Source organism: Equus asinus, unplaced genomic scaffold, assembly GCF_041296235.1.
Source record: "Equus asinus isolate D_3611 breed Donkey unplaced genomic scaffold, EquAss-T2T_v2 contig_193, whole genome shotgun sequence".
Taxonomy (NCBI): Eukaryota; Metazoa; Chordata; class Mammalia; order Perissodactyla; family Equidae; genus Equus; species Equus asinus.
Genome location: NW_027224842.1, coordinates 1,112,557 through 1,256,735, shown reverse-complemented (window position 1 = coordinate 1,256,735; position 144,179 = coordinate 1,112,557). Strand labels below are relative to the sequence as shown.

Genomic DNA, 144,179 nt, shown 5'->3' with positions numbered 1-144,179 from the left:
AGAGGCTGAGAAAACATACTGAAGCTGCAGAGGACACCGGAAAGTTTTCTCTTCAAAAATCGGGTGAGGGGGTGAGTATTCTGGCTTCTGTAGTCTTGGTGCCGGTTCCACACGACAAAACGTAGAATGTCAGGACAGGGCAGAAAGTACCACAACATACAAGGTAACAATATGGAACGACAGTGTGGAACGTCACGACAAAGTACCAAGTAACCAGAACGTCCAAAATAACGACAGTGCACAAAGTACCAACAGGGCAGAACGTAACCACAACGCAGGATGTAGCGCTAACGCACACCATAAGGTAGGAGCCAGTCACATAAACGTCAACAGGGCAGCAGACAGCAGGTGCACTGAGGATGCGGCCAGCGGACACACGGACACCCGGCACCTCCGCCCGCTCCCGCAGGAAGGACCAAGGCTGCAGTGGGGGCCGAGTCGCCTGGGCCCACGCAACTCAACAACAAAACATCAAACAACCCAATCAAAAAATGGGCTGGAGACATGAACAGACATTTCTCCAAAGAAGATATACTGATGGCCAATAGGCACAGGAACAGATGCTTATCATCGCTGATCATCAGGGAAATGCAAATCAAAACTACACTAACATATCACCTTACACCCGTTAGAATGACAAAAATATCTAAAACTAATACTAACAAATGTTGGAGAGGTTGTGGAGAAAAAGGAACCCTCATACACTGCTGGTGGGAAGGCAAACTGGTGCAGCCACTATGGAAAACAGTATGGAGATTCCTCAAAAAATTAAAAATAGAACTACCATACAATCCAGCCATCCCACTACTGGGTATTTATCCAAAGAGCTTGAAGTCAGCAATCCCAAAAGTCCTATGCACCCCAATGTTTATTGCAGCACTATTTACAATAGCCAAGATGTGGAAGCAACCTAAGTGCCCAGCAACAGATGAATGGATAAAGAAGATGTGGTACATATATACAATGGAATACTACTCAGCTGTAAAACAGAACAAAATCATTCCATTTGCAATAACATGGATGGACCTTGAGGGAATTATGTTAAGTGAAATAAGCCAGCAAGAGAAGGATAATCTGTGTATGACCCCACTCATATGAGGAATTTAAAATTATGGACTAAGAACAGTTTAGCGGATACCAGGGGAAAGGTGGGGTGGGGGGTGGGCACAAAGGGTGAAGTGGTGCACCTACAACACGACTGACAAACATTAATGTACAACTGAAATTTCACAAGATTGTAACCTATCATTAACTCCATAAAAAAGTGTTAAATGTATATCTTTTTTTACTTATCAAATACTTAAGGGAAAAAAAGACTACCCATTGTAGGACAACTTACTCTGAAGTAGACACTCTCACATATGGACAGTGGTAATAAAAGGATTTAGAAAACAACTTGGCAATAAGCCTTTGATCTCTTGAGTAATTCTGCTTCTTTTTATCTATACAAAGAAAATAATTCTTAATAAATAACTTTACTCACAAAAGATACTGATCTATGAGTTATTTACAACAGCGAAAACACTGTAAATAATTAAAATGTATAATAATGGCTAAATAAACAGGTATGCATAAAAGTCATACAATATCATACCATCCATTAAAAATAATTCAAAAAAGTTCAATTATAATATGGAAAATAGTTCACACTACAATGCTAACCAAAAATAGCAGGCTATAAGTTGTAGACAAAATATGATCACAACTATGTTTAAAAGCACATGAGGTAAGCCCTGTGGGATAGTGGTTAAGTTCACGTGCTCCACTTTAGCGGCCCGGGGTTCATGGGTTCAGATCCCAGTCTCAGACCTACACACCACTTATCAAGCCATGCTGTGGCAGTGTTCCACATACAAAATAGAGGAAGACTGGCACAGACGTTAGCTCAGCAACAATCTTCCTCAAGCAAAAAGAAGAAGATAAGCAACAGATGTTAACTCAGGGCCAATCTTCCTCAACAAAAAAAAATACAATAGGGGGCCAGCCTGGTGGCATAGTGTCGTTAAGTTGGCAGCAGCCTGGGGTTCACAGGTTCAGATCCTGAGCACAGACCTAGCACCACTGTCAAACCACGCTGTGGCGGCATCTCACATAAAATAGATGAAGATTGACACAGATGTTAGCTCAGCAACAATCTTCCTCAAGCAAAAAGAGGAAGATTGGCAACAGATGTTAGCTAGGGCCAATCTTGCTCACACACACCAAAAAAAAAAGGAAATAAAATAAAATAAAATAAAACTATTACAGTAAAATACTGTCAGAAATATTAATAGTAGGTGTTATCTAGATGATAATATTATAGGTGATCTTTTTCTACCTTTTCATATTATAAATTTATCGCTTTTATGCTGTAAAAGTTCTGTTTTCTTTTTTAATTCATGTAATTTTCTTTTATAGTTCATAAATGAAGATTGGAGATGTATGAGGTAAACTAAACTTAAAAGTTGAAAAATTAATTTTCCTAAGATTTTGCAAGGTAATCCACTCCCATTCAAGAAATTACTCATATGTGCATGTGTTTTTAGTTTTAAAATTATAGTATCTATTTACAATGCATTATAAAATATACAGCTCATTTATTTGTTAGTATCCATAATAACTTCAGTTATAAATCAAACAGTATTTGATAGTTAGCTTTTCACACCTCCTTTATTTACAAGTTTACTCCTTGCTTTAGTGTTAGAAATCTTATGTCCTTATTCAAGTAAAATTATAAGAAATTCTATCAAAATCTTCCAAGTATTAATTACATAAGCATATAAAATAAAGTCTAATTGTCTATAAACTTTTTATGCCTTGATTTTAGTCGCAAATGTGATACAGGCCCATACAGGTTTCCACTACGCTGCTGAATACTTAACCACTGCTTCCGGTTGTTAGGGTAAATGGTGGAATTTTTCTCAGTGGGTCCACGTGTCTTGGGTTTCCTTACAAAAACTTACCAAATTTTAACATGTGCATTTTATGCACACTGACCTGATTTAAACCGCATGAGAACTTTATTACAGGAACCTGAGGCTCAGAAAGGCACTTATTTGCTGAATGCAATAAGGGAGTTAAATAATTTGCACTTACAGCTACTAAGTGGAAAATTAGGAATTCTATCTCCAACCAAAGCCTACGCTATACTGCACCCCTTAGGGGAACTCCAGGCACAGTGACAAATATAATTTAATGAATAGAAAAAGTAGTTACCCTAAAAGATAATCCTCAAAAAACTCAAAATCTGAAGTACAGTTTCTACTGAATGTGTATCGCTTTTGCACCATTGTAAAGTCAAAAAATCGTTAAGTTGAACCACCATTAAGTTGGGAACCGTCTGTACTTAAAAGGACTATGGACAAACTAAGACGTCCATGAAAGTGCTTTCAGTTACTAGAGCATACTTTTCCAAAGTTTTTCATCTTTGTTCATTGCTATCTTTATTGTTTTATATACGCTCATTGATTTAATTTACTTTTTTAATAAGACACTTTATGGACACATGAAATTACCCGAGTTCTCTGGCTTTACTGCTCATGCTTAAGCCACTGTGCTTACCACACTATTTTCACTTGGACATAGCAGCAACTAAAGATAAATCACTAACAATAAGAAAAGTAAATCATTTTAAAATCAATTCCTAAAACTTCCAACTAAAACTGGAACCGATCCTCACAAAGACCAAGACTTGACAGGCGTTACAAAAGTATTTCAAGCAAAGGACAGTACGAAAACTAAAGCCACAGACAGCTATGGCATTTCACATAGGACCATTTAAAAAAAAAACAAAAAACACTAACCAGTCAGCTACAGCCCATAAGGAGCTTATAAGTCCTCACTCCTATGCTCACAACAAGAAAAAAGATAAAGGAAACTGTAAATCAATAACATCTTAGAAAACTGAGGTCACAGGGCAAATCACCACTGAAAACACTGGAGACAGGCAGATACAGAGAATCACAGCTTATCTGGAGTGGGAACACTTCAACAGTAACTGACAAACTGTAGGAGACCAATTATGGATCAGCCTGAGAGTTAAAATATCTTGGGGTCCCAGTTTTGGGGGGGGCCCCACACTTTCCTGGGTTTTACGTCCAGGAACCCTAGGAGGTTTTCAGGTTTTCACAATGAAGATCTGAGGAAAATCCTCTTCTGCTTTGAGCAGGAGAAGGGGAAAGTAACCATACTGAAATATGCCCAGAACATTCTCTTCTTAACAAAGTCACACCCTGAAGATAAAGTACTTTAGCAGAGCATCATCTACCTGGAGGAAGAGCAATTAGGCAACCTCAGCCTCCACCAGCCTTCTTGTCTCACCGAAGCTGGGGGAGGGAGGGAGGGCTAAAAGACACTTTTGAAGGTCACAGTCCAGGGACTCAGGACCACTAGAAAAAAATGAGATTTAATCGTAAGATTACAGAACACTTTCCCTCCCCAACTGCTTATCACCCCATCAACAGGGATCCACCATAACAACAGTGAATTACAAGTGAGAATACAGCAAGATAACAGACTCTGTTTAAGAAGGAGTTTTTACTTAGGGAAATCCAAAGAAAACAGGAAGAAAAAAATTAAAACAAGGAAACTAGAAGAAAATGAAGCCTCTGTCACCTACGGGTACAGCAAATATTAAACACAACCCAGTTCCTAGTGAGATTAACATAAAAGCTCACACTAAAAGCCTGATTACCTCAGTTCCTATCACCAGAAATATCATATTTGGCTTTCAAAAAAAATTGCAAGTCATGCTAAAAGGCAAGAAAAAACACAATCTTAAGAGACAAAGACTGCATTAGAACCAGACTCAGATAAGACACAGGTTTTTGGAATTATAAGACAGGGGAATTAAAAATAACTGTGACTAGTATGATAAGGTCTCCAATAAAAAAAAGCAGGTAACGTGCAAGAATAGATGGGTAATATAAGCAGAGAGATGGAAACTCTATTAAATAAAACAAAAGGAAATGCTATAAATCTAAAACACTGTAAAAGAAATAAAGATGCTTTTGATGGGCTCATCAATAGACTGGACACAGGCAAGGAAAGAATCAATGAGCTCGAAGAGGAAAGAACCAGTCAGGTTGATGATACGTCAACAGAAATTTTCCAAACTGAAATGTAAAAGAGAAAAGAGAGAAAAAAAAGAAAACAGAAAAACTAGTAACTATAGGACAATTACAAAAGTTGTAACATACACATAATGGAATAAGAAAGAGAGAGAAAAGAGCAGAAGAAATGTTTGAAATAATGGTGGGTGGAAAATCTTCCAGAATTAATGATAGATACCACAGACGCAGGAAGCACAGAGAATATCAAGCAAGATAAATACCAAATATCTACACCGAGCTATATCATATGCAAACAGGAAAAAAAACAAAGACAGAGAAGAATTTTAAGAAGGCAGAAGAAAGACACCTTATCTAAAGAGAAACAAGGATAAGCATTCCATCTGACATGTGGTCAGAAACCATGCAAGCAGGAGGAGCACGGAATAAAATATTTAAAGTGTTTAAAGGAAATAAAAAAACCACCAAGCAAGAACAATGTATCCAGCAAAATGATCCTTTGAAAGCGAAAGAAAAATAAAGGCTTTCTCAAACAAATGAAAACTTAAAGAATCTGTTGCCAGGAGACTTGCCTTGCAAGAAATGTTAAAAGAAGTTTTTCAAAGAGAAAGAAAATTATATAGGTCAGAAACACACATCTGATAAAGAAAGGAAGAGCATTAGAGAAGGAATAAATGAAGGGAAAATAACATCTTTTATGTTTCTTATTCTTAACTTACCTAATAGCAAAAATGTATCGGGTGAGTGTGATCCCCTTACAGATAAGAGGAAGAATTGGGAACGCTCTATTATCAGGTACCTACACTATTTGTGAATGGTATGGTTTTATTTGAAAGTAGACTCAGACTAGTTATAAATGTATATTGCAAACTGTAAGACAACCAATAAAAATTGTTTTAAAGAAGTATAATTTATAAGTTAAAAGAGGAAAGAAAATGAAATCATATAAAATGTTTAAAACCAAAGGCAAAATGGGGAAGATAAAAAGAAAAAAGAAAACAAAGAACAAGTGCAATGAATAAACAACAGCTACAAACATGGCAGATATTAATCCAAATATATAAAAATTAACTTTAAATGTAAATGATCTAAATACATCAACTAAGAGTCAGAGTGTGTCAGAGTGTCAGTGTGGATACAATCAGGTGTCAGAATGAATTAAAAAACAAGACTCAATTATATGTTCTCTACAAGAAACCCACTTGAAACATAACAATATTGGGGCTGGCCAGCAGTTAAGTTCGCATGTTCCGTTTTGGTGGCCCAGGGTTCGCCAGTTTGGATCCCAGGTGCAGACACGGCACCGCTTGGCAAGCCATGCTGTGGTAGGCGTCCCACATATAAAGTAGAGGAAGATGGGCATGGATGTTAGCTCAGGGCCAGTCTTCCTCAGCAAAAAGAGGAGGATTGGCAGCAGTTACCTCAGAGCTAATCTTCCTCAATAAATAAATAAATGAATAAATAAGTAAATAAAAATAAACATAACCATAGTGATTTTAAGTAAAGGGATGATGGGGGAAATGGGGACTTGTTGTTTAATGGGTATAAAGTTTCAGTTTTGCAAGAAGAGAAAGTCCTGAAGATTGGTTGCACAACAATGTAAATGTACTTAACACTATTGAAATGTACATTTAAAGGTTAAAATGGGGGCCAGCCCAGGTGGCCCAGTGGTTAAGTTTGGCACGCTCCACTTCGGCAGCCCGGGTTCAGTTACCAGGCACAGACCTCTGTGGTCACGCTGTGGTGGTGGCGCACATACAAAAAGAGGAAGATTGGCAACAGATGTTGCCAGGGTGAATCTACTTCAACAACAACAACAACAACAACAAAAGGTTAAAATGGTAAATATTATGTTATGTATGGGTAGTTCACCACAATATTTTTTTAAAAAGTAAAGGGATGTATATTCAAGTCCTTTGCCATTTTTTAATTGAGTTGTTTGTCTTTTTGTCACTGAGTTGTAAGAGTTTTTTATATATTCTAGATAGTAAACCCTTATCAGATATATGATTTGCAAATATTTTTTCCCATTCTGTAGATTATCTTTACACTCTCTTAACAGTGCCCTTTGATGTGAAAAAAGGTTTTAATTTTAAGGAAATCCAAACTATTTTTTCTTTTGTTGTTTGTGTTTTGTGCATCTTATTTAAGACACCACTGGCAAATCCAAGGTCATGAAGATTAGCCCCTATGATTTCTCCTGAGAGTTTTATAGTTTTAGGTCTTTAATTTAGGTATTTGATCCATTGTGAGTTGTGGTATAAAGTATAAGGTAAGGATCCAATCTTCATTCTTTTGCATGTGGATATCCAGTTGACCCAGCACCATTCACTGAAGAGACTATCAAGAAAGGTATACAGTTTTTGTCAGGGATGATAAAAGAGCTCTGAGTATAGATGGTGGTGATTGTTACATACTGTGAATGCATTTAATGTCACTGAATTGCACATTTACAAATGGCTAAAATTATAAATATTGTGTTAGATATATTTTACCACAATAAAAATAAATGTGAGATACTACTTCACATCCACTAGAATGGGTATAATAAAAAAAGATGGACAATAGGATGTGTTGGTAAGGATGTGGAAAAATTGGAACCATGATACAATGCTGATATGAATGTCAAATAGTATCGTCACTTTGAAAAACAGTTCTGAAAGTTCCTCAAAAAGATAAACAGAGTTACCACATGACCCAGCAATTCCACTCCTAAGTATATACCAAAGAGAAGAGAAAATATATGCCCAGACAAAAATTTATACACACTCATAATTCGATTCATAATAACCAAAAAGTAGAAACAAACCAAATATCTGTCAAATGATGAATGGGATATTATTCAACAATAAAAAGAAATGAAGTTTTAAGTCATGCTACAACGTGGATGTACCTTGAAAACATTATGTTAAAATGAATGTAGCTGGTCACAAAAGAACACATGTTGTATGATTCCTTTTATATAAAATATTCAGAATACACAAATACATAGAGATAGAAAGTAAAAGAGTGGTTGTTAGGATCCAGGGTAGAAGTTGTGAGGGGCAATGAGGCATGCCCACTAATTGGTATGGGGATTCTTGTTGGAGTGATAAATATTGTGGTGACTATACTAAAACCACTGAAATGTACTCTTTAAATGGGTAAACTGTGTGGAATGTGATTTATTTTAATAAAGCTGTTATTTTAAAAAAATGACGCACATTAACTGAATTGCTGATAGATCTTTTGACAGTAATTGCACTGGAATTTTGTCCTTTAATACAATTTCTAGCCCAAAGAAGAACGAGGGAGGAAAAACCTAACTCAAACTAAAAGATTTAACATGATCTGAAAATATTATTTGAATCCTGAGCTTTAAAAGGAATAAATAGGAAGTAATCAATCTGTAATTGCTTGAATTTTTTGCTTCAGCAGAGATTATAAAATTATGGAATGGAAATAGAAATTAAAATAATCTGTTATAAATATACATATTTTTTAACTTATCTGTCAAGACAATTATTTTGTTGCCTTTTGAGGCCAAGCAGTAGTGAACATTGATTGACTATATTAAAAATGAGCAGAAGCAGCACAAGTTCCTTCCACCAAGGATCTCACCCTAGGATATCAACTCTTTAATGAAGCTCTGCTTTCTGAAAAATTCCACATTCAGTATTAAGAAAAAAACCAAGTGTCCACACTTTATGTTCATCAAGGGCACAAGGTTTTTACAATGTGATTTTACAATTTCTGTTCTCTATAATAAGATTTTTTGGCCTTCAACTCTACTTGAATCTTATTATTGTATTACTTTCTATTTAACATTAATTGCTTAATATTAATTTTGTACTGGGACACAGAAAGGACCAAAGTACCAGACAGTCTGGCAGGAAGCTTGTGCCACAAATAAGGGAAGTCAAATGGTATCTTCCCTTTTTAATTCTTCAGAGATCTCTCTAGAGATCCTCTAAAAGGCCTAGACTTTTTAAACCCACGTGCTTCTCTTGACCCTTGAGAAATATTAACATCTTAAACTTCAAAAATTTCTGGGCATATAACAAACTTTTGTTCCTTTTCAAAAAGAAAAAAAAGGAGGGGAAGAGAAAATACTGAAACAAGAAATAAACAAGACTGGTGTCTATTCTACATCATCTCAAAAAATCATTCAGGCCTCCCAGCCATCTAAGGATATAAAAATTAAGTATATGAGACAACAGGTCACACCAGCATGGGTAACACAGAATAGTCATCTTAGAAGATTAATTTTATTTTTCTAAAGACAGCGTCCAAAGTTTACCACAACCAACATGGCATTACTGAAACGTAAGACCTTCTCTTTGAGTCCTCACACAAGATACATTAAAAGGTAGTCCTTCATAAATAAGTATCCTGCATACAAAGAGCCACGGAAAAATCTCTTGAATACCACTGAAGATTTCTCTAAAAACAAAAAGGAGGCGATCCTTTTTTTCACAAAACCTTGGATCTAACTCATTTGAGTAAAAACTCAGAATAGCGGTTCTACATTTTGTAGAAGCCATCTTAAGACTGTGCAGAAGTAAACGGAAGAATTCATAAGGAGTTGATCAGAAGCAAACTAATTCTGTACGCCGTGCCTAACCATTAAAGTTACATGAAGATTAGCATAAAGAGAGGACTCAACTAAGAAGAAACAAGAGAAAATCAGTAAGTTCTGCAATTCTGATAGATGAGGAGTAGAATACAACCCAACAAACCTGTCCAACATCAGCTCTAATCCTCCTACCTCAAGACAACTAGAGTTCCTAGTCTGTGTGTACTCATTCTGATAGTTGAGCATCTTGCCCTGTACGTAAAACCTAATTCTCGTCTTACCACCCAAAACTACAACTCATTCCTTGTCACTCTGGTTAAACTTCCTCATTCATTTCTTTTCAGCTGATGGCACCGATCTCAGAAAACTAAAATTAATACCACTCCCAGAATGCAAATAGCCTATCTTCTTTAACTATTAAATGGTTTTCTTATAATTCCATTATGATTAATAAAAGAGATTCAGAAATGGCCAAAGATCCTGAGTTTCGAATTTTCCAGTCTGGTTTAACACATGAAAAAGTCATATGGGTCTGTTTTAGCAGGCTGATGCCTCAGGGGAAAGATGAGTCATAATCTAGGAGTAACAATATAATAAGGAAACAAGACTAATAGATATAACTTTCTAATGGTTGATGCTTTTTTGAAAATCCTTTAAAGTAACCGTGTAGCATTAAAATTACAAAGCAAAGGCAATTCAGGTCACCTTCACAAATATCTGTTGCCTGGAAAACTTCCATTTAAACTCTTCCCGAATTGATAAGGGTTTTAAACCCAGTTAACCAGTCAGATTTCACGTCTTATTCATGAGGAGTTAGATTCACTTAGTCATTTTACAATATTTACCAAATGCTGAATCTATTCTGGACACTTGGTATTGGAATAAAAAATATATTAAGACCTCACCTCAAGGAACTCACAATCTAATAGTGAAAAAAGGCTGTTAAGTAGCCCAGGAGTAATCTAGGGAAGAAAGGGGGGTCCGTCCCTATAACTATGAATTACCTAATGCTTTTTAAATCTTTGACTACACCTAATTTTTATACAGCTTCCTTTAGGGTTAAAACTCTTTACCTTATTTCCAACAACTGCTAACCTCCATTTTAAGAACCAAAATTTGCTAGAGGGTCAGGAATTTCCTGAAAGAATACCTTGGAAAAGCAAACACTGAACCACAAATGTTTCCTGTATTAAAAGAGAAAGGTGTAATGGTTTAACATAAAGTCAAGGGAAAACGTAGATCACTTGAAGGTGGTAAATATTTGCAAAGCTTAGATTTACCATTCCATTCAAGGCAAATCTACCCAAATTCAATACATTCTATTCACTTTAACACAAAAAGTAAACAAGTATTACTGCCTTTATTTTCTACAAAAGCATGCTAAATTCTTTCAAAAAAGGAAACCTTTAGGAGGTTTTTAACAGGATGAAGTTTATTTTAGCTCAAAGGGAATGAATTTAGATTTAAGTAAGTTAAAAGACAAACTACCCTCAAATGAAGCAGAAATACAATTTTACTTCTACTCATTGTAACAAAATCTATTTTCCTCTAGAACTTGATTCAGAGTGAATTTATATCCCTATATATTGTCATACAAAGAGTACTTAAACCCAGTTTAAATAAAAGCCTTATTTCTCTTTTGGTAAAGAAGAAAGTGGAGAAAACCAAAATCTAGATTTCCTGAGAGAAAACAAAAGTCACGTTCCTATTCTATAGCTAAATATTTAGTGTCATAACTAAGCCCATCCACAAGCTACTATGGTAACCATTTAATTTGTGGACTACTACTCAATTTTGAGAGAGTGCTAAAAAGCAAATCTCTCCAGATAAAAACAAAGCTTATTTCCCTAATCAATAAACACTGAATCAGATAAAATCTGCAACACAAGTGGCTAACTAAACAGAGTTTTGAAAAATATTAATTAAGCTCTGAAATAATATTAAGTTTTTTACACAAGCAATAAAACCATCATGCCAGAGGCAAAAGATATATAAACACATTAGATCATCTTCGAAAAAACAGTGTTTAGCTCATCTTTAGAATGTAGTGAACTCGATACTCCAGGTGATAGACACCTGAGAAGGAAGGTATGAAAAATCAGAATCAACTTATATGGTAACTTCCATACTTTGGGATATGTACATCACAGCTATTCATAGCTCTTTTCATAGAATTCATACCTAATCAATTCTCTCTCCAACTATTAAGTAAATCCACTCCAAAAAATAGAAAAGGAGCAAAAAAGGAAAGTCAAGGGGCTGGCCCCGTGGCCTAATGGTTAAGTTCACGGGCTCTGCTTTGGTGGCCCAGGGTTTTACTGGTTCGAATCTTGGGCACAGACATGGCACACTGCTCATCAAGCCATGCTGAGGCGGCATCCCACATGCCACGACTAGAAGGACCCACGAGTAAAAATACACAACTATGTACCAGGGAGCTTTGGGGAGAAAAAGGAAAAATAAAATCTTAAGAAAAAGAAAAGGGGGGGTGGCCCATTGGCACAGCAGTTGAGTGTGCACATTCTGCTTCAGAGGCCTGGGGTTCACCGATTCGGATCCCAGGTGTAGACATGGCACTGTTTGGCAAGACATGCTGTGGTAGACGTCCCACATACAAAGTAGAGGAAGATGGGCACGGATGTTAGCTCAGGGCTAATCTTCCTCAAAAAAAAGAAAAGAAAGCTAGTCAATTTTGTTAAGAGCTTACACTATGCTAAACATCTTATAAAGATTTTCATTTAGGTGTTATTGTTTCCATTGCACAGATGAAAAACCAACTTTCCAAAGTCACCCAAAGTTACAAAGCAAGAGAATTGGATTTGAACCCAAATCTATCGCTATATCATGTAATTCCAAATGAAAGCAAGTTGAGAGTAGAGCTCAAACTATTTGAATTGTATTCCAAAGGATTGGAGATTAATCGATTTTCCTCTACTTCCTTTCCCCGAGAAGAGAAAATACCAAATGCAAATAGACCTCTTACTTAAGTTAAATGACAATCCCTCAATAATTTATGAGATATTCTTTGAAATATTCCTCTAATAATGGAAAAACAACCGGTAAACAATAATATAGCTTGGTTCCATTTGCATCTTAAGGAAAGCCTGATATTTAATAAAAGAAAAGCACTAATTCGTCTTTGAAAATGAAAACAATTACAGCTCATTTACTCACTTATCTTTTCTATAACAATAGTCCAGGTGTGGAAGTTTTAGCATATGGTTACTAAGGACTCTCCTCCACATCCTTCTTCCCTGATGATAAATCCACTACTGAAAGTAAAATATAAAGAAAAGTGTGAAGTACAAAATAGAATGTCATCTAAAATCCCACCATCCAGAGATAATCGTAGGGGAAAATGTTAACACACATTTGGTTTTAACAAAACTGAATGGTTACTCTACTGGTTTGTAACCTTTCCTGTCCATTAATATACTGTAAATATTTTCCTGCATCATTAAATATTCTTCTAAAACATAATTTTTAGTGGCAGCATAGTATTCCATCATGTAAAGATGCCATAAGATTTTTTTCCAGCTAACAGCACTTAAAGAGGGATATGCTTTCATTGTAAGAATTGCAGCTGCATACTAATAGGATATATAGCACAGCTGGTAAATTTTAAAATCAATTTTTATTTATTCAGATCATAAGTACCACAAAAAAAAGGGCTACGTGTATTAACTATTACAAAAGATTCGCTGAGAAAAATATGGTGACACTTATTTTATCTTCACTTAAAGAATTACCAATGCTTGTCTGCGCTGTTAAAAACTTCAGTGTTAAGTTATAGGTGTCTACAAAAACACACTGGCCACAATAAAGAACTGCAGAACAAGAAAATTCTCAAACTGCCAGTGGAAGTGTAAATTAATAAAGTCATTATGGAGAGCAATTTGGCAATTCTAATAAGAAACAAAGGAGTGACATCAGCATCATGGCAGAGTGAGGTCTTGCCTTACACTCTCCCCCCCTAAGATACAATGAAAAGGACACTCATAAACCAACAGAGGAAACTGACACAATACAAGAGATGTCTGAGAGATCCACACAGCCATATGTCTGAAGATGAAGGTGCTGGACCACACAGGAGGCAGCGGAAGGAGGTAAGGGGATCTCCTGTCCCCCCTCGAACGGCAGCAATCTAGAGCATAACACCATGCATGGCTCTGAGAGAAGAGAGGGGGAAAGGGCAGCCCTCCAGGGGAACGCATTCAATCTCAGAGTTGTCTCCCAGCCTGTGGCAACACTCCACACAGAGGAGGCTTAGCAATCACGGGGGCGTCTTCCCCAAGCTGAGCAGCCCAGAAGGGCAGAGAGTGAGTACAGAGCAGGAGCACCCCCAGGATCACGCAGCAAAAGAAAGCAGCCTTCCCCTGCCTGGCACATCAGCTCATCCAGAGCAAGGGACTCTCACCAGAGCGCCTGCACACCTATGTGTGTAAAGCAGCGGTGGCCAGTGGGCAAATGCAGATGGGCCCTGTCAGCACAACTTCCAAAGGACAAGCACACCTGCCAGGGATTGCAGTGGGCTCAGAATACACAGGTTCTGCCCGGCCCTCCCGTGGTGGGAAGAGGCAGCTGTGACTAGATACTACCACTATGCAACAGCACAAATCCACCCCATCAAATAGTATGAAGAGATATATTAACACTACAGACCAGAAAGTAAATGACCCAGAAATGAATCCTGAAGCCACAGAAAATTACAATCTAACTGACGGACAATTCAAAATAACTATCACAAAAAAACTCAATGAGATATAGAAAAAAAAAATCAGAAATGCTGGCAATGAAAAACACAATGAATAAGATAAAGAAAAATTTGGAGTCTTTAAACAGAGGTGATATTATGGAGGACAAAATTAGCAATTTAGAAGAAAGAAATATGCAAATGCTTCAGAAGGATGAGGAGATAGAAGTAAGACTACAAACAAATGAAAAAATATCCAACTCAATTACAAAATGTAACATAAGGATAATCGGTATTCCAGAGGGAGAAAGGAGCAGAGAGCTTGTTCAAAGAAATAATAGCTGAGAACTTCCCAAAGCCAGGGAAGGAGCTGGAATTACAAGTAAATGAAGTCAATAGAACTCTTAATTACATCAACATAAAAAGACCTTCTCCAAGGCATGTATTAGTAAAACTGGCAAAAATCAAAGACCAAAAGTATTAAGGGCAGCAAGGCAGAAGAAAATAACCTACAACAGAACCCCTATCAGGCTTTCAGATTTCTCAGCAGAAACCTTAGAGGCTAGGAGAGAGCAGAATGATATATTCAAAATTCTGAAAGACAAAAACTTTCAGCCGAGAATACTCTACCCAGCAAAAATATCCTTCAGATATGCTGGAGAAATAAAAACTTTTCCAGATGAATAAAAGCTAAAGGAGTTCACTGCCACAAAACCTCCCATAAAAGAAATGATCACGAAGGCCCTCATACCTCAAAAAAAAAGGGTTAACCAAGCCTTGAGCGAGGAGATAGACAAAAACAGAATATTACAACTCTCTATCACAACAGGTTAGCAAACAATTATAACGTTAAAGAAAAAGGGAAGGAAAACATCAAAAATAACTATAATCACTTCATTTTAACCAAAACTCACAAAACGGATTAAGTTGTGACAACAATAACTCAGGGAAGAAGGAAGAGATGGAACCTGCTCAGACTAAGAAAATAAGAGGCTATCAGAAAATGGACTATTTCATCTACAAGATCTTTTATACAAACCTCACGATAACTACTGAACAAAAACTCAGAACAGAGACACAAATGATAAATAAAGACAAAACTGAGAAAACCCTCATAGAGAGTCGCCAAACTTAATTCACAGTCAGAAATACACCAGATTGAGAAACAAGGGAAATACAGAACAACCAGAAAACAAGTGATAAAATGGCAGCATTAAGCCCTCATATGTCAATAATCATTATAAATGCAAGTGGAGTGAATTCTCCAATCAAAAAACACAGAGTGGCTGGATGGATTAAAAAAACAAGACCCAACAATATGCTGCCTCCAGGAAACATCTCAGCTCTAAACACAAATACGGGCTTAGAAGGGATGGAAGACAATGCTCCAAGTTAAGGGAAAACAAAAGAAAGCAGGTCTTGCCATACCTGTATCAGACAAAGTAGACTTCAAGATAAAAAAGGCAATGAGAGACAACACAGGCAGTATATAATAATAAAAGGGACACTACACCAAGAGGATATAACACTTTTAAGTATATGCACCTAACACAGGAGCACCAAAGTACACAAAGTAACTACTGACTGACCTAAACAGAGATATTAACAGCAAAACAATAATAGTAGGGGCCCTTAACACCCCACTTACATCAATGGATAGATCATACAGAAAGTCACCAAGGAAACATGGGATATAAATGAAAAACTAGAGCAGAGGGACTTAACAGATATGTATAGAACATTCCATCCAAAAACTGCAGAATACACATTGTTCCCAAGTACACGTGGAACATTCTCAAAGACGGACCATATGTTGGGAAACAAGGCAAGCCTCAAGAACTTAAGACTGAAATCATATCAAGCATCTTTTTCAACTGTATTCTATGAAACTAGAAGTCAACTACAAGAAAAAAGCTGGGCAAGTCATGAATATGTGGACACTAAACAACATGCTACTGAACAACCAATGGATCACTGAAGAAATCAAAGGAAAAATCAAAAAATATCTGGAGACAAATGAAAATGAAAACACATCATACAAAGTCATATGGGATGCAGCAAAAGAGGTCCTGAGAGGGAAATTCACAGCAATCCAGGTCCACCATGGAAACAAGAAAAATCTCCAATAAGCAATCTTAAACTATGCCTAACAGAGAAAATGAAGAACAAAATCCAAAGTCAGCAGAAAGAAGAAAATAATAAAAACTAAGTTCAGAAAAAAATGAAACAAATCAAATAAACAGTAGAAAAGATCAATGAAACTAACAGCTGGTTCTTTGAGAAGATAAGCAAAATTCACAAACCCTTAGCCAGACTCACTAAGGAAAAAAGGAAAAAGGCTCAAGTAAATATAATTAGAAATGAAAGAAGAGAAATTACAACGAATACCACAGAAATGCAAAGGATTATAAGAGAAGACTGTGAAAAACAGTATGTCAACAAATGGGACAATCTAGAAGAAATGGATAAATTCTTAGACTCATACAACCTCCCAAAACTAAGTCAAGAAGAAACAGAGGATCTGAATAGACCAATCACAAGCAAAGAGACTAAAACAGTAATCAAAAGCCTCCCAGAAAACAAAAGTCCAGGACCAAATGGCTGCTCTGGAGAATTCTAGGAAACATTCAAAGAAGAGTCAGTGCCTATCCTTCTCAAACTTTTCCAAAAAATTCAAGAAGATGGAACACTTCCTAACACGTTCTACAAGGCCACTGTCACCCTGATCCCAAAGCCAGATGAGGAAAACACAAAGAAGGAAAATTAGAGGCCAGTATCACTGATGAACATACATGCAAAAGTCCTCGACAAAACAGTGGCAACCTGAATGCAGCAATACATTAAAAGCATCATACACCATGATCAAATGGGATTTATACAGGGATGCACGGATGCTTCAGCATCTGCGAATCAATCAATGTGATAAACCACATTAACAACATGAGGAATAAAAACTATATGATCATCTCAACAGACACAGAGAAAGCATTTGACAAGATCCAACAGCCATTTATGATAAAAACTCTCAACAAAATGGGTACAGAAGTAAAGTGCCTCAACATAATAAAGGCCATATATGACAAACTGACAGCCAACATCATACTCAACAAGGAAAAACTGAAAACCATCCCTCTAAGACAAACAGGAAGAAGACAATCTCCACTAATATTCAATGCAGTAGTGGATATTTTGGCAAGAGCAATTAAGCAAGAAAAAGAAATAAAAGCAATCCAAGCTGGCAATGAAGAAGTGAAACTCTCAGTGTTTACAGATGACATGATTTTATATATAGAAAATCCTAAAGAATCCACTGGAAAACTACTAGAAATAATGAAGAACTACAGCAAAGCTGCAGGGTACAAAATCAACTTATAAAAATCAGTTGCATTTCTATACTCTAATAATGAACTAACAGAAAGAGAACTCAAGAATACAATCCCATTTACAAGTGCAACAAAAAGAATAAAATATCTAGGAATAAATTTGACCAAGGAGGTAAGACCTATACAATGAAAATTATAAGACATTATTGAAAGAAATCAATAATGACATTATAAAACGGAAAAATATTCCAGGCATATGGATTGGGAAGATAAACATAGTTAAAATGTCCATACTACCTAAAGAAATCTACAGATCCAATGTAATCCCAATCAGAATCCCAATGATATTCTTCAGGGAAAGAGAACTAAGAAGGCTAAAATTCATATGGGGCAACCAAAGACCCCAAACAGTGAAACCAATCCTGAGAAAAAAGAATGAAGCTGGAGGCATCACAATCCCTGACTTCAAAATATACTACAAAGCTATGGTAATCAAAACAGCATGGTACTGGTACACAAACAGACACATAGATCAATGGAACAGAACTGAAAGCCAGAAAGAAAACCACACATCTATGGACAGCTAATCCTCGACAAAGGAGCTAAGAACATACGATGGAGAAAGCAAAGTCTCTTCAATAAATGGTGCTGGGGAAACTGGGCAGCTACATGCACAAGAATGAAAGTAGACCATTATCTTTCTCGCCATACACAAAAATCAACTCAAAAGAGATTAAAGACCTGCAGATAAGACGTGAAACTATAAAACTCCTAGATGAAAATATAGGCAGTATACTCTTTGACATCGGTCTTAGCAGTACCTTTTCAAATACCATGTCTACTCTTGCAAGGGAAACAACAGAAAAAATAAGCAAATGGGACTTCATCAGATTAAGGAGCTTCTGCAAGGCCAAGGAAACCAAGAACATAACAAAAAGACAACCCACCCACCAACTGGGAGAAAATATTTGCAAGTCATATATCCAACAAGGGGTTAATCTCCATACTATATAAAGAACTCATACAATTCAACAACAAAAAAACAAACAACCCAATCAAAAAATGGGCAGAGGAATGTGAGGACACAGGGAAAGGTGGCTGTCCACAAGGTAAGAAGAGAGGTCTCACCAGAAACCAATTCTGGTGGCACCTTCATCTCTGACTTACAGCCTCCTTATGAGAAAATAAACTTCTGCTGTTTGAGCCACCCAAAAAAAAAAAAAAGGGCAGAGGATATGAACAGACATTTCTCCAAAGCAGATGGCCAACAGGCACACGAAAAGATGTTCAACATCACTAATCATCAGGAGAATGCAAATCAAAACTACACTAAGTATCACCTTACACCTGTCAGAATGGCTATAATCACCAAGACAAAAAAGAACAAATGTTGGAGAGGGTGTGGAGAAAAGGGAACCCTCATACACTGCTGGTGGGAATGCAAATTGGTGCAGTCACTATGGAAAACAGCATGGAGATTTCTCAAGAAATTAAAAATAAAACTACCATATGATCCAGCTATGCCACTGCTGGGTATTTATCCAAAGAACTTGAAATCAACAATTTAAATAGACCCATGAACCCCTATGTTCTTTGCAGCATTATTCACAATAGTCAAGATGTGGAAGCAACTCAAGTGCCCATCGACTGATGATTGAATAAAGATGATGTGGTAGTTATATACAATGAAATACTACTCAGCCATAACAAAAGACAAAACCTTCCCATTTGCAACAACATGGATGGAACTTGAGGATATTATGTTAAGATAAATAAGCCAGACAGAAAAAGATGAACACCGTATGATTTCACTCATGTGGAAGATAAATACATGGACAGAGAACAGATTAGTGGTTACCTAAGGGTAGGAGGTTCGGGGGTGGGGATAAGGGCTAAAGGGGCACATATATATGGTGAGTGACAAATAATAATGTACAACTGGAATTTCACAATGTTATAAACTATTATGACCTAAGTAAAATTGATCTCCTGAAGAAACGCTAGCATATGTTCAAAGGAGACATGATGAAGAGTGTTTATGGAACCACATTTAATAGCACCAAATTAGAAAAAGATTCAAAAATCCACCAAGGGTAGATAAATTACAGTTTACTCATACAACTTAATACTAAACAGGAATGAAAAGTGAGCAATCTAGATTAGTGTTGTCCAAAAGAAATGTAATGTAAGCCACAAACATGAGCCACAAATATAATGTAAAATTTTCTAGAAGCCAAGTTAAGGAAATTGAAAAGGCAGGTGAAATTAATTTTAATATCTTATTTAACCCAATATATCCAAATTATCACTTCAATATACAATATAAAGGAATTCGTAATGAGATTTTACATAATTTTTTCATTTTGTCTTAACCCATTGTGCAAATACATTTCCAGCACATCTCAATTCACACTAGCTACATTTCAAATACTCAATAGCCAGAGATAGTGGCTATTGTTTTGGATAGTGCTGATCTGAGGCTACTTCATACTCCCCAAAACAACACTAAACAAAAAAGCAAGCTGTAAAATAATATGTACTGTAGGGTGCAACTTAAACTTAGGAAACCAAAAGAATTCTAAATAATGTTTATGACTACGTAAAAACGTGTCCATTATATGTTCATATATGTAGACAATATTTTAAAATCCATGAGACCTCATGTCTACCTGTAATGTTTTACTTCTCTAAAAGAAATCTGAAGCAAATGTGACATAAGATTTCATAAGGCTGGGTAGTAGGTGGAAAGGTATTTATATTGTGTTCTTGTCTGGAATATTTCACAATTAAATAAATTCAGAGTGTGCATGTTCTAGAACTCTCATTACCTCTACCTTACAATAACTTAAGTCTGAAAATATGCTAACGAAGTATTTAGAATATAAACAACTTACTTCACTTTGTTCTACAGAGAATAAAAGTAGCCTTCTTTCCTTCATGTAAGTTTTAAGGGAAACGAAAACTTCAAAAAACAAAATAAAGATAAGAATTGATACATTTGCCTTACTTATTTACTCAATAAGCATTTACTACATGGCTATCATTAGCATTCAAGAAGCTCATGGTGTGGAGAACAGCTTTTTCTGTCACAAGTTACACAGTCATGTGGAGATCAAAGTATATTTAGGCACTTTACAGAATACCAAGATCCAAGAAAAAGAGCTACACACCAAAACAGCGACTTTTGGCCCTCAAAATAATCGTTAAATGGAAAAATTTAAAGGAGATTCCTAAAATAGCATATTAGTTTGCTGTATCACCCTGGGACACACAAGGACTTCCTAGAATAGTGTTTTTTAAAAGACCAGTGAAAACACACATGCAAAACCCTCATTATTCATTCTATTTAGTGTTGGCTAAATATGAATTACTGGGACATAAGCTAAATACTCTAAGAAAGGTTCCCAGTGTATGAAAGCAAAGTTCAAAATGAGAAGCACTGAAACCACAGAGAATGAGTTGTCACAACTCAGAACTTCAGATATAAACCATCATTCACAACAACAAATTTTATGCAGAACAAGAAATCTGATAAAATCTAGTTGAAAAGGCAACTTTAAAAATTGAACTTCAATTATCCTGATCTCTTCAATTTACTTTGAAATGAATAAGAAAACAAGATGGATTGTTACATCAATGGAGAGTTGGATAGATAGATAAATATGTGATGAAATAAGTACAGTAAAATACTAAAGGTAGACTCCAGTAAGTATATGTAAAATTTTTTCAATCTAGCTGTAAGTTTGAAAATTTTTCATAATAAAATGTTGAAATATTTATACTTCAATAATATGAGAGTAGGGGCTGGCCCCATGGCCGAGTGGTTAAGTTTGCGCGCTCCACTGCAGGCAGCCCAGTGTTTCGTTGGTTCGAATCCTGGGCACAGACATGGCACTGCTCATCAGACCACGCTGAGGCAGCATCCCACATGCCACAACTAGAAGGACTCACAACGAAGAACGTACAACTCTGTACTGGGGGGCTTTGGGAAGAAAAAGGAAAAAAATAAAAAATCTTTAAAAAAATAACATGAAGAGTATAATAAACTCTAAACTACAATTATGATGGACGCCAAACACCAAAGATACTACCACTTAAAGGAAATCAAGAATGCTACCTGTTTCTTGTATTGGCACCAAAAGAAAATAAAAAAAAATCAACTTGTCTTTTTGCAAATAGTTCATTTTAGGCAAACCCTCTACAGCACAGTTTTTTTAAAAAACAAAAAAATTCAATATAATAATATGATGTCTGGAATTTGTTTCAAAATAATCCAGTGAGGGGGGACCTGGGTGGGTATATATGAAATTCAACTAACCATGAGATGGTAATTGTTGAAGCTTGGTGACAGGTACTTGGCAGGGTTCTATTTTCTTCTTTTTGAATACACTTGTGATTTTCCAGAATAAGAAAGTTAAATATATAAAGAATATTATTTTAACACCTAGCTCAGTGTTCTATACCCTAGAATAAGTGGCCTATAAACAGTAGGTACTCAAATTTGTATAGATAAGCATTTATATAAGTAAGGAAATCTAGAATTTAAACTCACACACTTCTGATTATATTCAGTTAAACATGGATTAATGCTTATTTGTGAATTCATGACATAAAAACATACAAGTCATTCATTTCAAGCGTCCCCTGCCCTTACACCTCACTGGGTGTTCCTAGAGAAGATTCAACCGCCATAGGTAACATTTACTGGGTTAAGCACTGTTCTAAGTGCTTAACACGCATTATCTCAGGTAATCCTCAGAACTACCCTATAAGATAGGTACTATTATTATCTCCATTGTACGGATGAGAAAACTGAGGCACAGGGAGGTTAGGTAACTTGCCCGAAGTCACAATGTAAATAAATTGTGGAGCCAGAATCTAAATGTAGTTGATAACTCCCAAATCATACCTTAGCCAGATCTGAATTACAAAGTACTTAAGAAGTAGAGGTTTGCTTTCATTTAATATAGCAAGTAAAAAATGGGGAGAGATTTTTAAAGTACTCAGGAAAAAAAGAAAAAAAAGAAAGTACTCAGGAAAAACAATTCTTAGCAATGTTTTAATTAGATGGGGGCTTTAAACAAGTGAGTCCAATGTCCTGAATTTACAGCAAATCAAACACAGCTATAATTAAACATATTCTACTTGATTACATAAAAATTCCACAAATACATATGACACTAGAAAGAAACAGCTCTCTAGAGCCACAGGATAGTATGGACGTCACGACTGTATCCCCTAGTAAATAAACAGCCATTTAATAAGTATTTGCTGAATAAGCTGAATGGTTAAAACAATCCTTATCTTATTTGTATGGTTGGATGTTTTTTACTTTGCAGATAAAATAAGCTGTTTCAACTATTTATAGTATTAAAGGTGTAACTAATCCTGGCTCCCCATTAAACGATAATCTTGTAGAAAGATACTGATCCTTGTTTTTATGGACAATTAAGTTCTAAATCTTCTGGGTACCTCCATATTTCTTGATCTATTATTATAGTGTGCATTTAGGAAAGTAGTAAGAGAGTTACCAGGACTTGACATGAGTTCCATAAATCTGATCCAAGCTTCTGGACTTTCCCCACTCTGATCAAAGAATGTAAGGGAAGGGTAACTGTTCTTTGGCCAACTTCTAACTTATTCCACATTTTTCACCATAATAAAATCACATAGGTAATAAAGAAATGGAATTCCAAGTTCTAATATAAGACATACGATGGAAAGGTCAAATAAGGAATATTTTTTCACAGCAGAAAGATTAGTTTAAATTACTCAAATTTTATAGAAGACTAGAATTGGTTTACTCTCACTTTTTTTCTCCTATTCCAGACTTCCTCCTGCTATAGGTAGGCATCAAGACCTTTCTACCTAGCAAATGGAATTTATTCTGACCTCTAAAGGTCATACTGTTAAACTGGTTGTGGAACTTAAAACAGAGTCAAAACTATGGAGCATGCAAATCCAAAGTAGAAACTGTACATCAGAACAAAGAACACATACAAACTACTTTGAGATTAGAAAAGGAAACTTTTCTGATCGAAAACAACTATGTCACTAATTGCACACTCCTAGAAAGTTCCCTTAGCTTCTGAGTTATGTTGTAGTGATTTCAGTAAATAATCACCTTATCTTAATTTAAATAGTAAGGAAACAACTCTGAAGCATATGAACAAAAACACAAGGAATCAAGAAGATTCTAAATAATCCACTGCCACAACAATAGAATTGTAGCTAATTTACTTCCTTGAGACTGTAGCAATGACACAAAACTGTAAAAATTACTTTAAGACATAACAAGTGTCCTTTGGTTTCTTGAACAAGAGTTCTGACATGACTTACAGAAAAATATTCTACATTCTTCATTGTTATAAAATACATACAAAAAATCCTAATGGGCTATTAAAAGCATAGTACTGCACCAAGAACCCTGATCTGGGAGTCAAATAATCTTGGTTCTAGTCCTAATTACTACTTAGAGTTATGACCTTAAGCAAACTGCAACCTCAGTAGAGCTCAATTTCCTCACTTGTAAAATGAGAGAACTTTACTAGATGACTGTTAAGATAACGTCCCAGCTATTAAATTTGCTTCTGAAAGGGATCATCAATCCAACTTTATATTTGACTTTCCAAGTGGTTAAGTTCACACACTCGCTTTGGCAGCATGGGTTTCCCCAGTTTGGATCCTGGGTGTAGACCTACACACTGCTCATCAAGCCACATTGTGGCAGCATCCCACATAACATAGAGGAAGGTTGGAACAGATGTTAGCTCAGCAACAATCTTCCTCAAGCAAAAGGAGGAAGATTGGCAACAGATGTCAGCTCAGGGCCAATCTTCCTCACACAAATAAAAAAGAAAGAAAGAAAGAATTGAGACCTAGGGACACACAAGTAATAGAAGACCCAGAACTAAGTTACAGAAAGCATGGTATTACTCCAGTGCTTTTTCAATATTTCATTCTATTAAAAACACTACCCATAACCTGATAATACCTTGACTTACTTTATATCACCCAAAGTTTCAAAGTTATTTCATTCCTTCACCAACTATTTAAGTCTAAGTGTAAATCAAGCTAGCTATCATCGCTGAACGGGAGCTGTGTCATATAATAAATCTACTTTGCCCATCATTCCACTGTTTATCATTGTTAACTAATTATCTTTTCAAAAGCAAGAGACTCAATAATCCTCACAGAGATCTGGCCCAAGAGTAAAGACAGACTTCCTCCCCCTACCATGTTTCCTAATTTTTAGAAAAGCACATGCAACAAATAACAAAGATTTATTATCTATCGTTACACAAATAAATGTTGGCTTTAACAATAACTTTGATGAAACAAATTTATGAATAAAAGGAAATGTTTTGAACTCCTCACTCTTTTATAACTGGATCACAACTAGGCCACACTACTCAAAACTAAGGAAATATGAACAATACCCTTGCTTCCTTAGAAGGATATCATTAAATATGTCTAGCGTCCACATGGAGGAAAAATCCTGTCCTCAGGTACTTTTCTTGAAAAACAGAAATACAGTAAATAAGAGGAAATAAATGTATCTACGCATATGGTCTTAGCCAGTTCTTAGAAAGCAAAAGACTAGCCATACCATTACAAGATTCAAAACCATGAAAATTTCACTTCTAAAATCGTTATTACATAAAAACTTGCAGAGCTCTCTTTTAGAGAAAGGAATAGCAAATTCAAATACAACACTAGAAATAAAACAAAAGTTAGAAAAATCCACTTAAATTATTAAAGATAAAGCAAACAGGAGCCAGACCGGTGGTGCAGCAGTTACGTTTGCACGTTCCTCTTTGGGGGCCCGGGGTTCACGGGCTCAGATCCTGGCTGCAGACATGGCACCGCTTGTCAAGCCATGCTGTGGCAGGCGTCCCACATATAAAGTAGAGGAAGAAGGGCACGGATGTGAGCTCAGGGCCAGTCTTCCTCAGCAAAAAGAGGACGACTGGCAGCAGATGTTAGCTCAGGGCTAATCTTCCTCAAAAAAAAAAAGGTAAAACAGTATAAACAGTATATTCTTAGACATGACTATGAACATGTTAAAAGAACATTTCCAGTCACATAAAAATTATTTCTGATTTTCACAGAATGCTATTCCCCATCCCTGCCAACTATAATCTGTTATGGTGAAAGACCTAAGCCAAGCCAAGTTATATTTGTAAGTTTCAAGACCGTAACAATTTAAATAAAAAGGAAAACAAGCCAAGAAAAATACCCCCAGAAATATGATGAAAAACTAACATCTATATTCTATTAAGATATCAAATACATTTTAAAAAATTTTGTCATCAAAGGAATAGACAAGGACATCAAGGACAAAGAATAGAACAATTCTCACAAAAGATGCAATTAGTAAAATGTGTTGAACTACCTTTAACCTCTTTATAGCAAGGTACCATTTTACACCCAACAACTGAAAATATAATGCCCAATGAAGGTACAGTGAAATGGGTACTCTCACACATTATGCTAACAGTGTAAATAAGTATAAACCCTTTAGAAAGCAATTGGTAAATTACAGAAGAATCATAAACGTCAGAACCTTTGATTCACTAATCCCTCTCTTAGGAATATAAACTAAAGAAATAACCTTTTAAAACGCCTTATAAGAATGAATGAAGCCATTGTCACAGAGAATAATAGAGTAAATTACGCTATAGCTAAATGGATTAAAAACAACTGAAAGAAACAGAAATCAGAACAGAAATTAACAGAGGATAGAGAGAGCAGGAACGGGGAATTACTGTTTAATGGATACACAGGTTCTCTTTGGGATGATGAAAAAGTTCTGCAAATAGACTGTGGCGATGGTTACACAATACTATGAATTTACTTAAAGACACTGAACTGTACACTTAAAAATGGTTAAAATGGTAAATTTTATGCTACGTATATTTTTACCACAATAAAAAAGATGGAAAAAATAACTACGTAAACTACATTTTTAAGTGAAAATACTGATTCTCAAATTTAATCAAAACTATTTCTAACTATGTGAACATTATACACGCACATGTCCAAGGAATTTTAAAGCACCACGGGAGCTGGAGCAAAACACCGCTGGAGGACAGCAGCTCTCTCCGGGGGCAATTTTGCCCCCAGGGTACATGTGACAATGTCTGGAGACTATTTTGGAGATCACAACAGCGGATGGGGTCATCACTGGCATATAGTGGGGAAGGGGCGAAGGATACTGCTAAACATCTTACGACGCACCCAAGAGTGCCCCCACGACAAACAATCATCTGGCCCAATACATCAACAGTGATCCTGCTGAGAAATCCTGCTTTAACAAGATTTTTGGAGAGTTCTCTTTTATTTAATGTGTCTATATTGTTTTTAACGACTGCAGGGTAAATAAAAATTCATTAAAGGCTCAGCAGTTGGGTCTCTTTTTCTTTCCCCTACAAATCTCCCCCACAATCCGTATTTTTTATTCTAGAGAAAGGTCGGGAACCAAAGGTCAAAAATGGGAAAAGCAGCAAATTGTTACACATGGGTTATTTTTCTGCAAACTGTTCTTAAACAAATTACAAGAAATAGAACAAATCTGGAATTGGCAGGCTTTTAACACAATTTCCATAGACCTATCCATATGTTGGCTTTGTATTATTTTCTATTATATTTTTTCTATGATTTTTCTTATTAAGATTATGATAGATTACAACCTTGTGAGATTTCAGTTGTACATTATCGTTAGTAATGATGTGAGTACACCACTTCACCCTGTGTGCCCTCCCCCCACCCCCCCTTTTCCCTGGTAACCACCGATCAGTTTTCCTTGTCTATATGTTAACTTCCACCTATAAGTGGGGTCATATAGAGTTCGTCTTTCTCTGTCTGGCTTATTTTGCTTACCATAATACCCTCAAGGTCCATCCATGTTGATGCGAATGGAACAATTTGGTCCTTTTTTATGGCTGAGTAGTATTCCATTGTGTATATATACCATATCTTCTTTATCCAGTCGTCAGTTTCTGGGCATTTAGGTTGGTTCCATGTCTTGGCTATTGTAAATAATGCTGCGATGAACATAGGGGTGCATGGGATTCTTAGGATTGCTGATCCAAAACCACAAAAAGTGACAAATGTTGGAGAGGTTGTGGAGAAAAGGGAACCCTCATACACTGTTGGTGAGAATGCAAACTAGTGCAGCCACTATGGAAAACAGTATGGAGATTTCTCAAAAAGTTAAAAATAGAAATACCCTATGACCCAGCTATGCCACTACTGGGTATCTATCCTAAGAACCTGAAATCAGCAATCCCAAGAATCCCATGCACCCCTATTTTCTATTATATTTTATGACTCCACATTCTCATTTGTTTCATCATAGCAATTTATTTTCAAATTTGAGACCTATTACTGTTTTACACCATCGTTTCTCCACGATAAAATAACTTTTAAAAATGTTGTTCTTCAAATGCATCTTTGTAAATGCCAGTAAGCGTAAAATAAATGAAATCAATCACCACATTTTTTAAAAGTCATAGTAATAAATTAATGCTAAAACTAGTAAGTGAAAGTTTATTAAGGAATAAGATATTTACACAGTCTCAGTATCTCCCCACAAATTATTTAGTGGTTAAAAATGGGGAATAATTAACTTTACATAGAAAAATCTGGTGGATACCACTTTAACCAAGCGATCGAAATTATCATCACTAGTCTTGGGATCAATTGACATCATGTGTCTCCTATCAAGATGCACTAAAAAGAACACAGTATCACTTCTGTTGTATTTCTACCAAAAATGCATAACCTTAATCTAATCATAAGGAGGTATCACACAGACCCAAACTGAGGGACCTTATAAAAACATAACTGGCCTGTGCTCCTCAAAAATATCAAAGTTAAGAAAGACAATGAGAGGCAGAAGAACTGTTCCAAATTAAAAGACATCAGGGCAAGTGGAAACTCTGAATATGGATTTTGCATTAGATAAGAGTATTATACATATTTAAAGTTTCTGATTTGTTATTTGCATAAAAGAATATTCTTGTCCTTCCAAAATACTGAAGAATTCAGGGGAAAGGGAGCATGATGTCTGCAACTCACTCTCAAATGGTTCAGAAAAAAAATGAATATAAGAAGAGAAAATGCAACTAATTAAGTAGTTGGGACAAAATGTTAACAATGGAACTCTAGATAAAGGGTAAACAGGAGTTCTTTGTACTAGTCTTGTAATGCTTACGTAAGTGTGAAATAATATCACAATAAAAGTCACCAGGTTCCATGATGAACAAAACTGGAAGAGTAATTAAACAATGGGGAAAAATTATCATTAAAAACGATTTCTATTCCACTTCCTTTTCATTTTTATTTTCATTTATTGACTTAGACCATTGTCCCTTCCCTAACCAAGACTTTTAACAATTCAAACATAGTATCACTTGGTACATTAGGTAAGTAAGTGTCTCAACAACTTAAGGTAAAAAATTCGTTATTTGAAAACAAGATCCTTCTTTTAAAAGAAGGCGGCAAGTGTCTGGAGCCCCCAAACATAAGAAGCTCTATACCAAATGCACAGGAAATATCAACGCCATTATAAACAACTGAGGACACTTGCCCCAGTGGACTCTGATTTCAAGAGCAGCAGTGCCCTCAGGTGGCAAGAACTTATCATTCTCAAGGGAAATCAAAGTTGCAGGGAAAACAAGTATCTCACCATCTCAGGGCAGCAAAGTAATATCGCTACTGTACAGTTCTGACATACTGAGTAAACAAAGCAGAACAAAATAAAACCCTCAAAATAGCCTTTGCTATTTTCCAAGTCACATTTCCTCAAGGAAGCTTTATAACAATGGGGTCCTAATTGATTTCACTGTCCCCTGGACCAAAATTATGTAATTACTTATAAAATATTGTCAGTTGTGATTCCCATGTACCACTGTACTTCCAGTTCAATCAAATGACAGCAAGAACCACATGCTATATTTCTATATCCCTTACTTTGCTGAAAATTTAATAGATGCTCAAAAAATAATTTTGCTAGTTGATTTTTTCATGGTTCTGAATATATTCTTCTATGAAAGATGAGCAGATTATTTATAAAATAGATAATCATAAATTGTTGCTTTAATTTCCATACATTGTAACACATGATAAACTATGAATAGACAGACTTTTTTCATACTGAAACATGATTAGGAAGAATCATAAAAATACATAAGAAGGCTCTAGGATTTTTCTATCAATGCCACAGTATAAACGTTAACACCACACAAGAAAAGTGGAACATCAGACTCTATCTACTTAGTCCTGCGTAAGCCTCAACTGTCCTCATCTCTACTGTCATGCCTGAAAAGGGAGAGTGAGCACAAGCACTAGCTGCTCCACATGGGGCTGCTCCAGCTCCAGTCTCTCATCCTTCAAGCATGGTTCAGCAAGTTTGGTACTACTCTATCAAGTTCAATTAAGCCATTCTCTTTGTGCTGTATATAAAGCAACAGAGTGAAACTTCTTTTGCTGGGATTAATTGTCCTAATAAGAAATGCTGCGCTTGGGAGGTAGAAAGAACTTGCCAGAATGTTGTGCCAACAAATGGGGAACATTCGCATTTCAATAAACTGAGTACTCAGTTTTTGGCAGATATACTTTGCCTTAAAGACACTCCTGGAAAACAGTTTTTAATTTTATTTTATAAGTCTTAGTGGAACATCAGTGACAAGTCCACTGGTGTGAGCCTGTCCCCAGCCTTAGGTAGATCAACAGCGTTGGATTGGTAGCAGTTGTCTTGAGTATCCTTAAGTGCCTTTAGGCCCCAAGCACATGTCAACTTCTATGGCTGTTTTACTTGCTGAATCTTACTTGTAACAAAAATTCTGTCCAAAATCCAGCTTTATTTCCTAAGGAATATATTAGGGTTCACAAAGAATAATTTGGCCATATTATCAAATTTCTTTTAATAAAAGACATAGAAAACTTTCTGTGAGGAGAATGAAATTAAAAAGTTATGAATTACCCAGCAACATTAAAGAGAATGTCAACTCTCTCAATTTCATTGGCAAACTCATCAATTTGTTTTTTTTTTTTGTGACATCCAGGACTCGAGTCTGAATACCTGAAACATAAAACAAGGGAAACTATTTACTTATACCCATAAAAAATGTTTAGTCTTGTAGATGTAGCTGCTTTGAAGTACAAAGATTACAGTATCTGTCCATTTTGCCTTCATAGGATTGTTGACCATTGGTAGGGTCTTAAGAATCTTAAGAATCTCATTAATAAAAATCTTAAAATCCTCCCCATCCTGAACTCCCAATAACACACCTCTCTTTCCCTCCCTTTCTCTTCACTCTCTAAATTGAATACTAAAGGCCTTTTCTGAGAAAAGACTTTACAGTGAAGTATGAATGATCTATATTAGATGCTTCTCAGTGAGCCAGCAGTAATAACAGAGCGCAGGCTTGCTCTTTCCCCAGAGGTGAGTCACTGCCCCAGGAACACTGAATCCTATCTGAGTGAGGGGTAGGGAAGGGCAGGGCAGTGAGACAGGAGACTGTTTCCATTTGTGCACTTTACCTTCATGTCAATTCCATTATTTATTGGAAACAACTTTGTCAGTCAAGGGTATAATCACTTATTTCTGCACTAAATTGCAAGGAGAAGAAATGAGGGGCCAGGAGAAGGGATGAAACACTTGAAAGCTAGACATGAGAGATCCAGCATTGGATCTCAGAGACACACTGTAATAGTTACTAAAAAACCCCAAACATTCTCTAATAAAAGAAAGTCACTATTTTAATGTTTTTAAAAAAAATATGGTTTATTATTCTTTTATAGATATAGAAAGAAAAGATTATAAACATAGAAAAGGAGAGAAAGGGGAGAAAGTTTTGGGAGGACTTTCTTCCCTTAGTACTTTTTCAATACTTTTTCAGTACAACAGCGTTTTTCTGACTTGGAGTTAAAATTCCCTATTATTAAAATTAAATAATTTTCCAATAATAAATAAACAATCCAATAATTAAAATAGCATAGTCTAATTCCGTTCATGAATTCAATGTGCTAATTTGCATTTGATTATATAACCTGTTCTATTTTGCTGGAAGAATTAACTTTCAAATGAGCTGTCTGTTCTGATTTCTTTCAGAGGAACTCTAGTTGAAGTCCTTTGATGCTGGAGTTGAGTTCAGTGTGGTGCAGTAAGGGGTGATACACAGCGAAATAATTTGCATAATCTCTTAGGGTTTCTGATCATATGTGACTTTAGGGCTGAGCTGTCTCCAATATGGTAGCCACCAGGCACATGTGGCTACTAAGCACTTGAAATGCAGCTAGTCAGAACTGAAATGCGCTGTAAGTGTACAACACACGTGAATTTAAAAGATTTAGTATGAAAAAAGAATGTAAAATATTCCATAAATTTTTTTTATATTGAGTATGTTAAAATGGTATTTTAGATATATTTAGTTAAATAAAATACATTACTAAAATTAATTTTCATCTGTTTCTTTTTACTTTTTAAATGTAGCCACAGGAAATTTAAATCACACACGTGGTTCACATCATTTTCCTACTGGACAGCACTGTGCTGAGTAGGGCACAGAAGTGAAAGTTGTCATTAAAAGTTAACGCAACAACTGTTAAATTTCACATACAACTTTGTAATTAGGTACTGAATCCTTCAACATGCTGGATAAAAAAAATTTTAAGTATACAACTTTTATATATTTAAGTATACAGATTTTTGTCTGTAGGTTCACAGAATATAGATTTGATATCAAAGAATCAGGCTCTAAGAAGAAGGCCGGTGGAGCTGACCAGCCAAGTAATTTTCTTTCAGCAGACGAGTACTGTTTTTTATAATACCTTATGGACTCTGAATCCCAAGTTCAAGCTGCTGAGTTGCTTACCCGGGTACTTTTCCAGTTCTTGAAGTTTGGACTCATTGATATCTGTGGCTATGACTTGGGCACCTTCTCTTGCAAAAGCCTGGAAGACAACACACAAATGAATCCTTTGTTTACTTGGTTAAGCTGCTCTCATGAATAGAAAATCCTTTAGCCTTTTCTCCCTTTATCTTATTTTCATTGTTTTCCTTATACATGGGTGGAATTTCAAACTATCTAGTCTCACTTAGCACTTCCCATTGTTATTTTTATCATTAATTAGTACAACATGACATACATTGTGCTTGTCATCTGACTTTGTCCCTTTTAGTAACATCAAATACAATCGTGTTTTTAAAAAACTAGGATTCTGTTATTAACACCTCTCAAAATACTACTATTCTGTGATTTGACAGCCTTTATTCCATTTCTGAGCAGGTGACTAAACCCCAAATAATGAGAAAAATGGGTTATTTCAACACTTTTCCTCCTAAGAGTATACTAGTGTTTTCACAAATATCAAACTAATCCTACCGTTACAGTTAAGCTGCATTATTAGCTCAAGTGAGGACTATAATGTGCAAGAAGCTGCTATAAATTACAAGGTAAAGGTAACCTGATAGTCTTAGAACTCTGGAGTCCTATGTCTGAACTGAGGTGATTTCAGAGGGCTATGTACTCCTTTAGGCCCGCTGTAACAAATTTATTACAGTGCAGAGAAACTGAGGCAAAGAAATAAGTTCTCAGCGTCAAAAGTTATGAGACATCACATAATAAATATGTGAGGTAAGCCTTGCTTCATCTGCCTGGGATCAAGAGTAGCAACTTTTATTTTTGTAACTTAAGACAACAGAAGCACAAAAGCCAATAAAAAAAAGAAGTAGAGCAGAATTAAACAGCCATGGGATCTGTCCACGTGATTCAACACCTCCAAAGGCAGGAAGCAAACAGAGATAGTAACTTACTATGGCAGTGGCCCGGCCGATCCCCTGAGCAGCAGCTGTCAGGACGATGACCTTCCCATCAAGTCGACCCATAACGGAACCTGCGGTTTAATCTACAGACACGTGTATTTAATGGCATGCACTGTAGACATGGTCCTATGCAGTAACATCTAGAATGAATGGTTCAATGTACTCCTTTAAGAACCTGAAGATGGCACCTCAGCACAAATATTCCCACCATGAGAATTCTCCAAGAGCGCCCACTCTAGATACCTAGCTTTGTACATCAAAACCATTTGGCACAGCCCACTCAACTGATACTCAGTAAGAGACAGACATTGGACTTGACCCACCTTTCGGTTTTTTGAGAACCCAATGCTGATCCAGAAGGGGTGGAGTCCTCCCCTCCCCATCCTCCCCGCTGTGCCCGCACGCACTTCTATGCCACTGGGCATGTCCTTCCTGCTTTCTGTCCTGTAAACTTCCGTTGGGTTTGCACCATCAATCATTTCTAGTTTGTTTATTTATATTCTTATTTTTGCAGGGGAAGATTCGCCCTAAGCTAACATTGAACCAGGAGGCTGAAGTGGAGTGCACCAAACTTTAACCACTAAGCCATCAGGGCTGGCTCTCATCTGTGGTTTTTCCTTGTCCCTTGGAAAGATTTCACCATCGGCCTCAGAAAGTCACTGAACAAAAGAACCGGAAAATCAAATCATGTCCAATACCCCCATTTTACAGATGAGGAAACTGATGTGGCCTGGTCCAGGTGAGAGAGACAGACGAAACGCAGGCCTCCCCATAACGCTGCCGATCCTCTTCTCAAGCTTAAGCCGGCGGGAGTTAACGCTTTAACAGCCACAGTCAGTCACTTCTGACAGGCAGGACTGAGACACAGTGACCGGGGGAAAGGTGGCGTGCATCAGGTCTGATCAGTGCCGACTGCAGGGCGCGCGGAACGGCTAGTGCTGAGGTCGGGGTGGCGAGGAGTCAAACGATGATCAAATGAGGTGGTCTTCAAGGAGCCAGGCTCTCTCCCCCATCCTGCTGTTCTCAACGTGTGCCTCTGACCTCGCGCCAAGTCACAACATGGCTGCTATGTCCCAAGGCACCATATCCGCATCCGCGTCAAAAAACACCAAGGGAAGGAGCAAAAGCCAAAGGTCTTTCTACCCAAGAAGGAAGGCCTGCTCAGAACCCCGGCCCACGTTTCACCCGCCAGCCCTAGCAGCCGCGGGGGCCGGCGTGTGGGGGCGCCGTCTTCCCCCCTCAGGATGGGAAAGGCAGGGAAGCGAGCTGGGAGGGCGTTGAGCGAACGCACTCAAGCAGCACGCGCGCACACACACCGCGCCCGAGAAGGCGCAGGCGGCTTCTCCAGCCTGGGCCCCGAAGCCCTTTCCTCCCGAGCCCCACTCCGTCCTCCTCAGCCACGCGCGGCTCCGCCCGCCGGGGGCGCTCACGCGGGCAGGCATCAGGCAAGCGGGGGCGGGAGGGCCGGGGGCGGGGGGGGGCGTCAGGAAGGCGTCGGCGGACGCGCCGGGGGGGGGTGTCAGGCAGGCGGGGGCGGGCGCGCCAGGGGGGCGGGGCGGGGGGCGTCAGGCAGGCGGGGGCGGGCGCGCCGGGGGAGGCGGGGCGCGGGGCGAAGGCCCGAGGTGCAGCTGGGTCCCGCGCGCTCCTTCCCGCGTCCCAGCCGGCGTCGCACCCGGGCCTCCCACCAGCCGGCCCAGCGGGCCTCGTGTCGCCCGGACGCCTGCCGTCCAGCCCTCGGCCGCCCGGGGCCCGCGGCGTCCACGCGCGGACAGGCGGCGGGCGTTCCAGGGGGTGCCCCGCCGTCCCCGCCCCTGCCCGGGCGCTCGCTCCCTCTGCTCCCAGCGCTGCCCCGAGCTGCCGGCGCCCGACTCCGGGACCAGCTCGCCGCTGCCAGAGGCGCTCCGACCGCGGCCGCCCTCGCCAGCCACCAAGAAGCCCAGCCACTCTGAGGCAACGAAATTTTCACTGGTTTTCCCCCTTCTTACACGAGAGGTTCATACTCACTTTAAACTTGGGGAGAGTTGAGATATTTTCAGTATGTACTTTAGGAATGAGAGACTCCAGGAACCTTTACCCACCCCCAGTCCTGAGCGTGCGGATCAAACGCTGTGACTTGAGACCGTGCGCCCCGCGGCTCTGGGCGCCGGGCTCCGGGCGGCCTCCCCGCCTTTCTGGGCCCGGAGTTTGGAGCCGAAGGTTTACTGTTAGGTCAACTGCACTGCCACGCTAAAACAGAGTTTTTGGGAAAATGAGTTGCAAACATAGACTGAAATGGTAAAATCCAATATGAAAAGCAAACTTGATGGCTTTCTTACTGTAAACACTGGAATCAAAGTGTTAATTTTTCATTATCAGAGACAGAGCATTTTCAGGAATTCTGTCTTCGTGAGCCCGGAAGAAAAATGTTCACTTAAAACACTGAAAAATCCTCTCTTCTTTGGTTATTTTGAAAAACTTAAGATACCAGACTTCCAAATGCATCCTTATCCTGATCTAACTGCTAAGATTTCCTGAAATAAGTAACGTGCAGAGCAAAGCAACATCTAAAAATTAAACATCTCCTTTTCCCAGTCCATTTAAAGTTTCATTGAAAAAATACCAGGAAATCTTACTTTAGAGTAGCAGCAGGTGGATGGCGTCCTCCAGGTCACTGCGCGAGCGGCAAACGGAGACCGACCTTCGTGCAGACAAGTCAGGCGCTTAATGATGAATGCTGGGATGTGTAGTTCAGGTTTCTTCCGAGTTTGCTGGTTCTGTTTCCTTGAGTTTTTAAGGATTCGCACATTGGTATACTCAATGTGTGTACGTGCTGCCGTCTAGTGGAGCTCAGGTCGAACTGCTAACTCCGAGTAAACGGTGAAAAGCGGAAAAAGCCCCCGCAGCATGCTCAGGACTGGAAACCACTCCCTTGGCTTTGACCCCTCTCAGTCCCTGTCGTTTGTGTCTACTACGTGCCGTTCTGCGGTGTTCAAGATGGAATGAGGCAGAAGTCGCACGTGGAAGACGGCAGAGCCGCGAAACAGAAGGAGCCCAGGTCACTGAAGATACTAGAGCCTTCTCTCCTGGCCCTTGACATGATTGCTGAGAGGGCAGCACACGTTCTCTCGCGTTGAAGGTATGGTTGTGGTTCTCTTGTGACGTCTCTTCTAACACTAATACACGCTTAGTGGCGGAATGCAGGCGTCCTGACTGCACTGGCGGTGGCGTCAGGGAGCAGGTTGAGCCTCAGTGGGAGTGTGGAGGCTTCAAGGAAAGAACATGCTGGGTAAGAGCAAAAAGCCAAGTCTGGCTGAAGAGAACAGATACACAAGAAGGAAAAGAAAGGACTGGGTCACGTGAGCCCTCTACACTAGGCTTCGTAACTCCAACTTTCTCAGGCAGGTAACTGAGCAGAGTGAGTGTGTAGGTTGTTTGTGCACGTGCTGTTTAAGTGGCTTCACTCAGCACCCACCCAACTCACTTTCACCTGCCTCCTACACTGTAAGGGTGATAAATAAATGACAAGCAGTAGGCTATATTGGAGGATATGAGGAAGCCATTTGGTTTGAAACTAATTTGACCTGACCTTGTTTTTCCAGAAAGGTCTGTTGAGCATGCATTGTACATCTGCTTTAAACGCTTACAATGTACCAAAGATAAGAACAATGCCCTTAAAGATAAGGAGGTAGCTTCCTCCCACATCGGCATCTCCTTTAATATGCATCTCTCCCTAAACTAAGGATTAATTATGGACCTGCTGTGCTCACCGTGTGACCACCCACCTTGTGACCACTGACCTCTGACCTGCTGGGCCAGCAAAGCATCTTGCGATAATTGTAAAAGGGATATTCCTGCCATATATGATGGATGCTCTTTGTTCCAAGACTGTGTATAACCACTCGGTACACCCCACTTCTTTGGTGCCCTTCCTTCCTTGGGGGAGGAAGGCCCCAGGCTAGTCCTCAGACCTGACTCATAATAAATTCACCCCAATTTTGATTTATAGATTGATGTGGATTATTTGTGTCAAGGGGCTGAAAACAAAACTCTCAAATTGCCAGCTTCCTTTGCTGCTAGGGTTGGCCAATGAAATGTGGGCTGGAGTTTCTGAGGAGGCCTTTCTTCTTGGATAGAAAGGCCTTTGGCTTTTGCTCCTTCCTTTTTTGGGGGGGGCGGTCCTGGAACGTGGATATGATGCCTTGGGACCTAGCAGCCATTTTGTGACTTGGTCTGAGGTCAGAGGCACACACTAAGGACAATAGGGAAGAAAAGGAACCTAGTTCCTTGAAGACAGGCTTAAGACAAAATCCCTAAACTAACTCCTCTGGACTTCTTATGTGAGAAAAATAAACTTTAGTCACTTTTCAGGTTTTTCGTTCTTGGAGCTAAGTGTATCCGTAACAGTCACAGTGGTTAAGAACAGACTGTGGAGTCAGAAAGATGCAGGTAAGTCCCACATCTTTCCCTCACCAGCTAAGTGAGTAAGTTACACAGCTGACCAAACCTGTTTCACGTCTGTAAAATGAAGGTAGGCATAGCACCTACCTCAGGGATGTTGTGAGGAGGAAGGACTTGGCATGTACAATATTTGTTACATTTGTACTTAAAAATGTGAATGATTATTAGAAATTCAATTATAATGGATGGTAAAAATTACCCTTAAAGATTTTTTAAAACCCTGCCCTAGTTTCTGCTTGTGTTCACATAAGGTCTTTGGTAAAACTGTCTCTCATTGCCCCACTGTAGCTTCTAACACTGGGTCTAATGACTGTAATCACACGCAGCTGTGCTCCTTGTGTTCCTAACAACATCTTTCCTTTCTTTTTTTTATGCTTTTTTTTTGGTGAGGAAGACTGGCCCTGAGTTAACATGTTACCAATCTTCCTCTTTTTTTTTTTTCTCCCCAAAGCTCCAGTACATAGGTGTATATCTTAGTTGTAGGTCATTCTAGCTCTTCTATGTGAGACACTGCTACAGCATGGCTTGATGAGCGGTGGTAGGTCCACGCTCAGGATCTGAACCAGTGAACCCCACGCCACCAAAGCAGAACATGCGAACTTAACCACTTGGCCATGGGGCCAGCGCCAATACCTTTCCTTTGACTTTTGAGGATTTTGGAATAGACTTTTTATGAATATGAGAGTTCCCTAATCAAGGCCAACTCAGGTACCTCTTTCTCGATGCAGCTGTCTTCAGCCTCCCTTTATTCACAGATCTTCAACAATTATGCTTACTCTACGACCGCCTAAGTCACATGGTATTGCAGATATTTGCTTACCCCTCTGTATAGTCAGTGGACTAAATTTGTTTAAGGTTAGGGACCATATCTTTTTCACCCTTACATTGTGATCAGCTCATATTAAAAGTATGAGTTATTTGTTTTCCAGCTACAACATGAGTCCCACAAAGGCAGTGCCTTTCGGTGCCTAGACCAGTGATCAGCACACAGTAGAAGGTAGTTAAATATTTGAGTATGAATGGCAGGCTCTCAATAAGTTTCCTGAACATGATTCTGCTAGGCTCTCAAGAAAATGTTTCCTATGAACAATACTGTATTTTGTCTTCTCTGGTCCTGACTTGACTTTTCAGATTTTAGTGTTGTCTGACCATCTTATTGCTTTTTAACATTCTCGCAAGTTTCCATTGCTAACTTTCATCATTGTTCCTTCACAATCTTTCATCATGACACTGAAACTCAGGTCATAAGAGTTAAGCAACATTCTGAGGGAGACATCAGCAAGACGGAGGAATACAAAGTCCCGGCTCTTTTTCCCTGACAGAGACACTGTCGTAACAGCAATACATGGACCAAAGTATCTTTGTGAGAACTTCAGAAGCCAGGTAAGAAGTTGCAGTCCCCTGGGTAAGGGCAAAGCTAACAACTTCCACCCTGAAACTAGGCAGAAGAGCCCTTTCATTTTCCCTGCGACCACCTCTCCCCCAAGCCAGCACAGCTCACCCCTGCTTACAGCTCCTCCATCGTGAGGAGCAGGGGAAAGAAAAGAGAGGAAAATTCAGTCACAGTTCCGTCTTTTTGGAGAGCTGCCTGAAGGACTGGTTTCTGTCTCACTTGACCCGAACTGCTGATGGAACTGGCATGGTCTGGCACCAGACAGAGCCTAGCGTGGCTCAGCACCATCAGGAGTAGGTGCCCAACTCGAAGCTTCATCCTCGGGAGGGAGGGAGGGAGGAGAGCAGAGCGTGTGTCTTATGTGCCAGCGTTTTGGAGGGCTGCCATTGGGACTGGTTTCTATCTCACCTGATTTGGGGTGCTGATGGGAGCTGACGTAATTTGGATGCCTGGGGGCCAATGAGAACAAAGGAGAGTGGGGTGGCTTCCTGCTGCAGCACCAAAGAAGCTGCAGTACTACAGACAGATATTAGAGGGAGCAAGAGATTATGAGCTCCTGAAAAAGAAACTGGCAAACCTCTCTAATTGGCAAATCACATACACAAGCCTAGAGAGTCACATCTGCCCAAAAGCTTTCAGAGGGCCCACAGTCTATAACTGGGCTGACTGATGAAGGTCTTCCCCTGTATGAAGCAGCCCACAAAGACTGGAAGAGGTGGCTATTTTTCAAATGCATAAAAGTCAGCAAAAAAATCAAAAGGCACACAAAGAAACAGAGAAACACGATGCAATCAAAGAAACAAACTAAATCTCCAGAAACCCACTCCAAAGAAATGGTGACCTATGAACAAATACCTGACAAACACTTGAAAATAATAGTTTTAAGGAAGCTCAATGATCTACAAGAGAACACCAATAGACAGCTAAATGAAATCAGGAAAATGATGCACAAACAAAATGAGAATATTAAAGAGATGGAAACTATAAAAAAGGACCAAACAGAAATTCTGGAGCTGAAGAATACAAATAACTAAAATGAAAAATTCACAGAGGGGTTCAATAGCAGACTTGATCAAGCAGAAGAATCAATAAGTTGAAACCAGGTCATATGAAATTACTCAGTTAGAGAAGAAAAAAGAAAAAAGAATAAAGAAAAGTGAAGAGAGCCTAAGGTACTTATGGGACATCAGCAAGTGGACCAATATATGCATCATGGAACTTCCAGAAGGAAAGAGAAAGGGACAAAAGATTTATTTGAGGAAATAATGGCCAAAAACTTCCCAAATCTGAGGAATGAAAGATATCCAAATTCAAGAGTTAAGCAACATTCTACTAGACTAGATATCTGAAGACTGATCTTATATATATATATAATTTCTATTGAGTTCATAAGAGTTGACATCATTGTGAAATTTCAGTTGTACATTGTTTCTTGTCTGTCACCACGTAAGTGTTCTCCTTCACCCCCTATGCCCACCCCTCACCCCCCTTCCCCTGGTAACCACTGAACTGTTTTCTTTGTCCATGTGTTTGTTTATATTCCACATGTGAGTGAAATCATCTGGTGTTTGTCTTTTTCAGTCTTACTTCCCTTAGCATAATTCCCTCCAGGTCCTTCCATGTTGTTGCAAATGGGATGGATCCGTCTTCTTTTAATGGCTGAGTAGTATTCCATTGTATATATACCGCATCATCTTTATCCAATCATTGGTCAATGGGCACTTGGGTTGCTTCCAGGTCTTGGCTATTGTGGATAGTGCTGCTATCAACACAGGGGTGCATATGTTCTTTGGATTATTGATTGCAAGTTGTTTAGGTAGATACCCAGTAATGGAATAACTGGATATGGTATTTCTATTTTTAGTTTTCTGAGGAACCTCCATCTTGTTTTCCATAGTGGCTATACCAGTTTGCAGTCCCACCAGCAGTGTATGAGGGTTCCCTTTTCTCCACACCCTCTCCAACTTTTGTTATTTTTAGTCTTAGTGATTATAGCCATTTAAACAGGTGTAAGGTGGTATCTTAGTGTAGTTTTGATTTGCATTTCCCTGATGATTAGTGATGTTGAACATCTTTTCATGTGTTTCTTGGCCATCTGTATATCTTCTTTGGAAAAATGTTCATATCCCCTGCTCATTTTTTGATTGTGCTGTCTTTTTGTTGTTCAGTTGTGTGAATTCCTTATATATTATGGAGATTAACTCCTTGTCAGATATATGATTTGCAAATATTTTCTCCCACTTGGTGGGCTGTCTTTTTGTTTTGATCCTAGTTTCTTTTGCCTTGCAGAAGCTCTTTAGTCTGATGAAGTCCCACTTATTTTTTTCTTCTGTTTCCCTTGTCTGAGAAGACCTGGTATTCAAAAAGATCCTTTTAAGTTTGATGTCAGTGAGTCTACTACCTATATTTTCTTCTAGGAGTTTTATGGTTTCAGGACTTATCTTCAAGTCTTTGATCCATTTTATTTTTGTGTATGGCATGAGATAATGGTGTACTTTCATTCTTTTGCATCTGGCTGTCCAGTTTTCCCAACACCATTTGTTGAAAATACTTTCCTTTCTCCATTGTATGTTCCCAGCTCCTTTGTCAAAGATTAGCTGTCCATAGATGTGTGGTTTTCCTTCTGGGCTTTCAGTTCTGTTCCACTGATCTGTGTGTCTGTTTTTGTACCAGTACCATGTCATTTTGATCACTATGGCTTTGTAGTACACTTTGAAGTCAGGGATGGTGGTACCTCCAGCTTTGTTCTTTTTTCTCAGGATTGCTTTAGCAATTTGGCGTCTTTGGTTGCCCCATACGAATTTTAGGATTCTCTGTTCTGTTTCCATGAAGAATGTCATTGGGATTCTGATTGGGATTGCATTACATCTGTAGATTGCTTTGGGTAGTATGGACATTTTAACCGTGTTTATTCTTCCAATCCATGTGCGTGGAATCTCTTTCCATCTCTTTATGTCATCATCTATTTTTAAGACTGATTATATTTTTAATGGCCTTAAAGTCGTTTTATTACCCAGGTGAACATACCTACTACTTTGCAATACTCTTATTCAGTGGAGGAGTGAACATCGTAGAGAATCAACCTGCAGCTCTGTAATCATGTCTGGTTTGGGTGCAGAGGAGAAACCAAACTCCCAAGGGACAGGCCTGAGGGACAGCGTTATAGGAAGGCACAGTTTCACTTCACCCTAGTGAACCTGTGACAGTGTGTTAAGGTAAGGGAAATAACCAATTCATAGACTTTAACAGTGATGGCTATGATACAATTAATAATCTCTCCCTTTGAATAAGTCTTCTTACCAAAGAGCCAAGAATGCCTTGAAATCACTAACTCTGTTCTAAACCTTATGCAACTTGCTGTTTTATATGGTTTTTCAAAGTCATATGATATAAAAGTACTATCAGATACTCTCTAAAACCACAGTTCTTAACCTCTTATAGAGTAACAGACCTCTCAGAGAGTATGTTATAAGAAAGTAGGGACCCTAGTATCCTAGAAAACTGAATCCACACACAAAAGATAAAATTTCAGAGGTTTTACAGATTGTGTGAAGCCCATCCATAGATGCTTTATGTGTTGCGGGGAGCCCAGGTTTAGGAATTTTGTTAATTAAATGATGCTTTAATTTATGTATTATCTAAGTCACATGTGGATTACGAGATTAATGAAAATGTATACATTTTATGTATACACGGAAAGACTGGAAATTTCCTTCAATAACTTTATTCTTCACAAAATATATAAATAAATAAAACAATTCAACTTCTAAAGTATTACCACATTCAGGAAGAAGGCAGTCTATCACCATTCTAAATGACTGGAATGCCTCAATTTCTAATGGCAAAGTGCAAACTGAATTGAAATTAAGTTGGACTGTGACATCATTGCCAGGGATAGAAAAATAAAGTAACAAATACAGTCATTTCTAAATAAGGAACACTAGGCCCCTAGAAAAGTGACAGCAGAGTTTACTGAGTCTTGCACTCGGGCACAGCTTGTCCTGAGGAGGCGTGCCAAGGGCCTGGCTGAGGATCCACACTCTCTGCTCCAGCAGTTTGTTCTTCTGAGAAAAAAATGGAAAGCAAAAGTCATCTTATTAAAAAACACGTTTGGTTGCAACACAACATACAGCTTATATACAGTTTACCTTACAGCTGAGGTAATGTTTTCAAATTGATAACCCATTATGTTCTCCTGCTGTTCTTTAACATCTTTCAACGGCTTCCTCTAGCATGCTCCCAGGATGAAGTAAAAATTCCTCTCCACAACCCACAAAGTCCTGCGCATCTGGCTCTTCTCTCTCTGGCTTCACCAACTTCACCCAGAGGAACCTGTGTGCACTGCGCTCTGGCCACACGTGGTTTTCCAACCCTTCCCCTGGTTACGGTCTCTCCCAGCTGGGCCGACCCTGTTCCCTCTGCCTGAATCGCCTTCCCCTCCCCTCTTTGTTAAGCTAACTCACCTTAACCTGTTAGATCTCAGTCCCCTTCTTCAAAGAAGACTTCCTTATGTTCCTAAAACAACCTATTAAAAACTCATAGGCTTTTGAACTCTAGAACTGTACCTCCTTTTTTGACTACTTGATCACCGTCTATACCCACTAGACTGTGAACTCCAGGAAGGCAGGGGCCATATCTGGTTTGGTTATCAATGTACCATCCGGGTGCAATATGTGACACATAGGTGGAGACCAAAAATTTCTGTTCATTGAATGAATAAGTAAATGATATAAGTCTATGATCTGGCTTGTGTAAAATGAATATAATGCTACTGGAAATACTGGCCCATTGAATTGATAAGAAGGTCTTTTGCAGTAAAAGTAGTTATGTTTGTAGGATGGTGTCTCTCTGTGTCCTCGAGAGCTGCTTGTCTATCTGAGGGAAAAGTTGAAGGTTCAGGAGGCAGAATAAGACTTCCCTCGGGGTAAAAAGTGATTTCACTTCAGTGCTGTGCTTTGGAGAAACTTCTCACAGAGACAGCAAATGACATCTCTGCAGTGCAGCTTCTCCATGACATCTTCTCTTGTCTAAACTTGCCCTTTGGGGCCACAGGTGACAAATGAGTTCCAACCGTTATCCCCGATCCCCAAGTAACCAGTATATTTACCCACCTGGGCGGAGGCCTAGACTTGAGTTATCAAAATAGCGAACTGGGTGAGGTGCTGGGAAAGACTTTGATCGGCCATCAAAAAACCAAGATTTTGGTGAGTCCTTTGGCACAGGATCTTGTAAATTCTGTTCCTTGCATTGAGAAGGCGTATGCTGTCTCTCTTGAGAAGCTGGTCCGGTCACTTTAGGAGACTTTGGAGAATTCTCACAAGTCACTTCTTTGTGAGCTTCTCTTTTAAGAGTTCTCTCCTTCCACATTTTGACCTCATTGGAAAGATGATGATTATTGCTTAAATGTGGGGAAAAATAAAAGAGACTGTAAGACTGCTCAATTCCAGAAATATATTCATATTTACATAAAATTTTTTTTCTTAATTGTGGTAAAATATATGTGACATATAATTTACCATTTTATCATATTTACATTTTAATTTCAAGCTAATGCTTCCTAGGTTTGGATTATTTCCACAGTTCAGAAAATGAAATCAGGTCAATATAAATTGAAAAATTGTACTAAATCTCCGTGATCACAGAATCTTGAAAAGTATGATATTAGGTTTCAAATGAATCAGTGATGTCGTCCAGCATGGTTTATCTACTGATACTCTGTGGCAATAATTTGATAAGTTAGTCTTCTGGATGGATGAATCTTTAATGTACCTTTGTTATTTTAAAAGATATATTACACTGTGCTTTTCTGGATTACTTATAGTGTTGCTTCCCACAGGAAATGCTGCCTGCATTTATTCACTCCTTCAGAGAAGCCTGGGAAGCAATCCTAGGCCCTGCTCTCCTTTCTTTGATCAGTCAGCCAAGTGTGTTGATACAACCTCACACTTTTGGGTTCCCCCCCATTCTGCTCTAGCAGCTAGAGACGCCGTATGAGCTCATTAGGCCCCAGCTTAAAATCCTCCAGTGGTGGTAATCCTCCCGTTACATTTAGGAGACCACCCCAGCTGCCTCAGAATGACCTGCAATGTGTAATCTGGACCAGTGGCCTCTGGCATCGCATCTTGCACTTACTCTGCCTCATTCTGTATGCTCTGGCCACACTGCATGTCTTTCTGTTCCACTTTCCTCTTTGACTCAAAGCCTGTGCACATGCTGTTCCCTCAGCCTAGAAGGCTTAGCCATCTCTCCTGTCATCAAGCCTAACTGCTACTCATTTTCAGATCTACTCTTACATATTAGTTTCTTGATCACCGCCCCTCCCCACATCTAGATAAGGTCTGATCCCTCTGTTGGACCCTTTCATAATGTCCTGTTTGCTTTTTTTGTTGTTTAATAGCCTCACACAGAACAGTAGCTATTTGCATATTTATTTAATGCCTATTTTTCTTCTATTGCATCATTAGTAAAGATTAGCACAAGATTCTAATCTTTGGTAGAAGCCAATTAATCAAATTTTTTACAACTGTTTATAAAGGTTAATGGGCTACAATAATGGACCTCAGGGATTCTCCTTTGAGTAAAGCCTCACTGACTTGGGCATATTTGTGGCATATTTAAGCTCCCCTCAAAGATCTTGGTTTACTTTTTGGTTCTTGGCTTAGTTAAAAACAGGCTTAGCTAAAATCAGTTGATGGGCCAGCCCTGTGGCCTAGTGGTTAAGTTCCGGGCACTCCACTTTGGCAGCCTGGGTTTGGTTCTCGAGTGTGGACCCACATCACTCTGTTAGTGGCCATGCTGTGCTGGCAGCCCACATACTAAAAATAGAGGAAGATTGGCATGTTAGCTCAGGGCGAATCTTCCTCAGGAAAAAAAAAAGGTCAGTTGATGGATAGCAAACCTCTGGAATGGTGCTACCATATTCTCATTCCTTTTAAAAAAGACACATTACATGAGCTCTAAAAATTACTTCCCCTATATGTGTGAGGGGTTGCCCACTGCAAAAAATATATATGCATGTGTAGGCATCATCCTCTCCCACACGTACCACCATAAGCATAATTCCTGTATCAGGTAAGCAGATCTTACCTTAACATTTCATTCCTTTGCTTTGTTAACTGTTCATTTTGCTGCTTTAACTTAGAAATTTCCTTTTCTAGCCGTATATATTCACTTTTCAAAATAAGAGCTCTTGTGCTTTGTACAATGCCGCTGCCACCCCCACAGGTTAAGGGTTTCCTTGAAGGCTGAGAATCAGTATGTTCTGATATCACTGTGGGAGGCAAACACACAGACAGGTGATAATTTTAATTATCTCCAAAGTTCACAATAAAGGAAACATTAGTAAGTTCAATAAATCACTATAAAAAACAAAACATCTCAGCACCATCTCCCTGAACGTCACCCTTGACTTCCTCCTCTTCCCTCACCTCCTATGCCAATTCCATCATGGATTCTAAGTATCTGTGGAACCCCTGCTTCTCTCCACCCACTACCTCCACCACCACCACCTGCTAGGATCACTCACGGTGACGGCAGCAGTCGGAGCTGCCCTTCACTGTCTACTCTCGACGCCAGTGGGGTCCCCTGGAGGGCTGCTTCCACCACACAGCGTGTGTGGGGTCCACCCCAAGGCAGTCAATGTGCTCCCAATACTCAACACGTATTTGTTAACTAAATAAACCTTAGACTGCTATTAAAGAATATACTATTCAGTATTTTACACCATATGTGTACAAGTAATGTAAAGAACTGTTTTGTAAATTTTAGGTAAAATTGCATAAAAGTGTGAGGTGCTTAGAAAGTGGAATGATCCACTGGGTCACTGACTGTTTACAAGGGAGGGGCAAGATGAGTGTGGGGAAGACACTCAATGTCCATTTCCTTTTGAATTATTCTGAATTCAGGTATAACACGTACCTGAAAGTCACAAATTAGAAGGAATCATCCTGACCCTTCTCTAACAACAAAAGTTCTATTTTTACCCCTTGAAGTTTTCCAGGTAGGAGCTGCAATTATCCTGCAATGGACACTAGGGCAGTTCAAACTAAACAAGCACCAGACAATGCGTGGACAATAATACACACAAACATCATCTTGCATTTGCCTGACATTTAGAATTTTCAGTGTGCTTTCACACACAACTTTTAGCCTGATCCTTACAAGTCTATATCCAATCTAGAAGGTCAGGCGTTCTCCTCATGATTTCACAGGCTGTTAAGTGAGGGCAGTCAGCTTAGAGAACTGTTCGTGACGTTATTTCGATGCTGGACCCACTACACAAAGCTGCCCCAAGTACTGTTCAGCATTCTCTCTTTTCAAATGAAACATAAGAGACAGAAATATGGGAAAAGATACAGTTTGAGGAATGTATATGCAGAAATTTGATGATTAGATTTGAAAACTGTATCTAAGATAAGTTTCAAAGAGTTTGCCAGTAAGCATCAAGTCTGTATTTTCAGTACCAACAACAAGTAGGATAATATTTACTGTATACTGACTATGTTTTTACAGTGCACATGGTTAAAATCTATTAAGATATGCTTGTGTTTTATTGGGAAGGGTACGTCTACCTTGACAGGTAAGTCATTCTTGTATACTACTGAAGGTATCTTCACTGATATGTAAAGATCTGATAGCGCACAGGTTACATTCATAGTTTTTAAGAATCTATAATGGATAAATAGTTGAGATTACAGGAAACTTAAGGAGGTATCACAGGATAAATATGATCTCAATGAATTCATTTTAAAAATAGTTCTTTATAAATTAGTGATTAACAGGTTTATTCTTGACTGTCATATATATAGTAGCAGTCTTCAAAATGTGTAAGTATACTGAGAAGTAAGATGGAAAAAGATCTGGAAATATCAGCATTTTCTACTTACTTGAAGTATCTTGGGCCTGCTGATTTCGTCTAAGATTTTCTCTCAATAGCCTTATAACTTCTTTTTGATGTTCTACAGTGGCTTTTGTACAAGTAATTCTATTAAGAATAACAACAGAAATATGTAAAAGGCCAGCAACTAATTTTTAATGGAAGAATAAACAGAACTGCTGTCAAGAATTTTCTGATAAGATACATCACATTGATATGATATGCATAAGCAGCAGTAGGTAAGCCCTCACGATACCCCCTGGTATCATGCACTTTATAGCCATAAATAACACCATCAAATTGGAAGTGTTCTGTTTGGCTGCAGGGGCAATTTTTTTTTAACATTGAGAAACCAATTCTTTTAAAATTTCTGAAAGCCCAATAGGTATCATTAACTGGATATTGAGCAAAATTACATTCAGGGGCACCATAAAACAAATAATTGGGTTGTTATCATGAGGTCCTAGAAACCTCTTGAAGGTACAACAATTACCAAAGCGTAAAACCAAAAGCACCTTCTGTATACACTGTAAGGAAAGCACACTCGACTGCAGCTCTGATCTGAGGTGACACAGTCAGAGGTCACAGTCTGCTCATTGCACCCAGGAGAAAAAGACATTCTGTTAATTATTTGCTTGAGTGTTAATTGGCAATGCTAAATTATGAGACTTTCTGCCTTTCTTAGAGACTGAAAGTATCTGCTGATTCTATTCTATATAAAATTGCTTTGCATTTATTTAAAAAAATTTTTTTCTTTTGAGGAAGATTAGCTAGCCCTGAGCTAACATCTGCCACCAATCCTCTTTTTGCTGAGGAGGACTGGCCCTGAGCTAACATCGGTGCCCATCTTCCTCTACTTTATATGTGGGATGCCTACCACAGCATGGCTTGACAGGTGATGTGTAGGTCCACACCTAGGATGGTGAACCCTGGGCCACCGAAGCGGAATGTGCAAACTTAACCACCGTGCCACTGGGCTGGCCACTAAAATTGCCTTTTTAATGATGCTCCACTAAAACCAACAGTCCTATCAATAGAAGGCTGGTTAGAATGCATGAAGATTCAGAGTGCGACTTTTTGGGCAAAATTAGATATCATCATTAAACATTTATTAAACATTTACAGGAAGAATAAAAAGTGTGAGGAGTCAGAGGTGACATATTAATAAGTGGCAACATTATATTTCTAATTCAGTTTCCTTGACTCTCTGTTTAATGTTCTTTTCATTATGCTATACCACAAAGAACTTTAGGCATGCTATTGTATATGGTACTATACATAAATAAATCAATAAAAAGGGAATATGCTCTTGGGCACTAAGTACTACAATTTAAAAGGAAATAAAACCTTACACAAAAATACAATAGGAAGAACAAATGAAATTAAGAGAACCAACAGAAACCTTAGACAAACTGCTAAAAACACACACACGTTCTTAATATTCACTTTCAAACAAAAAAGGCCATTTTTAAGCTGTTCCTATATGATTGAACAAGAAGTATCCAAAGACATAGTATGTCAGTAATTGATCAGAATTGTGCTTGTTTTCAAAACCTTTGCATACATAATGAGAATTTAATAACTTTAAAATCTGTAGATGTTTGTATTTATTTTATAAAAAGCAATAACAATATCTTAATATATTTTAAATTTATACAGTTTAGAAAGGAAGTTTAAGCTACTAAAGTCATATTCAATTAAGACAAAGACATACTCCTTTTCAAACTCCTTGGCATTTCTCATCTTCTCTAGGTCTATTTTCACCAGCTTTGTTTTGAGCTCTTCAATTTCTTCTTTATAGGGCTTAGCTCCTAAAGCAACTTTGTCCTAAAGGTTTTAGAGAAAAGAGAAATAAAGTAATTTTAGAGCAGTTTCAAAGACTTGTTAACTACCTAATATAGTAGGAACATTTTAAAACAGCAAACTCCAAACATATGAAAAGGAGGAAAGGCACAAATTTTAACCCTAAAATGAGTAACAAATAGATATTTGATGTGAAGTACATGTGAAGCTATTGGAAGCTAATGTGTAATTAGAAAACCTATGACTTCTATTTCTTAAAACAAATATTTTTCCCAATTAAAAAACAATATACTTAAACAAAATGAAACAGAAAGGTTGAAACGAATGAAATGGGTAGATAAAGGTAAATCAGGAAAATAAGACAAGAGATGAACAGTAATATAAATATCAAAGTAGAACTGAATTCAAGGCACAAAATATTATATAACATTATTGGGGATATTCTGTACTCAAGGTTGGTTCAATCTAGCCATACATCTACTTCGACTCAGAAAAAAAATCAGTCATATATACATACAAACATATACAAAAATCTTTTTTAATAAATAGGTTTAACTTTTTAGAGCAATTTTAGGTTTATAGACAAATTGAGCAGAGTACATAGAGTCCCGGTAATACCCGTGTCCTCCCCTAGTTTCTCCTATTATTAACATCTTAGTGTGGTATGATTGTTACAAATGATGAGCCAATATCGATACATTATTAACTGACGTTCACAGTTTACATTAGAGTCTATTGTTTGCATTGTATAGTCCATGGGTTTTGACAAATGTATGACACGTGTTCATCATCACTGTATCATGCAGAATAGTTTCACTGCCCTAAAAATCTCCTGTGCTCCACTTATCCATCCCTCCACCCTCCCCCAGAACCCTTAGTAATCATTGATCTTTTCCTGTTCGCCTAGTTTTGCCTCTTCCAGAATGTCATACAGTATGCAGTGTTTTTAGATGGGCTTTTTAAAATTAGCAATGTGCATTTAAGGTTCCTCCATGTCTTTTGTGGCTTGATGGCTCATTTCTTATTATTGCTGAATAAATCATTCATTTCTTTTATTGCTGTTACCACAGCCATACTATGGATTACTATTATATATTGAATACAAAAATAAACCCATCTAAATAGGGACCCAGAGAGCTCTTCATTCCTCTAGGCGTTACCCCCAGTGCCTATAAAAACATTTGCACACACACGTAGTTAGCAAAGACTAAAAAGATGCAAGCTTCCAAAGCTGAGATGCTCAGCTTAAGGAGGTTGCTGACTAGGTCAGATAAGCCCATTCTGGGAGGAGCCCAGTATTTGCTCAGTCATGGCACCAGTAAAATACCCTGGCTTTCTGGACCAGATGCTGATATCAGGGACTCCTTGAGCATATGACTGGCTGGAGTGGTGTCAGTTTTGTAAGAAACTGCCAAACTCTCTTCTAAAGTGGCTACTGTACCACTTGCATTCCCACCAGCAGTGAGCAAGAGCTCCTGGCCCCACTCCTTGCCAGCATTTAGTGTAGTCAGTGTTCCGGATTTTGGCCATTATATTTTGAGATACAGTGGATGTACAGTGGTATCTCATTGTTTTTTAATTTGCAATTTTCTAATGACATATGATGTGGAGCATCTTTTCATATGCTTATTTGCCATGTGTGTATCTTCTCTGGTGAAGTGTCTGTTCAGATCCATTGCCTATTTTTAAATCAGGCTGTTTGCTTTCTAATTATTGAGTTTTAAGAGTTCTTTGTATATTTTGGATAACAGTTCTTGAAAGATATGTGTTTTGCAAAGATTTTCTTCCAGTCTGTGGCTTGTCTTTCATAGGGCAAACATTTTTAATTTAAATGAAGTCCAGTTTATCAATTTTTTTCCTTCATAGATTATGCTTTTGGTGTTGTATGTAAAAAAAGTCAACGCCAAACCCAAGGTCACCTCGATTTTCTCCTACGTTATCTTCTAGGCATTTTCTAGTTTTGTGTTTTAGATTTAGGTTACAATCAATTGAGTTAATTTTTGTGAAAGGTGTCCAGTTGTTCAGCACCGCTAGTTGATAAGACTATCCTTTTCCATTGAATTGCCTTTGCTCTTTTGTCAAAGATGACCTGACTATATTTGTGTGTATATATTTCTGGGCTCTCTATTTTGTTCCATTGATCTACTTGTATACATTTTGATTTAAAAGTTCAAAGAACTCTAAAAATATTTATTCATTTATGACACCTAAAAGAAAATTTCAATATATTCTAAAAATGGAGAAATTGCAGTAATTTTTTTGCCACAATATAATGAAATAAATTAGTCATATATAACAGTTTTAAAACAATTCTTGAGTAAAAGAAATTGAAATTGGAAATACTCTCTTAGAAATGAAAGACAGTGAGAATTCCTTATTTCAAACACATGACGTGTGCCCAAGCTGCACTCAGAAGCGCTGACAGCCTTAAACATCCTCTAGCCGCCTGAGGAGTCTGAGCGCCTGTGTTCTCAGTGAACAGCACCTGCTCATCCTATTTTAGATGGAGTCTGCTGAGAAACTTTCTTTGCTCTACCAGAAAAAGAATTCCTTTGAGATTCTGATTTGAATTACATTAACTTTAGAAATTAATTTGGGAAAAACTGATGGTTGTACAGTATTTAGGTTACAACCTAGGAAATGGCATATTTCTTATTTTAAACCACATGCTCTCCTATATTTCCTTTTAGAGTTTTGTTGTTCTTTTCATATATGTTGTCTCATTTTTTGTTAAGGTTAGTCACTTGAGCATTTTATATTTTGTGCCAGTTATAAATAAGATCTTTTTTTCCCACTGTGCAGGATGTCCCTAAAGTACTAGCACAGTTTGAATTTTTAACAAATTTACTGCTACTTGATATAAATAATTTGTAAAGATACAACAGAGGAAATGTATCAAGATTTAAACAAAACTGTTAATGAGTCATTTGTTCAAATTACTTTCTTCTATATTCACTTAATAAACCCTACATTATATTGGACAGCTATATCCAGGTGAATTAAAATAGTGGTGAATAGGTTAAAAGTTAATATCTTTGCATTTTACTATGCCAAATCTCGAGTTAAATATACTGTTGCATTTTATAGAATATTTATATAAAATACAGAAACAGATTCTTAAAAATTCAAACTGTATAAAGATTTTATGGATACCCTATACTTTGTTTTCTTTCCTCATGGATGCTGTACAATGGCATACTCTATTATATTATCTAAATGGTTACTTTTAGTATGCAGGAAAGATATTCCTCTCTCCATAGACACCTGTACCAATCTATACTGAGTGTGGAGAAATTTGTCGCTTACTCCCTTTTTCTTGAAACACTAGCTTCACTTATATGAAGAAACTGGAACCACTCTGTTGCCCAGACCCCCTTTTCTTTTTCACTCACTGGCTGCTCCATCTCAGTATCATTTGGTTACTCCACATCTCCTCTCCATTATGCTTATGCCCTCGTCCAGTCTCATGATTTTTATACGCTGATGATTCCCCAAACTTAAACCTCTCGCCTATATCTTGCTCAGACTCAGATATTCAATTGCCTAAGTCATATCTCAACTTGGGTGTCCCCAGTGGGCATTTCCAATTCAGCATGTCCAAAACTGAACTTTCCTGGTTTCAAACTTCCTCTTCTGGCAGTCTTTCCCATTTCCGTATGTAGCAACTCTATCTTCTTGGCTGCTCAGGCCAAAAACTTTGGAATCATCTCTGACTCCAAGAAATACGAGAGGTACGTGTTTGGCTTTCTCTTTGATAAATTGAATCTAAATATTTTGCAAAAAAAAAGAAATATGAGAGGAAGAGACATGTGCCACTTCTGGGCCAGAGCCTTTATGAGTACAGATTTTAAGACAATTTTTAGCTTCTCCATCTTGTCCCTTTTCTGTGAGCCTGAGCACGGACAGCTTACAACTGGGCTTTAACCATGCAGATGAAAACAGCACCAAGGAAGTGCTGGAGAAACAAGATGGGAGAAACGGGGGCCTCTGAATGACCATGTGGAAAGGAGCCACTTGCCAAGCTGGAACCCACACTTTTACGTGTGAAATAAGCTTCTGTTTTGTTTGAGCCATTGCATTTTGTGGTTCCCTTTGTTGTAGGAGCTGGCACGTCACTAACAAACACGCCTTCCTGGATTCTATTTTCAAAGGGCAGCCTTTAAAAATTTAAGTCAGACTATATCATTTTGCCAAAATCCTCTGATGACTTCCCATCTCATCCAGAATAAAACCCAAAGTGCTTACAAATAGCTTTCAAGATGCTTTATGATTTGGCTCTCTGCTACTTCTCACCTATTTCCCCTTCTATCCTTGCCCACGCTGCTCAGGAGACGCTGGCTTTCTTGCTGTTTCCTTGAATACATCTCAACTACTTCTGTGTTGCGGCCTTCGCATTTGCTACTTCTTTTGCCTAGAAGGCCCTTCCCTACCAGACAGCTCACACCATCACTTCGTCATCTTAATTGTGCGGCTCTCCTCAACTCCCCTTACAAAATCACACTCCTACTCACACCCACTCTCACCCTGCACCTATATACCTCTGTCTGGCTTAATATTTTTCCATTGCACTTCTCACCGTTTAACAAACATATATACTTGTTTATTTTCTGACTTCATGAAGCAGAATGTAAGCCTCTTCAAGGAGGCTTTATTTTTTTTCCATTGCAGTACACATGGCATCTAGAACAATGACCAACACATAGTAGGTATTCAACAAATACTTGTTGAATGAATAAAAATGTGATCATTTAGTTATTTGAAGTATTAAAAAATTACTCTCAAAGATTTTAAAGCTTTACAGTTGATTTTCTTGGTTTTTAGCTATACTAACAATTTCTAAAAACAAAATTAAGATTATTTTCTCTTGCCTCTCTGTTTCATGTCTCATTGAAAGAACCAGAATTTTTAGAACAATGTTAAATAATGAAAAGAGTAGGCATTCTTGGCTTGTTTCTAATTTTGGAATGAAGAGAAGAGACACTGGAGCAGGAACAGTGAACAAAATGCCTATTAGGATCCGACCCAAGTAGCAGAAGAGTGAGAAGTAGCTGTGGCTCAGACGAGGAAGGAAGGCTGTGATGAAGGAGGGTGCGACTTGTGTAACGGCATTCAAGCTCAAAAACATTTCAACTCTGCTCTTTCTAGAGAAAACAGGTTAGATTAAGCCCATAGGCTACCAGGTGGGACTCAATAACAGGGGATTAAGTAGAAAAAAATATAATTTTAAAATGTACTTATCTAACAGAGTATTAAATATTTAGATAAGAAGCATATTTTTTTGAAAAATAAAAAGAAAGTCTCAACAAGAAAAAAACCAACAACTCAATTAAAAAGTGGGCAAAAGATCTGAACAGAGATTTCTGCAAAGAAGATATATGGGTGGCCAACAGGCTCATGAAAAGATGTTCAACATCATTAGCTATCAGGGAAATGCAAATCAAAACTACAAGGAGATATCACCTCACTCTGGTCAGAATGGCTATAATTAACAAGACAGGAAACAACAAGTGTTGGAGAGGATGTGGAGAGAAAGGAACCCTCAAACATTGCTGGTGGGAGTGCAAAGTGGTGAAGCCACTATGGAAAACAGTATGGAGACGCCTCAGAAAATTAAGAATAGATCTACCATATGATCCAGCTATCCCACTGCTGGGTATTTATCCAAAGAACTTGAAAACACAAAGGCATAAAAGATATATGCACCCCTATGTTCATCACATCATTATTCACAATAGCCAAGGCTTGTAAACAACCTAGGTGCCCATCAAGGGACGAATGGAAGATGTGGTATATATACACAATGGAATACTACTCAGCCATAAGCAATGATGAAATCTGGCCATTTGTGACAACATAGATGGACCTTGAAGGTATTATGCTAAGTGAAATAAGTCAGAGGGAGAAAGTCAAATACCATATGATCTCACTCATAAGTAGAAGATAAAAATGACAAACAAACACAGAGCAAGAGAGACTGGATTGGTGGTTACCAGAAGGGAAGGGAGGAGGGGGAAGGGCAAAAGGGGTGATTAGACACACGTGTGGTGATGGATAATTGGTCTTTGTGGGGTGAACATGATGTAATCTACACAGAATTCGAAATATATTATGATGTACACCTGAAAGTTATATAATGTTATAATCCAATGTTACTGCAATAATAAAAAATTAAAAAAAAACATATTTATGAAAAAATGTTTCAATATACTACTAGAGATATACAAACATACATCCTCTACATTTTTGGCATTCAGAAATTAAAGTGAAAATAAAAAATTTCCTTACTTTGAACAGTAAAAAAATTAAAAAAAATTAAAAAAATAAGATATATTTTAAACTGTCAAGAATATTTATGTTTTTTAAAAATAATTTTTACAGGAAGATGAAAACAATCATTATTTGGCATGAAAATAAATGTATGCATTTATTTATATTTATTATGCATAATTTATAAAATTATGCCTTTATTTATAAAATGAGTTTTAAGTTACCTGAAGTACTTGGATCATTTCTTTTGTTTTTTCAAGGCATTTATTTGATTCATTAACTTGTGATTGAAGTTTTGCTATTATATCATTAGTCATCTCAAGCTCTTTCTGCATCTTTATAATCTTGTCTTCCTTTTGCATGGCAGTTTCTTTAGCTTCACGTAGTGAAGTTTCCAGCTCTTGAATCTTCTATTAAAAAAAACACACATATATAAGGTGTGCCTTGAAGACAGAATCACAGTTTATATGAAACAAAGATCATATATAGGTATTAATCTTTCAGATTGCATCAACATAGGATAGATGGAGACTCCAAATGTCACTCAATTTATACATGTATTATTTTTTTCATTTAGAAGCTGATCATTTAGGACTAAAAGAGGCCCAGATTTTATATAAGGTTAGTACTTATTTTATTTACTAGTTAGCATGGTGCTAAGCATATTAAATAGGCACTTACATTTTAAATTAACACTACTTACAGAAAGTATATTTGTTAATTGACACTTTAGAGGAATACATGTAACATATCTTTCCCTTTATTTTTATTACCTAGTTTTTATGCTGAAAAATACAAGTATGTGGAAAAATCCAAAGGCATATAATTAAGATTAAGTTCCCCCATCTCAGAACCCCCACTGACTCTAAAGCGATGACTACTAAACTCTTTCAAGTGTATCCTTCTAGAAATTTTCTATATGTATCTACGCATGTGAATATACAGTTTACAAAAACAGTAAGTCACACACACAATAGTGTGTAAGAAGAAAGTTCACACAGAATAGCGTGAAAGAAGAAAGAGCCAAAGCAGGACTGCATTCGAACATGAAGAAGACAGATATGACTACAGAAGAACTATACAACTTTAATGTAGACCATGAAGACACTGAAATTGTTAAAGGTTTTGTTTCCCTTGGTTCAGTCATCAGTTTAAATGGAGACCGCAGCCAAGAAATCAAGAGAAGACTGTGACTCAGAAGGGCAGCGATGGAAGAATCAGGAAAGATCATCAACAGTAAGGGAGTATCATTAGAGACCAAGGCCAAGATTATCGACACCCTCGCATTCCCAATTACTATGTGTGGGTGCGAAAGCTGGACAGTGAAGAAGGCTGACAGGAAAAAATGGACTCATTTGAGATATGGTGTTGGAGGAGAGCTCTACAGATACCCTGGACTGCCAGAAAAATGAACAAGTGGGTCCAAGAGCAAATTAAGCCTGACCTATCTCTGGAGGCAAAAATTGTAAAACTGAGACTATCCTACCTTGGGGACATGATGAAAAGTAAAAGGCAGCAGGAAAAGAGGAAGACGAAATACGAGATGGCGTAATTCCAGAAAGGAAGCCATAGGCGTGAGTCTACAGGAGCTGAGTAGGGCTCTTGAGGACAGGATATTGGACATCACTCATTCATAGAGTTGCCAGGAATCAGAGCTGACTCTACAGCACATAACAACAATAAATATATACTTCTGGTTTTTTGTGGGTTTTTATTGCTGAGGAAGATGAGCCCTGAGCTAACTTCCTCTTTTTTTGCTTGAGGAAGATTAGCCCTGAGCTAATATCTATGTCAATCTTCCTCCATTTTATATGTGGATTGCTGCCACATCATGGCTGCCAATGAGTGGTGTAGGTCCGTGCCTGGGATCTGAACCATGAACTGGGCCGCCGAAGTAGAGCATGCAAACTTAACCACTATGCCATGGGGCTGGCCTCCTGCTTTTTAAAAAATTAAAAATTTTATTTTCACTTGATAATATATTTTCCAGATCTTTTCATTATCAACACATAGATCTCTCGCATTTTTGTTTTCATGGGTAAATATATCCTATTTCATGGAGGTACTATAAACTAGTTAACCTGTCACCTACTAATGAACATTTAGGTTATTTCCAGTTTTTTATAAGTACAAAAATATCTTAATTTGTTCATAATATAAGACTGTTCACATATACACACATGCAGGTTTTCCTGGAAAACGTTTCTTTTTGGTCCACCTGGAATTTACTTTTGTTTAATGAATGAGGTAGGAGTCCAGACTTATTCTTCTAAGATGGCTAGTTGGTTGTTCTGATTCAAACATTAAGCAGACTATCTTTCCCCCCTGAGTTGACTGCTCCTACTGTCATGCACTGAATTCTCCTACTTGTTTGGGTGGACTGCCCAACTCTCTGCCTGCCCCACTGCTCTACCTCCACATCACTGACCTGCTCTGTGCTACTCTGATTTGGCCTAATTATCAAACTAATAACATACGATTTATTATCTGATGGGGTATTTCCTGGGGTCATTGAAAATGGGATTTCCTTGTGCTTGTTTATCTTATTGCTTTGGAAGATGGGTTTCATATTTCCACTATTTTTACCTCTACAGCTGACTGAGGTCTGTAGTGATCAGCAAATCAATAAACTCTATATTAGTGATCTTCTAGTTTCCACTAGTAATAATTATTAAACTGGCAGTTGATGTTTTATTATAAATATTTATTTTGGTAAAAATGCTAAGTTGTAATTCACTCGGGTTCCCCACTAAGACGTGTGTGCTAACAAAATAAAACAGCGTGTTTGCTGTACAGATTCCCAAGTAAGGGCAGTTAATACAGTTATTGGATTATTCAAATAATGTACTGATTCTTGGGCACAGGTTAATCTGTATAAGAAATTTATTATACTTTTAGCCTCTTCCATTTTTGTTTTGATCACATTAACCAATATTAAAGACACTGATGATAATTAGAGAAAAGCTAAATTGCTCTTTCTCTCTAAACTAGTTTGGTACTATAGACATAGATTATAATTTAATAGAAAGTCACATGATTTAGAAAACTTATAATGTATGGTAATAACACCTTAAGTGGTATACATACCTATTAATCAAATTAAGGCATGAGTTACTTCTATTTTATAATTCAAAGGTAAGATCTTATGTAACATGTAGCTTTATAATTAGTTGAGTGAGCGCCCCAATAGAACTATATTTAAAAAACAAGTCCATCATGCATGTTCCCTAATACCTTCAATACTGTGATTTTGCTCTGAAATGTTACATATGATACATCTTTAACTCTACAATGAAGCTGCAAATTGAAAAACATCTTATAAGAAATCTCATACCTCTGTGGTTAGTTGTGTAGCTCTTGATGTGACATGAAGATTCTTATCGCCTTGTGTAGTAGGATTAACAAGGGCACCAGATGTTCGAGAGATCTTCAAAGTTTGATAGTTTTTCAACAGTTTTTCATTTTTCTCTTTCACTGATTTCAGGTCATGTTCCCATTCTTTGGTGATGGTCACATTTCTTTCCTCAAACTCTGTTGATTCATTTATTATAGCCTATTGAGTAGTAAAGACAACACTATAGCTTCTAAAATGAATTACGTATTAAAAAAACCACTATGGAAAATACTAGAGTTCTAGGACAAGGCATATGTTGAAATTCATTATTCAGAACATTCTAGAATAGTACTTTAAAAGAATGTGAACATTCTTTGTGGCTTGCACCAGTTCCTGACATTTCAGAAGACGCTGGATATTGATTATGAGAATAAAAGAAGAATAAGGACTAGAGAGGATTCATATTGATTTGCAAGATGATAATCTCATTCTATTAGATCAGCACTGACATATGAAGAGGAATCTGAAGAACTGGTCAGGTTAAAATCATTATGTATGTTATGACATATATAATGTCATATATAAACATTAACTGACATCTAATAGCAGAGCATACCCAGTAAACTTAATAACAATCTATTTTCCTCTTTCATTTCAAACCTCAGTGTTTATAAGGAAAAAAATTTACTGACTTTTCGTAATCTGAAAATCTTCTATTTCCGTGCAGGGAGTAACAGCCAATCCATACCCTCGTTACATCAAAGGCTGACTCACTCTGAAATTGCTTCTATCATCTTTTTACTTCCTATTCTTATGGGATGTACTTTTTGCTCTCATCATGAATGCCTTCTTGGCCTTACCTGTATCTTTCTTTGTGGCTTTATGGTAGTTCTGTGAGATGCGGATCCTAAATTAGTTGTGTTCTTGCTGGCACCCTGGACTCTCCTTGGTTCTGGACTACTGACCCCACACCACACCAAGTTATCAATTGCTATGCTCAGATGGTGGAAGAAGCCACATATCCATGCTGATCCACAGAGCAGAAATCTCTACTTTCTAACCACAAGTGAGCCCTCAATATTATGAGAAAAACACTGAATTATATGGAAATTATCTTATCCCAAACACTGGTTTTATGCTTTTCTTCATTGATTGTGGACCATTTTTTTTTATTTTAAAAGCTCATTTACTGTTTTGCTAGCTTGGGGTATTCGACAAATGGGATTCACTATCCACAGGAAAACCTTTTTTAAAAATGTTATCTACATTTCAATGTGATTTAAGTATAGTTTCCAGATGAAATTAAAGTGTCAGGAAAGAACTACCCAAACAAATGAAATATAAAACCAATCTTAGGAGCTATAATATTAATCTAGCTCCCTTTGCTCCAACTGCCTATATAACAAGCAACTTTCTGATTAATGACAATTTTACCAGGTGTATGAGGTAGAGATTACTTCAGAAAGCCGAATGAATCTTCTCATCAGTGGAAAGTAAAACAAATTAATAAAACTGATCTCAAGCAATCTTGGTTCATATGAATCTGTCCACAAGGGCTGGTCACCTTGGGAACAATGATACAAACCACATGTTTGAACCTCACAGTTGAAGGATCAGCACGTATGATAGCAACAGCACCGAGGTGAGAAGCACAAGGCCTCACTAATTAGTGGACTAGAGCTGTCTTTGGCTTGACCACAGGTGCTGCCCACAGCCCTGAAACAGGCTAGCATCTCACCTTGTTTGAGGATACTTGGGGGAAAAAGCTCAGGTCCTACGGAAGCGAGAAAGGACAGAGGAAAATGGCAAGATTTGAGGTTTCACCAGTGGAAATGGATTGTTATACTGCAACATTTTATTATCTTCTTTACAAGTTGATATATTTAATTACCTTAAGGAAGCAAAATGTGTTAGAGGAAGAACACATTTACAGTCACTCTTTTTCAAATAAAAAAATAAAGAAGCATATACAAATAAATGAAAGAAAATATACTTAAAATTAAGTTGCTCTAAGTCTTTTTAAGAATGAGGCAGAAAAATTAAAGCAAACAAAAAAAAAGAATGAGCACAAAAAAAGTACTACTTACAATTATCTTTTTATTATAAAAGATATTGACTTCACAAATCCTATCATTTTCTTTCTGGATGCCATTTTTAAGCTTTTCTATATCAAAATGAGTATTCAACCACTCTTCCAAAAACTGGGTCATTTCTTTCCTATTACTCAGTACTTGTTGAAATTCCATCTTTACGCTGTGGAAGTCACATTCCGAAAAATCTTTGAGAATTTCCTGTGTGAAAAATAAGCATTGAATCTCCTGAATCTTAGGAAAGTTTTTATCTAAATATCAGACAAATATCATAAAAAGGGGAAAATAACCTTACTGAACTTTCACTTCTAATATTTTGAAGTAAACATAATTCTAATTTATCCTCATTATATTAGAAATATAATTCTAATTTAAATAATAAAATTTTGGCAGTATAGGCTATGTAACAGAGGCACATCTACAAATTCTGCCTTTTGGCATTTTTAAAACCTGTTCGAAACTATGAATCTGTGACAGTGTCTGAAGTGCTTCTGGATGCAGCTTTTCTGTGCATACAGCAGGCCTTGCATGCATACTGGGAACTGCAGGGGCCTCACACTGCTGGGTGAGAGCAGGACACTCCATGTGGGGTTGCTACAATACAAATGTCTGTGACTCCCAGTCACAGATCTAGGAAGTTTTAGAAGGCATTTGGAAACTTATTCTGGCCTTCCAAGAAATCCTACTTGCTGATATTAAGTCTACTTTTCTATATCTGTGTAGTTCTGAAAGGAGGCTAGTCTATGACTTGGCACTCTTTACATCTGGCCAGCTGTCATCCTGCAACCTATTTTTTTTCTCCCCAAAGCCCCAGTAGTACATAGTTGTATATCCTAGTTCTAGGTCCTTCTGGTTCTTCTCTGTGGGACACTGCCACAGCATGGCCTGACGAGCAGTGCCAGGTCCACGCCTAGGATCTGAATCAGCGAACCCCAGGCTGCCAAAGCAGAGCACAGGAACCCACTTGCTACGCCACCAGGCTGGCCCCTCTGCAAGCTGTTTTTAATTTCATAAATGAAAATGACTCTAAGCACATGAAGAGGTACCTTTCTATTTGATAAAAAGACTTAAAATCTAATTAAATCCATTTTAAATAAATCATACCTCAATATGTAGATCCATTTTCTGGCTCAACTGGAGGTCCCCTAATTCTCTGGATGGTACATCATCATCTTGTTGAAGATGCTGCATTTTACTTAGCAGTTCATTTTGCTTTTCCACTTCATCAATAAAAACCATTTCAAGTTTACTGATGGATTCATGTTGTTCTTCCTTTATCTTTGTAACATGGCTTAACACATACTTGCAGGAAAACATGAAACAAATTGGGAAATGAAACTTTTATCACGTTTAGAGGAAGTTCTAAACTCTCAAGACTAAGAGGTGGGGCGGCTTGTCTTGTTTGTCTCTATCCTCTGAGGAGTGAGGAAGAAGGGAAGAACCTCTCTCTATTCCCAAGTTTCTACTCTCAGCGTCTTCGGAGAGTGACTTCCAGACCTCTAGTTTCTTATTTCTGACTTCCTTCTGGAGCTACCTCAGGGATGTCCTACAGTTACCTCAGATTCAATATGTTTATAATGTAACATGATGCCTTTCCCTATAAACCCACCTTTTTCTATTGCCTCCTTTTGGTTAATTATATCACGCAGTTTTCCCAGTGAGATTCATTTCAACATCCTCTCCTGCCTATGTCAGCTGGGTGGCCAACGTGAGTGTGCCCTGCCTCAGGACTTACCTGTCAAGTGTGGCTTAAAGGGGACAAGAATTTGAATGCCCTGGTTCTATGGACCTCATGAATAAGTTCTGGATATCTGATTGTTAGGCTTTTGAAGACTATTAGAGCCTGAGGGGCAATCTACCTAGGTAGGGAAGATACCGCTTCCTACTTCCTCAACTTCCACCATTCCTTAACAATTTACAATCTGGCCTCTTTCCTAACCACTCAACTAAAACTGCTCTGACAAAGGTCACCAGTAAGCTCTATTGTCAACAATTGAGGGGATCTCTTCATTCATGTTCTGGCTGTCTGAAGCATCTGACACTCTTGACCACTTCATCTTTGACACACTCTCCACCACTGACTTGACCAATGGCACTTTTGCTCAGTTCTCTCTTATCTCTCTGACTTTTCCAACCTCAAACTCATGTGTTGCTCTCTTTTCTGCTACTGCCTCTTGAGAACTGATCTTTTCCAGAGTTCTCTTTTATCTTCACTCTATTATGCTTCTGGGTGGCCTCATTCACACCTGTTGTACTATCTATCACCAAATGCTGATGGATCCCACATCTTTATCTGTGGTCCTGATTTTTCTCCTGACAAACCTCAGATTCACAACTAAAAGCCTACTTGGTTTCTCTTCCTGGATGTTCCATTATAGGTATTTCTATCTCAAAACATCTCAAATTAAACACCAGATCTCTCCTCCTGCCTCACCTGCCTTCTCCCTTTCGTTTTTTCTTTCTATCAGTTAATGGCACCACTATCCACAAACCCGGCTAAGCCCAAATCCTGGGGCTCAGTCTGAACTTCCCTCCCCTCCCTCCACTGTCAAGCACATGGACCTACTATTGTAAACTGCCAAATATTTCTTTAACTTCTTTCATCCTTTCCATCCCTATGAATCCTTCCCCCATAGTACTGTCACCCATCACATCTCATCAGGACAATTGTAACTGCCTCTTGTCTCTTCTTTCTGCCACCAGGCTTATCATCCCCTGCAGACTCATTTCTTCTTTGTCTGTAGTGAAGTCTCTACAATGGCAACCTGATCACATTACTGCCACCACTTAAAATAACTGTCCAGTGACCCCTCCTCATCTCTAAAATGAACTCTAAGCTTTACTGCTTGAGCCCAGCTTCCAGTCCAGTCTTGTCTTCAACTTGTTCTCCAGGACATTGTCCACTACTGCACTTCTCACCTGTTCAAATGTCTGCCTCACCCACTGGACTAGGAGAGATTTAGCGGTTGCTCATCTCTGTCTCCCCAGCACCCTGACACATTGTTAAGGCCAAAGGCAGAGCTCAGGTTTTGTTGAATGAGCAGGTCCTAGATGCACTGAGGATCCTGCACATGCTATTCTCAGACCCATGCCATCTTTAATTCAGTAGCAAATGTACTAATTAGCAAATACACCAACTCCCAAAGCAGGACTTAAATATACTGGTTTGTAACTGAAATTAATGGCAATATTTACAAAGATATTACTAAAACAGGTGGTACCTTGAGTTTCTTCATGACTCTGTGGAACTCCATGGAACATCTCTGGTTGACAGTGAGAAGTTTCTGAATCTGTCTGGTTTGTGGATGTGGAAGTGAGAGGTTTGCTTTTACTCTAATTGAAAGCTCTCTTTGGGTTTCAATTTCCCTCTCCAAGTCAAGACAGAGTCCATTTAAGCACTCATAATGACTATCCATCTCTGTGTATCTCTTCAGAAGCTCCTAAAGGCAGTGAGAATTCATTCAATTTAATAATTCATTCTACTTTAACAATAAGTAGTCCTAGCTCTGGAATTGTAACAAAATTTATGCTTTAACACTTTCTATAGGGCAGAAATAAATTGAGACTTTTGTGTATAAAAAACAAAGAGAAAATGTTATTGTCGATTTTGGATTATAGAAATAATTATAATCATTGTGGAAATTTAAGAAGTTTAAACTGTAGGGGAGGAAGATATTTCCTCTACACGCTCTAGGTCCTTCTGGCTGGACAGCGAATTAAATTCACATGAGACAGAATAACAGGAGAAAATTAAACAAAGCTTTATAACATGTATACATGGGAGAGACCCAGGAAAACTGAGCAACTCACCAAAATGGTGGAAGCTCTCACCTTAAATATCATCTTCAGCTAAAGACAAAGGAGGATGTTGTGGGTAGGGGGAGTCAGTATGGGAGGTTACCAGACAAGTACAGTAAACAAGAGTAAGGTTATTATGCAGATTTAAGTCCTTGCCTTCCGCATTGATAAGAGTTTCTAGAGGTAAGGTCATCCCCCTTCTTCCTGGTACAGAGAGGGAGACATCTTTACAGATGGAGATTTCCCTTACAAATGGAAATGTCTCTTACAAAGGGTAACTTCTACTTTTCAGAGTTTCTCTCATGTCTGCAGTTTTTGAAAGTAACCAGCCCAAAATAATCTTCATGCCAAAGAGATATATCTTGGGGTGGCCAATTCTAATCCTCTATAAAACAGCTATAACAAAGAAAACCAGAAACAACCATTGTTATCATTTTGATACATTTTCTTTTAGTCTTCTAAACATCCATGATTTGAATGAACATTTACAAAGTTGGAAGAGAAATTTGCATGAATTCAATCTAGTATGTATTGTAGCTCAAGGCTGAATGCTAGCTTCTGTTGACAATAGGTGGTGTGAGTGAGCAGATAAAACTGATGAGGATCAAGGATGCCTCAGGGAGAAAAGCCCAAGGCTTCCTGGCCTACATACCAATCTATATCATCCTCACAGAAGCATGGGACATCCTGACCTCATTCAATCTGATTCTTACCCAAAGTTATAAGACCACCTGATAACCAGACTCCACCTGCACTGATACTTTTTTTACCTAATTTTTCCTTTGTCTTGTAAAGAAGCAACTCACATACTTATGCCTTATAAATTTAGCCCTACCCTCAACCCATGTTTGCAGCTCTTCACTGCCCATAGGTCCTGTCCCCATGCTACTCCATGCTACTTCCTGAATAAAAGAGCACTACTGCCAGACCTTGAGAGTCCAAGAAATGTTTCTTTCGACTCCTCAGCTCACTGAGCCAGCATCAAAACGAGTGACAACAAATCACATGACCTACGTTCTATTATCTGCCTAGAATCTGAGATTTCTCACCTTTTATCAGAGTTAGAGTTCAGGTTCTAGCCCTGTCACTTCCTGACTGGGGAAATCCTTGAGCCATTCTCCCAACTACAAAATGAAGACTACAATAATTTCCACAAAGTTTTCTAGGGAATTAAGTAAAATGTTAGATAATATCTAAATATAACCTATAAAATACATACAGACACTATAAATTAAAGGAAATAAAATTACATTTGTAGAAATGCTTCTATACCCAAGTTTTAAACTTAGACTTGGTTTCAAATCCTAATTTTACCAATTTACCAGCTGTGTGACCTTGGGCAATGACTAAACTTCCTCCTGGGCCTCAATTTCTTTGTTTATAAATGGAACAATAAACTCTGTCTCATGAGGTAAAGCACCCAGTCTAGTGCCTTGTGTATGGCAGACACCCATTAGGCCTAGGCCCAGCAGCTCAACTTTCTAGAGACCAGACAGGTGACAAGCTGGTCAGGGCACAGGTGGAAGAACACTTTACATTCAATCGGGTATTAACATATTTAGTTCAGGGTGCTAAACAATAGAGTAAGGGGCTTCTGACAATAATGAGCTCTCCTTTTAATAATTTAAGGAAAACCTAGATAGATGTTCATTAATCTGGGATGTTGGAGAGGGGATTCTTGCCTTTGGTCTTAGGAGGAATCACCTTATGGTTGGAGCAGCACTGTCTAGTCATTCATTTGTACTTTTAATAAATACATATTGAAGGCTGACTTCTGTCAGGACTGTGCTAAGTGATGCAGCCATAAACAACACACAGAAGTCTTTAGGGATCTTGTGTTCTAATAGGGGTGACAGTAAATCCTGTTGGCTTTACCCTCACTACATGTTCAGAATCCACACACTTCTCACTGCTTCCACTACTACCTCTCTGGGCCAAGCCATCACCATCTTCGCATGATTACTGAAATTAGTCTTTCAAATAGTCTTCCTGCTATCACTTAATTTTCAACACAACAATCAGAGCTATCCCTTTAAAATGTAAGTCAGACCATGTCTCTCTTGTGGTCAAAACTCTCCAGTGGATCCACATCTCGTTCAGAGTAAAACCCAAAGTCTTTTAAAAGCCCCACAGCCTGCTTCCTCCTGTTAACTCTGACCTCGTTTCTCATTAGCTTTCCCCCTTGTTGATGTTGCTGGAGCCCACTAGGCAGCTTCTGCTTCAGGAGCTCTGTCCTTGCTGTTCTCCCTGCCTGTTCTGCTCTCCACCAGATACCTGTATGTCTCAACCATTGACTCCTTTCAGGTATCTGCTGAAATACCACCTTTCCAGTGAAGCCTCAAAGTCATAAACCCTACTGTTTTTTTTCAAAGATTGGCACCTGAGCTAACATCTGTTGCCAATCTTTTTTCTTCTTCTCCCCAAAGCCTCCCCAGTACATAATTGTATATTCTAGTTGTGAGTGCCTCTGGTTTTGCTATGTGGGATGCTGTCTCAGCGTGGCCTGACAAGCGGTGCCATGTCTGTGCCCAGGATCTGAACTGGGGAAACCCTGGGCTGCCGAAGCGGGAGCACAAACTTAACCACTTGGCCCCAGGGCCGGCCCCAAACCCCACTGTTTTGTTTGTGTATGTATGCATGTATGCACACACATATCTGTACTAGATTATGAAGTTTAGAAGAATACTGAGCATTATCTATTCATTCCATAGAGGTGCCTGTGACTCCACAGGCCTTTGGAAGGGCCCCAATATTTATTTGTAATTTGAACAGGGGCACTTACTTTTATCCTAAAGCACTTTTCTCTCAGGCTTTCTGTAAGGTGCTGTTTTCCATCACATAGCAACATTTTTTCATATTTTAATACCTCTTTGATGTTCTGTTGGTCCTGCTTGGATGGAAAGAAATAAACAAGGCTTCAGCTATAACTCCATTCATATATAATGTCTAATCATTTACTTTTTCAATTACACATTGTACATTATTTCAATAATGGAATCAAATATTATACTTGTAACACAAAAAATGTAAAAAATGGTCAGAAAATGAATAATAGTATCATGAAGTCTTTTAGTGAGTAACCTCAACTCATTGGGGAAAAAAGTGGGAGAACCACATATTTTTTGGAGACAGAATCTGTTCCTGTAACCTTCATAGCTGCAAATTAGGTTTTAGATTTATCTCTGGTTCCTACTCTTCCAGATCTCTGCAGTAGAATAATTATTGCCAACTAAACATGCTAGCATGACTGTCTGTACTGTCCATGGTGCTCCAAGCTCCATTCATATATTCTTCCCAGCACCTTGGACCAGAAAATTCATACCCTGCCTACATTTTGTATTTCTGACTACAAGTACAAAACAAAACATTTTCTCCCATTTGTTTATCTTATTTACTGCAGTACCCAGAAGACTAATTGTTCAATGATTATTGGTTGAATGAATTAAATCTCTTTATAAATTTAGTTAGGGTCCACATAAATATGATTCCCAAGTGTCTGATGTTTCTATTGAGATTGCAAATGATACTGTTTTCCACTTTATTCTTTCTTCACTATTGAAATATGAGAATGAAAAAGATTTTTATAGATTTCATAAACTTTCTTATTGATCTGAAGTTTACATTACTTTTTAGAGGATTCAGTTCAATTTCTTTTTTTGTATTCATCTTGCCTTCTTCCCTTCTAATGTCACTAACAAGAGCCCACGTCTAACCCTATCAGGTAGAGATAGAGAGATGGGCTATTTAATCTTTTGTAAATCGAATCCTTCAACTATTTCTCCATTGAGAATAATGCTATTTCTTGGTTTAAAAACTCTTTTAAAATTTCATTAAAGAAAATAGTCTGCTTATTTAACAAATTTTTTCTTAAAAATAAAGAATTAAAATGGTATTTTCTGAAATAGATTTTAGCTTCTTTTAAAACTGTACTTGCCTGTTTGTGTGAAAAGTTATAGTAATAGTTTTCCCATTATCCTCCGTTTGTAGAAATTTCCCGGAAAAAAAAAGTAAAAACATTGCTACCCTTTTCAAAAAAGCTTGTTTCTTATAAATAGTTACTAGATAGGGGTAGATTCTGAACTCGCTCTAGCTATCATTTCTCTTAAGGTTTCTCTGAATTGGTCTCTTTCCATTTTTGAGAGACTTTTATGCTCCTTAGCTCATCTCTCTCCTCAGCTACAATTCTTATTTCTTCAAGGCTTTCATAAAGTTTCTTAGTCAAGTGTAAGTTATCCATTTCCACATTTTGCATAGATAAATTTTGGGCCTCAAACTGCTTCTTCAATCCTTCCGTTTCATTCATTTTTTAATGAGTTTTACTGACATCTTCTTTCACTTTAAGAAGTTGAAGCTCTTTTTTCTGAAGTTCTCGGATCTTGAGATAATTATAAAACAAGTTAGAATGCAAACAGAACTCCTTCAAGGACGGAAAATAGTCTATTTGTTACATACAAGCACATATCTATGTCTATATATCTATTTCTATCTCCTTGCTGAGTCTACAAATAATTTTGGACACAACTACTCCCAAAAGAATAAAACAACAATACCTTTTCCTGTAATTCATCTTTTGCCTTATTTAAATCCTTTTGAATATTTGAAATCTGGGTTGTCTTTTCTGAAACTCTCTCTCTGAATTTATCAATAGTTTCCTGGTGTTCTTTCAAATGCATACGAGCAATTTTCAGTTCTTGTTGTGTTTCCAGATCCTTTATTATTAGAAGAAATTGAGAAATATGATAATATAAAGGCACATTATCTTTTCTTAATGATGAACTAGTTAAAGTAAAAAAATGCATTCTCACAGTTAAAAACCACCAACACACCACCCCCAAATCAGAACAGTATGGAAGGATAGAGAGTACAGACCCTGTCCCTCACCTCGCCCATCCTAGTCCTGCTCCTTGTTGAACTGGCTGCTTGCTCTTCTCCTTTCAGACCCCTTGGACACCCTTCTAGATCAACGTCACAGAAAAAGTGTCCCATTCTTATGCTTAGTGTTCCCTTATACAGACAAACCCCACTTAGCCAGTGCCTTATGGCGGACACTTGGATTGCTTTTAGCTTTTGTTTACCACAAACAATGCTGCAGTGAATGCTGTTGTATTTCTGCCCAAATGTGTGAATATATTGGTTGGATAAATTCCTAGGAATGGAATTGCTGTAACAAACGTATATGCTGATAAATTTTTAATAAGATATTGTCAAACTGTCTCCCTAAAAGGCTATAACATTTACTTTTTCACCAACAGTATCATTTATTTAAAAGAGAAGGAAGCTTCTTGTATTAAAAATATGTGTGCTGGACAGGAAGAAAGAGTATAACTCACTCTAGCTATGGTTTCTTGTAGGTTTGCCTTCAGTTGGTCTCTCTCCAGTTTGAGTGCCTCTTCCACTTTTCTTAGATTATCTCTTTCTTTCATTACAGATTTCATTTCTTCAAGATTTTCATGAAGTTTCTGAGCCAAGTTTAAGTTTTCCGTTTCTATTTTATCCAGAGTTAAACTTTGGGCCTTGAATTGTTTCTTCAATCGCTCTATCTCGGACATTTTTTTCTGTGTCTCACTGACATCTTCTTTTAACTTAAAAAGCTGATGTTCATTTGCCTTAAGTTCTTGGATCTTATCAAGATAATCATAAAATAACATGTCAGGATACAGATGGTTTTTAAGACAAGTATAAAGAATAGTTTCTAAATTGATTAAGACAATAGGCTTCTAATGTCACTCATTAATATTCTGCATAATTCCACACAGAATTTATTTTCTTTTGAGATTATATACGTAAGTGTATATATAATATACACACAAGTGTGTACATATGTACATATACACACAAGTGTACATATATATACATATATATACTTGTGCATATATACACATGTATATAGATGCACTCATGTACATATACACATAAGTGCACTAATCTTAAGTGTATAGTTCAATTATTCTTGACATATGTTTACATCTATGTAATAACAACCCAGATTAAAATATAGAACATTTCTAGCACCCCAAAAAGTTCCTGTGTGCCCCCTTACTACAGCCAACCACTATCATGACCTTGGTCATCTTAGGTGACTTTGCCTGTTTTTGAACTTATAAACCACAAGGTGTAAATCCATTCTCCCAGTGAAAGGCATCTGAGTTGTTTTCAGTTTTTCACTATTATGATTAGAGCTGCTATGAACATTCTTGTACATATCTTTATGTGGAAGTATGCGTTCTTTTCTCTCAGGTACATACCTATAATCGCTGGGCCACAGGCATGTACATGTTCAGTGTCAGTAAACACTGCCAACGTGTCTTCCAATGTGGCTAAACTATTTCATATCCCCAGAGGATTATAGGCACAAATAAGTCAGACAGCCAATCAAATAACCCTCCCCTCCCCCCATACCTTTTCTTGTAATTTAGTGTTTGAATTTTCTAAATCCATCTGCATATTTGATATTTCATCTGTCTTCTCAGAAACAATCCCTCTGAGTTTATCAATAATTTCCTGGTGCTCCTTCAGATGCATGTGAGCAATTCTTAGTTCCTCTTGTTTTTCCAGATTCTTCATCATTAGAGAAATTTTGAGAACAGTGACATATCTTAATGTTAAAATGTTAGTATTTTTTTGATGAAAATAACATATTTTCTTAGTAAAAATAATAAAACTATTACTTCTTACTCTGTATTTTTGTTGTTAGAAAGTGATAAGCTTTTCCTCCCTGTCCCCACCTCCCACAGCCTGCTTCCACTTTCCAGAGGCAAACATGTTATATGTGCACTATTCTACAGCTTGCTTTTCCTCCTAAGAGTCATTCTGGGCTTTCCATATTAGGACGGTCAAATCTATTCCATTCTTTTATTAGGTGTTGCATAGTATTCTGACATATTGCTCTTGTTTACCCAGTTTCCTTCTGATGGACATTCAGATTGTATCCCATTTTTTATTACAAATTGCTACAATGAACAACACTGTGGTGTATATATGTGTATGTATATATATATATTTCTTTATCTTAACAATTGATTAAGTATACATGTAGGATAAAGTCTATGAAGAAAATATTGCTTACAGAATTTACAATTTTCAAGAACAATACCAAGTTACGTGCCTAAAAGTTTCTATCAGTTCACTCACACCAGCAGCACCATCATGTGAAAGCAGGGCTCACTGCTGTCAGCAAAGCCCACGCTTCCTCACGAGGGAGGGAAGGAGTATCGCTTACTGTAGCTTCCGTCTCTCGCAGGCTTTCCCTGAGCTGCTCTCGCTCCGTTCTGAGGGTTTCCTCCACTCTTCTGAGGCCATCTCTTTCCTTAGCAACAAGTTTTATTTCTTCAAGGTTCTCAAGATGTTTCTGAGTCAATTTGAACTTCTCTGTTTCTATAGTTTCCAGAGTTGAATTCTGGGCCTCTAATTGCTTCTTCAATTGCTCTGTTTGATGCATATTTTCCTTGAGATCATTTTTTGCCTTAAGAAGTTGATGTTCTTTCTCCTGAAGTTCTTGGATCTTGAGATAAGCATACAATAAATTATGATATAGATAGATTTGATAAAAAGCTAAATAATAGTTTCTAAATTAATAGGCAAATCTTTACTTGTCTCCAATTTTAGGCTAACTCATATCTTGTTTCTTTACACAAAAGACCTGATTCAAACTCTCAGCTACTCAGATAACAACTTTAAAAAAATACCTGTGCTTTTAAGGCAGTATTTGTGTTTTCTAAATGTATTTGCATATTTAATATTTCATCTGTCTTCTCTGAAACAACTTCTCTGAGTTTATCAATAGTTTCTTGGTGTTCTTTCAGATGCATGTGAGCAATTTTGAGTTCTTCTTGTTTTTCCAGGTCCTTTATTTTAGAGACAGAAAAACAGTACATTCAGAGTAATACAATTCAAACAGTATGTAGAAAGCTACAGGGTAAGAAGATTACCCTCCCTCCCTACTCCTCCCAGTCCTTATCCTCTAAGTTACTTTTAGGAGTCAATACATGCTAAATACACCACTCCACAACTCACCCTTGTCCCCAACAGGATGCTGCCAGATCAGTGCCGTGCTGCACCGCACCCTCTATCTGTTCCCGGATTCTACGGTCCAAATGTGCTGCACTATTTAATTAGGTTGCTACTAATGCACAGTTAGAATTTTTCCTATTTTTTTGTTAGCTTTATTTTGTTATTGCAACTTGCTGCCATGACTATCCTTCTACAAATATCCTTGACAATTGTGCTAATGTGTGCAGGATAAATAGCTACAACTGTACTTTTTGGGTCAACGAATAAACTCACAGAAATATTTGGAAGATATTACCAAATGTGCCCCCTCCAGCTTTCCCCAACGTTGGACCAATTTTACACTCCCACCAACCCTACTGCCCACGGCTCTTGTAGGACAAAATGTCCTATTTACTATATGGGGAAAGATGGTAACTCACTCTGGTTATGGTCTCTCTGAGGTTTTCCTTGAGCTGGTCTCTCTCTACTTTGAGGGTCTCCTCCACACTCCTAAGGTCATCTCTTTCTTTTGTAACACATCTCATTTCTTCAAGGTTTTCTTGGAGTCTCTGAGTTAACCTTACGTTCTCCATTTCTATATTTTCCAGAGTTGACTTTTGAGCCTCAGATTGCTTCTTCAAGTATTCCATTTCACACATTTTTTCCTGAATCTCACTGACAACTTTCATCTTAAGAAGCTGATATTCTTCTTCCTGAAGTTCTTGAATCTGAGAAAATCATAAAACAAGTTAGGACACAGGCAGAGATCTTTAGGAAAAAGACAATTGTTACTACATTAAGGTAATCACTTTTGAGGCCGCCCCCATGGCTGAGTGGGTAAGTTTGCATGCTCTGCTTCGGCAGCCCAGGGTTGCAGCAGTTCGGATCCTGGGCCCAGACATGGCACCACTCACCAAGCCATGCTGAGGTGGTGTCCCACAGAGCACAACCAGAAGGACCTACTACAACTAGAATATACAACGGTGTACTGGGGGGCTTTGGGGAGAAGGAGGAGGGAAAAAAAAAGGAAAGAAGATTGACAATAGATGTTAGCTCAGGTGCCAATCTTTAAAAAAAAAAAAAAAGGTAATCACTTTTACATTTTAGTCCACTGTATGTACTGTTTTCTTCCACAGGGATCTGAGGTACACTACAATCAGACATCATTCCCCAACTTAACAAAACAAGACCTACCTTTTCCTGTAATTCAGCATCTGAATTTTCTAAATCTCTCTGAATATTTGCTCCTTGATCTGTCTTCTCTGAAACATTCCTTGTACTAATGGTTTCTTGGTACTCCTTCAGAAGAACATAAGTAATTTTCAGTTCCTCTTTCATTTTTTGTCCCTTTATCATCAGAAGAAAATTAGTAAAACTTAATAGTGAACATCTTTGTCAGCACCTTAACCCCATTTTTATATCCAAAAAACGTTAGAAGAAGGAAACTTACTTCAGCTACAATTTCTTTAATGTTTTCTTTGAGTTGGTCTCTCTCCATTTGAAGGGCCTCTTGTACCCTTTTCAGTTCATCCCTTTCCTTCATTATAACTTTTATTTCTTCTTGACTTTCCTGAAGTCTCTCAGTCAACTCAAGCCTCTCGCCTTCTATACTTCGTAGGGACAACTCTTCAGCTTTGAGTTGCTCCTTTAATTGTTCCAGTTCACTCATTTTTTCCTGAGTCTCACTGTTTTCTTCGATGCTAATAAACTGTTCCTGTTCCTCATGAAACTCTTGGATCTTAAAATAATGATAAAATAAGTTAAGTAGCCAAAATACACACATACATAAAACATGTGTGTTTATGTGTGTGTGTGTGTGTGTGTGTGTCTGTGTGTATATAATATATATATTTTTTTGGGGGGGTAGATTAGCCCTGAGCTAACATCTGCCACCAATCCTCCTCTTTTTGCTGAGGAACACTGGCCCTGAGCTAACATCCATGCCCATCTTCCTCTACTTTATATGTGGGACACATGCCACAGAACATAACCGCTGAACCACCAGGCTGGCCTCTGTATGCATATATATATATTTTTTTTTAAAGGAAAAAACCCAGGATGCTTTCCACAACAATTGAGAATGTACACAGTAACCTGTGCAATTCAGTTAGGTACCTTCCTCAGGTTTTCTCCCACTGTTCCTTCACCCCCAATTTACCTTTTTCTGTAATTCTTCATTGTTTGTTTCTAATTCCTTTTGAGAGGTCGACAGTTCGGTTCCTCTCTCTGAAAGATTCTCTCTCAGCTTAGCAATAGTTTCCTCCTGTTCTTTCAGGTGACCACGAGCAAATCCAAGTTCCTCTTCACTTTCTAGGTGCTTTATTATTAAAGGAAATTGTAAGAAATGTATAGAAACACTATAACCACGACATTTTAACTCCTTTTTCCAAAGGTTTAGTTTTTAGGAAAATATTTGCTCCCAAACTATTTAAAAACCACACACATGGGGAAAAGGGTGAGACTTACTTTAGCCATTATTTCTCTGTTTCCTTTGAGTTGGTCACTTTCTGACAGAATAACTTCTTGCAGCCTCTGTTGGTCATCTCTCTCCTTGGCTACAGAGTTCATGTCATCGCGACTGTCCTGAAGTCTCTCAGACCACCTGAGCTTTTCCACCTCTGTTCTTAGTAGTGCTGACTCTCGGGCTTGGAGTTGCTCCTTCAATTGCTCCATCTCACTCACTATTTTCTTAGTCTCATTGTCTTCTTCTTTCATATTGCAGGACTCTTCTTGTTTGTCTTGAGCCTCTTGGATCTTAAGAGAATCACAACACAATTGATATCCAAAGATACTTTATTTTATTTTAGAGGAAAAGAAATCAGGATATTTTCTAAAACAATTAAGTCAGGATTCAATGGCTCATTTATAGAGCAATCTTTCTACTCTTCCATCATTCAGATATTTAACATTTATTTATTGAGGGCTCACTGTGTTATCAGTACCCTACTAGAGGCTGGAGATAAAATAGTAAATGAGACTTATACGATCTCTGCTTTTTTGAGACTTATACTTTAGGGAGAAAGACATTATGCCAAATCTTACCAAACAGATGTGCTGGGTTCTCCCAGGGTATTAAGAACAAACCTAACCCACTGTGAGTGGTGAGGAAGGACTTCCTAGGGGATGGAAATCTTCAGCTGAGATCTGAAGGATGAGAGCCATGGTTAGGCAAAGGAGGGTATGGAAATACTGCACGTAGGGAGACCAGAACATGTGAAAGCCATGAGATGAGGAAGAGCAGTAGACTGGAGTTGCAGGAATCTGAGCAGGAGGAGAGGGAGCTGAAATAAGGCCAGAGACCAGCCAGGTCTGTGATCCAGGGCCTCACAGGCCATATGAGGGATTCTGGTCTTCGTTTCAAGAGTAACAATAAGCTATTAAACGGCTTTAAGAAGAAAAGATCACTTGGGTTCCGAATGGGGAATGAATTAGAGAAGAATAAGAATGAATGTGGGGAACCAGTTAGGAGGAGATTGCAGAAAGCCAGGGAAAGAAAGAATAGTGGCTCAGATTCGGGTGTTGGCCATGTGGAGAGGAAAGAGGATTTCACACAAACACACCTTAAAATCAACAAGGTTTGGTCTTGGATTAGAGAGTGAGCAAGGAGGAACGGACACTAGTAGGGATGACAGCCAGACTTCTGACTGAAGCCTTGAGGAAGAAGGTAGCGCTTTACGAGATGTGGAGGAATAGATTTAAAGAAGGGTTGAAAATAGCTTTGTTCGCTTTATCCTTTCCTATAATTTAGCCTTGCTTTTTCTAAAAAATTTTGAATATTTAAGAAAATAGCTGTCTTCTCTGAAACATTTTCTCTCAGTTTCAATAGTTTCTTAGCATTTATGAGCAATTTTTAGTTGCTTTGTTTCCAATCACTTCATAATTAAGAGACATTTAAACAAAATTGGTAGTAACATAACTATAACACAAATGCCCCCTTTCCCAAAGACTTGATTCTTATAAAACACTTAAATAGGAGGAAAGGATGAAACTTACTTTAGCCAAAGCTTCTCTAAAGTCTTCTTTCAGCTGTTCCTGTTCAACTTGAAGAGCTTCTTTTACCATTTTAAGGTTATCTCTTTCCTCAGTTAGAGATTTTATTTCTTCAGGACTTTTGACGAGTTTCTCAGTCAGCCTGAGCCTTTCCGTTTCCGTGCTTGCCAGTGTTGTTGAATCCTTGGTTTTGGACTCATCTTTCACTAGCTTCAGTTCATCCATCGTTTCCTGAGTATCACTGACTTCTTCCACATTAAGAAGTAGCTCCTGTTCCTCATGAAGCACTGGGATCTTTTGAGATTCATAAAATACCAAAGTTATTATCTGGAGAGTATTATCATAACTTTTCTTTCCAGAGCAATGAAAGTGATCTTGAACCCTCATGGCCTATTACAATTACAAACTCCTATTTATTCATTTTCCTTTGATTCCTACTAAAGCTACTCATGACTGTTCTGCCAGTCATATTGTCATAGTTTTCTTTTTCTCCAGCTTACATCCAAAGTGAACTAATCCTTGCACTTTCCCAACAAATTGTTAATTCGGTCAGTTGCATGCTTCTCCATTTTTCTATACTAGTTTCCAAATGCTACAGGAGAAAAAAAGTCATAGTTGAACAGATTATATACCAATAAATGACTGGTTCTCATTCTCAAATGAGCTCCAATGCTACTTCTCAATTTTTTTATGCATAGATTGGTTCCCCTTTCCCATGATCATTAGTGATACCACATAAGTTTGCATGTCATATTTCTGCATTTAACATACTGGAATTGAAGGATTTTTTTTACTAGGGGAGAAAGAACAATGTCTTATTCAGAGCCATAGTCTCAATGTCTGGCACATAGGCTTTTAACAGGTTGGTCCAGTTATCCCAGTGTTTCATTTTCTCCATAGTATTTGTCATCATCTCAAGTGATCTCATTCAGTTGGTTGCTTATTTATCAGTTACCTCTTTCCACTACAGAGTAAGCTCCATGATCACAGAGATTTTGTCCACCTTGTTGCCATTTTACTTGTATAACCCAGGGATGTGTCTGCCACAGCAGATACTCAACAAATAATATCCAGTAAATCAATAAACCAGACTTCAGTCACTACTTACTGCTTATCTTTCCTTCAAAGGAGAAAGAAAGGAAGAAAAGACAAACCTCTTCTTCTAATTCAGTACTGGATTTTTCCAGGTTCTTCTGAATATTTATTATTTGAGCTGTCTTCTCAGAAACATTTCTTCTTAGTTCATCAATAGTTTCTTGGTGTTCTTTTAGATGCATGTGAGCAATTTTGAGTTCTTCTTTTGTTTCCAGACCCTTTATTAGCATGTGAAGTTTAAAGAATATTTTAACAACATCATCTCAACACTGCCCCCCTTCCCAATTGGCTCAGTTTTAAGGAAACACAACAGATGAAGAAAAGGGTCTAACTGACCTTAACTTCAATTCTTCTTATGTATTCTTTAAGTTTCTCTCTCTCTACTTCAAAGGACTCTTGTAATTTCTGTAGATCATTTCTTTCTTTGGTTATGGATTTTATGTCCTCATAATTTTCACGGAGTTTCTGAGCCAACTCTAGCCTCTCCATTTTCATACGTTCCAACGTTAATTCTCGGTTCCTTAATTCATTCTTTATATTCTCCACGTCATTCATCTTTTCCTGCATCTTACTCATCTCTTCTTGTACACTAAGAAGTTGTTGCTGTTTTTCTTGGAGTTGTTGGCTCTTAAGAAATAAAGTTTTTATTATTACCATTTTGCCATATTATCTTAAAATTCTTATGTAAAATGTACTTTGCCAAACTGAGAGAATCATTATCACAGCTCTGCACACTACCCTAGTGGAAACAGACAAGCAGCACTGAAAGTAAAGCAGCTTCTAGGCATAGTGTCTGTACTGGGCTGAAGAGGGTCCCACCCAAAATTCAAGTCTACCCAGAACCTCAATGTGATCCGATTTGGAAAGAGGGTTTTTGCAGATGTAATTAGTTAAGGATTGAGAAGATACCCTACTGGACTAGGGTTGGGCCCTAAATCCAATGAGAATGTCCTCATAAGAGACGGGAAAGGACGCACAGAGACACAGAGAAGATCCTGTGAAGATGGAGACAGAGATTGAAGTGATGCAGCTACAGAACAAGGACTATCGAAGACAGCGGGAGCCAAGGATAGCACGAGGCAAGGAAGGACTCTTCTCTAGAGCCTTCAGAAGAAGCATGGTCCTCCGACACCATGATTTTGGAATTCGAGAATCTAGAAATGTGACAGAATAAATTTCCATTGTTTTTATGCCAGCAAGTTTATGATAATTTGACACAGAAGTCCTAAGAAACTAACATAGTGTCACTTGGTTAATCAAGGAGGCAAAGTAAAAATGCGAAAAATTTAAAAAGAAAAGAGACTGACTAAATATATAGATGTACCTGGCAAATAAACTGTAATTCCTCATCTCTTAAAACCTTTTTGGATAATTTATTTTTAGTTCCAATAAGGTCTTTAGGGGATGGCCCACACAAACACTGAGGCATTAACTTTTACATAAGCCTATTGATATCACCTCTTTGGGAGGAGTATGAAATAGACAGGAGGTTTTAGTAAATTCAATTAGGTTATAGTGAAAGGGATGAGAATTAAGAGAACATATATTAGGAAAAAAACATTCCACAGAAGCACAATGGAAACACTACGCTATTTATAATGCATGTAGCACTGTTCTTAGGATAAACAGAAAGATATCAGTGGGTCCATTTTAGAATTACTAGAGCAGTACAATTGTTCTAACAGTCTTAGCTCTTACACAATTATATTACAACAGCACCTTACTTCTAAAAAAGAAATAATTCAGGAACTTGCAAACATCTAAGAGATGGTAATAGTGACAAATCTTAGAGTTTAGAGAATGACTAATATAGCTCTATATAAGGGCAGGAGCTTTGTTTTACTGACTAATGTATATCAAGTGCCCAGAACAGTGCCTGGCCCACGGTAATGCTCAATAAATATTTGATGAATGAATGAATACATCATGAGTAGTTTAGATGAACCAAGGCCCCCTCTCATTGAAAGACTCTAGGATAATATAATACACACAAAAGAGGTTAGCTAAGATCCTAGTGTGAGTTCAAACTGTCCAAAATATTAGCATTGAGAGCTGTTCATTTGGGAGGTACATTCTATTTCTGGAATTTAGGTCTATTAGAACCAAAATTTACCACCAAAAAAAAAAGTTTAGTCAGGAAATATGGCCAGGAAGATAACTTTAAAAATTCACCTTTTCCTTTAGCTTTTCTTCAACTTCTGCCAGTTTCTCACAGGTCCTAGAAAGCTCTTTCTCTTTCTTTATGGTACAGTTCTTTTCTTGTGCAACTATCTCTTGTTGCTTTTTAAGTTCACCTCTAAGAATTCTTAATTCTTCCTGGTTTTCAATGGTCTAGAATTTTTATAAAGTTGAGATTAAATGACACTAGCTTACATTTAGGAAATCAGGTAAAAATCAGCATTTACCTCAGCCTGAAAATGGAGAAATCATGGCAAACTATATTGGAAAAGACTAACTTAAAAAGAAAGTGAGTCTATTTTGATCATGTAAATGCCAAGAATCTGCTTTCTTATGCTGTTTCTTTATTGCTCAACTTACATTCCTACCACGAGAATTAGAACTGGATTTAGTATTCCATCATAAGAGGTTTGCTTGTTTTCTACCCTGAAGCCAAAAGAGACTGTTTCTAAGCTTTCATCGATAGACGATGAGACTGCAGGTTATAGGCTTTTCATATGCTGGGATGGCTTTGATTTTGAGCAAGCTCAAAACAGCAGCCGTCCTTTGCTAGCATGAATTGGACTAATCTTAGTTATTATGCTTAAAGAGTGACATTCTCAAGTATCAAGACCAAAAAACATTACAAGACAGATACCGAGAAGAAAATACAACTTTTGTCTGTACTCTTATTTACATTCAGCTCTTTGACCAAACAGACAATCCTAAGAAACATGGAAAATTACACAAAAGGTCAGGGTCTACTGTGATCCATAGCAAACTTCTGAAAATATTAATTTCAATCTATTACACATTAGATTGCCCCCACATATAGAAACAAAAACTAAAGTAGGTTTGAAAATATTGGCAAACATTAACAACAATTAAACATGAAATTTAAGAAAAATTACAACAGCATAAATAAAATAGAAACACTTAGGAACCAATTAACAAAATATGTCCAAGATCTGTACATTGAAATCTATACAACACATCACTGAGAGAACAGTTTATAGAAAGATACACAATAAGCACATAAAAAGATGCTCAACATCTTTAGTCATTAGGGAAAGGCAAATCAAAACAAGGTTACACCCAATAGAAATGGCTAAAATTAAAAACACCAATAATATGAAGTGTTGGTGGGGATGTGGAGCCATCAGAATTCTCTTAATGTGCTGATGAGAATGTAAAACGGTGCAACTATACTTTGGAAATCAGCCTAGTAAATTCTTACCAAGCTAAACATACATCTCCCTATGACCCAGCTATTTCACTTAGATCCATACTCTAGAGAAATAAAAAATATATGTTCATAAAAACATTTGTATGAGAATGTTTATAGCAGCTTTATTCAAAATACCCAAATAGTAGAGATAACTCAAATTTCCATCAATATAGGAGAAAGGCTAAACAAATTGTGGCCTATTCATACACTGGAAGACTACCAAGCAGTAAAAAGGAGTGTAGAAAGAAGTGAGACAAAAGAGCACATGCAGTGTGATTCTATTTGTGTGAAGTTCTAGAAGAGACAGTGAGCTGAGGTGGAAAACATCAGGACAGTGACTATGTGGGGCAGAGGATGAGATCAGGATTGCCTGGGTGGAGGTGGGAGGGAACTTGCTGGGGTGGAGAGAACACAAGTAGAGACATTTGTCAAAAGTCATCACACTGGACACTCACATCAGATACATTTATTGCATGTAAATTATACCTCAATAAAGTTGTAAAAATCTAAAACATACAAAGACAAAAACACATTGCTGAATCTCACCATTCCAATACTGTCCCTCAGGTCAGTCTTCAGTTGCTCCTTTTCTGCAGTAACCCTCTCTAACATTTGTCGCAGTGCTGTTTTCTCCTGTATTAAAGAAAATATCTTTCTCTGTTGTTCAGTTAGCTCATTATCAACATCTGCAATCAGCACTTGGGTTTTTTTGGCTTCCAAACTCTGCTTTTTATCTATGCCAACCATCTAAAATATTAATACATTAGAGAAGAATTTCTTAGTAACAGTTTTAATAATAAAAATAGCCAAACTTCTATTACTTATTATGTACCAGGCACTATTTTCACATAGTGACACATTTAATCTTCCCCATAACCTTACAAGGTAGGCACTATTACTATCTCCATTTGACAGGCAAGGAAACTGAATCCCAGAGAGTGTAGGTCACTTGCCCAAGGTCACTCAGAGAAGTTATCAGGCTTTGAATCCAAGTGGTCTGGTTCCAGAGCTCGTGCTCTTGTGCCTGTTCACTGGTAAGAGCTATGTGGACAGCTATAGATAATTCACAACTATCTTCATGTATGATGGGTTAACCTGACTTTATGAAGGAGTAAGCCAGCTTAAACTCTCCCTCTTTATTTCTTTCCTTCAAAAGCTGGAAACCATAACTTATGCCCTACTACTAACAAATCTTTATTTTCAGAGTTTTATTATAGATAAGAGGGCAAAAGAGTTTTGTTAGAAACATATTTCATATTATAGTAGCATAATTCACCTTTTCATATTTTTCATATACTGCTTGAGAAAAGCATGTTATATAAATCCATTTATCCATAAATAAGTCTTAACCAAAGGTAACCTGATACATGGACTCCTTGGTAAAAGGAGACAAAGATTGATGTTACCAGTATGAAATTAGGGTATCACCATATAATCCTATACTAGCCCAGTAAAAACACTCAGCTGAATATTGGTCACAGATGTTTAAAAAGTTTTTGTAATAATCTATATTTAATTAGAAAAAAAAGAACAAGAAAAAAAATCATCCAATGACACCAACTTCACACAACCACTATTAGAATTTGGGAATATTTCCTTCCAGAGTTTCTTCTATTAAAAGAATTTTTTTAACATTGCAATTATGACTACTTTACATATAAGATCCTTTTTAGTTTTTCTTTCCCACTTAGATTAGATGATATGCATTTTCCCATGCTGTTACATAATCTCCAAATTATAATTTTTAGTAGTTGCTCAATTCTCTAGAGTGGATACAGACAAACCATATTTCATTTGGTTAGCCCCTTCTTTTTGGCAATCTGCATGAGCTTCTACAAGGATGAGCAGAGAGCTAACTACAACTACAGGAGAAATTAAGGCAGGAACACAGAGTCTTTGGGATTAGTCAGTCAGCTACTATAATTCAGAATCTTGCATCTTTACTCCTAAATATGGAAATGTACACAAAACAAAGCAGATTGAGACAAAGTGCAAAACTGAACTCAGCCTAGAAAGTATTCCAGCTACCATGGTTATGAGCAAATCTAATAGGTCTAATTATTAAATAAGGAAAAAAATTGTGTCCTTTATATGAGAATAAGCCTACTAATCACAAAGTTTAAAATTTCTGTTGAGACACACTAGAGAAACTCATTTCCAGAGAGAGACACATCAAGCAGGATTGAAAACGGGCACTCCTAGAGGCTTCATGATAGACCTACTAGGCTATCATAGGCTGCCCTCTGGTGCTCTGATAAACAGATTTATCTGGAAATCCCTAGACCCACTGCTTTATCCTCATGGGTGATTCCAGCATGAACACGATTTCACAAGACCAAGCTCACCTCAGCATTGCATCCCAGATTTCAGAAACCCTGATGAACAGAATGGCCCAGGAGAATTTCCAGTTAGACCCTTTTATCAACACAGATGATTCCAGCATGAACTTAATACCACAGACTGGCTGGTCCGGTGAGTGTAACTCTCCTTTTCCCTCACTCCGCCTCTACTGCTCCTTCTCATGGGGCCCTGTGACTGCATTTTGCATTTGTTTAAAAGCGGCTACTGACTGTGCATTTATTTTCAAAAAACTATTGAAAAACCTTTCCCCTTATAAAAGTGGAAGTCATAAATTTTAAATCAAGGTCAAGTGCCTTTGGCCCATAGTTGACCCAAAATATAGATAAACTGAGAATACAAGATACAGAGCAAGTGAAAATGCTTTCTAGGAAAGAATGACTGAAGCATAGGGAGAGAGGAAGAGAAAGCTCCTTTTCCAAGGCAGGAATATTGTACCCCAGAGTAAATGGGAAAAAAGAAGCTCATTATATAGAGTAATAGTATATAAAGGTATATAGAGGTTTCTTTACATAAGTTGGATCTTACTGAATTGTTCTTTAGTATGTATCTGTTTTTATTTAATAATGTATCCTGGAAATTTTCCAATTGTAGATAATGTCTACTTTAAAGAAATTCCATGACTATACAAAACTCTATTACATTTCTATACATTAACAATAAACAATTAAAAAAGGAAATAGAGAAAACAATCCATTTACAAAAGCATCAAAAAGAATAAAATATTAAGGAATAAACTTAACCAAGATGGCAAAGGCTTGTACAATGAAAACTACAAAATGTATCTGAAATACATTAAAGACACAAATAAATGGAAAGACGTCTCATGTTCACAGATTGGAAGACTTAATATTGTTAAGAAGTCAATGCTACCCAAAGCGATCTACAAATTTAATGCAATCCCTATAAAATCCTAATAGTGTTTTGCAGAAATAGAAAAATCCACCCTGAAATTCATATGGAATCTCAAGGGACTCCAAACAGGCAAAACAATCTTGAAAAAAGAACAGAGCTGAGGGTCTCACACACCCTGATTTCAAAACTTACTACAAAGTTATAGTAATCAAAACAGCTCAGTACTGGCATAAAGACAGATATATAGACCAATGAAATAGAAAACAGAGCCCAGAAATAAACCTTTGCATATGGTCAAATGATCTTTAACAAGGATGTCAAGACCATTCAATCATAAAGGATGGTATCTTCAACAAATGGTGTTGGGAAAACTGGATATCTCATGCAGAAGAAAGAAGTTGGGCCCTTACTTTACATCATATAGAAAAGTTAACTCAAAGTAGATCAAAGACCTAACCATAAGAACTAAAACTGTAAGATGCTTAGAAGAAAACATGGGAGAAAAACTTCATAAAGTGGATCTTGCCAATGATTTCTTGGATATGACACCAAAAGCACAGACAACAAAAGCAAAAAGAGATAAACTGGACTACATAAAAACTACAAATTTCTGTGCACCAAAGGACACAATCAACAGAGTGAAAAGGCAACCTAGGAATGGGAGAAAATATATGCAAGTCACACAATTGATAAAGGGTTAATATCCAGACTATATAAAGAATGTCTAAAATTCAACAACAAAAACCAAACAATCCAATTTAAAAATGAGTAAAGACTTGAACAGACATTTCTGTAAAGATATACAAATAGCCTACAAGCACATGAAAAGATGCTCAACATTACTAGTCATTAGGGAAATGCAAATAAAAACCACAATGAGATATCATCTCACACTTATTAGGATAGCTACTGTGAAAAAAGGAGAAAATAATACGTGTTGGTGAGAACTTGGAGAAATTGGAACCCTTATGCACTGCTGGTGGGAATGTAAAATGGTACAGCCATGATGGAAAACAGTATGACAGTTCCTCAAAAGATAAAAAATATGATCCAGTAAATCTGACATCCAAAAGAATTGAAAGCAGGGTCTCAGAGAGATATTTGTACACCATGTTCATAGCAGCATTATTCCCAACAGCAAAAAGGTGAAAGCAATCTTCAGTGCCCATTAATGGGTGAATGGTTAAACAAAATGTAGTATATACATACAATGGAATATTATTCAGCCCTAAAAAGGAAGGAATTTCTGATGTATGCTGCAACATAGAGGAACCTTGAGGACGCTATGCTAAATGAAATAAGCCAGTCAAAAAAAGACAACATACTGCATGATTCCGCTTATGTGAGGTACCTAGAGTAGCCAAATTAAGAGAGATAGAAAGTGGAAAAGTGGTTGCTAGGGGCTAGAGGAGGGAGGGAATGAGGAATTGTTTAGTGGGTATAGAGTTTCAGCTTCACAAGATAAAAAGAATTCTGGAGATTGGTGGCACAACAACGTGAACGTACCTAACACTACTGAACTGTTTGCTTAAAAATGATAAAGATGGTAAATTTTATGCTATGTATATTTTACCACAATTAAAGATACAAAACAAACAAAAATAAATTTATACATATATATATATATATATATATGAATGACTACTACTCCAAGCTATGGATGTATGAAAGATTATTTCACCATTCTCCTATTGGTGAACGTTTTAAATTCCCAGTAGTAATTATTCTGGATTAAATAGTATTAAGTATAATAACAATGAAAAATAGTATAAAAAATTCTGACATATAAAAGGCATTTTTGAAAAGTAGAAATGCATTGTAAATAAATCAGTTATATAAAATTACAGGCAATCCCGTTATGGACTGAATTATGTCCTCCCAAAATCCACATGTTGAAGCTCTAAGCCCCAAAATGACTGTATTTGGAGAGAGGGCCTTTAAGGAGAGTAATTAGGGTTAAATGAGATCATATGGCTGGGGCCCTAACCCCATAGAACTGGTGTCCACTCCAGAAGCAGAAGAGAACCAGAGCTCTCTCGGCTCACACACAGAAGGGCCATGTGAGGAGAGGTGCCATCTGCATGATAGGAAGAGGGCTCACAAGAAACTGAATTTTCTAGCTCCTTAACCTTGGACCTCTAGCTTCTACAACTGGGAAAAAGTAAATTTCTGTTGTTTAAGCTACTTAGTCTATGATATTTTGTGATGGCAGACTAATATACCTCCCTTTTAAAAAATCATCATTAGCATCCTAGCCTTTCTTGTATATAATTAAATAACAAAGCAGCTCTTCTCCCCAGGTTTCAGGACAAAACGAACCATGCTGCCTAGAATAAGCTGAGATTTAAGCACAGCACAGCTCTAGAAACAGACATGAACACGACACACACATCGATAGTGAACTCTCAACTAGTACACAAAATCTGATATAAAACAAATATTTTACCCATAAGTAATAATAAGCACTCAATCTTTCTTACATTCTTAGAATTCAGAGGGGCTTTTAAAGATGTTTAAAATACACCAGGCCTCGGAAAATATCAGCTCAAAGTTTGAACTAACATTTTTGCCTTTTCCTTTTCCAACTGATTGTAAGCAGTTATATCTGAAGTTATTTCAAAGACACTAGGGCTAATCTTGTAAACTGTTGTTAGTTATTCACTGTGAATAATCAATAGGATTGAGGTCACCATTATGTACTTAAGTGTCTGAAGTTAAGGAGAAAGCTCACATATAGTATATGAAAACTCGAACAGAAATACCCTTTACCTTTTCCTGAAATTCATCCGAATTTTCTCCTATGTTTTCCTCTATACGCAAATTCCTGGAAGTTTCCTCAGAAATTTTCATTTTCAGTGTGTTAACTGTTTCTTGGTGTTGTTTTAAAGACTCAAGAGCATTTTGTAATTGTTCTTGGGTATCTATGTTCTTTGTCAGAGAAAGGGAACACAATTTCAATTAGAATAATGTGAAACAATGAAAATAACTTTATAGTTACTGCTTGATCATAAATAATAACTGATGGCTCCTGAACGTCTTGAAGAGGCTCTGAGTTTTCAGTTTACTCTGTCAAAGCCTCACCATGGTCACGGTGTCCTGAATGTCACTTCTGAGCTGGTCCCTCTCAATCTGCAGGCTCTCTTGGAGCTGTTTCAGGCCATCTTTTTCTTGGGTTAAGGTTCTTACTTCTGCTAAGGTTTGTTGAAGTTTCTCAGTAATCAGTGCTTTCTCCCTTTCGACAGTTTGCAGCCTAGAATCTCTACTTTCTAATTGTTGCTTCAGCTCTTTCACTTCATTTAACCTTTCTTGACTCTCAGCTGTTTTCTGCTGAAGTTCCTGGGTTTTGTAAGAAAGCTTTAAAATAAGAAAAAGTTACTGTGAGAAGCAGAGCATTCTGTGGCATCTATATAGAAGCCAAACCCCAGAAAACTAAAGACCATTTCCATAGAGGGTGTGTTGTACCAACCTCCATGTTCAAAGCATCCAAGCTTAAACCAAGTGTTTGAGCTTCTTTAGAGAGATTTCCTATGTTCTGACTCATTCTTGCATTCTCCTCAAGGACCATCTTATACTTTTGCTCAGTTTCAACATGTTGATTTTTAAAATCTTGGAATTCTTGATCAGTTCTTTTATAATTCAACTGGCTAGCTGCTAGGTCACTTTTAGTTTTCCCAACTTCTTCAAGTAAATCTTGAATTCTACTCTCTTTATGAACTACTTCAGAAAACAATTTGTCTTTTTCTGATGTTATCTTACAGAGCTCTTCAGATTTGTCATTTATCTACGGAAAAGAAATAAAATTTAGCTATGTTAGCAATATAAGATCCACTACAGCAGTTATCAGGAAAAGAAAAGCTTTATCTGCAAAAAAGAAAAAAGACATTGAAATTAAGCACAGATTTGACTGAGGAAAGGTAATATTTTTATTGTCACATCTTTATAACAATATATTATCCTGCTTAACTTTACCATCAAAGTTTTGTTTGGGTTCTAGTAAGGATTGAGTGGAGAAGAAACACTTAATTAGGATGTCTTTATTTCCTTATCTATCATTCTAAAGTGTTTTCTAACTTTATGGTGTTTCAGGCATCTTATGGTTTTTCTTAGAATTTGACTTATTATTTTCTTTCTAAAGGCTTTGAATGCAGCTCAGATTTCCAAAAACTTAATCCATGAATAATTTAAATTTTAAATAACTTAAATTTAAACTATTATTTAAGTAATTAATTTAAACCAACAATATCCAGCTTATAAATAGTTTAATCATTGTGAAAGATAAAGGAGAAGGAAGTGGGAAAAAGAGAGGAGAGCCAAAGTTGAGACAAAGGAGAGGGAGCGAGACAGTAGAGCTCTTGTAACCACAGGCTCAGGGTAGGAGGCAGGTCTGTGTAACTCAGCTTTTAGATCCATAACTATGTGTTGGGCTAAAAAACAGCATGTACTTTAAAGAGTTTTTAGGATGACTAAATAACGTTGCTAAAGTTGTTTAGCATGATGCTCACCATGTAGTAAGTACTCAAATTCTTGTCCTTTTTATTTCTTTCAGAAAGGCAGAAAAAGGAAAGGCTGGCAGAAGGTTTCCGGAATTGCTCACTAGGCTGCAATATTTACGTCAACCTCTAAAACTTCATCAATGCCACCCTCTTTACCTCCTTACTCTCCTTTATTCAACATAGTGATATGACCACAGCAACAGCACCAAAAAAGATAAAGACTAAGGGTGGGCCATCAATCTCTGTTGAAAAGCACTACATCTGAGGACTATAGAAATGGCCCCTACATGGATCTCATTACTAAGTATACTGTTACATATTCTTTGAAAATGTTCCTAACAAGCAGGGTCAAATGTTTACAGTCTCTTCACTGTTACTTTAAAACAAACTATGGCAAAATATTTAAGGCAATATTGCAAGGGTTTTTATTTCAAAGTAAGAGTTATTTGCTTAAAAACATATTTACCTCTTTCCTTAGCATTTCTACTTCTGAGGGTAAAGATTTCAACTCTGAGAGCAAATTAACTTCTTTATGCAAAGCTTCATTTTCTTCAACTTCTTTATTCAGTTCTTTCTGGAGATCAGTAATCTTTCTTCCTGATTCCAAATTACAGAGCAAATCTAGGATATTTTTGGTAAATTAAACAGTTTGCAGTTATTGGGACAATTTAAATTACATACAAACTTAGATTACTTAATCAGATTATATAAAATTTATTAAAGAAAGAACCAGTGTTGGTCAACAGGTAATCCAATTGTTAAAAGTTCTTGAATCGCCTTTTTCAAGATCGGGTCCAATTCATTTGAAAAATAATTCTTAAACCTTTATAATTTGAAGTCCATGGAAACACTTATAAATACTGACACCAAATGATATTGAAATTTAATATTAGGCTACTTACAAACATCAGAGAACAATGGACTTTTAATCATTGGAATGGAGGTGCAAAATCCTTTAGGCAGTTGGATTTGCAAAGAGGTAAGTCTGAAATTATAAAATACCTTTTGGAACTTTTCCATCTATAAGGCAGGTGAGTTTTGCTATTTCATTAAAAGAAGATTGTAATTCTTTCTCCAGATCAACTTGCATTTTCTTCTTTGCCTCCAACTGCCTTTGATATAACTGAATATCATTTTCCATTTGCTTGCATGCACTTGCAAGTTCTTTCTATGAGAGAAACAATACAAATTCACAAAAATGTAGTGATCATTACAACTGCTTTATTATAAATATAACAAAAATCACTTACCATTTTCTCTTTCAGCTCCAGATTTTCACTCCTGAGACAGGCTGCTTCTCTCTTGGCATCGAGGGCTACAGCCTCAGCATCGAACAGAGTCTGTTTCATCTGTTTGAGGTCTTGAATGTTTTCCTATACACACAACAAAAAGGATTTCCTGAAAGCTAACTTTCTTAGAGTTGGAAAAGACTTTAGAGAACACACACACAGATGTCATTCCTAACAAATCAAAAATGGTGAAAATACGTTAATCACCAAATTTTTTTTAGGATAGATGAAAAGAAATGACATTTTCGAAAATAAAAATATTTTTAAAAATTCTGGTTATCTTTTTCCAAATTATAAAAGCACTATATATATAGAAGTACTGTAATTTAAGAAATCTGTTATTGTTTAAAAAAGATTAACACAATTGTTGCTCAGCTAGCCTGTTAAAGTTTCCTACGTATTTTTAAATTATTCTCTCCAAAACATGACAGGTGAGCAATTAATAGTTAAAATTAAGAATATTAAATCACAAACTGAAAAAAAAAAGACAAACAATCCAAAAGCAAAAGAGAGAAAAGATACGAACAGGCAACTCACAGAAGAGAAAATATAACTGATAAATACATAAAAAGATCCACTGTGTCATTTTTAAAGAGAAGCAGCATTTTAACATGACTTTAGCTGACATGAATTCAACCATATGTCCTTGGGAAAACATTAATGCATGAATGAATGAATGAATGAATAAAGAGAAAGAAATAAAGAACAACTTTTAAAAAGTGGGCAATTCTGCTTGCCACTCTGTCAGTAGACACTCGAAGATTATATGAAAGTACCTTTCTTCCCAGGGCCTCCAAACAGTAACAACACTTTTAAAAAGAATCATTTGTGATTAATAGAAGGTAACAAAAAGTACTCTGACAAGTTCAAATGAAAACAAAAGAACAACAGAAACTAAGATTAAAAAAATTCTAGCTAGTGGACAGCCCCGTGGCCGAGTGGTTAAGTTCACGAGCTCCACTTCAGTGGCCCGGGGTTTTGCTGGTTCGGACCCTGGGTGCGGACATGGCATCACTCATCAGGCCATGCTGAGGCAGCATCACACATGCCACAGACAGAAGGACCCACAACTAGAACATACAACTATGTACTGGGGGGCTTTGGGGAGAAGAAGAAGAAAAAAAAAATGATGACGACGAGTGGCAACAGATGTGAGCTCAAGTGCCAATCTTTAAAAAAAGAAAAAAATTCTAGCTAGAAACTGTTGCCTTTTAAAAAAGGGTGTTAAAAACTAGAATCAAACAGATACTTTCTTGAAGTAATCAGGTGGATTGAAAGCAAATAAAAAAATTTAACAATTTCACCATGAGATTCAAATGTTACTTAATGCCAAGATCTGATATCTTGGCTGAGATCAACTACATACTTCTTCATGCATTTGTATAAAACAATTGAAAAAATTAAAATGTTTTTTGAATTACTGGTTTTTAATGGAAGCTCACTCCTAACTTACTTACATGCACTCAAAGAATGATGTCCTCAACTCTCTGAGCGATTCTTTATCTGTAGAATGGCAATGATACCAACAGTCCCTTTCCCATAGGGTTACTGATAGGATTAAATAAAATACTAAATGTAAAACAACTACAACAATGCTCGGCACACAGTAGGCTCAACGTAAGCATTTGCTATGATGATGGTGATGGTACACTATAAATGCCAACATGATTACACAACAAAATAAACCTGATTTTTACCGATGAGTATGACAAGTCCATGTTCACATTTTCTGATTTTTGAGTGTCTATGTATTTCTGTAGCTTTTTAATCTGGTCTTCCTTTTCTCTAAGCAGCTCTACTTTTGAACTTAGTTCATTCTAAAAGAATCAAAGGAGAGTGAAACACAATTTAATTGGATCTAAATTCTAAGGGATTAAAAAGAATTTACATTTAATAGTTTAGACAGTAAAATTTAAAAGTTGATACTTAAAAAATATAATTCCTTCTCTTTTCTGAAATCATGTTCAATTACATATGATGTATATTTTATAGCTCTAGTCCCTTATCAACAGAAATATCAACATAAAAGCTCACCTCAAGATCTTGATTATACACTTCTGCATGCTTAACTAAATTCTTTATTTAAGTTGGAAATTTCATGAATTAGTTGCATCTGTAAGAGCATGTGAACAGGCAACAGAGCAAACCAATAGTTAAACAGAGCAAAAAAAAAAAAAAGACAGCATTCATTCACTGCTTCAGAATCACCTAACACAGTAAGAAGGGCTGAGAGATAACTGTTCAAGCTACTGCAGCAGAGCACCTCATTATTTAAAAATACAAAAACTCTCCCAAAAGACCAAACCCAACTAACCAAACGAAAAATCCCAAAACCCCACAAAACAAAGAAGAAAACCTCAGCATAACCCAAATAACAGTTACATCATCTGTTAATAAAGTTACAATAACATCAAAAGTACATTAGTAGGCATCACTTGGAGGAGATGAACTGTAATCAAACTTTTAAAAAACATTCTCTGAATAGATTTTTGTTTTGGGTAAGTTAAATGCATAAATGTATTTACCCCGTAAGATTTTTTCTTCCCATGAATTAGCCATTTAGCTTTACACTGGCGTGCTTGTTAATGCGTTGTGATCTGGAATGCAGGTTTGGATTAGGCTGGTTCCATGTGGTGCTCACCAAAGCTACAGAGGTATGCACAGCATTACCAACTATCTACCCTGTTGGTTTATTCCACAGGGAATATTGGAAAGATGATGTTATCGCTTTACATTGTCCAACTGTCTAAAAGTATAAAGAATACTTAAAGATATAAGTATTTCTATTAAAGTTTCCTTTCTATCAAAATAGCTATAGCATTAACTATCTCAGTACCATAAACTTTTGTGTTCAAAACAAGTAAACTACAATTTCCTAAGATAAACATATTTTTCCTTAGAATTATTTAATCTTAATAATCAGATGAGTCCTTAAAGAGTAAAAGCAAATTCTAGTAGAATGCAAGCGACTGGCTGTTTCCATCCTAAACTAGTTTCAGATTTCAGACTAGTGTTGACGTTCTTATTTTAGGGCAGTATCATCCAACAGAAATATAATGTGAGCCAAATTTGTAATTTAAAATTTACTAGTAGCCACATTAAAAAATAAAACAGGTAGAATTAATTTTAATAATACATTTTATTTAACCTAATATATCCAAAATATTGTCATTTCTTCATGTAATCAATATAAAAAAAATGAAATATTTTACATTCTTTTTTCATACTGAAGTCAATTCAGACTGGCCCCAATTCAAGTGCCCAGCTGCCACATGTGGTGAGTGGCTGCCCAATTGTTTGGCAAAGTTTTAGACATTTGTATAGGTTGTAATTTAAACTGGCTTCATCTTTTACCTCTTCTTCTCTGTTTCTAACTTTCGTGCAAGAAAGCTGCCTATTTCTAATTTTTGTGCAAGAAAAGCACATTTACCAAAAAGAAAGAACTAAATGATCATTCTTAATTTTGGAAAATATTTAGAAAATAAAGATTTAGAAGGAAAAATTCTCCCACTTCTCATTTGAAATAGCACTTCATTTGAAGTATTGGTTCTCATAAACAGAAAAAGATGAAGCAACTTTTGTAAAGATCTGAGTGTAACCTTCCAATAACATATTGTTTAAGATGCTGAGCATAAAGTGTACAATACGATCAAAAGTTAATCTGTTGCTGCTTAAGAAAACAATGTAGATTTCAGCTGTAATTTTCCGCAGGTGAAATGAAATACTTAAGTTCTTAAGACAAAAATCTCCAAGTTGTGAAAATTATAAAATTAAATAAATCAAGTTTTTGTCTTAAGAACTTAAGTATTTCATTTCACCTGCTGAAACTTAGAGCTGAAATCTGCATTGTTTTCTTAAGCAGCAGGACTGAAATTTCTCTTGTTCCCTGAGCTTGATGATACTGACCTTATTTCTCCCTCTAAAATCACTATTTAAACATCCTATATTATGATATTCCCACTTGAGAATTATCCACAGCTTTGGTGATTTTTGGTGAAACCCTTTGGCAAACCAGAGCAATGACATAGGTCCTAAAGCCATAATTTGACTTTTACTCTTTTTTGGTTAAACTTTTCCCCAAAATATATGTTTTGGAACATATTTTACTGCATACACATAAACTTACAATATTTTCAGTTTAAAATGGAATGGATATTGTAAAACTGTCTTTGAAAAGAATAAGTTTTTATTACTTAATCTTTTATGTTACCTTACAGAACCTAGAATTTCAATTTATGTCCAAGAAAAACTGAAGAGAATAGGATTATTTTCCCCTTTGACTGTGGTTAAAAAAGAAAAAACAATCCAGATGTGAGATTCAAGTCATACATTCTGTTATTTTGTAATCTTTTTGAGTGTGACAATTCAGTGAGCTTCAGTTTTTACTAATTGAACATATAAATGACGTAATAAAAAATTAGAGAAATTACTGCTACACTTATGCCCGAAGTTAATTTTACATCATATTATTTATAATAAGAAATACACAAAAACTTAGATGAAATTTTGGAGTTCGAAGGGGCCTTGGCAAGCACCTGATCTAACCTCAGGGGTGGAGACGCGCAGGAAGGAAGCCCTATGAAATTCGGTGCTTGCTCAAGGCCTTGTCAATAATGCGTGCCAGGCTTGAATCCGCAGTGAGGTCGGGAGCAGCAAAACTGGGGCTTAAATCCATGGAGTCTGGCCCCAGAGAACCTGTTCTTAACCACGACGCCAGACCACCTCCTCTCAATAAAATCCAGTTTTACTGACTGAAGTCCACTGTTTTTTTCATGACATTTTGCATTTTGTCAATATGAGAATATTAAAAAAGGTAAATGAAACTCTGGAGAACTTACAAACTTTTGCGTCTTAGGATATAATACCTATGAAATGTAGGATTAACTAATTTGTAGGTAGAATGGAAATAACATATTTGGCACAGGATTCTTTTTTTCCTTTTAAAAAGGAAAAGAGGGTGAGAAACTAAACAATGACACAGAGGAAAAATGATTGTGTCCCTTTGGGCTATTCATACAGAAATCTGAGAAGCAGCTGCAAATTAACTCATACTTTAACCACACCAAACACTGGCTCTTAATTTTGGAGGGAATCACAGATCACTTCACAAGTATGATAACAGCTATGGATTCTCGTTCCCCAAAAATGAGTGAGTTCAAAACTTCTGCAAAATAATTTCATCGTGTCTATAAACTCTAAGTAAACGACTCTCTGCACTAAGAAATCTCTTGAATCTTTTGGACAATTTCTGTCTCCAAAGTCTGATGATTTGGGGATTAGGTTCTCTTAACATGTAGCCTAACATTATACACTGAGAAAATTTAACTAATCTGTTTCATTTCTAAAAATTCCATTAAAACTACTTCATATTAGTTATACTAATTTTTACAATAACTCTCTTATGGAAAAAGAAACATGCAAAATCAGCTTTCCCAGCTATTCTAATAATGTTCTAACTACTTAGGTACATACTTTCTAAAGAAAATGAAGTCCATTAATATGTAGTATCCATACATAAAACATTCACTAGATATTAAAATTCATATTGGTCTCAGAAGGAAACAGCTATGCTCTAGGCAGCAATTCTGGTATACTCAATAAATTATTGATAACATACAAATTATCAGGAAATAATTTCTTCAAGATTAATTCATCAATAGGCAGATTCACCAAACCTGCTCAAAGATGTTTTTGATTCCTTCCTCTTCTTGCACACAAGCACAAGTGAAACAATTATGATTTAACTATTTTTAAAGCAATATAAATGAACTGATTATTTCTTAAATTCTCTAAATTGTGTGTACAAATGGAAAATGGTTGGGTTTTCAATATATCAACCTTAGAAATAAACATCTTTAAGAAAATGATACTTTTAAAAGTGTGGTTTTAGGGTCCAGCCTGGTGGTGTAGTGGTTAAGTTTGTGCACTCCATGGGTTTGGATGCCAGGTGCAGACCTACATAGCACTCGTCAAGCCATGCTGTGATGGTGTCCCACATACAAAATAGAGGGAGACCAGCACAGATGTTAGCTCAGGGACAATCTTCCTCAAGCAAAAAAAAGAGGAAGATTAGCAGCAGATGTTAGCTCAGGGCCAATCTTCCTCACGCACACACAAAGTGTAGTTTTAGTTTAGTTTTGTGTTTCCACATCTTTTCATCTTTTACCTCTTGATCTTTTTCCGCTTTTCTTTCTAGAGCCTCAAATTCATGCAAACCATTCTTTTCTTTTAATTTCGATTCCATTTCTTCATTTTCTCTTCTTAGTTGTTCATAGTCTAGTACCAGACTATCATAGTTAGCACGAAGTGAATTCAACTCACTTTCTAAGTTTTCCTATTATAAACAAAACCAGATTTTCAAGTCAGAGAGGATTCAAGTTCTTTGTTTTGTTAACTAAAATCTGGATTAGTCAAATAATTCATTTAACCTTGAATCATTTGGTAGTTTGGGCCATTCTCCAATATCTTCCCAATGGTCTAGCTTGATCCACAGCATAACAGAAGGTCTGCCTTTTGGTAAACTAGCTAACATAGAATAGAGGAAGACTATTTTCAAAGAGATAGAATTAAAAAAGAAAGAAAGAAAGAAAGAAAGAAAGATCATATAAACAAATGCTCTGCCTGTGCCTGACTTAAAATTCAGTCGGGAGTAGGAGTAGGGCACATAATGGGAAGTCATCTGACCACAGATCCTTAAGCTCCTTGGTAATAAAGCTAATAATGTAATTCTCTACCTGCTTGACTCCTGTTTAATTTCTCAGACAGCTCTGAATTTAGGAAGTGACACGGAGCCATTATTTATTGACTTCTAAAACTCCAACGGCTGCCAGGCCTCACCGTGCTGAGCAGAGGCCTGTTTCTGCTTTCTGTTCCATCATGAGGAAGAGTAAGCCATGAGTTAAAAGAAACTAAACCAACACTAGGGATTTGAAAAAAACAACAAACCTTCCAGAGTGTTTTAGGGACACAAAAGCATATAATTCCCCATAATAATTAATTATAAGAACCATTACAACTAATTATAATGGTTAGCTAATGATAATAACAATTCCCAAGAATCACTGCAATTTTATTTCAAAATTAAAATGAAATTTTCTTTAACAAATACATTTATATGACTATGTTATATTTCTTTGAATATTAGCAGCCTAGAAAGCAAACATGGAATCTAAACTTACTAAAGTATTCACTACAGTATTCCTTATTTCTTAAAGTTTTCATAAGACTATATAATTTTATTTACTTTCATTTTTCAGCATTATTTGGCAATATTACCCTTCCCTGATACACCATTCTACTTTATGCCTGAGAATTTTGATACTTTTAAAATCAGCCCTTTTTACCTTCAAGGGATGGCCCAAGGCAAAACAGAAACTTACCAAAAAATCATAGATACCAAGATCTGCTGGTAAAAACTAGAAGCAAAGGTTTACCTATTACCATACTTTAGGAAATGTTTAGCCTCTCTCTGTATGCCACAGTTACCAACGAGGAGTGTAACAAGTTGGGGAAGCCTTAATAAGAACCTCAACTACTACTGAAACAGTCAGAGCTAGAAATGTGCCACAACAGCAAACATCAATAACAAATGAATTTAAAGAAGAGTAAAAGGATAATGTTCTGTAAAATACATTTAAGTTACCTGACTTAGTAGTTTTGTTGCTGGATTCCACTCTGTCTCAGTTAATGTATCAAGAGTGTTACTGAAAATATCAGACTCTGAATAGAGAGCTATAATTAGGGGGAAAAGAAATTTATCCATAAACATGTTATTAAGTTTCCTAAAACTCAAATTAAAGATTAAAAAAATTCTGATCTGAGGTAATAAGCTCAAATTAGTTAATATGTGCTCACAGTATGAATGCCAAGAATATATAAACAGATGTGATCATTTATATACTCGTGTGAATTAAGATCACTGGTTAGAATTAGTGATAAAATGTAGGATCCTTAGTACAACACATTCATGCACGGCATAAGGACGTTTCAGTCAAGGACGGACTGCATATACAACAGGCGTCCCACAAGATTAGTACCACAGAGCCCAGGTGTGTAGCAGGCTGTACCACCTAGGTTTGTGTAAGCGCACTCTGTGATGTTCACACAACAACAAAATTGCCTAAAGATGCACTTCTCAGAACACGTCCCATCATTAATCAACGTGCGACTGTATAGGTTAAAAGGACAAATTCTAAATTTGAGATTTAATCATTGTAAGCATATTTTTAAATGCCCCTAAAAAATACTTATAATGTTAGAGACAAACTTTGCAACAGATTCCTGTGTAAATGCTACCCTTTCAAGATTAGCAAAGTTTAAGCCAGACATTATATGGGTACTAACTTAATGAGCAGTGATTAAAACAAAAACAAAAAATAAAAATATCTGTCTCAAATGTTTCAACTACAGCACATCATTCTTAAGAGATCTGGAAAAAATAGAGAACTTCATCAATGTTCACTTTCTTAAAATTACTTATTTTTATCATCGTAATCACATCTAAAATACATACATTTTATTTAACTGTGTTTATCACATTAACTGAGTTATAAATAAAGTCTCTCTTTATAGGGATACTTTTATAATTAAAAGTAGTTGAAGAAGAACTCACATTCATCAATTTCTCCTCCTAAAGTTAGAGCAGACTTATGTGTCTTTGTTGTTACATTCTCTGGTACATTAAACTCATTTACATAGTTTGAATGCTTCATTTTGTTAATTTTGCCAACACACCAAGTGACTCTTCGTTTTTTTTTAGCCTAAAGAAGAAGAAATCAAAATTACCTCACACACATCTGGCTCAAACATCATAAAACAAGGGAACTAGTTTCCATTTTTAACAACCATTGACTTGGTAGAATTCTTATTCAGCCTAGTTTAATATCTTATCAGTCTAAGGACATCCTGAGATAAGAAAACATATTCAAACTTTTCAAATTAGTGTTAACTTCATAATAAATTTGATGAAACTATTATTTAAATTTCATTTTGTATTTGAAGGCTTACTTACAAGAATTTCTGCAAATTTACTGAAAGGAATTAGTTAAGTATCAATCCTTCAAGTAATCTGGTGTTACAGAAGACAGCACAGCCACCAACATAGTGACCAAAAGCACTTCTGGGAACCCAGCCTTAACTGGGAAGGAACAGACAGGCAGCCCATTTGAACTTCCCTCAGCAAGTAAATCTTCCACAGGGCCATTCCCATGCCAATTCTTTTCCAGTTTATAAAGCTCACGATCCAACCAGCGCTCCTAATCTTGTTCCTTCCGTTCTCCCTTGGGACTCTGTTCCCTCAGGTATCTGTTCATCTGTCGTCTTCACTACCTTCTTCCACTGGGCTTTAAGAATGCTCAAGCCTCTGTTTTCTGCTTTTGATTTTTTCAAAAACAAACCCTTCACTCCTTCCTTCTCTCTAGCCAACATTTTCTTTTAGTTTCTATGTTCTCTTCTTCCTCGTCTCTCTACTTCTTCCTCATCCCTCCTGGGATACCTCTGTCTCCTGGTTCTTGTCCCACCCAGCTAGCTGTCCTCATCACTCACTTGGCTTTACTGCTTTCTCTTTCTCTGACCACCGCCTAAGTGTTTTTCCATATTTTACAGGTATATTCCTCTCTTGTCCCTTTACTAGAACAAGCATTATCTCATCTTTTTTGATCCTCTCAACAATCCTCTCTTACTACATCCACTTTATAGATGCCTGAGTGTCCAAAAAGTTTACATGAGTTGTGTACAGTCATACAGCCAATTGGTGGCTGAGCCCATGCTTGTAACTTCAGACCTTATCCACCACCCATTCCACTGCGTTGCCTGTCAAGATTATCTGTTGTCCCCAGAATATATGGCTTCTGCTTGAAATGGCCAGCCCTTTCCACAGCCTGCTCTGCAAAAGCACATTCATATATAAATCCTTGATTCCCATGACCTTCAGCTCAACTCCATTCGCTCCCAAAGCCACTGGACCCTGTCATCTGAAACTCATAAACCTAGAACTCCTTCCACCCCAGTGATTCAGTTAATCCCATTATAGCTAGTTAGCTTAAGAGGGACATCTAGTCTCTTGATCCACTGTTTTCTTTCTGCCAGCTACCTTTGGGCTCTCATCCCATCATCTTAGATTCTATAGATCACCAGTTCAATCACATTTTTGGGTCAATGGTCTCAAACTATTAGACCCATTCTGTGTTCCCCACACCTATCCTATCACAATGTACACTCAGATGAATTACACTGCCATCTGAGCTTTTATTAGCCTCCTGAACACTGTGTGGACAGCCAGAAGACTGGCTACCAACATCACCTGGGCCCTTAAGGCTGCCTGGCAAGACTCCTTGCCCCCTCGTTGGCTTTCTTTTCCATTCCCTACAAAGGCGAGACTATTTCAAACCCTTAGCAGGTCTACAAACTGTGTCTCTACCATCTCCAGCCACCACAGAAGAAAAATTAAACCTCCTATTTCACAAAGAAAATACAAGCCTAAACTTACAAAAGCATTACTTGCATTGATTCCTACCCTTTTCCTCTGTCCTTGTTATAATGAAGGAGTGTTTCTCCTTCTATCTAAGGCCAGACCCTTCTACTGGCCATCTCAGCCTACTGCAAGGTGGCTTTCATTCCCAATACATAACTCAAATTGTTTTTGCGAAGGAGCTTCTTGTTTCTAAATCCAAAAAGTTTTAGTCTATATTTGTCTTATTTAACTTCTCAGCAGAACGTGACATCACTGACATAGAATGTGACCTCTCTATGCAACATTCTCTTCTTTTAGTTTACCACGTTCACCTGGTTTCTTTCTTAACTCTAGAGCTAAACCTGGGCTCCTTTAGGCATTCCTCTTTTTTGCTTTTACCTAAAAAGTTGTTTGGGAGGATCTTATCTTTGGCCCTCTGTTCTTTTCATTCTCAACATGCTCCCAGAGCAAGCTCATCCATTCTCACGACTTTAATTTGGATTTGCAGTAGTTAATGCCCAAATTGATATCTCCATCCCAGATCTTTCACTTGATTTTCATATATTTGCATTTTCAACTGCCTGACACCTTAAACTAGAGCTGACCCAAATAAAACACTGGACAGCTCCACTGCTCTTCACTCAATGTTCCTTAACTCAACAAATACTGCTACCAGCTATCCAGCAAGCCCAGTAATGTGTGTATGTCATTCTAGATGCTTCCTTCTCCCTTTCCATGTCCCCATGTTGAAACAATCACAAAGTTCTGTCGAGTCTGTCTCCCAAATAGCTCTCCAATTTACCCATGTTTTTTCCATCTCCAGAGCCACAAGCCTTGTGGAGGCCCAATCAATTGTAGGTACACAGTAGCCACATCTTTCTAAACAGCAATTCCAATCATGTTACCTACAAGGCTTTCCCATATCCTTAGCATAATGCAATGTTCGAATCCTACAATGTGGTTTAAATGCCCCTGCCACCAGAATATTTTAAGTCCAAGAAATATGTTTTCTCACGACTCCAAGCTTTTGTACATGTAGATGTCTAACCGGCATACTTTTCCCTACCCCTTTCCTTGGGCTGTTTCCTACTCATGGCTGAGCCAACAGATGGTTTTGATGCCTTCCATTTACCTGGTATGGTGGACTTAAAGGTAGCGTCTATTAATAATAATCTTAACAGCATACACTTATTGAGGATTTGCTGTATGGAGAGTATAGTGTTAAGCACATTCTATATATCACTTCACTTAATTGTCACATCAGTCCTATGAGGTGGGGATCAAGCTTTCTCACAGATAAGGAAACTGCAGCAAAAAGTATTTAAGAAAGGGCCCAAGGTCGAGAGTTAGGAATTGACAGAACTGGGATTCAAATCCAGAAAGTCCAGCACCAGAGGCCATTCTCTTAACCATGACACTATCACTCCCCAAAACATCTGCTGGATAAATAAACCCCTACTCTGGTAAAAACAAAAGCACACAGACTGGAAGCCAGAATTTTGATTACTATGTTGATTTATAGTCTAGATAAATTTTCCTGAGATTACTATTTCTGTTTCATTAAATAGAAAATATTACCACATACTCTAGACACCTGTGGTTTCCAATCACCTAATCAATTTCATTAGAATTTCATAAGAAGTATAGTGCAAATAGATTCCTTGACTACATCCCAGACTTTCTGAATTAGGATCTCTTCATATGGGAATCAGGGTTAAGTATTTTTAATGAACGTTCTAGGTGTTGTTGAGGTATAGGCAAATACACAAAAGGTTCTTTCCTAAAATATACTGTATCAAAGGATAAGAAACACATAGCTATATAATAAGCATATAAGAATACCAATTCTATTCCCTATATATCAAGTTTAAGCTGTCATCTTTCATAAAAAAAATAAGACCCATATATGTGCTGCATACAAGAGATGCATTTCAGACTTCAAGACACTCACAAACTGAAAGAGAAGGAATGGAAAAAGATACTCCATGAAAATGGCAATGAAAAGAAAGCTGAGGTAGCAATATTCATATCAGAAAACATAGACTTTAAAATAAAAACTGTAACAACAGACAAAGGGCACTACATAATGATAAAGGGAATGATCCAACAAGAATACTTAACATTTACAAATATCTATGCACCCAACATAACAGCACCTCGACATATAAAGCAATTATTAACAGACATAAAAGGAGAAATAGCAACACAATAATAGTAGAGGACTTTAACAATCCACTTACACCAAAGGAGAGATCATCAAAACAAAAGATCAATAAGGAAATGGCCTTAAATGACATATTAGACCAGATGGACTTAGTACACATGTATAGAACATTCCATCCCAAACCTGCAGAATACACATTCTTTTCAAACGGACATGGAACATTCTCCAGGACAGATCACATATTAGACCACAAAACAAGTCTCAATAAATTTAAGAAGACTGAAATAATACCCAGCATCTTTTCTGACCACAGTGGTATGAAACTAGAAATCAACTACAGGAAGAAAATCAGAAAAGCCACAAATGGATGGAGCTTAAACAAAATGCTATTGAACAACAATTGAGTCAAAGAAGAAATCAAATGAGAAATCAAGAATATCTGGAGACAAATGAAAATGAAACTACGACAGGCCAAAGTCTATGTGATACAGCAAAAGCGGTTTTAAGAGGGAAGTTTATATCAATACAGGCCTACCTCAACAAAGAAGAAAAATCCCAAATAAACAGTCTAACAGTGCACCTAAAGGAACTGGAAAAAGAAGAACAAAGCCCAAAATCAGTAGAAGGAAGGAAGTAATAAAAATCAGAGCAGAAATAAATGAAATAGAGACTAAAAAAAACCAGGAAAAAAAATCAATGAAACTCAGCGCTGATTCTTTGAAAAGATAAACAACATCGACGAACCTTTAGCTAGACTCACCAAGAAAAAAAGAGAAGGCTCAGATAAATAAAATCAGAAATCAAAGAGGAGAAATTACAACAGATACCTCAGAAATACAAAAGATTATAAAAGAATACTATGAAAAGCTATACGCTAACAAACTGGATAATCTAGAAGAAATGGATAAATTCTTAGACTAATACAACCTTCCAAAACTGAATCAAGAAGAAGTAGAGAATGTGAATAGACCGATCACCAGTAAGGAGATTGAAACAGTTATCAAAAACCTCCCAAAAGATAAAAGTCCAGGACCAGACGGCTTCCCTGGTGAATTATACCAAACATTCAAAGACTTAATCCTATCCTTCTCAAACTCTTCCAAAAAATTGAAGAAGAGAGGAAGCTTCCAAATTCATTTTACGAAGTCAACATCATCCTGATACCAAAAGCAGACAAGGACAACACAAAAGAAGAAAATTACAGGCTCATATCACTGATGAACATCGATGCAAAAATCCTCAACAAAATACTAGCAAATCAACTACAACAATACATTAACAATTTCATACACCATGATCAAGTGGGATTTATTCCAGGGATGCAGGGATGGTTCAACATCTGCAAATCTATTAACGTGATACACCACATTAACAAAAATGAAAAATACAAATCCCATGATCATCTCAATAGATGCAGAGACAGCGTTTGACAAGATATAGCATCCATTTATGATAAAAACTCTAAATAAATTGGGTATAGAAGGAAAGTACCTCAACATAATAAAGCAGATTCAGTGCAATCCCAATCAAATTTCCAACAACATTTTACACAGAAATAGAACAAAGAATCCTACAATTTACATGGAACAACAAAAGACGCAGAATAGCCAAAGGAACCCTGAGAAAAAAGAACAAAGCTGGAGGCGTCACACTCCCTGATTTCAAAATATACTTCAAAGCTATAGTAACCAAAACAGCATGGTATGGCATAAAAACAGACACACAGATCAATGGAACAGAATCAGGAGTCCAGAAATCAACCCACACATCTATGGACAGCTAATTTTTGACAGGGGAGCCAAGAGCATACAATGGAGAAAGTAGAGTCTCTTCAATAAATGGTGTTGGGAAACCTGGACAGCCACATGCCCAAGAATGAAAGTAGACCATTACCTTACACCATGCACAAAAATCAACTCAAAATGGATTTAAGACTTGAATGTAAGACCTGAAACCACGAAACTTCTAGTAGAAAACATAGGCAGTACACTCTTTGACATTGGTCTTAGCAGCATATTTTCAAATACCATGCCTGACTGGGCAAGAGAAACAATATAAAAAATAAACAAATGGGACTACATCAAACTAAAAAGCTTCTGCACAGCAAAGGAAGCCATCAAGAAAAGGAAAAGACAGCCTAACAATTGGGAGAAGATGTTTGTAAACCATATATCAAAAAAGGGGTGAATATCCAAAATATACAAAGAACTCATACATCTCAACAACAAAAAAACCAAAAACCCAGTTCAAAAATGTGCAAAAGATCTGAATGGAGATTTCTCCAAAGAAGATATACGGATGGCCAACAGGCACATGAAAAGATGTTCAACATCACTATCAGAGAAATGCAAATCAAAGCTATAATGAGATATCACCTCACTCTTGTCAGAATGGCTATAATTAACAAGACTGGAAACAATAAGTGTTGGAGAGGATGTAGAGAGAAGGGAACCCTCATACACTGCTGGTGGGAGTGCAAACTGGTGCAGTCACTATGGAAAACAGTATGGAGATGGCTCAAAAAATTAAGACTAGACCTACCATATGATCCAGCTATTCCACTCTTGGGTATTTATCCAAAGAACGTCAAAACGTGAATGCGTAAAGATACATGCACTCCTATGTTCACTGTAGGCTTATTCACAATAGCCAAGACTTGGAAGCAACTTAGGTGCCCGTCAAGGGATGAATGGATGAAGAAGATGTGGTATATATACACAAGGGAATACTACTCAGCCATAAAAAAGGATGAAATCTGGCTAATTGTGACAACAAGGATGGACCTTGAGGGTATTGCTGCTGAGAGTAAAAAGTCAGAGGGAGAAAGTCAAACATTGTATGATCTCACTCACAAATAGAAGATAAAAACAACAAAAGACAATCCCATAGCAACAGAGATTGGATTGGTGGTTACCAGAGGGGAAAGGGGGAGAGAAGAGGTTGAAAGGCATGATTAGGCACATGTGTGGTGATGGATGGTAATTAGTCTTTTGGTGGTCAGCATGATATAATCTACATAGGAATTGAAATATAACGATATACACCTGAAATTTATATACTGTTATAAACCAAAGTTACTGCAATTAAAAAAAACAATAATAGAAGAAGAAAAGAAGCTGTTGTCTTTTAAATTTTACCTTTAATTCCTGTTGTGATGTGAGGGAAGAAGAGGTCACTAGCATTCGTGTTAAGTTTTGAATTTTCTCAATCTGCACTTTTTGAAGCAAATCTTTTTCTTCCAAAAGTTGGGCCAATTGGTCTTTTTCCATTGCCTGGGCCCGAGTCTCTAAAGAAACCTAAAGAATGTAATATTGGGTTACGTTAATAAATGTAGGTAGGTTTTAAAACCTTGAAAGTATTGTTTAAAAAAATATAAATTTGTATGTGAGTTTTGAGAATTTTTCTTTTTTTTTTTGCTGAGGAAGATTCACCTTGAGCTAACATCTGTACCTATCTTTCTCTTTCTGCTTGAAAGGGATTTGCCCTGAGCTAACATCTGTGCCTATCTTCCTCCATTTTGTACATGGGACAACAGGACAGCATGGCCGCCAAGTGGTGTAGGTCTGCGGACAGCAACTGAACCCGGGCTGCCAAAGTGGAGTGCAACAAACTTAACCACTAGGCCACAGGGCTGGCCTGAGAATTTTATTGAAATAAAATATGCCCTACCTGCAGAACACCAATATGCAGTTACCATAATCAATAATTTCTCAAACTTATAATAGGGTAAAATATACATTTCTCCTCATGTCACTATTCTATATGCCATGTATAAGATTATATCAATGCTGTTAAAGCAATTCTATTAATTGACTAAAAATATATAAATAGGCAGAGAAATCATAAAGCAGAGACTTGAATACCTATAGCAAAGGAAGAGAGATCCTTCTAAGACCGCCATTTGACATTTTAGGTCATTTTTAAAAAGATCAGTAAAATGTAAGTTTTTTACAGACTGGGGACCATGATGGTTTAAACAAACAAATGGTAATGACAAGCAATTATGCTATCTTATTAGATTGCTATCTTAGGGCTAGAAGAGGAATTCAAGATAATGTAAAATGAAACAAAGTAGTTTTAAACACTATTCATGGTCTCTCTTTTTAACCTAATTCTCTGTATTTGTGACAGTTTTTATCTCTAAAAAAAAACGTATCTCTACTTGGCCCATTTGAAAATCTCAAATTTTGCCCTTTGGAAATGAAAAACAAAATCTAAAATAATTTCAAGAAACCAAATCTTGCAGTTTATAGTAAAGTTTTTACGGGTTGATTTCTCCTTAGTTAAAAACTATTTGTTTTAAATTTAGATTGTAGAACTCAGATATTGAGGATTTAAGAGTCTCTGGGCATGTAGGCAGATCTCAATTCTAAATCCATCTCTATTCTTTACTGAAATACACAGTTCATACATACCTCCTCTAATTGTTTTTTAAGATCCATTATTTCTTTTCTATATCTTTTCAGGAGAGCTTCATCACTAGACACCTCATTGACATAAGGAGTATTCTTCATATATTTAGCAGTGCTGGCAAACTGGGAAAAAATACAAGAGTGTTAAACGTTGACACCAAAAGATTAGTTTAATTAATATTTAGGTTTCTTGTAATTTTCTTTTGTAAAGAAACATCAGTAAAAGCTTCCCAGGTGGCTTACAGCTTCTGAACACACAGCATTCTACGTCCCTGTAACAATGTCCATAACTTACCTTTGCCACTAGTCTTCAGGAGGGTCAGAGAAATATCTTGAAGACAGATGCCAACAGAGAGCCTACACACCCTGGCTCACTGGAATCCATCTACTCCTCAAAGTCCAGGGCAAATGCTCCCTCTGCGCTGAAGCTTCACTTCCAGTCAAAAGCACCTCTCCTTCCTTTGAACTCTGTCCTACTTATTAGCCACTTAACTTTTAATCCAAGGAAATCACGCTGGAAGACAGGTCTTATCTTCACTATAAGACTATAAATTCTGTGAAGCCAGGAACGCTATCTCCTACCTTTGTTTCTCTGACAGAACCTTGATCCAGCGCTCAATAGCTACTTAAAGTGATGTTTCTTAGAGCATGAGTGTCAAAAGTAACTTTAACTGGGTACGTGAGGGTGCCCATTAAATAACACTGAACCCTTCATTGAGACAGCTATTCTACTGACAGTTCTCATTCTTCTTTTCTTTTGAAAACAGAAAATACAGGCCTTAGGCTCAGAGCAAAGGCAGGCAACAATTTGTTAGCAGGAACTTAAGAATTATTTTGTTATAAACACACACACCCATTTTTTGGGTCACCTTCTGTTTGTTCCAAGTGATAACCAGTTTTTCATTTATGGGACTGATAGAAAGTTTCCTTTTATAATAAGTTAAATTTAAAAAGTGAGTTATTTAAGAAAAAATCAAGTCAATTTCAATAAAATATTGTTGGATGTGGCAAAAATTGGGGAGGCAGGATATGAATGATTGAAGTTTGGGAAGATTAAGGAATGCTATTTAGTAGACACACCAATTTTATTTTAACAGGTATGTTATGTCAATTACAAAAAATTACACCTAATTTTAGTAGCTAATTTTTCCTTCTGAAAGATGATTTCCCCCATATTGATTCGAGATAAAAATCAAACTCACCTGGAGAGTAGTCAGGGTTTCATCCAAAGACACTGGAGTAATTGTGCAGATAATGCGTGTTTTTGCATTTCCTCCCAAGGAATTCTGGAGAATTCGTGTTAATTTGCTATCTCGATAATTTATGAAACCACTTAGTGAGAGATGAGTTTGGGGAGAAAAAGAGTAAAACTTTTTATATAACAAAAGTGGTTTATTTTTAACGCAGAACCTTAAATTTGCTACAGTTTAAAAAATTCATTCTTTACTGGTTACTTGAGGCAGAGCAAAACTACTAACTAGAAAATATTTAAAATATAAAGTAAATTTAGTAGGTCACGGTCATACATATAAGAAGCAACGCATGCTCATAGAATCACAGAAGCTTTTGAACATACAGGGGTATCAGTACATTTATTTGAGTGTCACTGAAATATCATAATTTTCAACCTAATGAAAAACGTAAGCATTAATAGGTAAATGTACAATGGGACAAACTTACCCAACTTGTCCATCACTAAGTTTCTTGATCACTTGTCCCAAAATAAATAAGCTACGATTTATATTACAGCCTTCCTTGAGTCGCACACCTGCATTTATTAAATAAATAAGAAAACAAATTGGCCCCTGTACTAGATGATGAACTTATTTATCAGTAATTTATGGGAGAAATTAGAAATTGCAGGGTCAGATGCTACAGTCTGTGCTTCAAATTAGATCTGCGCCCACCTTTCCTCCCACTGCTGACAGGCGCCCTTCCCTTCCTCCCACCCATCACGTGAAGCAGAAAGGCTCTCACCCAAGAGAAACAGCTCGAAAAAGACGACTAAGAAAAGAATAAGAATGCAGGAAAGCCCATGTCTGCACCACGTCCTAAAAGAGCTCCTCGAACTCCTCAATTCAAATCTATTTTTCCAAACCTCCAATACAGGCAACTAATGACGTGCAACCAAGTTAGTTCCTAGAGGTTCACAACCAAAAGTCCTTATTTTTAAACTGTTAATATGCTCACATGTCTTAAACGGAAGTCTACTGAAAAAGGTTTCTCTCACTTTATTCTCCTTTCAACCAGTTCCTATCGCTCTAACCAAGAACTATTATTAGTTTATTCTTCTAGAGATTTTTAGAAATACAAGTTCATACGTATTAATTTTTCCCCTTTCTTCTTTACATAAATAGTAACATACTATACACACTATTTTGCACTTTGCTTTTTTCACTTGGCAATATATCATCTATCTTATTGGTAAACATTGGTCTTTTTCACTCTTTTTTACAGCATAGAATTCCATTGTATGGATGTATCAGAATTTATTTACCTAGCACCCTGCTGAGGGACATGCAGGTGTTCAATCTGCCATGTACACAAAAAATACTGCAACAAATCCTTCTGAACAGCAGTTATTGCACAGGTGCGTTATTCAGCTATTGCTGGAATACTGCTGTTTAACAAGCCAGCTTAAAGCAACAGGCATTTATTTCTTGTTCACAGGTCTGAGGATCCACTGGTGTGGTGGGTACAGGCCACACTCAGCTGAGTGTCTCTATGTCAGGCTGCAGGAAACTAACACAGAGAGAGGCCTGACATCTTTATGGTTCTGAAACTTCCCATCTAAGTATGCGTTTTCATTTGTCTCAGTGTTTGGTTACTTCTTTCAGGTCTGTTTTAAGGTTTTCCTTATTTTGGTCTTATACAATTTTTGTTGAGTTTCTTCCTAGGTATTATGCCTTTTAAGTCATTACTGCAAAGGGGGTCTTTTCGTACATTAAATATTCCAACCGGCTGTTGTGTTAGGAGGTGCTCATGTCTATAGATTAATTTTGTATCCTGCCACTTTTCTGAATTTCCTTACTGATTATGGTGTTCATGGGACTCTCAGGAGCTTTCCAACTATAAATCCTGTCAACGACAGAGTTTCATCTTTTTAACTAACGCTACAGCAGCACAAAGCAGATAATAAGCCAGATAAGGAAGCTGCTTTTTCTGTTAAAGACTTTTATCACAAAATTATCATTACTTTATTAGTCTCTAAAATGCATGGTGGCACTTTTACTCTGTTAAAGAACAGGAGGACTTTCAGACCAAAATATTTCATGAGTTTTCATTACCTTCAGCACCTGTTTGAGCAGCTCTTTCACTGCCTGCAAGATCAACCAAATTCTGCAGGAGATGAAAATAAACCTTTAGGAAGTGTAACTTGAAATAATAAAATCCAAAGTACTGGAAGAACATTTTTAACCCATGGTTTATCTGAACACCCCATCTGTTTCCTTGTTTCTCACCTCACTATTTAAGCCTTCCCTTGTCTGAGTCAAACTGAGCTCAACATCTTGTTCCTTCTTTATAATACCTCCTCTATAATGCTGCCAGAATAGGTTCACTTTCCTACACAAAGTTCGAAATCTTACCATGGTGAATACGATTCTTTATAATCCGGCACTTGTGTTGCTCTAGCCTCATTTCTGTCCATCAGTTACTCTTAACTCTGGCTGAACTACGGACTATGCCCTCCACACCATGCACAGCTACCCTTTGCCATTCCCTGTGTTTCGCTGATTCTGATGTTCTAGTCTGCCCCTACTCTTCCTTCACGACCAAAGGCAACTGCCACCTTCCCAGTGTAGCTTTGTCAACTTGATCCTTCCTTCCCTATACCGTGAATGAATTGACCTTTCAACGGTGTACCCAGAGGTCTTTATAGATATGACTGGTTATTATAGCACTTACTGTGTTGAGCTAGTTATTTGCGTCTCTGACCACACTGTAGCATCTTTAAAACCATGGGCTTTTCTTCCATTTCACAAATATTGTTGGAAAGAACTGACTGCCTGTCGTGCTGCAGGCAGCACGTTAGGTGCTAGGGATATGGCAGCGCAACAGGCAAATGAGGACCCTGCTCTCAGCTTATGTTCTGCACAGGGTGGGACTCGGGGAGGAGGAAGTTAGTGAGAGGAGAGAAAAAGACAAACAAATAAGAAACATAGCATGTTAAGCGTAATACAGACAATTTAAACAGAGTGTTAGAAGTGGGAAGAGGAAAGGACAGGACAGGCTCTTTGGGCAGGATGGCAGGGGAAGTCCCCCAATTCAGCTAAGATCTGGAAGGACGGAGAAGAGGGAGCCAGCCCTGCAAAGACCAAGGGAACCATACTCCAGATTAAAGAACAACCAGCACACCAGTCACAAAGCAGAAATGAGCTTGGTGTGTTCAAGAAATGGAAAGGGCAGTGTGGCAGAGTTGGTGAAGGAGAGATGGGACAAGATAGGGTACAGAAGCGGGTTTTTGGGATGCAATGGGAAGCCATTGGACGGCTTTGACAAGAGTGACATGCTTGACTGAACTTCCTCAAGGGTCACCTGGGCCCCTGGGGGGCAAACAGATTGGAGAGGGGCAAGACCGTAGCCAGGAGTCCAGTTAGGAGGCTGGGGCAGGAATGTGAATGGAGACAAGGCGGCCTGGACTAGGGAGGTTGCCATGGAGACAGTAAGTATGGAGGGATGTCTTCTTTACTCTTTTAATCTCAGAGCCCAGTCCTGGGCTCAGAACACTGTAAAGCCTCCGCAAATATTCTTAATGCATTAAAAGAAAGTCAAAGATTTAAATTATTTGTCTCTGTGGAGACCTCCAGTGATGAGCAGGTGATTACACACTTCTGCTTTGGAGTCCTGTCTCAGATACTTCTTTCTTTAAAACATTCAAAGAAGTCTCACCTTTCCTGTGTAGTATCTACCACAGATGGCCTAGATACATAATAAAGGGGTGAAGTGGTGGTGAAGGCAGCATGAACTTAGGTATAAAGATGGGAATAAGCATTAGTGTTCAAAGATACCAAGTGGCCCAACCTATCCTTAAGAGAGGAGTGCACATGGAACAGAAGGACATCAAGTTAGACTGGTTAAGAGTGGCCAGATCTTGTCCAAGGAAGTGACACGACACAAGCTTAGTGACATCAGAAATCTGCATAACAGACTGAAGAAGCAAAACCAGGTCATGGGGGCCAGGTCCAGGGGAATGATACAGTAATTCAAGAGATGAGGACTTGAGTATGACACCCATGGAATGCTAAAGGGTAGCATCAATAAAAAACGGGGATGACGGGACAAAAGAGAAGGCAGAAAAAGATGAGGTGAAACTGACTTGGGTTTCCAGCCTAGGTGACCAGGATAACACTGATAATACTGGAAAAAAGGAATATTCACCATGGTAGGAAGAAATAACTTGGTTTTAGACACACTAAAATTTGAGATATCAGTGAGACACACCATTATAACAATCTTTAGGAAGATATGAATTAGAACTCAGAGCTCTAGACAAAATAAATATATGGCTGTCATCAAAAGACAAATGTGAACCAAATGTCAGAGGGCAACGGGGAAGTAAGAAAGGCCACAGAACACGCCTGAGTTTTTGTTAGAAAGGTAGGGAAAAGAAGCCACAGAAGGGAACAGAGACGGAGCAGAGCTAAGAGAACCTGGATATTATTCTCCCAGAAAGGCCAGGAGACACTCAGAGACTCCCTCCAAAGAGCCAGAAAATGACTCTGGGGAAGACTTCTTTCCAAGAAGATACTTAGAGTGAGCGGGAGGCTGGAGGGCTGGACTTGATGATATCTAAGGTCGCCAGATAATAGAACATCAAAGAACACAAGAAAAGTCACCAAATGGATCACTGAATATGTCAAGAGTATTAAAGCTACATTATTAAGAGAAAAGTTAAAAATTGCAGTGAAATATCACAGGCCAGGTTTGGAAAACAAAACAGAAGTTAGGTTTTGTGGGGTTTTTTATTGTTAAACTGAAGAAAGAATAGGCTATTATAATAGACATTATACTGTGTAGTAAAATAACTGGGGTGAACTAGAATTAGATACTTGAGTGATTTTTCAAAATCTCAAAGTGAATAAACATATTATAGATTTACTCGTTTTTTCCCTGAAGTTTTCAAATAAAATAATCTTTATTTTTTAAAGATTGGCATCTGAGCTAACATCTGTTACCAATCTTCCCCCCCACTTCTTCTTTTCCCCAAAGCCCCCCAGCACACAGTTGTATATTCTAGTTGTAGTAGGTCCTTCTGGCTGTGCTATGTGGGACACCACCTCAGCGTGGCCTGATGAGCGGTGCTGGGTCCGCACCCAGGATCCAAAGTGGCGAAACCCCAGGCCTCCAAAGCAGCATGTGAACTCAACCTCTTGGCCACGGGGCCAGCTCCCAAACAGAATAATCTTAAATCGTATCCCACATCAAGCTAAAGAATTTAGGTCCTGAAGACAGAGAATAAAGTAATAATGGTAAGGAATAGGAAGGAAGCACAAAAACAGAGAGAATTGATACAGCGCAGCAAGAAGGAAATGGGAGGTTTACTTATGTGGTAAGGAGTGTTTGCATAATGCTTATGTTCACTCATTCAACAAACAGGTATTGAATATAAACTACATACGATGTGTTGGGGCTATAAAGATGAATTAGACATTACTCTTCCCTTCAAGCGATTTACAGTCTAAAACATTGTGCTCATGGACGGGGTGGGTGGAGCAAAATGGCGGGGTGAGGTGACCTGGGACTCGCTCCCCTCCAAACTACAACAAAGGACTGAAAAAAAACTGAATTTCAGCTAATAAACCTAATGCCAGGAGATCAGAGACCTAGAGTATCAAAAAGACGGAGGACAGAGACCCTGCTGCTGGCCTCAGAGGAGCTGGAACAGGGTAGGAGAGAACTTCGCTCCCTCCCCTAGAGTCTGGGATCACTGCCGCAGGTGAGGGAAGGAGTGGGGGAGGGGCCACGTGACCGGGGGATTGCCCAGGACTCCTGCCGCCGGTATAGTGGAAACCCGCTGATGGGGGAAAGCTTCCGTGTGTGGGGACCCCATAAACCCAGGGCCTCAGGAGACCAGAAAACAGAACTGATCCAAATCCAGATCGGCGAGCCAGAAAAACAGCCCCTCCCCCTGGCAAACAATGCTGGGTGCTGCCATCTTGTCCGAAGGCGGAGAGCTCAAAACACGCGGCTCTCAACCCCCATATAGTGGCAACAGGCTGTAACTGCAACTCAATTCTACCACCATGTGAAAAAACCGCTCCTCTACCATCCAGCAATTTATAAAAGCTCCAGACCAGAAGGAAAACAATAAAAACACAGAATTAAGTCCTGAGAACTTAGAAATAGGTAAACTAAGTGAAAATGAGTTCAGAGCAGCTATAATCAAAAAACCCAATGAGATAGAGAGAAAGATAGAGAAACAAGCCAACGAGTTCTGGAGTTACTTCACAAAAGAGATTGAAATTATAAAGAAGAATCAAACAGAATAACTAGAGATGAAAAACACAATGGACCAGATAAAACAGAATACGGACTCCCTGAATGCCTGTGTAGACACCAGAGAGGAGCAAATTAGCATAATTGAAGATATACAGGCCGAATGGCTCCAGACAGAGGAAGAAAGAGAACTAAGAGTTAAAAAAAATGAGGAAAATCTCTGAGAGATAGCGGATTCAATGAGAAGAAAGAATTTATGGATAATAGGAATTCCCAAGAACGTGGAAAAGGAAAATGGAGCAGAAAGTGTTCTTAATGAAATTATAGAAGAGAACTACCCAAATCTAGGGATTGAGGGAGAAATGTGTGTAGAGGAAGCTTTCAGATCTCCTAGATTTGTCAATGTGAAAAGACCTACTGCAAGGCATATAGTAGTACAAATGGCAAAAATGAAAGACAAAGAAAGAATACTCAGGGCAGCAAGACAGAAGTAAATAACCTACAAAGGAACTCCTATCAGACTTTCAGCAGATTTCTCTGCAGAAACTTTACAAGCTAGGAGAGAATGGAGTGACATATTCAAAACTTTAAAAGATAAAAATCTTTAGCCAAGAATACTCTATCCAGCAAGAATATCCTTCAGATGTGAGGGAGAAATTAAATCTTTTCCAGACAAACAAAAGTTAAGGGAATTTGTAACCAAAAGTCCTCCACTACAAGAAATCCTCAAGAAGGCTCTCATACCTGAAAAAAGAAAAAAGGGAGAAAGGGGACACAATCCACAGAGTAGGGAGACAGATAAATAGAACCAGAATAGGATAGCAAATATTCACCTATAGCATTAGGACAAAGGTAAGGAAACTACCAAAGCAAAGTGGATCTTATCACTCTAACTACAAACTCATAACACGAGTTGGAATAAGAAATGAAAATAACGGGGCTGGCCCTATGGCCAAGTGGTTAAGTTCACGCGCTCTGCTGCAGGCAGCCCAGTGTTTTGTTGGTTCAAATTCTGGGCGCAGACATGGCACTGCTCATCAAATCACGCTGAGGCAGCGTCCCACATGCCACAACTAGAAGGACCCACAACGAAGAATATACAACTATGTACTGGGGGGCTTTGGGGAGAAAAAGGAAAAAAATAAAATCTTAAAAAAAAAAGAAATGAAAATAATAATTTAGGAGGGGAAGAGCAAAGGGACTAAATTAGTCTAGGCCAAGTAAGTAAGAGACCACCAGAGAATAGACTATATTATACACGAGATTCAAAATACAAACTTCAGGGTAGACACTAAACTAAAAAACACAACAAAGCCACAAAACATAAATAAGGAAAAAGCTAAGAAACCCAGCATAAGAAAGTGCAGTATTAAATGGGTAGGCTAAAGCACACAGGAAGACAAACACAGGAAAACCAGATAACGAGCAACAGATTGACAGCATTAAGTCCACATGAATCAATAATCACTCTCAATGTAAATGGACTGAACTCTCCAATAAAAAGACACAGAGTGGCAAAATGAATTAAAGAACAAGATCCAACAATTTGTTGCCTCCAGGAAACACACCTCAGCCTCAAGGACAAACACAGGTTCAGAGTGAAAGGGTGGAGGACAATACTTCAAGCTAATAGCAAGCAAAAAAAAACCAGGTGTTGCAATTCCTATATCAGACAAAGCAGATTTCAAAATAAGACAGGTAAAGAGAGACACAGAGGGACAATATATAATGATCAAAGGGACACTTCATGAAGAAGAAATAACACTTATAAATATCTATGCACCCAACACAGGAGCACCAAGATTCATAAAGCAACTATTAACAGACCTAAAGGAAGATGTTAAAAACAACACAATAATAGTAGGGGACCTCAACACCCCACTCACATCAATGGACAGATCATCCAGACAGAAAATCAACAAGGAAATAGTGGAGCTAAATGAAAAAACAATTGGGCTTAATAGACATATATAGATCACTTCATCCTAAAACAGCAGAATACACATTCTTCTCAAGTGCAAATGGAATATTCTCAAGGATAGACCATATGTTGCCAAACAAGGCAAGCCTCTACAAATTTAAAAAAAATTGAAATAATAACAAGCATCTTCTCCGATCATAATGCTATAAGGCTAGAAATTAATTAGAAGAAAAAAGCTGAGAAAGGCACAAAGATGTGGAGCCTAAACAATACACTACTGAACAAGCAATGGATCGTTGAAGAAATTAAAGAAGAAAAAATACCTAGAAACAAATGAAAATGATAACATGCCATACAAACTCATATGGGATACAGCAAAAGCTGTGTTAAGAGGAAAATTGACTGCAATACAGGCACATCTTAACAAACAAGAAAAATCCCAAATAAGCAATCTTAAACTACACCTAACTGAACTAGAGAAAGAAGAACAAAGCCCAAAGTCAGCAGAAGGAGAGAAATAATAAAAATCAGAGCAGAAATAAATACTATTGAAACAAAAAAAGCAGTAGAAAGGATCAACGAAACAAAGAGTTGGTTCTTTGAGAAGATAAATAAAATTGACAAACCCCTAGCCAGACTTACAAATAAAAAACGGGAGAAAGCTCAAATAAACAAAAGCAGAAATGAAAGAGGAGAAATAACAACAGACTCTGCAGAAATACAACGGATTATAAGAGAATACTATGAAAAACTCTATGCTAACAGAATGGATAACCTAGAGGAAATGGATAAATTCTTAGACTCCTACAATCTCCCAAAGCTCACTCAAGAAGAGGCAGGCAATTTGAACAGACCAATCACAAGGCAAGAGATTGAAACAGCAATCAAAAACATCCCAAAGAATAAAACCCCAGGACCAGATGGCTTTCCTGGGGAATTCTACCAAACTTTCAGAGAGGATTTAATACCTATCCTTTTCAAGCTATTCCAAAAAATTAGGGAGGATGGAACACTTCCTAACACATTCTATGAGGCCAATATCACGCTGATACCAAAGCCTGACAAGGACACCATGAAAAAAGAGAACTGCAGGCCAATATCACTGATGAACATAGATGCAAAAATTCTAAACAAAATTTTGGCAACCCGAATTCAGCAATTCATCAAAAGGATCATACATCATGATCAGGTGGGATTCATACCAGGGACACAGGGATGGTTCAACATCCGCAAATCAATCAACGTGATACACCACATCAACAAACTGAGGAATAAAAACCACATGATCATCTCAATAGATGCAGAGAAGGCATTTGACAAGATCCAACAGCCATTTATGATAAAAACTCTGAACAAAATGGGCATAGAAGGGAACTATCTCAACATAATAAAGGCCATATATGACAAACCCACAGCCAACATCATACTCAATGGGCAAAAACTGAGCACCATCCCCATGAAAACAGGACGAGACATGTATCATCACTTATTTAACACAGTACTGTACACACTTATTTAACACAGTACTGGAAGTCCTGGCCAGAGCAATCAGGCAAGACAAAGGAATAAAAGGAATCCAAATAGGGAGGGAAGAAGTGAAACTCTCGCTGTTTGCAGATGACATGATCTTATATATAGAAAACCCCAAAGAATCCATTGGAAAACTCTTAGAATTAATCAACAACTACAGCAAAGTTGCAGGGTATAAAACCAATTTGCATAAATCAGTAGCATTTCCATATTCTAACAACGAACTAACAGAAAAAGAACTCAAGAACACAATACCATTCACAAAAGCAACAAAAAGAATAAAATACCTTAGGGTAAATTTAACTAAGGAAGTGAAGGACCTATATAATGAAAATTACAAGGCCTTTTTGAGAGAATTGGATGACGACATAAGGAGATGGAAAGACATTCCATGTACATGGATTGGAAGAATAAACATCGTTAGAATGTCCGTTCTACCTAAAGCAATCTACAGATTCAACACCATCCCAATCAGAATCCCAATGACATTCTTTACAGAATTAGAACAAAGAATCCTAAAATTTATATGGGGCAACAAAAGACCCCAAATTGCTCAAGCAATCCTGAGAAAAAAGAACAAAACGGGAGGCATTACAATCCCTGACTTCAAAACTTACCACAAAGCTACAGTAATCAAAACAGCATGGTACTGGTACAAAAACAGGTGCACAGATCAATGGAACAGAATTGAAAGCCCAGAAATAAAACCATACACCTATGGACAGCTTATCTTCGACAAAGGAGCAGAGTGCATACAATGGAGAAAAGAAAGTCTTTTCAACAAATGGTGCTGGGAAAACTGGAAAGCCATATGTAGAAGAATGAAAATTGACCATTCTTTTTCACCATTCACCAAAATAAACTCAAAATGGATCAAAGACCTAAAGGTGACACCTGAAACCAGAAGGCTTCTGGAAGAAAACGTAGGCAGTACGCTCTTTGACATCAGTATTAAAAGGATCTTTTCGGACACCGTGTCTACTCAGAGAAGGGAAACAATAGAAAGAATAAACAAATGGGACTTCATTAGACTAAAGAGCTTCTTCAAGGCAAATGAAAACAGGATTGAAACAAAAAAACAACCCACTAACTGGGAAAAAATATTTGCAAGTCATATACCTGACAAAGGCTTAATATCCATAATATATAAAGAACTCTCACAACTCAACAACAAAAAATCAAACAACCCGATCAAAAAATGGGCTGGAGACATGAACAGACATTTCTCCAAAGAAGATATACGGATGGCCAATAGGCACATGAAAAGATGCTCATCATCACTGATCATCAGGGAAATGCAAATCAAAACTACACTAAGATATCACCTTACACCCATTAGAATGACAAAAATATCTAAATCTAATATTAACAAATGTTGGAGAGGTTGTGGAGAGAATGGAACCCTCATACACTGCTGGTGGGAATGCAAACTAGGGCAGCCACTATGGAAAACAGTATGGAGATTCCTCAAAAAATTAAAAATGGAACTACCATACGATCCAGCCATTCCACTACTGGATATCTATCCAAAGAGCTTGAAGTCAGCAATTCCAAAAGTCCTATGCACCCCAATGTTCACTGCAGCATTATTTACAATAGCCAAGATATGGAAGCAACCTAAGTGCCCATCAACAGATGAATGGATAAAGAAGATGTGGTATATATATATACAATGGAATACTACTCAGATGCAAAACAGAACAAAATCATTCCATTTGCAACAACATGGATGGACCTTGAGGGAATTATGTTAAGTGAAATAAGCCAGTTAGAGAAGGATAATCTCTGATTCACTCCACTCACATGAGGAATTTAAAAATGTAGACAAAGAGACCAGATTAGTGGCCACCAGGGGAAAGGGGGGGTGGGGGGTGGGCACAAAGGGTGAAGTGGTGCACCTACAACACGAATGACAAACAGTAATGTACAACTGAAATTTCACAAGATTGTAACCTATCATTAACTCAATAAAAAATAAATAAATAAATTCAACCCACCATTTGGGAGAAAAATTGCAATTAAGGGGGAACAAAAAGTCCCAGTATCTACGGACTGTTAAAATTAAATGATAAGAAAGACCACAATGGTTTCTCCTGTTGCAATAAATTCTTCAGATCTGTAGAATGCCGCAAACCCCCTCAATTCATTTTAATTTGCTTTCACTGACACGCATGTCCAACAGAACAGTAAGAAAAAAGAAAAAGAAAGAAAGAAACTACCTTGGGGGAAAAATAAAGTTTATTGGAAGAAACACTCCATTTGAAAACAAAAAGAAACTCTGGGTGAATCAGCATATGATCCAACACAACTTGGAGGATGCATGGGAAGGCCTGTGCTGTAAACCAAAGAGAGTGCCATCTACAGAATGCATACTTTGAATACATCGTCAACAGTGGCAACATTTCCATCGGTTAAATAAATGTAATTTTTTTTCATTAAAAAAAATAAAAACCATAAAACATTGTGCTCATAATATAAAACGTATTTTTTTATTGTACTTAAGAACGAACTTGAATATGTGATTTATTTTTTAACCATCCCATCTAGGTTTCTGTTGATCTCACAAGTCTCAATTCTACTGGCTGAGACTAAGTTAAAAAAAAATCACCAAATTCCAAGATTACTTTAAGTTTTAAATGTAGATTGGAAAAAAAAACCCAAATCCTCTTTCGTTACTGGTTAGGAAAGGCATCAACTCCTACAACCATTACATCTAAATTTTAGGAGATGGCAGCCATAACATAACAGGAAGAAAGACCCCCGAATTTTTCCTATATTTTAACTAGTTATCTCATGCTACCGATAAGAATAAACTACCAATTTATAGATGTTTTTCCCTATTTAGTTAACAGTTCTTATGAAACCAAACATCCAGCAGCTGAATTAAATTTTGCTTTGGCCCATAGAGTACATTAGCAGGGTTTACCAATACTCACCAAATGGGACACCTTGACAGATCCTTCACAATTAGAGGGTTCACCTTTCTCTCTACTTTCCAAAATCTAGACAGAAAAGGCAACTTGTAGAAAAATTAGTGTCTTCTTAATTGGAAAGACCAAGTAGAGAGAGAATTACCCACCATCCTAAAAATGGTATGAGAACGACTGCTCCTTTGATTCATCTTTGTGATTCCATAGTGTCTGTTCTCTGTAAAAATGAGTCATATTTCAGCGGCATATATTAAAATCCAAAGAAAAACATTAACTTTTACTGTAGCTTAAAAGTGAAAAGTGTGATTTGAAGCCTAAATACATTCAAGTGAATAGTTTTTACTATTCTACAAGTGTTTTGAGGAAATACAGCATAAAGTCTTACTTTCTCCCTTTGTGATCCACTTCAAAGCCATTTCTGGTGTATAAACAACTTCTTCTGTGAGATCAGCCACATATACATTCCTCTGAAACAAGGTTAATGATGGGAAGAGTAGAGAAATAGAAGTCACTTAAAAGTGTGCATCTCAAGAGAAGGTGCAAACTATTACAGAATTAATTTGTAGAAGTTAAAAGTAGAAAATGGAGAATATTACTCTGTATAAAAATAAGAAGTAAATCTATGATATTTACAATTTATATCCTATACCAAAGCACACCAAATTCTAACCTGATACTTCCATCTTGTTCTTTTGAGGCCCTTACACAAAAATATTACAACTGTCAATATTTCAAAATGATACACATCACTTAAAAGATGATCTCATAAACATTTAAGAAAGAAAACAAAAAACAAATCACAGAAACAGGAGACATTTTAAAAAATAATGGAAAGTAAAGGTTAATGTTCATGAACTATAATCCCAATAAGTAACTGTATTGTTTGAGCCACTGTTACTCACATTGAAGTCTTCCCGAATTATCAAAGGCTTCATTTTTTGAGTGTCACAGAGTAAGTCTGTAATGGTTTCATTGTATATCTCCATGTAAGACACACGTAAGAGAAATTCCCTATCAGGAAACTAGGGGAAAACATATGTAAAAACATCAGAGATCACCCAGTTATGAAAACCTAATACTGAATGTTGATGTGCTCATAATAAACATTAAAATATTCTTTGAGAAGTTATCTTTGTAAAACAAACAAAAAAAATCCTATGGTTCTATATTGACAAAAGTAAACACAAAAATATAAAAGCATTGGGGCTGGCCCCGTGGCCGAGTGGTTAAGTTCGCGTGCTCCGCTGCAGGCGGCCCAGTGTTTCGTTAGTTCGAATCCTGGGCGCAGACATGGCACTGCTCATCAGACCACGCTGAGGCAGCATCCCACATGCCACAACTAGAAGAACCCACAACGAAGAATACACAACTATGTACTGGGGGGCTTTGGGGAGAAAAAGGAAAAAATAAAATCTTTAAAAAAAAAAAAAGAAATATAAAAGCATTGTTTCAGAAATAATGAAAAGTATGGCATCATAAAATTCGAAGAAGAGGGTGCCCAGTCCAACTCTCTAAGCTTAAAATAAAACCCTACAAACAGATGTTCAAATAAGAACATTAAAAATCATTAAAACAGTAAGGAAAAAACAAATTGAAAACCCGCCTTAACTGATTAGGTTGCCTATCCTGGTCTTCTCACCACATCTACCCTCTCCTGCTCCTGAACGATCACGGACAGCTCCTCAAAGGCAGGGTTAAGATTTCTTGTTCCTCAATGCCTGCTTTGTGACAGGAGCAGCACTGCTTCAGGATTCAAGGGAAAGAATGAAAGGACTCTAAGCTCTAAAGCAAGGCTGTGGGGAAAGCAAATGTACGCTATGCCTTTCTTCCTTCCCCGTGGATAATCGAAAGAGAACTGTAAACCTGCTTCCTTCCACCATGACAAGAGGTGACTGCTTTTACCCGTATGTACCGGAAATTTGGCTATTTACCTTCTTAATTTTTTGGAAAATGTCATGAATTGCCCTGGGTATTACTCCCAAATAATCTTTTGAACCCATCATGGTATATGTTTTTCCTGAAGCAGTCTGCCCATAGGCAAATACAGTACCTGGGGACACAAAAACACACACACACAAAGATTGAAAAAGCATCGAGAGTATGTAAAACTATCAATACCGTTGAACACACACCCAAGACTAAATAAAACGTTTCTGCAGTGGATACAAACCATTGTAGCCTTGTATGGCAGAATCTATGATTGGTACTGTGATTTCCTCATACACATTTTTAGTAGATTCATCACTGTCAAAGACACGATCTAAAAAAAAAACCACACAAGTTAAACTAAACAAATCAACTGTGTTTTCACTTTGAATTAGTAGCTGCCCAAAGAAATAAAATTGTCAGGATATGGTATGATAAAATATTTAACTCACAATATTTTCTTCAACTTATTGGTCCTCTGAAAATACACTTCTCTATAAAGTAAAATGTGCTGGTTCTCACACAAAAAAACACAAGTCAGCTATCTTATGTGCTTTCAAGAGGCAGTGAGGCATAGTGGCTGAACCTGGGGATCTGGAATCAGACTGCCTGCAAATCCTGGTTCTGTCACTTACAAGGTATGTGACCTCGGGCAACGTGGATGATGTCTCTGTGCCTCACTTCCCTAACCTGTAAAGTGAATATATATTATCTTCCTTAAGAGAATTACTGTGAACATATGGTTAATACTTAGGAAATGCAAACTATTACTATTCTTTGAGAAATTTTAGTGTTTATAACATATCTAGCAAGAAGGCCTGGCTCAAACTAAACCAAGAAACACAGACAATTGGAAGAAAAGCACCGAGCCAAGCTGAAGTGTTACAGAGAACAGCTGGTTGGCTGGCTGCTGAGGGCTGGGGGTAGGTAGCATTTGCCATGATGAATCCACCAGTCCAGGATGTGGTCTCTCCTTTGTTGGTGCATCAAAAATGGACCACTCTCTCAGTGGTGGGCTCACATTAGAAAGCCCCCAAGAAATGGATTTGTCAGTCAGGAGGGAAATGTATCAACTGTCTTGAGAAATTCAGTGCTCACACGGCTTGCACCATGACCAACATCTGCACTTGCAGGTAGAACCCTATGGAAAACCAAAGTGCCATCTGAATGCTGCCAGGGGTCAGGAGTTCAGGGCAAGGAGAGATGGCAGGATGATTCAAATCTTAATACCAGCTGCTTTAGACAGGTAGGTGAGTCCAAACCCCTTGTGAGCATACACAGCTACTGAGAACCTGCAGCACTTGAGTCAGAATGCCTGTGTATCCCTTGTTCTTGGTTTTATCATCTCTGGAACATACTGTTCTACCTTTTAAAAATTTATGTTGATACTATCAAATAGTCCTTTACCAGGAATCATTTTCTATTCTATACATCTTTACTCTAAAGGCTTAGATATTGGCTTTCTAGCATAACACTAAGTCAACAACCTAATCACTCTCACTCCTAAGGTTGTTGAGGGGACCTTACTGTGCTTTGTGGTGCCTACGTGGCAGCATGGCAGTGTGGCTGGAACACAGATCTGACTCCTCCATTTGCTGGCTGTGTGATTTGCATTTCAGTTCCTCATTAAAATGGGAAGGTACCTATCACATGGGCTTGTTAGGAGGATTAAATGAGTTAATATATATGAGGTGCTTAGAACAGTGTCCGGCACATGGTCAGCACTATACAGAATGTGCTAAATCAATACACAAATCAGCCTGGCCAACCTTGAGGGCCTCCAAGTCCTTTTGCCCTAGCTAGCTCTCGCTCATCCTACAGGTGCCGGGTACCTAAGCTAGTTAGATCCCCTGCTAGAAACTCCCACAAAGCCATGTCATCATAAGTGTAATTAGTAGTCTAAAGTCTTTCTTCCCACCATATGACAAGCTCCACAAAAGGGGCAGTAGGTACCCGCTGTATTCTAGCCAAGAAGGAATATCTTCACTATTTATTCTTTAAAGAGTTTTCTTGAAAATAATTGTGGAAAGAATATACCTAACTGAAAGATCTTAAAGATGACTTGACATTAAGCAACATATTTTGGGCTTACGGAGTCTTAGGCCACAAATACACTAATGAATAAGAGGAAAAATGTTAGTTTCAGTCATAAGGCATTATGACTATAACTGTGTTTTAAACATCAATTCATTATCTTACTTATCATAAAGGATGGATGAGCAATTTTTCAAATCTTCCACTGAAGCAGTTTACAGACGGCTTAGTCTTATCTTTAATGTCAAATCCAGTATTCTGGATAAGCCTTTTGTACTCTTAAAAGGAAAAGGATAATATGTTTACTTTTGATGCTATTATAAGCTTACCAAAATTGAAGGATTTACTTCCATCAACTTGATAAATAGCATTATTGTCAGTTTTCCAGTAAACTTGCGTATCTTCTCCAAGAGCTTCTTCTCTAAAAGAATAAAAACAGTGCATTTTATAACTAGTTTTGAAGTCTGTTATATGAAAGATAATTTAAAAGATTTCGTCTTCTGAAGAATATTTTAAAGGATGGTAATGACCTATACTATAATTGGGAGAAATGTGGAAAGTCCACCTTTAAGGGGTCACCACTTTTCAATGGGGCTTCCCTGACCTCCTGCCCTCTCACCGGAGCGTCCCTGGGAAGGTCTTCACGCCCTTCCCCCACCCAGCACTGTATGCTGAAAAGATACATTCAAACGCAACTCCGATTATCCTTCTTGCTTAACATCTTTCAAAACCATCCGAAATCCTCAACACACGGCACGTGAGACTTCGATCATGTTTATTTCTCTCTTCAACCTTTGCTTCCTCTGACTTCCTATATACACCCTAACTCAAGACAAATCAACTATCTGAAGGTTCCCCCAAGAGAAGAGATTTAATCCCTCTGTGCCTGGAATACCCCGACTTCCGTTTCCATCAAGTAACGTAACTATTCTTTCTCCCTGAAAAGTGTCAGGACTTTCCTGACACCAGCCCTGCCCGTCTCCCACGCCGTCATCTCGCTGTGGGGCTAATGACCCCTCCGGCACACTCCCCACCTGCCCGTCACAGCACCTGTCACAGTGTCGTGATGGTTTTGTTCCGGAGCTGTCTTCTAACGCATTAGATAATGAGCTCCTAGACAAGAGGGAAGTCCTCGTCTTGATATTCCCCTTTATTTAACACAGTAACATTTAACACATATTTCTCAAATGCAAAAATGTGTTAGTATTCTGAGGGAGGAGCAGAGACTAGAGAAGCAAACAGACATCATTTCTTGCCCTTCCTGCTCTCTCTATAGGGTTCATGACCTCTGTGTCTCCTCCTCTAGAATGTAAGATCCACGGAGCAACGACGGTAGTGTCTACACTGTACCAAAAGGAAAGAATTCCAAATGGGCGAATATCAGGCTCGCAGCGTCCTGAACGCTGAGCCAGCCGCCGCCGAAGCGAAGCCTGGGCGCAGCGAGCAGCCTGGGCCTCGCGCCCCGGGACACCGGGCGGCAGGGCCAGCGGCCAGCACGCAGGGAGCCGGCTGCGCAGCGTCGAGAGAAGCCCCGGCCGGCCCGTCTCTCGCCCGGGCCGGGACCGCGCACCAAGGGCGAGCGGCCGAGCTGCCGACGGCCTACCTGCTGTTGAGCGGCCGCAGGCGCACGCACACGGCCACCGCCGCCTCCTCCGCCATCCCGCCGAGCGCCGGCCGGCTAGACGCCCGCGCCGCCTTAAAGGTCAAAATTTCCGCGACGCCGCGTCTGATTGGGCGGCGGCCCCGTGGCGTCACGCGTCGTCCCCTGCGTCCCCGGACGCTCGCCGCGGGGGAGGCGCGTTTCCAGCGTCTGGAGCAGAGGCGGCCACGGGGCGCGGAGGGCGGCTGTCCTGGCGGCAGCGGGGACGACGGCCGTCTGCTGGAAGCCTCTGGAGGGCGGGCAGCCGGTACGAACGCCGTCCTTCGCCCACCCTTGAAGACTTCGCAATCGGTGGGAAAACACGGCAGAGAAATTTTTTCCACAATCAAAAGAGAATTACCACCTTTAAACAGTCATACTTTTTCCTGTTTTAATCTAAAAGCCTTTAAAACGACAAGAGTTGAAAGTTACTACCCAGCCCAGAAACAAAAGAATCTTGTGCTCCTTAGAAACTGTGAGTTTTAGGTTTTTCCTCTTTCTTTTTGTTTGAACTCCTGTTCCCATTGGCTGTAAGTTCCTAAAAGGTTGACTTAGGAAAAGAATTATTGAAGAGTGGAAAAACTCACTTAGTAATGAGCTCAAACTTTTATTAGCGAAAGTGGAAAAGTGATTCTGAATTCTTTCCCAGAAATAGTGCTTGGTTTTCCTTTGTTTTAAATATGTATCCCAGTAAAGTATTAACATTTTCTTTAGGCAATTTCATTTCCTTTCAGTCCTTTTCTTAGTTGATTTAAGAAGCATCAAGAATTATCTCCTTTCTCTCACCAAAAACATGACCTGCAGTTGCTAATAATTGTTCGTTGTTTAGGAGTAGAAAACACTATTGATTTAATAAAACTATTTTGGAAGGTAATTCGGCAATATCAAAAAATGGAAGGCGCATGTACCCTTTATGCGAGCAATTCTGCTTTTAAGAATGTATACATATATTTGAATGACTGTGCAAGGACATGTATATCAGGCTATCAGTTGCGGCATTGTTGACAGTAGCAAATGACTGAAAACACATTAAATGCCAATAAATATGTTAAGTGGTTGACATTGTCAAGGAAAATAATCCATAATCAATCTATAAATGAAAATTTGGGTGAGTTTATTCTGAGCTTAAATCTGAGGATTATAACCCAGGGCCTTTCTTCCCAAAGGAAGAAAGGGCACCAAAGAAGTGGGGTGCACAGAGTGGTTATATACCCCCAGAGAGGATGTTTCACATAGGATTGAAATGTCCCTTTTACAGTAGTCGCGAGACTGCTCTGTCCGCACAGCGATTGATGGAAACAGCAGGTAGGTCTTCTGTCTCAGTGAACGCAGCAGGGTGGCAGTCTGTTGTCTCCAGCTGAGTGGTCACAGGTGAGCTGGGTGGTCAAAGGTGAGTGCAGCAATCAGTTCCTAGCCTAAGGAAAGATGCTTATCCCTAAGGAAATGCCAATGTGGGGGGAAGTTGCACCTTTATCTCGAGGGCCTTTGTTCTTGCCACAGGAAATGTCTAAGCAGATATGCAATGCGTGCTCAACAGCCACAGTCAGGCCCTTTTGGAAAAAACAAGGTCAGGCCGAATTAGGTTTATACCAAATGGCTTGCTCATATACTCCAATATATCCTATTGCTTGCCATTTTTATTTGTCAAACACAAGCTGGGAATGTAGTCTCGCTTTCTGGTTGGAAAGAGGAGAGTGGATTTTGGTGGACTGCCATCAGCCTCTGCAACACTCTGACTACCTTAGATTTTCTCTGTAACCTAGGTTGCTTTTCCCTTCCTCTCATACATCTGTATTCTATTTGACACTCATCCATACTCAATTTTAGCAAGTTTCTTTTTTTATGAAGATGTCATAGACTTATTGAAGCTGAAAGGAACCTTAGAAATATTCTCATACAATTTTCTCATTTTGTGGATGGGACAATGGTGAATTACAAGATAAATGATTTTCTAGTGTGGCATAGCTTATAAATGGTGGAGTTGGACTGACCCAAGCCAGTACAGTTTCCATCTGCCACTGAACTCCTGTGTAACCATGACTAAAAGGAAAGGGACACTATGTCTGTAATCATTGCAGATAATTGTTGCAAGATTAAAGACTTGTGCTTTTGAAATTAAACACTGTTTATCTATTAAACAAAAATTACTCCTGTTGAAGGGGATGGAATGATATAAATATACATTGCAATTAATTTTATATGAAATTCATAAAGTAAGTGAGCACAGGTAAGTATTTCAAATTCATGTATATTTGTAATACCAGGAGCTCTCTGACCCCTAAAATTTGCACCATAATCAAGAACTGCCAAACACTATGTGAGGCCATGCCTCCCTCTGGAAGGACCACGGTGCCCTCTGCAGCTTTAGCAGAAATGAATACAGTTTGGGGGAAAAAATAATGAGAACACCAACATGCAAGTATGTGCAATTAACATGCCTCAGAAATTCACTTTACCTTCTTGAATTGAATGAAGATATTTATGTAAAGATCATATTTTAAGCAAAGTATACTACAGCCTGTATAGCAGGTACCTATTTATATAAAAAGATATGCAATACAGAAAAAGATACATATAGGTCCATATCTACAGATTAATTTGAGGGTAACACTCTAGGAAATGGCACAGTTGCCTTTGGCGAGACAAACTGGCACTCAGGGATCAGATGTGGGAATATTTACTTTTCACTGTGCTTCTTCTTGTACTACTTAAATTTTTTATCATATGCATGTATTAATCTTTCAGGCAAGAAAAAAGTTAATCAACAAAAATTTTAATTACCACTTAGAGCAATAGCTTGCATCCAAATTTCAAGCCTCCCTCTCCAGAAGTTCCATAACTGAAGTTCTTTAATCTGTTCAAAACAAGACAACAGGCCCAAAATGGAGTCACTTATACTAAGCCCCACGTCATCAAACCAAGACTTAACTTAATTACAGGTTCAGCTTTCCCAGAGAAGGAACTTTACACCAGTCAACCAGGAATCACCCCACCAGCACTAGTTAGGTAATCTGCCTGATAGGCCCCTTCCATCCTCTAAAGGAAAGTGACTTTTCAATAACTAATTTGCTTGCCTAGTATAACTTCCTTGTCCCCACTCCCTTCAGCCTATAAAGGTTTTTCATCTTGTACAGCCCCTCGGGGCTCCTTTCTACGTGCTACATTGGATGCTGCCCAATTCAAATTGATTTTTGCTCAAATAAACTCTTAAAATTTTTAAGTATCCCTAAGTTTGTCTTTTAACAGTTCTGTACCTGTTGACAGTCCTGGTGTTAAATGAGGGAACTGAGGGAGACCCTGAAGGTGCCTGCCCCCGAGAAATGAGCAACCAGGTGGGTGTGTGTGGAGCCCCTTGAGCTCACTGCTTTCTCGCTGCCTCTGGAGGTGGTTGTTAAGTCCTTCTGGGATCCTAGCTCTGCAGCTCTTGCTTTATGAGTTTTCAAACTTTATTTGAACATTTCTTTTTCCAGACTGGGTCTGGAAACTGACGGGAGTCAGATTGGGTCCGACTTACAAGCTGGGCGGTACAGGGGCGGGGGAGGGGGTGGCTGGCCCTGTTGTCCAGTGGTTGGGTTCACGCCTCCGCTTTGGCAGCCCAGGGTTTCTCGGTTCTGATCCTGGGCACGGTGGTGGCACTGCTGGTAGGGCCATGCTGAGGCGGCGTCCCACATGCCACAGCTGGGGGGACCTGCAGCTGAAGGTATACAAGTATGTACCGGGGGGCTTTGGGAAGAAAAAGGGAAAATAAAATCTAAAAAAAAAAAAAACATGGGCTGGGTCTGGGTCTGGACTGGACGTGACTTAAGCTGGACTGGGTCCAGTGTGAGACCTTGAGTGGATAAAATTTTCTTTCAAGGATGGGCAAGTAAGTTAACCTTACCAAAGACAGTCTTGAATTATAGTGGCCATGGTGGAGAACTTTTAACCTAGCTAAGATTATCCATTTAGAAGATGCCCTGGTGAAAAAGGGGTCTCAGCCAAACACAAAACACGAAGAGGGAAAATTATTTTTCCTCCTCTACTGTGTCTGGTACCAGGATGAAGCCTGCTGGGACACCCCACTCGCTCCAGAGCCTGCAGACAGGATCCAGGAAAACTGGTAGAAGCTGCCAAAGGGTGAGAATTCTTACCAAAGTCACCCTCCAGATCTCTATCTGTGGTGCCTGGTTGAGAGAGGAAGGTAAAATTTCACATTATTCCTTCTATTCCAAACTCAGATTGGCAGGACAAAACATTTGTAAGAATTAGATCTTGACTGAAAGTATGAATCTGCTTTCAGGTACCCATTGGTTGTTGATCCTTTCCCTCCTAGGAATAACTATTGCCTTATTGTTTGTCTCCTTTAGTGGCCAGAGAAATTGGCCTGGCAATCATCGGGTTGTGGACCCCTACAATAAGGCAAGACAGAAATGTAGGTTGCACTCCATCTGCAGCTAGATATGGCTGGATAGAAATATGGGTTGCACCCCATCTGCAGCTAGATATGGCTGGACAGAAATGTGGGTTGCACCCCATCTGCAGCTGGACATGGCTGGACAGAAATGTGGGTTGCACTCCACTTGCAGCTGGGATTCTACCCACTGTTGCCAGCTCTCAGGGGAATTATTTCTTTCTTGCTTTGATTATCTTGGAGAGTGGCTCTGGATCCTGAGAAGGTAGTATCTTTTTTTCCTCTTTGAGGACACCTCTTGTGTCCATGGAGTTGTTCAGTACTGCCAGGAATATTCACTATTTGCCCTGGCTGAAATCTGACAAGATATTCAAAAGGATTTTTTTAAGTATCTCTATGGTCAAAAGTTGGCCCAATAAGAAGCTGATATTTAGAGCCTGATAGAAAACAATTTTTTAGGCCTTCTCCCCTAAGCTAGAATGAAACTATATACCCAGAGGGAAAGAAGAACATTCTGAAATCTTTGTGGAAGAATTTACTAAAATATTCCAAAGGCACACAGCTCTAACTCTAGAACATAGGGATCTTTTGTTTTCCATCTTAGTTGATGATCTTCTCCCTGATATAAAGAAGCAAACTTAGGATAATGTGCTTGGTAGATGGGGTCCCTCCTTGATATTAATCTGGTTGCAATCCCATTCTCTGAGAAATTAAAAACAACCATACTTGTCTTACAAATTGAGTCTTTACAAGAACAGAAATGTGGATCTAGAAACAATTCAAAGCCCATCTCTCTTTTTTACCAATCCAAAACCTCCGATATTCATCTCAGAAGACTTGCAGATATTCTAAAGGATCTGTGCTTCAGAAACAAAAGTCCTTCTAAGTGGAACTTGTATTCTTTCTCTGTGCCTTTTGAAATGTAAATATTCTACCTGGTCTTCTCTAGGAACCAAGGTCATTCATATCAGAAGAAAGAAAAAGAAAAGGCAATTTTGAAAACTAGGCTTATTGAAAATCTCTTCCACAAATAATAGTAAAAAGCTTTAGCCATCTGAGCAGTTAATTTACTCCCTCTGCCAGAAACACAACTTGGATGAAACTGATTTTTTATAAACTAGTGAGTCTTGCATTACCATACCTGTCTCTCAGCTAAAATTTTAAAATAAAAGCTAGGAGATCTTTGTTTGATCTGTTTGCGTGTTTATGTTTGTCTATGTATGTATGTTATAAATCTGTATTTTTTCTACCTCCAGATGGTATTAATGAGGGTTTTAGGCTGGTTAATTTTAAAACTGAAGATGAGAAGCAGGCTCCGAGGAGCAGGAGAGGAGTTTGCTTGCTCTTTGTTGGGAAACATTTACATTTGTAAGGGAAACCTCCATCTGTAAAGATGCCTCCTCTCTGTGTCAGGAAGAAGGCAGGATGGCCTTATCTCTGGGAACTCTTAATGGGGAAGGCAAGGACTTAAGTTGGTTACTGTTTGGCAACCTCATGTAACTGATTTAGGGTGGTGGCTTCTGGCCTTTACTGAATCCGATTTGATTCTTATCTAAAAGTTGTGGGACCACCCAATGGCCAGACCCCACCTGCACTGATAACATTTTAACTTTTTTACATGTTCTTTCCTTTGTCTTGTAAAGAGATGGCTCACATACCTATGCCTTAAATTTAGCCTTACTCTCCACCCATGTTTGTAGCAGAAGTGGCAGCAGCAGCTCCTCTTGCCCATGGGTCCTGTCCCCACACAGCAGCTCTGACTGCCCATGGATCCTGTCCCCATGCTATTCCACACTATTCTCTAAATAAAAGAACACTACTGCCAGACCTTGAGAATCCAAGAAATCTTTCTTTCGACTCCTCGGCTCACCAACCCCGCATCGGTATTGCCAAAATTAATTTGTAAAGAGCTCTATTTAGTTGGCTTAAAGGCAAACAAGAGTTTATATAAATCAAGTGTACTCTCAAAAATATAGAAACTAACCCAAATGTTTTTCAATTTCATGTGATCTAGAATAATCTTCAGTAAATAAAAGCTAGTTTAAGTTTTTTGGTTTAATTAAAACAGGCATGTCTTGAGAGTTATCAGCATTAAATATAAAACTTTTATTCTACCTAGGTTTAGCAAAAGTCAAATAAGCTCATGTTCTCTCTGTTACAGAATTTGTCAGCAGGAAAGATAACTTAAGATGATGATTAGCTGTGTAATATCTTGTGATGTTTTAATGACTAATCTAAGCATAATTTTTAGGGAGCAAATGAATTAAATAAATGTAATAGATAAAAGTTTATAAGTGAACTTTTCAACAATAATTATTCTTTATAGTATATCTATTTAAAAATAGTTTCCAAAATCTTTTTTGGTAACTTGAAACCTTAAAGTTATACTGAAATATGTTAAATAATGGGTATTAATTGAACGTCTAGATCATTTCCAAATGAAATAAAATACTGAAACATTAATTACTGAACATAGGTTTATCCACTTTTGGCTTCCTTTTACAAAGTAACTAAAGATATTGTGGTCTATTAGCAAGGAATGTGTCACAATGTTTTGTGCCACATTGAAAAATTCATTGTGAGGAAGATAAACTTCCAGAAATTATGAAATGTGTTTACAAATTTGCCGACTCACAGAATGCTTGTGTAATAGTCCACAATTGCTTACTTCTTAGTTATCACTAGGAATAAAGGATTCTAAGGGCCAAGAATTCTAATAAATACATTTAATTAAAACTATTTAGAAATAACAAGAGTGGAAGAAAACAATGCATATGAAAAGTAGGTAAGGAAAGCAAAATGACTGATTGTTCCAGAACGAGAAAGAGGAAACAGCATAGGATAAAATCTGAATGGATATCAAAAGCTATAGGTTTGTAGAAAAAGGAATCTTGGGAAAGAAATTTTATGTGTTCGGCATGGATTTATTTAAGTTTTTTAACAATGAATTTTAATATCAAAAGTGCACTGGTGCAAAACTAGAATTTGGTTTCACTCTGTTAAGAGAACAAAGTTTTCTTAGACTATGGTCTGCCCTTGATAAGAGGTTGTGAAAGTTTTTGTTTTTTGGGGTTTTTTTGTTTGTTTGTTTGTTTTACCTTTTGGTTAAATCTAACTGGAAAGCTTGAAAGCAAAGATTTTGTGTCTTACCAAAATGATTTACTGTGCTTCACATTGTCTTTATTAGGTTTTTGATTACTTAAGAAAACCCAATCTTCTCAATATTAAAAAAGCTAAGTTTTGTTTACAACTATGTAACCTTCTGTATTAGACTTTAAATTTTTCTATTGTCACTTTGGTTAAATGGATAATGAAGTGTTATTTCATAATGGTTTGTGATCCCAAGTCAATGGTTCAAACTTTTAGATGTTTTGACAACTTCCCCAAATCAGACTCTAAGTGGAATCTTTTTGAATGCAACATAACTTTAAAATTTCTCAGATGGCCCCTGGAAAAATCTCAAAAGATTTGTCTTTCACTTTGTAAAAGAGAGATATTAAACTAATAGGCTTATTTGGTATGTTAAATTACAGCAGAAGAGGGGCTGGCCCCGTGGCCGAGTGGTTAAGTTCGCGCGCTCTGCTGCAGGCAGCCCAGTGTTTCGTTGGTTCGAATCCTGGGCACGGACATGGCACTGCTCATCAGACCATGCTGAGGCAGCGTCCCACATGCCACAACTAGAAGAACCCACAACAAAGAATATACAACTATGTACCGGGGGGCTTTGGGGAGAAAAAGGAAATAATAAAATCTTTAAAAAAAAAAAATTACAGCAGAAGCATTGTCAAATAACTGATGATAAACACTCTTAGATTATATTCGTATGACACATGTTATTAATATGTGTTCTAGAAGCCATATGAAATTCCTAAAAATCTGATATGTCCTGGTATAATGTTATTAGTTGTAATTCCACTAATTGTCTTAAAATGTCGTAGGTCACAGACATAACAAAATTTCCTTGTCAATTCCATTATAATGAACTCTGATCAGATCTTTAACCATGGGGATTTTTAAGTCTTTTGTCATTTCCAAACAGATATTATTTTACTCTAATGCTTTTGCAAAAGGAAGATTCATGGAAAGGACCCTACCAAGTACTCTTGGACCATGACTCTGCTGCCAAATTACAAAGTGTCAAAACTTGGGTGCACATTTCACAACCGAAGAAAGCTCCACCTGACATCTGGTCCTGTGCAAATGCTGGAGACATCGAAATCAAATTAAGTAGGAAGAGCAGTGGCCAACATCGAGGTAGATGCTTCCTCCCAAGATGTCAGATCGAGAACGTCTCTTTCCAGTCCTCCTCCCCTCTCTGACCTTCCTTTTCCTAATTTTTACACCATGAATGTCTTTATTTTTGTTGTTGCGGTTGTTCACGTTTTGTCTTGCTCTGGCCTGGAAAGATAATATCATTGTTCACACATCTCAGGCCACTGCAGAGGAGGGTACTCCCACCTCAACATGGCTGTTGGATTTGCCACAGTGGTGTTGACCCTGCCCTCACAAACTTCTCCCTGATTTCCAATGCCTCCATTTCTCGGGACAATCTGACTCCTTTCTCTATCATGCCAGACTCTCCAAACCTGGGGGTCCATTTGCCCGCTTCTGGTTAACAGCTCCAAACCCAGGGGACCTTGCTTCTAGGCTCTGTACAAAGAAAGGGACACAAGATAAAGGCAACCAGAATAAAACCACCCATGCAGTCTACAGTCCCTTAAGTTTTACTCACCTCCATGGCTGTCAACTTTCTAGTCCTGAGCCACAGACAAAAATTGGAATTGCCAGGAGGCATCCATGATTTAAAAAGTTCACTTCCTTCAGCAGATCTCTACTCCCCTGGCTAGGAGTAAGTGCAAATGAGGCTATGTTCAGGAAGCTCTCCTTAACTCTTGAAGATATTGCAATCCAGTCTAAATTAGATGATGCTTGATTCAAATCAATTTTTGCTCAAATAAACTAAAAAATGTTAATGTGCCTCAGTTTATCTTTTAACAAATATCTTTGCCTTCCCTGACCACTCAATTTAAATTAAAGTATAGCTTCCTGAACTCTGTATTATCTCATTAGATACAGCATAGTATCTTCGCAATTTAGCTATGAAAAATTTGTCTATATTAGCCCACAGCTGATTAACCAAAACAAAACAAACGACACAGAAACAAACTCTTAGAAGCAGACAACAGATTAGTGATTATCAGAGGGGAAGGATGTGGGGGCAAAATGGGCAAAGGGGGTCAATTATATGGTGATGAATGTAAACTACACTTTTGGTGGTGAGCACGCTGTAGTATATACAGATGTGAAATTATTATGTTGTACACCTGAAACCTATACAATGTTATAAACCAATGTTATCGCAATAAAAAAGAATAAAAGTGGTGAGAGTGGGCATCCTTGTCTTGTTCCTTTTCTTAAAAGGATATCTTTCAGTTTTCACCATTGGGTATGATGTTAGCTGTGGGTTTGTCATATATGGTCTTTATTATGTTGAGGTACTTCCTTCTGTACCCATTTTATTCAGAATTTTTTTTATCATAAATGGATGCTGAATCTTGTCAAATGTTTTCTCTGCATCTGTTGAGATGATCAAGGACTTTTATCCCTTAATTTATTAATGTGGTCTTTCATGTTGATTGATCTGCAGATTTTGAACCATCCCTGCATTCCTGGAATAAATCCCACTTGATTGAGCTGTATGATCCTTTTAATGTATTGTTGTATTCAGTTTGCTAATATTTTGGTAAGAATTTTTGCATGTATGTTCATCAGAGATACTGGCCTGTAATATTCTTTTTTGGTGGTGTCCCTGTCTGGTTTTGGTTTCAGGGTAATGTTGGCCTTTAAAATGAGTTAGGAAGCATTCCCTCCTCCTCAATTTTTTGGAAGAGTTTGAGAAGGATAAGCATTAAATCTTCCATGAATGTTTGGTAGAATTTACCAGTGAAGCCATCTGGTCCTGGACTTTTATTTTTTGTGAAGTTTTTCATTACCGTTTCAGTTTCCTTACTGGTGTTCTGTTTATTCAGATTTTCTATTTTTTTCATAGTTCAGTCACAGAAGGTTGTATGGTCCAAGAATTTATCCATTTCTTCTAGATTTTCTAATTTGTTGGTGTATAGCCATTTGTAGTAGTCTCTTATGATCACTTCTATTTCTGTGGTATCAGTTACGGCTTCTCTTATTTCTGTTTTTATGTATTTGAGTCTTCTTTTCTTCTTAGTGAGTCTAGCTAAAAGTTTGTCAGTTTAGTTTATATTTTCAGAGAACCAACTCTTAATTTCACTGATTTTTTTAGTCTCTATTTCATTTATTTCCCCTGTGATTGTTATTATTTCCTTCCTTCTGCTGATTTTGGACTTGACTTGTTCTTCTTTTTCTACTTCCTTTAGGTGTAAGGTTAGACTGTTTATTTGAGATTTTTCTTGTTTCTTGAGGTAGGTCCCTTTTTGCTGTAACCTACCCTCTTAGTACTGCTTTTGCTGCATCCCATAAATTTGGTATGTCTTATTTTCATTTTCACTTGTCTCTCTGTATTTTTTTATTTCTCCTTTGATTTCATCATTGACCCAATAGTTGTTCAGTAGGATGTTTGGTCTCCTCATTTTTGTGATTTTTTTCAGTTTTCTTCTTGTAGTTGATTTCTAGTTTCATACTGTTGTGGTCAGAAAAACTGTGGCTTGGTATTATTTCAATCTTTTAAAATTTATTGAGACTTGTTTTGTCTCCCAACATATGTTTTATCCTTGAGAATTTTCCATGTGCACTTGAGAAGGATGCATATTCTGTTCCTTTTGGATGCAATGTTCTGTATATATTTATTAAGTCTATCTGGTCCAATGTGTCATTTAAGGCCAATGTTTCCTTGTTGACTCGCTACCTGGATGACCTATCCATTGATGCTAGTGGGGTATTAAAGAACCCTACTATTATATTGCTTTCAATTTCTCCCTTTAGTTCTGTCAATAGTTGTTTTATATATTTTGGTGCTCTCCCATTGAGTGCATAAATATTAATTAACGTTATATCTTCTTGAAGGAGTCTCCTTTATCACTATGTAATGTCCATCTTTGTCTCTTGTTACCTTTTTTAGCTTCAAGTCTATTTTGTCTGAAATAAGTATGGCTACACCTGCTTTCTTTTGGTTGCAATTTGCTTGGAGTATCTTCTTCCATTCCTTCATTTTGAGTTTATGCTTGTCTTTAGAGCTGAGATGGGTCTCCTGGAGGCAGCATATTGTTGGGTCTTGTTTTTTAATCCATCTAGCCACTCTTTGCCTTTTGATTGTGAATTCAATCTATTTACATTTAGGGTGATTATTGTTATATGAGGACTTACTACTGCTATTTTATCTTTTGTGTTCTGGTTGTTCTATATTTCCATTGTTTCTTTTCCCTTATGTTTCTGCTTGCCATTTTAGTTTGGTGGTTTTTTTGTGATGTGTTTCTCAGTTTCTCCTTTTGTTTGTATTTGTGTGTCTGCTCTAGATTTTTGTTTTGTGGTTACCATGAGGTTGTATACAATGTCTCAGAGATAAAATAGTCTTTTATCTGTTGATAACATCATATCTTGATTTGCCTATACAGGTTTTCCTCCTCCCCTTTTATGTTTTTGTTGTCTCAAATTATCTCTTTTTATGTTGTGAGTTCATTACCATATTGAAGTAGCTTTAGTTATTTTTAATGGTTTTTTCTCCTTTAACTTTTATGCTACAATTAAGTGTTTAACACCCTATTCTGTAATAGCTTTGAAATTACCTGGTTCTCTCTATTTATCACCTTACTCAAAGTTTTACCTTTGCCTTTTCATTTCTGGTAGTAAAGCTCCTTTCAACAGTTCTTGTAAGGCAGGTCTAGTGGTGGTGAACTCTTTCAGCTTTCATTTGTCTGGGAAAGTCTTTATTTCTTCTTTATACCTGAAGGATAATTTTTCTGGATAGAGTATTCTTAGCTGACAGTTTTTATCTTTCAATATTTTGAATATATTGTTCCACTCTTTCTTGGCCTGTAGAGTTTCTGCTGAGAAATCTGATAGCCTAATGGGGGTTCCTCTGTAGGTTACTGTCTTTTCCTTGGCTGTCTTTAAAATTCTTTCTTTGTCCCTGTCTTTTGATAGTTTTAATATAACATGTCTTGGAGACAGTCCTTTTGTGTTGAGATATTTAAGTGTTCTATTAGCTTCACATACTTATATATCCAGTTCTTTCCCTAGGTTTGGGAAGTTCTCAGCTATTACTTCTTTTTTTTTTTCCAAAGGTTTTACTTTTTTCCTTTTTCTCTCCAAAGCCACGTGGTACATAGTTGTGTATTTCTAGTTGTAGGTCCTTCCAGCTGTGGCATGTGGGATGTCGCCCCAGCGTGGCCCAATGAGTGGCACAATGTCCGTGCCCAGGATCCGAACCAGCGAAACCCCAGGTTGCTGAAGCAGAGTGCGTGAACACAACCACTCAGCCATGGGGCTGGCCCTTCAGCTATTATTTCTTTAAGTAGGCTTTCTGCTCCCTTCTCCCTCTCTTCTCCTTCTGGGATACCCCTTATCCTTATGTTGCTTTTTCTAATAGAGTTGGATATTTCTCATAGAATTTCTTCACTTTTAAAAAATCTTAGTTCTCTCTCCTCTTCTACCTGCATCATTTCTAAGTTCTATTTTCAACGTCTCTAATTTTCCCTTCCACATGGTCTGCTCTATTTCCAGTGTTGTCTACTGTCTTTTTCATCTCATTTTTTGAGTTCTTCCACTCCAGAATTTCTGCTTGGTTCTTTTTTAGAATTTCAATCTCTTTGATGAAGTACTCCTTCTGTTTATTAATTTTATTTCTGAGTTCATTGAACTGTCTTTCTGAGTTTTCTTCTAGTTCATTGAGTTTCTTTATGACAGCTATTCAGAATTCTCTGTTGGTTAAATTACAATCTTCCATAACTTCAAGTTTGCTTTCTGAAGAATTGTCATTTTCTTTTTGTAATAACATGTCACCATAATTTTTCATGGTGCTTGAGGAGTTTTTCCTCTGCTGGTGCATTTGTAATAGTGAGTATCTTGCTTATTCAGGTAATGCTTTGTTCACTTTGATTCTGAGCTGCTTCTGGTTGTATTTGAGAACCGGTACTTTCACCCTCCACTGCCTCTGTTAGCAGTGTCCTTGGTGCCCTTGTTGTGCTGCTTGTGCCTCCGATGTTGCTGGTGGCTTGCTGCTGCTGGTGTCTTAGCAGTAGCAGGCATCACCACCAAGGTCCAGGCTGGCGTGTCCCTCTGCTGCTTCCAGTGTTACCTGGTTTGTGGGTTCTCCCCTGCAATGGGGGCAGGGAGAGAATGAGGCAGGAGCTGGGGACCACTTCTGCCACATCTGAAGTTGTTGGGTCCAGAGGTGCTACTGCCACAGGTGAGGGGCCAGGGTTCAGGCACTGCTCTAGCTGGAGGGGACTGGAGTCACAGGCTCCACTGCCATTTCTACCTGGCTCTTTGCAGATTCATGTGCCACTGTGACTAGGGGGGCTGGAGTCACTCGTGCTGCCTCTACTGCTGTTCCTGGGTTTTCTAGGGGTGCTGGCACCACCACTACTGGGGGTTCTGGCTTTGCAGGCATCATCGCCACTTCAAGTGGGCTGGGGTCACAGGTGCCACCACCAAGGGTAGGTCTATTTTCTAACTCAGTCCTCCTCTCCAAAGGAAACTAGGTGTATTCTATGTATCTTTCCAGAAATTACATCAATACAAATTTATTGAGTGATTGAATAAGCAAAATTTTTAATTGAATGTTTACCATACCCCAAGAGTCTTTCTAAGTGCATGGAATAAGGAGTAAACAAAAACTATGTCTTAAACCTCATACAGGTGACACTCTAGTGGGAGGAGACAGATAATATATACACAAATAAATACATAGATATTATGTCTGAAAGTTATAATTTTTTAAAAGAAAAAGAAGAGTAAAAAAACAGAAGTGGCAGACAAGAGAGTTGCTATTTTGTACTGAGTTCTGAGAAGGTGACATCTGAGTAGATACCAGAATTAAGTGGAAGAAAAAAATTATGGCTATCTCAGGTAAGGGCCTAACAGGCAGAGAATAGCCAGTGCAAATCCTTTAATTAAGAGGGAGCCTGTCGGGCCAGCCCTGATGGCCTAGTGGTTAAAGTTCAGCATGCTCCACTTCAGCAGCCTGGGTTCGGTTCCTACGTGTGGAACCACACCAGTCATCTGTCAGTGGCCATGCTTGGTGGTGGCTCATATAAAAAAAGAGGAAGATTGGCAACAGATGTTAGTTCAGGGTTAATCTTCCTCAGCAAAAAGAGAAGGAGACTGACTAGTATTCAAGAAAGTGCCAAGAGACCTGATGTGGCTGGAGTGGAGAGAAAAAAAGGGAGAGTGGAGGTAAGGCCAGGGGGTAACAAGGGGCAGGGTTATGGTGAGGCTCGGGCGACAGTGAGACTGTGGGTTTATTCTGAGAAAAATTGGGATGGGTGGTCCTGGGCATCTTGAGAGAGGATTAACATGACCTAACTTTCATTGTTAAAGGATCATTCAAACTGGTGTGGTGAGAATAGACTGGCAGTGGGGGTGGGCAAAGATGGAAACATGGAGGTGAGTTCAGAGAGAGATGATGCTGTTTGAGATCAGATGGATAGCAGAAGTTGTGATAACTGGTCATATTCTGGAATATTCTCAAGGTAGCCACAACAGAATTCTCAGGTGCTTTGAAGGTGAACTTGGAGAGAAAGAAGTTAAGCAACAGGACTCCATCGTTTGTGGCCTGGGTAACCAGAAGGTTGGACTTGCCATCAATTAAGATGTAGAGAACTGTGGATTGAGCAGGGGAAAACTGTGGATTTGAGGGGAAGATCATGAATTTAGTATCAGACATTTTTAGTTCGCAGTATCTATTAGGTATCCAAGAAGGGAGAAATTAAGACCTATTTGCTGATGTGACTGGTTTATTTGAACAGGGGAAATGATGATGCAAGAGAGAGAAGAGTATGCAGGAAGGGGTAGGATCCAGTGCACCGGTGGGGAGACTGTTAGAGTGGAAGACGGCTGTTCAACTTATTGCAAGCTAGAAGATGAGGGAAATGGGCACAGACAAGTGGGTGGGTAGACAGGCTGACAGGAGTCAGTGCAAAGTTTCTTCTGGCTGCTTCTACTTTCATAGTGAAATAGAAAGGAAAATCTTGTTGGAAGGAATTAGTGAATCCATTTTCACTCCCTTGCTTAAAATCTTCCATAGGCTTCCCTTCACCAATAGAATAACATACAAACATTTCATCATGGCCCACAAGGCCCCACAGGACCTGGCGCCATCTACCTCTCTCCACTGCCCAAAATGTTCCAGCTATGGGGGCCTTCTTCCTTCAGTGCCTCAGACACATGGCAAACTTACAAGCTTGGGTTCTTTGACTTACTTGTCCCTCTGTCTGGTAAGCCCTCTCTCCCACCTGCTAAGTTTGGCTAATTCTTATCATATAGGTCTCACCTCAAAGGTCCCCTCCCTCAGCCTTTCTTGAATACCCCATCTAAAGTGGCCTCTCTTCTCATCATGTTATTTTACTTACATGTTTATTCTGTATTGTCTGCTTCTTCCCACAAGAATGTGTTTCATAAGAAACTATCACCCTCACCCCACCTCCACCTTATCACTCTCTCTCTCCTCTGATCTGGCTTTTCCTCTTCTCACCACCACCTGATAGAGACAGAGATAGAGATAGGACTAGAGAGAGAGATTTGTGCACTATCCATCGCCCTCAGAGAATCATAGTTCTATGAGAGCAGGTGCTTTTCTATTCTATTGACCAGGTGCCTCCTGAGCCTAAAATCACATCTGGCACATAGTACGTGCTCATTAAATATTTCTTGATGAACATAATTGGAAAATTAAGTGAAAAAACATATGTAGAGCATATAACAGAGTGCCTGGCACATAGTAAATCTTCAGTAAACGTGAGTGGCTACAATGACAACATAGACAACCATGTCAACAACCATGAGCACAGTTGTGGAAGGCTGATCCTCCTCTGTGCTCTTGAACAGATTCCTTTCGGGTCATCAGAGACTTTCTTTCATTAACTGCACATCCCTTCCTCCTCTTCTCAGGCTGCTTCCTTTCAGCTAAGTATGTGCAAAGTTTTCCCACTATTTTTAAAAAACCAGTTAAAACACACTTTTTTTAACCTTATATTCTATTAGACATAGCCAAATATTTTCACAGTTTAGCAACTAAAATTGTAGTCCATACTAGCTCACAGTTTGTTAACCAAAACACTTCTTGAACAAGCAAACTCGTTTATATTTACTGTTTTTTTCTATTAACTAGTTTCTTTAAGTTGAATGAAACTACTTAATATTTGCATAGTTAAAATATTAATCATTATAAAATAGTATACTGTAGTCCCTCCTTATCTGCAGGGGACACATTCCAATACCTCCAGTGGATGCCTGAAATCACGGATGGTACCA

At 37.8% G+C, this 144,179-nt stretch overlaps 1 long non-coding RNA gene and 1 pseudogene across 1 annotated transcript; one reads left to right on the top strand and one right to left on the bottom strand.

Annotated features, from left to right (window-relative positions):
* The first annotated feature begins 36,378 nt into the window (after positions 1-36,378).
* On the top strand, positions 36,379-91,016 carry LOC139043195 (uncharacterized). The gene is made up of 4 exons (XR_011500261.1): positions 36,379-36,566; positions 88,879-89,034; positions 89,667-89,840; positions 90,879-91,016. It is a non-coding gene; the product is annotated as an uncharacterized lncRNA (long non-coding RNA).
* Positions 42,990-127,453, bottom strand: LOC139043187 (centromere-associated protein E-like; annotated as a pseudogene).
* Positions 127,454-144,179: the final 16,726 nt, after the last annotated feature.